The sequence below is a fragment of the Aedes albopictus genome, chromosome 1 (assembly GCF_035046485.1).
Source record: "Aedes albopictus strain Foshan chromosome 1, AalbF5, whole genome shotgun sequence".
NCBI classification, from domain to species: Eukaryota; Metazoa; Arthropoda; class Insecta; order Diptera; family Culicidae; genus Aedes; species Aedes albopictus.
Genome location: NC_085136.1, coordinates 3,231,572 through 3,354,500, shown reverse-complemented (window position 1 = coordinate 3,354,500; position 122,929 = coordinate 3,231,572). Strand labels below are relative to the sequence as shown.

At 40.0% G+C, this 122,929-nt stretch overlaps 1 long non-coding RNA gene across 1 annotated transcript; it reads right to left on the bottom strand.

Moving 5' to 3' along the window:
* Window positions 1-3,858: 3,858 nt before the first annotated feature.
* On the bottom strand, window positions 3,859-60,173 carry LOC109405398 (uncharacterized). Its single transcript, XR_009995717.1, has 3 exons — window positions 59,486-60,173; window positions 5,988-6,052; window positions 3,859-5,143 (listed from the first exon to the last, which is right to left on the bottom strand). It is a non-coding gene; the product is annotated as an uncharacterized LOC109405398 (long non-coding RNA).
* Window positions 60,174-122,929: the final 62,756 nt, after the last annotated feature.

Here is a 122,929-nt window from a genome sequence, read left to right as displayed (position 1 = left end):
AAAGTTACTAAAACATTATTACCCGTTATAGCTTTTAAAACGCAATGGACATTTTTAACATAGAGCTGGTGACGCATAGCCATGGATCGAGAAGAATGGAGACGTCTCATATGTACAGTAGGATGGGACAAAAACAAATTCCAGTTCCAGTATGATTCAGATTGACCCAGAATTAACTGTAAAAAAAATTTAACTCGATCGGTGAAACTATATTTTAGCGCCGACGTTTTTAATTTTACATAAAAATCTCATAGGATATAGTATGGGAAAAGTTACTTTTACAATCAAATATTATGTTTCCAGTTCAAAACCGAATTAGCGACATTTTTTCTTCGACTTCCGCTGCTTTTGCCTTGCGTTAAACACAATGTCGGAAGTGGGGCGCTGTATAGAGCACCAGGTGTACAATACAGCGCCCCACTTCCGACATTGTGTTTAACGCAAGGCAAAAGCAGCGGAAGTCAAAGAAAAAATGTCGCTAATTCGGTTTTGAACTGGAAATATAATATCTGGCGCAGCGTCATATTAATCACTAAAAATAAATGGATCCACTTACCCTCTACAGCAGATTACCATAATTACCATATTACCATCGCTTCTTTTTTTTTTAACTAAAAATTTGGAAGAGGGAAAAACTCTTTCGAGCGATTTCCATTTGAAATACTTCTCAAAAAGGCACAAAATCTCTTCATCTTTTTAAAAACATTCACACTTAGGTGAGTTCGGCTAATTTTCATTCTTTTGTCGAGATCCGCACAGCCGAGTGCTCGGTAACCTAAATTTTACTGATATATCGGCAAAACATCAATTTTATTCATAGCAGCACCTATGGGTGCCGCTGGCATCAACCTTCAAACGTCAAGTGTTTAACCGAGATTCAGCAAATTAACTTTAACCGAGATTTGCACAGCCAATCTCGGCATTCTGGTTTAAGTGTGTTAAACCCTGAGTAAAATTGAAAACGTCGGCGCTAAAATATAGTTCCACCGATCGAGCTAAAATTTGGTACAGTTAATACTGGAACAAATAGGTATCTGAAAATTGTACAGGAAAGAACAATTGTTGTTCTTCATATAACCGTGTCCCAGGCAGGGAACACTTAGGCCTTAGTCTGACCGGTAAGGAAAGGCAAGTTGTAATATTGCATCTTGCTTTGCTTTATAGATTACCGTGCAAATGTTCAATCGTCTAAAATATTTGTTCACACGTCAAACACCAAAGAAAGTAGCAAGTAAACAAACCGATTATTCCATGCACCACCCAAAAAGTGTAACCGACGCTTAAAATTTCTAGCAGCGAAACGAACCAATGTATGCTGAAACTGGTGGGAACATATTGTGGTGTGACAAAAAATTTCTGCAGGGGGTCGAATACGGTGCAAAAAAAAGCAATACCAGCGCGTAACGTTTCGCATCAGATCACCAGTGGTTCGCCTAGTCGTGGTTGGAAAAAAATACTCACTGACTACGACCCTGGTCAACCGAAATGAGGAGATTTGTATATGTATCGATCCATGATAGCGGGTAGAGACAGAGGCAGGCCTAGTGGTGTTAGTGCTGGGAAAAGATGGGGATGTGTGTGAAGTTGTTGAAGAATTTGTTTATCTTGGAACACTTGTGACATGTGACAATAACGTTTCCCGTGAAGTGAAAAGAAGTATTGCTGCGAATAGAGCCTTTTACGGATTGCGTAACTTGCAAACGCAAACGAAATTCGCTCTATATATTGCATCTTGCTTTGCTTTATAGATTACCGTGCAAATGTTCAATCGTCTAAAATATTTGTTCACACGTCAAACACCAAAGAAAGTAGCAAGTAAACAAACCGATTATTCCATGCACCACCCAAAAAGTGTAACCGACGCTTAAAATTTCTAGCAGCGAAACGAACCAATGTATGCTGAAACTGGTGGGAACATATTGTGGTGTGACAAAAAATTTCTGCAGGGGGTCGAATACGGTGCAAAAAAAGCAATAAGAAGCTGATTCTTTTGGTTGCCCTCAAAGATGCGAATACATATCGTGAAGCGTATAAAATACGGCAGACTGCAGTGGGCTGAGCACGTAGTGCGAATGTCGGAAGAAAGATATTCAGAAACACACTGCACTGGTCCAAAAAACACCCTGTTTTCAAAATTGCTACTACTAGGATTGTGAAAAATAGTCCAAAAGGCTAGGTGCAGATTTATGCAGCTACGAAATATTTGCATCTGTGATAATTAATCTGTCATTCGGCAATGTGACTTCCGTTTTTCTTTTAATTACTTTTCAATTATGATCAGATCGTTAGAATCACAGACGCAATGCAAATTTTGTGTCACGACCGCCGTTCGTCACAGTCTCGTACAAATGCTAAATGCATGAGCGGAAAGAAAAAAAAAGTTGTTCGTTTTTGTTTTTGCCGACAAGTTCTTGCGCAACTCGCAAGCCGGCCGGGATGTAGTAAAATGCATAGCGTGAAAATAAATATTTGGTTTTCGCATATGCGAACACATGGGCAGGCAGATGCACCATGACTAGCCGGAATCCTAGCACAGTCAGTCAGTCAGTGGGACGCATTTGCGTTCTGTGGTTAGAGAGAGGTGCATGAATGCAAATTTTTGTTTGGGATGAGCTCGGCATAGTCGGACGATTGTTTTAGAAACAAATGCGCTAATTTGAACATACATAGCGGAAGGTAAACAAGTGGCCATGATAGAGGCAGCTCAAGAGAATTTCTTTGGATTACCGCTTTACTTTCACAGCTAGGTTCTCACCAAAGCTTTGCAGATAATTGGAATATTCAGGATACTAATTAGTACGTGTTAGTACTGCATAGATAAAGTATGCGACTCGAATATACAACATATAAACAACAATTTTGTTTGCTAAAAGTTAAAATAAAATGGAGACGCATGATCGCTATCAATTTTATCAAGATAATCTTATGATCTTTGGGTCCTGTTTTCCCTTGGTTCTGTATTATTGTTAATTTGGCAGAGCGAACCACTTGGCTGACACTGTAGCTTTTAGGGTGATTTTCCAATAACGGTGAGGGATTTCAATTCCCAGATAAATTGGTGAGATCGTTTCAGCCTACATTTTATTTCCTTTCTTTTGTAGATTTCAGAAAGATAGGGGATAATCTTCTTAGAAACGTAAATCCAACTAATTTTCACGTAGGGGAAGCGTACTCTTAAACACAGTGCTGCCATTTTCAATCTACTTCAAACATTTGCTAGTAAACGCTATTGCTTTGTTTTTTACTGTATTGTAAATAATAGGACTAGGCCGGATGGGCTGTACGAAAAACGCAGACTTCAGGAACAAAGTAACAATTCATTACGGTAATGTGAAATGTGAACAGATCGCAGTGCTTGAATAGGGCACTGCATGCAATTATCTTCTTCTCTTTCACTCTTACATACATTTTGTAAACAACAAGGCCAAGAATCGTCAAAATCCCATACAAAATCAAAATGCAGTGCCCTATAGGAATGAGGTGAAAATTTTCTCCACGAGCACCTATCAGTTTTCCATGGCCTACTTCTTCATCTAATTTTTGATACTTTAGCATAAAGTATATTTTTGCATTGCATTTCATTTCTAAGATTATATTTATGACACATACTGTACACTGCAAATTTTGTTTGCTGGTATTCAGCAAATTTTGCTGATTTTTTTTTGTGCTGATTTCATTCAGCAATACGAATTTACTGAGTATCAGCAATTATTTATCAACTTGCTGAACCATCCAGCAATTTTGACAGTTGATCAGCAACGTTGTGCTGATACTCAGCAAAAAATATGCTGAAATTCAGCAATTTATATTGCTGATTTTTCTTGTGCTGAAAGCATTTCCAAAAATTTGGTGTGTACGTCAAAAGTATGCTTCAAGCTATATAAATAAACGCCCACATGATATAAACTGTAACTAATATATGAGATGTTTTTTATCAGTAACTTGTCTTAGACCATCATTTTGAATTCCCCCAATATAAACTAGCCTTATGTTAAAAATCTAGTTAATAAAGACAAAAAGATGCAACTCCACAAAGAAATAGTATTTACATTCGACGACACATTTCTGTTGACATTTTAATATACGATGCCTTGTTATGCTTCGTGTCACGTGTCGATATGCTGTGAATGGCTTCAGTTGGAAGCAAATAGAATCCATCAGCTATATCAGGTTTCCATTTTAATTCATGGGAAAAGCAAACAAAGTCGCGAATCGTTCCCAAATTTGCTTCAAATGCCAAATGAAATTCAAAGTAGTTGGTATTTAATGTTTTCCATCCGCTGACAATTTGCTAACATTAACATGCATTTAGAAATCAAAACGAAGATTCAACGCATAAATAAATGAGAAATCTTTGTGAACCTATGAATAAATTGATAGCTGTATAAACATAAAACTCCTATACATATATTTAAGTGAAAACATATGTTTGAATAACTAGCTGTAGCCTACTAATCTACAAACAAACGTCACATTTTTGCGACACCGTGTTACTTATCTCCCTAATCGGTTCATAGATATGCGGCTGAAATGCGTAAATGAAAACTTAACACAGGCTAATCGATTGTGAATTAGTACAATCGTAAACCGACAGAAGCTAGCTTTATCTTCCCATTCAAACAGGCAAGCAAAATAGATTACCGCGGCGGCGATTTACGATCATTTCTAGTGGGAAAACAGCAGTAAAAACACTTTAACCACATCCTAGCTTCTTCCTTCACGCAAATGATAATCGCAAAGGAGGGAGGAACCACGACATTCACGAACATTCACGCGCCAGATTTACGACCCTCTTCGCAGAAGTGTACATTATAGAAAATTGTCTAGCAGTGTATACCGCAGGTAATTAAACATAAAAAACAACAAAACATGCACATGCAAAACGATCGCGAAGGTTTTTCTGTGGCTTTTTTCATTATTTTGTTTTTCAAGAATGTAAAGATACACCGTGGCTTGGCTTACTGGTAACATTATAGATAGTCGGCACGGTCGGACGGAATCACCGTCAGCATGCAATAATTCAGAGCATCGATTAAAAAGCCAACTCCGCCTGGGTGCCACACATTTACCTTTTGGCCCGGCAAAGCGAACGAAGGGAAAACTCAATTACCTTCATCTTCCATAACCGGCTCCAATTCATCATCTTCGCGGTTGGTCGAGTAATTCGGTTTCGTTTCGGGTTTGTTTTTAGGCACGGACCGACGAACGCGTTCAAATGATTCGAGAAAGATAAGCGCACACAACGCACGCGGTAACCCGAGTCCGGAGCAACGCAGTAGGTTGTGAGTAGAGCGTGGAGGTCCCAAATATCCATGGAGCATAAATGGCAAGAGAAAGAAATCGGCAAAGATTAAAGGTTGCTTTGTTGTTCGTTAATCTGGAGATTCGTGGCAGCTACATCTTTATCATAGCGAAATCAAAGCAGTCGTGATATTCATCAAATCAACTGTCAAAGGTACAAAAGAAATGCTGACATTTAGTTCAACATTCTCTAATTCGACATATTCTGACAAGTTGGAAGAAAGCGTCTGTCTAAGAACTTTTGACACGAAAAACTATAAACAGTCTCATGGATAGTTTGTCTTGAACAGAGAAATCAATGCAAATTTATTCACAATCTGTTCCATCCGATTTGGGGAATCTAATTCGAAAGCATGTGTTTGTGGAGCCATGCTCCGACATAAACAAACGCATGTTACTGACATTTCTAAGACGGGTCATGTTACTGTGAATGATGACTGAACCCTACATCATAAACTAGGCATGAGTAAGTGCAATAAAGAAGAAAATTACGAAGATAGAAACAGCTACTTTGAACTGGGATATTTTGACACCAAATGGTGATATAACATATAGCGTCTATCGATAACAAGCAGACGCCTGCTCTCTCAGCCACCTCAGATTAGATAGGCTACTTTTGATATAGCGACAATTTTGCGTAAACATCTACATACGCGATTACCAAGCATGTAAAGATAACTACGCACCTTCGTTTATGTATCCACCGGTGTCCATTTCGTGCAAAGATTTCATCTCGGTTCCGTTAATCAGCCTGTAATGAATAAGAATAAACCGTTATCACTGGGGTTATTTATCTATTTTTTAAAATCATCAAAACTAAAGGTGTTGCGAACTATTCAATCGAAGTTTCACTAATGTATCTACATATAATCTAATGCACAAATTCCAGATTTACGATGTATTTGCATTCTTTGGCATAGTTTCAAGGATTCCTTTCGAGATACCTACAATAAATTTTCGCGGGATTCCCGGAAATCCTTCTCGAATTTCTACAGAGATTATTCCCAAAATTTTCTACTGCTTTTTTAGGTTTTTTTTAAAGTAATTCATCCCGAGATTTGTACGCAGTTCTTCCAAAAATTTCTCTCTGTATTTCTTAAGGGGGTGGGGGGCTGGGGGTTTCAGAACGTGACTATTAATACAAAAAAAATATGAGGACCAATACAAAAGTGTGTGGGGAGTTGAAAACTGTCGATTTTTGCTTGACATAATTTGTGTATCACCCGTAATCTCTGAAGCATAAAGCAGAGAAGAAACGATGGGGATAAGGCAATGGAGAAAGAGACAGTGGGAAGTAATAGAATAATTAGTTGAATTGTAACGTTCTGTAATTGTAATTATTCTTTTAAGTAAAATAATGTTTGAATTCGATTAGATTAAATTGATATATTTTCTGAATATTTTGATTTTGATTTTAGAATTTGTTTTTTTTTAATTAATTATTAGTTTTCATGATTATTTTAGTTAATTTGTAGCTTTTGACGTTTTTATCTTTTTAAGTAAAATCTTATTTGAATTGGATTCGTTGAATTTGATTTTGGATTTGAACCGTTTCAGCTAGTAGAGATTATCCGTTTCATGTAAGGTTTGTGTCTAGGCTAAGCTAATGACGATTCATGTTACAGATCTTATAGGGTTTTTCGATGGCGCAAAATGGATTTACAGCCATGTGCGAGTTGAATTTGGCGCACTTGTAAATAATTGTTTGTACATTCAATAGACGACTGCTTCAATAGCAGGAAATTTACTTGACTAGAGAAATCGACTTGACTCCATCACTTCATAGTTGAGTCGGCTGGAGAGCAGAAGTGAGCTTCGGCGACCTTCTCCTAGTTTGTTCTGTTTAAAGGTGTGTAGTGTTTGTTAGAGTTGTAGTTTAGTAAATTGTGTTGTTTGAAGTGAGTTTAATTAAAATTGTCTCTGTTTTATTCTCGTAGTGTTTAAAAATTGGATTTTGTCGCCAGGGGCAGACACTCTGCTTCCTGAGCATTTGTTTAATTTTCGAAAAGGTAATTGTACAATTGAATTTGTTTTAGTGTATATCGTTTTAACTTGTGTTCGTCTTTGGACTTCAGCGTCCAAAAAGACGCTTTTTATTTTGGCTTCAAGCCTTTTTCGCTGCTCCTCGCCCGCCAAAACTGGCAGTTAAACGGAGAGTAGGGATGATATCTGGCCTACCCGCGTGCGGTTTAAGTACGATCGGGCAGAGTACCAGACCGCCGACACTCCCCCTCCGCACCTTTAGTCCGGCGAACGTTTTGGAGAGCGAACCGACGTCGACGACTGGCCACGACGAAGCACCGACAACGGAAAAGCCTGCGCAGGTACGTCGTTTTTGAGTTCATGGCCATGATAACACACACACACACACACACACACACACAACAATCCATTTGACGAGCATATTGTAGAAAAGAATATACATACAAATGAATTCAGTTGTTTGATTTTATTGTTTCTATTGTTTCTTTTTTTCCTTAAATTAGCGTTCTAAATTTAAATAAATTCACTTCAACGACACTTAATTGTTTACTTGTTCTTGTTGATTCAGTTTTTTATTCCTAGTTTGTGTGAATTTCCGTTATTGTTTCAGTTTGTACCTTATGTGTTTAGATTTGGTGCGTTTAGGGTTTTTAATTTCAGTCAGCGGCCGTTCGAGAAAGCCCTTGAGAGAAAGAGTCGTCAATTTAGTCGGGCAAACTTTAAAATGAACCGGTGGTCTCTCGTTCGCGAGAGTGGCGCAAAAGCCACCGCGTTTTAAGATTCTCTCGAGCTAATTCGGCGAACGGTTACAGAATTCATATCGTGAAGTTCACTCGATTCCTTGCTACAAGTGTAGATTTGAAGGCCTTAACCACCTAACATTATAGATGACCCCAGATATCGCTGATTTGGAAAATTTGGACTCTCATGATATTGTATAGGTAATCAAGTAAAACTCAACTTGATGGTTTGATGGTTTCATCAAGTCAAAAACAGGAAGTGTTTCTTTATCCAAAAGAAGCTCAGCTGGTGATCCGTTATCCGGTAAGGATGTATTTGGGATACAGCGACAGGTCTGAAGGAAAATCTTCAACGTCTTATCCGTCTATCTTTAAAAGTGATCTCTTCAGTGTATCCACAAATCGTGCGGCTTGACCATTAGATTGTGGATGTAAAGATGGAGCTTCTATGTGTTCGATTGGCCATGATGAAACAGTTTTCACGGGAGCTTTTGATGCTGTTACGCAGTCACAACATCTCCGGACATAGTCTTCAATATCTGCATCCATATTTGGCCAAAACACAAGAATGATCAAAAGACAAACAGACGTAACACCTAGAACACTTTTCGCGAAAATCCATCGCCTGCTGATGGAACTGTCTCACAAAACACTGCGTTGTGCAATATCGTCAACAGAAGGCGTTATTATGAAACGTCAAACGTAAAGAAAAAGATGCGCGCGCCTCTGGTTGTCAAGCCACAACTATGAAGATTCAAAATGATCTTTAAAAGCGTGGTCGATGAAAATTTCGCAAGTGTCTGTTTGTCTGTGATCAACATGCACCTGCTTGATAACAGGTATTGCTATGACTTCGGAATGACGATTCATGAACATCAGGTATCCATCCGCTTCACGACTTTTGTAGAACGATGCAGCGTCATTCGAATGTCTCGCGGAAACCCAATTGCCTCGAACTTGTTTGATGACTGCTTGAAGCGTGGCATCTTTTGTTGATTCTTGCAAGATCAATTGTCTAGTGATTGGTAGAACGGATTCGACTCCGGTTTGAATACTGCGAATATTTGTTTGGCAATCACATAATCATCATCGGGATTGGAATGTTAGATCAAGCGAGAGAGCCAATCAGCGTAACCAAAACTTTCAGTTTCCTGGAATTCAGTGTCGAATTCGTACTGCAGCAGTGTCAATGCCCAACGCTGTAGTATGCCTTTCTTCGTTGGTATCCAAACAAAACCAAGAAGCAGGCAAATATCGGTTCAAAATCCTTAATTTTCCCCTTGAGTGTAATTCCTTTCAGTGTCAGTCAATGTACGGGAAGCGTGACATACAGTCTTGACAGAACAATTTGGAAATCGATGAAGCAGGACTGCTCTAATACCATTTTACGATGCATTGGCTGCTACTATCATCACCAAGTTTGGATTGTAATGCGTCACTTGAAGGTCTGATTGTGGAATCTTCTTGAGCTTTTCGAAGGCGTTCAGACAACGGTGTTGACGTGTTGACGATGGCCTTGATTTAGACTCCAGACGAGTTTCTTGGCATCTACAATCAATCCGATGTATTGAATCTGCTGCATGAAGAAGTTGCTTCTTTCGATTTTTAGTTGTATCCCGTATTTTTCGATGCGTGCCAGTAAACGCTCCAGCTGCTGAAGATATTCTCCCAGAGAATTACTTGCCACAATGAGGTCGTCAGCATTAATACTTATATCCTTCAAATCTGCTACCATGCCGTCTACAACCTGCTGGAATTCACACGGTGGCTGCTAGCGATACTTGCTTCTTCGTACAAAGTTCCAGGCTCTCATCGAACACGTTGCTGTACTTGGCTTTCATAAGATCGACCAGGCCCTCCTCATCTTTCGGATGAAGGGTTCATTGATACTTGGTTGCATACTTCGTTGAAAGGTATATCCAACGTCCGAACCGTTCAATCCATTCAGCTCGAAACAAATTGATTGATCTGCCTTGGACATGAAACATCCTCCTTGCTTGGAAACGTTATTCAAGGTGATTGCCCAAGTAACAAGTAACGGTGCTGAAGTCAAGCTGAAGTCTTATTGCATGCAGATATAAGGTGTATTTAAAGTGGAAATGGCAATTATGCGGCTGACCTAAGATAGGTAACTAAAATAGGTACAGTATCCTTCTGAATGTCCTATTTGTTGAATGACTTTTAGTGATATTGGACGTAATTGCAATCCTTCGAATAATGCATTTCCTCACAACGTGTTCGGGACATCTCACGGTGTCTGCTGCTGTTGTTGATCAGATTTTCGTCCTGATAGCGTGAGAACTGGACTTGTTACCTGACTTCTCGATCATTGCAGCATCTTCATTGAGATTTAGGAGTCGCTGGCAATCTTCAGCCAATGAGTGAAATTACAACGGACTTGCCGGATTGGTACTCTCAATCTTGGACAGCAGGAAGTCCGGACATCCGTATATTTGCTTGAAATCATGCCGCAAATGAAAAGTAGATACTTGAAATGGTCGTTAGTGATTTGCAATACCTATCTTGAACTCTTCACTTCTCGTTCACGATTCCAGCGTACGTGAAAAATCGTCTGATGCGTTTTTCTGTCACTGTAAACACTGGTACCACAGATTGAATAATGATGTGTTTCTACCAAAAATTGAGTTGAAGATGGCGATGGTGTCTTCAAATGAAACTTCTTTCGGTTTCTTCAAAAGTAAGTAGTTCACGTACTACTTGTGAGCTAGGGTGCTCAAGTTTCGGAGCAAGAGTTGAACCTTTCCCGATTCATCTGATTTTTGAGTACTTTGCAAACCAAGCTTCATATGTAACTCCCGATTCTGGATCGTAGTGGAATTCACTGATGCTGCTTGACAGAGACACGATAAACAACTCCGTCTGATTCTGCCGAAGCATACCGAAGCTTTGTTACGAGTGGAGATCTGTGGCTTTTCGGACTCGCATGAAGTTGATCACCAATATTAGCTTCTTTCCCGATTAGCCTAGATAGCTGTGTAGTGTCGGTAGCGGTTGGTTCAACTGGCTAAGAATAGCACTACGGACCGCCTGTTCCAGTGGTAGGAGTCCACTAATCAAGTGTTATGCGGCTTTACGCTTACCGTGCCTAGGAATGAATGGTTAGGGGGGTCTTATAAAAACCTAATCGCAAACGGAGCCTGTGGAGTACCAGGGCACCCTCTACAGTATTTTTCCCTTACTGCGCTAACCGGAGCAATAGTGCGGTGGACCTTGTGTTTCTCCGAGTCAATCAGCTGCCCTTCTTCAATCTCATACTTGAGGCTGAATAAGGGCGGGATTATGAAGATGTTATTAATTAGTTCAAATGTTCACTTATATGGTTTCGCATTATGCGTTTTACACAGTGTATTCTGTGCATCTTCACCTTTGGCGTTTTCCAATCGATACCGATCTGGTTTTATTGTTGCTGTTCTTTGCTGTGCTGTTGTTGCGAAGAGTTTAATCTTACCTAGTTTGGGTAGTGGCTGCGGTTAGGATAGCTCAGATCAATCTTCAGCATAAAAGAACAGCAACGATCAATCTTTGCAGACTTATGCAAAATGGTACAGCCCAAGTGGCCTTGGTACAAGAACCTTACTTTCATAAGGAAAATTTCTATCTAGGAAACCTTGTGAATCCGGTGTTTGCTACACCCAAAACAAGAATTTAGGCGCGTTTTAGCTCACGACGTTTTGTGCACGAAACGTGCACGTCATAAGCGCAAAACGCTCACGTTGGATGGTGCGCAAGCGCTCATGCTTGGTTATCGCATACATGCGTCGCAAAAATAGTATCTCGATACAAAGATCTACTAATGAACTGCTCGACTTGGGAACTCGACCAAACTGCGCATGATGGTGCACGCACACAAGTACTGTATGGAATGTACAAACAGCATCCGTACTGTATGCGCACGCCTAAGTGTGTGTCATTGAACGTCAGTTTGTTTTTGACTGGGCCCGTCCGTCGTCGCCGTTTCGACAGTCCGTGTCAATCAAAATCGCGCGAAGTGATATTTTTATTAATTATTTATTATTATTACCATATTATGGTCGCGCAATCGAATTCGCGGAATACGTCGTCGAGGTGTGGTCGAGTTCCGGGAGTGAAAAGGGCAGGCGGGTGATCCAGCAGAAGCGCCTTCTCCAGTATTTGATACCAGAAAAAAAGCGTGAAAAAGAAGGAAAGTGATTGCTACTGGGACGATAATAGTGTGTGGTTCTTGTGTTTGCGGATGGGGTGATGCTCCTCTCTCGTGGGAATAAGTAAAGGAGTAGGTGGCGGGTGGCGAACGCAACATAGGAAGAAGTCTTGGCAGAAGTGCTTCATATTTAGATTTTCGGTGTGAATTTCTGGGGTGCGGTCCCAAAAATAAGATCGCTGCTCTGCTTTTCGGTTTCGGCGATGTGCATATCGAGTTGTAAGTGCTCCAAATGAGTGCAATCGTGGGTGGTGTGGAGGGGAATTTCGGTTGGAAGGAGAATACATTTTTCGGGTGTTATCAGGTTCGAATGATAAAATGTTATAGCTTTGTGGAGAGTTTTCTCAAATAAGTGATTTCCTACCTAGTAGAGAAGCAAGTGAAGAAAGAAATAAAAAAAAGTGCAAAATCAAAATTCCGAGTGAAGCGAAAAATCATTAGTGAAATTATAAAAATAGATAAAAAAAGAATTGGCAGATTATTCGCGGTTCAGTCCAGATTGTTGTTTTTGTTCATACATATGTATATGTATATGCATATGGACTTCATCGTCGTCGTCACCATCGGAGTTGCACAACATAGTTCCAGCAGCAGCAGCGCCAGCTGAGGTGGGAAGAAAAAAAACTCCGTCCACCGTAGAAATATCCCAGTTCGCCGATTACTTTGTGATTGTCGGCTACGATCATGAGAAAAATCGTAAGTAAAGCAAAGAAAGAGTCGTCTATTATTTATTAGTGCACGGGTTCCCAACCGGTAATCCCCCAGGGGGCCGTGACCCGTTTCAGAATGTCTGGTTACTCACGTCCATTCCGAGGTCACTTTCACTTTCAACAAGCCCCGCAAGCCCCCAAACATCTTTTTAAATTCAATTATTCACAATTTTCACCCGCGGAAGTACCATCCGGATGGCGTAGCACCGACTAAACCGTCGGCGGAATCGCGAAAAAAAATCTTCCGAACTCGAAAGAAACGAGACGAGCAGATCAAAACACGTCTGCACGCGGCAACGCCTACTGCGTTTTTCTAGACAACTCTTATTCTATTTTGTGCAAATTATATCAATTTTTAATTTTGGTTACCGCCACCCGCAAAAGCCCCAATTTGAGGAACAAATTTTCAGTACAAAACGCCTTCAGAAGAAAAAAAAAAATTCGGATGCCCCGCTAAATTCAAATTGAATTTTCATTGGACCGCAGATGTTTTAACAATTCTTAAAGGGGGTCGTCTCCTCAAAAAGGTTGGGAACCCCGGATAAAGTGAACAGCGTAAACCGTTGATTAAATATTATCCTGAATAAACGCGGTGTTCATCAGGATCACCTAGGCTATCTTTGATTATTTCATTCGTAATGTGCGGCTCCGTGTTCCTACGGGTAGTGTCACCAAGCTTTTAGTCGCTTCGTGCTGAGGAGCGAGGGTTCGATTTCCGCCGCAGCTGTCAGGTAAATTTTTCGGCTGTGTCACTGGACATTGCATGCTAGTTCGTTGTCTAGTGTCGTGCTTCATTCAAAGAGCGAAAAGCTCACTGGGAGCATTGAACGTGCCCGTGTCCTTTTTAAGGGGTGATACTCACTTCGTAAGTACTGTGTAAAAAGATAGGCCAAGAAACGGTCAAGAAACGATTTTCTGTCGAAATTTCTTGAGCGGTACTCAGCTGAAACGGAAAAATCGACGAACTTGATGATCAATGATGATGGTGACAAGGGTGGTGATGATTGTGTCGATCAAGCCAGCTGTCAATTTTTCTTTTGGGAAAAATAGCCTGACCAATTATTCCGCAAGGAAAAGTGACGTTTCTCGCGCTGTTCGGATTTTGTGCGAGGTGCGAGATGTAAACAACATAGAGCGGCTGCTGCTGGTGTGAATTTAGATGATGTTTCTGCCGGATTCTAATGCCTACATTCCTATGGAACCATCACCGGAACACTGCGGTTAGCTGTTGCTAGAATGGACCACTGGATGAGACGCCGGAACTTGTTACAAATCATACAAATTGAGTGTGGAGAGCAACTATTTTCAAAATGAAGTGGTGTTGATTAGTGATTAGTACGGGAATTCCTCCGGGAGCTCTTTCTGGCAAACCTCCAAGAATTCCTCCGGAGTTTCTTTCTGGGATTCTTCGTGATTTTTTTTTCCGGAAGCTGTTGTGAATTCTTAGCGATTCCTTCAAATATTTCCAGCAGTTTTGGAATTCGCCTAAAAGTTCTTTCTGAGATTTCGTCCTAATTTTTCTTCTAGGATTTCAAAACCAGTATTTGAGTTTGTGATTTTTCCAAGATTTCTATCTGTGATTCCCCAAAATAAAAACCTCAGGGAATTCCTCTAGAATTTCGATTTCACCACGAATTCTTGAGAGGATTCCACCAGGGATTCCTCCAGAGATTCTTCCAGAAATTCCTCCGAAGATTCCTCCAGCAATTCCTTCAAAAATTCATCCTGGAATTCCTCCGGGCATTCTTCCAGCAATGCCTCCGGAGATTCTTTTTGGAATTCCTCCACGAACTCCTCCAGAGATTGCTTCAGGAATTTATCCAGGGATTCCTCCGGGAATTCCTCCAGGAATTCATCCATAGATTCCTCCAGGAATACCTCTGAAAATTCTTCCAAGAATTCCTCCGGGCATTCTTCCAATAATTTTTCCTGAGAATTCTCCGGGCATTCTTCCAAGAATTCCTCCGGGGAATTCCTCGGGAATTCCTACTGAAAATCCTTCAGGGATATCTCCAGGAATGCCTTTCAGGGATTCCTGTAGAAGTTCCCATGTGGGTTTCTCCAGGAATTCCTTCGGAGATTCCTCCAGGAATTCCTTCGGAGATTCCTCCAGGAATTCCTTCGGAGATTCCTCCAGGAATTCCTTCGAAGATTCCTCCAGGAATTCCTTCAGATATTCCTCTAGGAATTCCTTCAGCGATTCCTCCAGGAATTCCTTCAGCGATTCCTCCAGGAATTCCTTCAGGGATTCCTCCAGGAATTCCTTCAGGGATTCCTCCAGGAATTCCTTCAGGGATTCCTCCAGGAATTCCTTCGAAGATTCCTCCAGGAATTCCTCCGGGGATTCCTCCAGGAATTCCTACGGGGATTCCTCCAGGAATTCCTACGGGGATTCCTCCAGGAATTCCTACGGGGATTCCTCCAGGAATTCCTTCGGATATTCCTCCAGGAATTCCTTCAGGGATTCCTCCAGGAATTCCTTCGGGGATTCCTCCAGGAATTCCTTCGGGGATTCCTCCAGGAATTCCTTCGGGGATTCCTCCAGGAATTCCTACGGGGGTTCCTTCACTAATTCCTTCGGGGATTCCTCCAGGGATTCCTCCGGGAATTCGTTCAGGAATTCCTCCAGGAATTCTTCCAGGATTCCTCCCAGATTCCAGGATTCCTTCGAAAAATCTTTCGGGGATTCCTCCAGGAATTCTCTCGGAGATTCCTCGAGGAATGCCTTCGCAGATTCCTCCAGGAATTCCCTCAGAGATTCCTCCAGGAATTCCTTCGGTGGTTCCTTCAGGAATTCCTTCGGGGGTTCCTTCAGGAATTCCTTCAGAGGTTCCTTCAGGAATTCCTTCTGGGATTCCTCCAGGGATTCCTCCGGGAATTCGATCAAGAATTTCTCCAGGAATTCTTCCAGCAATTCTTCCAGGATTCCTCCCAGATTCCAGGATTCCTTCAAGAATTCATTCGGGGATTCCTCCTGGAATTCCTTCGGGGATTCCTCCTGGAATTCCTTCGGGGATTCCTCCTGGAATTCCTTCGGGGATTCCTCCAGGAACTCCTTCGAGGATTCCTCCAGGAATTCCTCCAGGAATTCTTCCAGGAATTCCTCCAGCAATTCCTCCAGGAATTCGTCTAGGAATTCTTCCAGGAGTTCCTCCAGGAAATCTTCCAGGAATTCCTCCAGGAATTCCTCCCGGAATTCCTCCAGGAATTCTTCCAGGAATTCTTTTAGGAATTCCTCCAGGAATCCTTCCAGGAATTCCTCCAGGAATTCTTCCAGGAATTCCTCCAGGAATTCTTCCAGGAATTCCTCCAGGAAATCTTCCAGGAATTCCTCCAGGAAATCTTCCAGGAATTCCTCCAGGAAATCTTCCAGGAATTCCTCCAGGAAATCTTCAAGGAATTCCTCCAGGAATTCTTCCTGGAATTCCTCCAGGAATTCTTCCAGGAATTCCTCCAGGAATTCTTCCAGGAATTCCTCCAGGAATTCCTCCAGGAATTCTTCCAGGAATTCCTCCAGGAATTCTTCCAGGAATTCCTCCAGGAATTCTTCCAGGAATTCCTCCAGGAATTCTTCCAGGAATTCCTAAAGGAATTCTTCCAGGAATTCGTAAAGGAATTCTTCCAGGAATTCCTCCAGAAATTCTTCCAGGAATTCTTCCAGGAATTCCTCCAGGAATTCTTCCAGGAATTCCTCCAGGAATTCTTCCAGGAATTCCTCCAGGAATTCTTCCAGGAATTTTTCCAGGAATTCTTCCAGGAATTCCTCCAGGAATTCTTCCAGGAATTCCTCCAGGAATTCTTCCAGGAATTCCTCCAGGAATTCTTCCAGGAATTCTTCCAGGAAATCTTCCAGGAATTCCTCCAGGAAATCTTCAAGGAATTTCTCCAGGAATTCTTCCTGGAATTCCTCCAGGAATTCTTCCAGGAATTCCTCCAGGAATTCTTCCAGGAATTCCTCCAGGAATTCTTCCAGGAATTCCTCCAGGAATTCTTCTAGGAATGCCTCCAGGAATTCTTCCAGGAATTCCTTCAGGAATTCTTCCAGGAATTCCTTCAGGAATTCTTCCAGGAATTCCTCCAGGAATTCTTCCAGGAATTCCTCCAGGAATTCTTCCAGGAATTCCTCCAGGAATTCATCCAGGAGTTCCTCCAGGAAATCTTCCAGGAATTCCTCCAGGAATTCTTCCAGGAAATCTTCTAGGAATTCCTCCAGGAATCCTTCCAGGAATTCCTCCAGGAATTCTTCCAGGAATTCCTCCAGGAATTTTTCCAGAAATTCCTCCAGGAAATCTTCCAGGAATTCCTCCAGGAAGTCTTCCAGGAATTCCTCCAGGAAATCTTCAAGGAATTCCTCCAGGAATTCTTCCTGGAATTCCTCCAGGAATTCTTCCAGGAATTCCTCCAGGAATTCTTCCAGGAATTCCTCCAGGAATTCTTCCAGGAATTCCTCCAGGAATTCTTCCAGGAATTCCTCCAGGAATTCCTCCAGGAATTCTTCCAGGAATTCCTCCAGGAATTCTTCCAGGAATTCCTCCAGGAATTCTTCCAGGAATTCCAAAAGGAATTCTTCCAGGAATTCCTAAAGGAATTCTTCCAGGAATTCCTCCAGAAATTCTTCCAGGAATTCCTCCAGGAATTCTTCCAGGAATTCCTCCAGGAATTCTTCCAGGAATTCCTCCAGGAATTCTTCCAGGAATTCCTCCAGGAATTCTTCCAGGAATTCCTCCAGGAATTCTTCTAGGAATTCCTCCAGGAATTCTTCCAGGAATTCCTCCAGGAATTCTTCCAGGAATTCCTCCAGGAATTCTTCCAGGAATTCCTCCAGGAATTCTTCCAGGAATTCTTCCAGGAATTCTTCCAGGAATTCCTCCAGGAATTCTTCCAGGAATTCCTCCAGGAAATCTTCAAGGAATTCCTCCAGGAATTCTTCCTGGAATTCCTCCAGGAATTCTTCCAGGAATTCCTCCAGCAATTCTTCCAGGAATTCCTCCAGGAATTCTTCCAGGAATTCCTCCAGGAATTCTTCCAGGAATTCCTCCAGGAATTCTTCCAGGAATTCCTTCAGGAATTCTTCCAGGAATTCCTCCAGGAATTCTTCCAGGAATTGCTCTAGGAATTCTTCCAGGAATTCCTCCAGGAATTCTTCCAGGAATTCCTCCAGGAATTCTTCCAGGAATTCCTCCAGGAATTCTTCCAGGAATTCCTCCAGGAATTCTTCCAGGAATTCCTCCAGGAATTCTTCCAGGAATTCCTCCAGGAATTCTTCCAGGAATTCCTCCAGGAATTTTTCCAGGAATTCCTCCAGGAATTCTTCCAGGAATTCCTCCAGGAATTCTTCCAGGAATTCCTCCAGGAATTCTTCCAGGAATTCCTCCAGGAATTCTTCCAGGAATTCCTCCAGGAATGCTTCCAGGAATTCTTCCAGGAATTCCTCCAGGAATTCTTCCAGGAATTCCTCCAGGAATTCTTCCAGGAAACCCTCCAGGAATTTCTCCAGGAATTCTTCCAGCAATTGCTCCAGGAATTCTTCCAGGAATTCCTCCAGGAATTCTTCCAGGAATTCCTCCAGGAATTCTTCCAGGAATTCCTCCAGGAATTCTTCCAGGAATTCCTCCAGGAATTCTTCCAGGAATTCCTCCAGGAATTCTTCCAGGAATTCCTCCAGGAATTCTTCCAGGAATTCCTCCAGGAATTCTTCCAGGAATTTCTCCAGGAATTCTTGCAGGAATTCCTCCAGGAATTCTTCTAGGAATGCCTCCAGGAATTCTTCCAGGAATTCCTCCAGGAATTCTTCCAGGAATTCCTCCAGGAATTCTTCCAGGAATTCCTCCAGGAATTCTTCCAGGAATTCCTCCAGGAATGCTTCCAGGAATTCCTCCAGGAATTCTTCCAGGAAACCTTCCAGGAATTTCTCCAGGAATTCTTCCAGCAATTGCTCCAGGAATTCTTCCAGGAATTCCTCCAGGAATTCTTCCAGGAATTCCTCCAGGAATTCTTCCAGGAATTCCTCCAGGAATTCTTCCAGGAATTCCTCCAGGAATTCTTCCAGGAATTCCTCCAGGAATTCTTCCAGGAATTCCTCCAGGAATTCTTCCAGGAATTCCTCCAGGAATTCTTCCAGGAATTTCTCCAGGAATTCTTGCAGGAATTCCTCCAGGAATTCTTCCAAGAATTCCTTCAGGAATTCTTCCAAGAATTCCTTCAGGAATTCTTCCAAGAATTCCTTCAGGAATTCTTCCAAGAATTCCTTCAGGAATTCTTCCAAGAATTCCTTCAGGAATTCTTCCAAGAATTCCTCCAGGAATTCTTCTAAGAATTCCTCCAGGAATTCTTCCAAGAATTCCTCCAGGAATTCTTCCAAGAATTCCTCCAGGAATTCTTCCAAGAATTCCTCCAGGAATTCTTCCAAGAATACCTCCAGGAATTCTTCCAAGAATTCCTCCAGGAATTCTTCCAAGAATTCCTCCAGGAATTCTTCCAGGACTTCCTCCAGGAATTCTTCCAGGACTTCCTCCAGGAATTCTTCCAGGAATTCCTCCAGGAATTCTTCCAGGAATTCCTCCAGGAATTCTTCCAGGAATTCCTCCAGGAATTCTTCCAGGAATTCCTCCAGGAATTCTTCCAGGAATTCCTCCAGGAATTCTTCCAGGAATTCCTCCAGGAATTCTTCCAGGACTTCCTCCAGGAATTCTTCCAGGAATTCCTCCAGGAATTCTTCCAGGAATTCCTCCAGGAATTCTTCCAGGAATTCCTCCAGGAATTCTTCCAGGAATTCCTCCAGGAATTCTTCCAGGAATTCCTCCAGGAATTCTTCCAGGAATTCCTCCAGGAATTCTTCCAGGAATTCCTCCAGGAATTCTTCCAGGAATTCCTCCAGGAATTCTTCCAGGAATTCCTCCAGGAATTCTTCCAGGAATTCCTCCAGGAATTCTTCCAGGAATTGGCTTCTTTAGCGGTGTTGAGATATTTCGATATTCAGAATCTGCATACAAAACTGAGCCGAAATCCAAATTTTCATGAATTTTGGTGCCCGGGAACCTATTTAAAAAACAATTTGAAGTTTGTATGGGAGCGATTTGTCGAATCACCCCTCGTCGCATTTTGTACTGGGCGGAGCTGTCAAGCAGCTGGCCAGCTGTCAAAAGGTGATTTCGAAAAATCTCTTCGAAAGCGATTTTAGGTACCAAAATGAAGTTCTAAAAATCTGAAAAAAATCATGTTGGTTCAGAAAAAGGTGCTCTTTTGTATAAAATCAAAAAATCAATACATTTTTCTTAATTTAAAAACCCAATTCCTCCAGGAATTCTTCCAGGAATTCCTCCAGGAATTCCTCCAGGAATTCTTCCAGGAATTCCTCCAGGAATTCTTCCAGGAATTCCTCCAGGAATTCTTCCAGGAATTCCTCCAGAAATTCTTCCAGGAATTCCTCCAGGAATTCTTCCAGGAATTCCTCCAGGAATTCTTCCAGGAATTCCTCCAGGAATTCTTCCAGGAATTCCTCCAGGAATTCTTCCAGGAATTCCTCCAGGAATTCTTCCAGGAATTCCTCCAGGAATTCTTCCAGGAATTCCTCCAGGAATTCTTCCAGGAATTCCTCCAGGAATTCTTCCAGGAATTCCTCCAGGAATTCTTCCAGGAATTCCTCCAGGAATTCTTCCAGGAATTCCTCCAGGAATTCTTCCAGGAATTCTTCCAGGAATTCCTCCAGGAATTCTTCCAGGAATTCCTCCAGGAATTCTTCCAGGAATTCCTCCAGGAATTCCTCCAGGAATTCCTCCAGGAATTTTTCCAGGAATTCCTCCAGGAATTCCTCCGGGGATTCCTCCAGGAATTCTTCCAGGAATTCCTCCAGAAATTCTTCCAGGAATTCCTCCAGGAATTCTTCCAGGAATTCCTCCAGGAATTCTTCCAAAACTTCCTCCAGGAATTCTTCCAGGAATTCCTCCAGGAATTCTTCCAGGAATTCCTCCAGGAATTCTTCCAGGAATTCCTCCAGGAATTCTTCCAGGAATTCCTCCAGGAATTCTTCCAGGAATTCCTCCAGGAATTCTTCCAGGAATTCCTCCAGGAATTCTTCCAGGAATTCCTCCAGGAATTCTTCCAGGAATTCCTCCAGGAATTCCTCCAGGAATTCTTCCAGGAATTCCTCCAGGAATTCTTCCAGGAATTCCTCCAGGAATTCTTCCAGAAATTCCTCCAGGAATTCTTCCAGGAATTCCTCCAGAAATTCTTCCAGGAATTCCTCCAGGAATTCTTCCAGGAATTCCTCCAGGAATTCTTCCAGGAATTCCTCCAGGAATTCTTCCAGGAATTCCTCCAGGAATTCTTCCAGGAATTCCTCCAGGAATTCTTCCAGGAATTCCTCCAGGAATTCTTCCAGGAATTCCTCCAGGAATTCTTCCAGGAATTCCTCCAGGAATTCTTCCAAAACTTCCTCCAGGAATTCTTCCAGGAATTCTTCCAGGAATTCTTCCAGGAATTCCTCCAGGAATTCTTCCAGGAATTCCTCCATTAATTCTTCCAGGAATTCCTCCAGAAATTCTTCCAGGAATTCTTCCAGAAATTCCTCCAGGAATTCTTCCAGGAATTCCTCCAGAAATTCTTCCAGGAATTCCTCCAGGAATTCTTCCAGGAATTCCTCCAGGAATTCTTCCAGGAATTCCTCCAGGAATTCTTCCAGGAATTCCTCCAGGAATTCTTCCAAAACTTCCTCCAGGAATTCTTCCAGGAATTCCTCCAGGAATTCTTCCAGGAATTCCTCCAGGAATTCTTCCAAAACTTCCTCCAGGAATTCTTCCAGAAATTCTTCCAGGAATTCTTCCAGGAATTCCTCCAGGAATTCTTCCAGGAATTCCTCCATTAATTCTTCCAGGAATTCCTCCAGGAATTCTTTCAGGAATTCCTCCAGGAATTCTTCCTGGAATTCTTCCAGAAATTGCTCCAGGAATTCTTCCAGGAATTGCTCCAGGAATTCTTCCAGGAATTCCTCCAGGAATTCTTCCAGGAATTCCTCCAGGAATTCTTCCAGGAATTCCTCCAGGAATTCTTCCAGGAATTCCTCCAGGAATTCTTCCAGGAATTCCTCCAGGAATTCTTCCAGGAATTCCTCCTGGAATTCTTCCAGGAATTCCTCCAGGAATTCTTCCAGGAATTCCTCCAGGAATTCTTCCAGAAATTCACCAGGAATTCTTCCAGGAATTCTTCCAGGAATTTCTACAGGAATTCTTCCAGGAGTCTTGGTAGAATTCAGGCCCGGATTAAGGATTGTGGGGGTCCGGGGCCAGAGCGGATGTGAAGGCCCGGATGTGGGCCCCCCTTAGATCCAGCCCTGAGGAATCCCAAGAGAAATACCGGGATAAATTCCTGAAGGAATTTATAGATGATTCCCTTGAGGAATTTCTGGAGAATTTCCTGGAGAACTTCCCGAGAGAATCCCATTAAGGATTCTTTAAGGAATCTCTGGAGGAATAATCCTGGAAAAATCCTTGGAGGTATTCCCTTAAGAATCCCCGGAGAAATTCCTATAAAATCCCTGGAGGAATTGAGGGAGGAATTCCGGGAGGAATCCCTTGAGGACTTCCTGAAAGAATCCCATGAGGGATTTCTTATGGAATACCTAGAGGAATCTCTTGAAGAATCCCTAGAGGAATTCCTTGCCGAATCCCTGGAAGAATTAAGGGAGGATTCCTTGGCAAAATTCCGGAAGGAATTTCTGGAAGACTTCCTCGAGGAATTCCATGAGGGATTTCTTCAGGAATTCCTGGAGAAATCTCTAGAGGAATTCCTGAAGAAATCCCTAGAGGAATTCCTGGAGAAATCCCAAAAGAAATTCCTGGAGAAATCTCTAGAGGAATTCCTGGAGAAATCCGTAGAGGAATTGCTGGAGAAATCTCTTAAAGAATTCCTGGAGAAATCCCTAGAAGAATTCCTAGAGAAATCTCTAAAGAAAATCCTGGAAAAATCCCAGGTGAAATTCCTGGAGAAATTCTTGGAAGAATCTCTGGAGGAATTCCGGGAGGAATTCTGGGGTACATCCCTGGAGGAATTCCTGGAGAAATTTCTGGAGAAACTCCTGGAGGAATTCCTGGAGAAACTCCCGAAAAAATTCCTGGTGAAATTCCCGAATGAATTCATGGAGAAATTGCTGGAGGAATCCCTGAAGAAATTCTTGGGAGAAACCCTGCAGGAACTCATGGAGGGATCCCTGGAGGAATTCTCGAAGGAATTCCTGGACAAATTATCGGAAGAAATCGTGGTGAATTTCCTAAAGGAATTCATGGAGGAACTACCTAAGGAATCCTTGGAGGAATCCCTGGAGGAATTTCTGGAGGAATCCCTGAAGGAATTCCTGGAGGAATCCCTGAAGGAATTCCTGGAGGAATCCCTGGAGGAATTCCTGGAGGAATCCCTGGAGGAATTCCTGGAGGAATCCCTGGAGGAATCCCTGGAGGAATTCCTGGAGGAATTCCTGGAGGAATCCCTGGAGGAATTCCTGGAGGAATCCCTGGAGGAATTCCTGGAGGAATCCCCGGAGGAATTCCTGGAGGAATCCCCGGAGGAATCCCCGGAGGAATTCCTGGAGGAATCCCCGGAGGAATTCCTGGAGGAATTCCTGGAGGAATTCCTGGAGGAATCCCCGGAGGAATTCCTGGAGGAATCCCCGGAGGAATTCCTGGAGGAATCCCCGGAGGAATTCCTGGAGGAATCCCCGGAGGAATTCCTGGAGAAATCCCCGGAGGAATTCCTGGAGGAATCCCCGGAGGAATTCCTGGAGGAATCCCCGGAGGAATTCCTGGAGGAATCCCCGGAGGAATTCCTGGAGGAATCCCCGGAGGAATTCCTGGAGGAATCCCCGGAGGAATTCCTGGAGGAATCCCCGGAGGAATTCCTGGAGGAATCCCCGGAGGAATTCCTGGAGGAATCCCCGGAGGAATTCCTGGAGGAATCCCCGGAGGAATTCCTGGAGGAATCCCCGGAGGAATTCCTGGAGGAATCCCCGGAGGAATTCCTGGAGGAATCCCCGGAGGAATTCCTGGAGGAATCCCCGGAGGAATTCCTGGAGGAATCCCCGGAGGAATTCCTGGAGGAATCCCCGGAGGAATTCCTGGAGGAATCCCCGGAGGAATTCCTGGAGGAATCCCCGGAGGAATTCCTGGAGAAATCCCCGGAGGAATTCCTGGAGGAATCCCCGGAGGAATTCCTGGAGGAATCCCCGGAGGAATTCCTGGAGGAATCCCCGGAGGAATTCCTGGAGGAATCCCCGGAGGAATTCCTGGAGGAATCCCCGGAGGAATTCCTGGAGGAATCCCCGGAGGAATTCCTGGAGGAATCCCCGGAGGAATTCCTGGAGGAATCCCCGGAGGAATTCCTGGAGGAATCCCCGGAGGAATTCCTGGAGGAATCCCCGGAGGAATTCCTGGAGGAATCCCCGGAGGAATTCCTGGAGGAATCCCCGGAGGAATTCCTGGAGGAATCCCCGGAGGAATTCCTGGAGGAATCCCCGGAGGAATTCCTGGAGGAATCCCCGGAGGAATTCCTGGAGGAATCCCCGGAGGAATTCCTGGAGGAATCCCCGGAGGAATTCCAGGAGGAATCCCCGGAGGAATTCCTGGAGGAATCCCCGGAGGAATTTCTGGAGGAATCCCCGGAGGAATTCCTGGAGGAATCCCCGGAGGAATTCCTGGAGGAATCCCCGGAGGAATTCCTGGAGGAATCCCCGGAGGAATTCCTGGAGGAATCCCCGGAGGAATTCCTGGAGGAATCCCCGGAGGAATTCCAGGAGGAATCCCCGGAGGAATTCCAGGAGGAATCCCCGGAGGAATTCCTGGAGGAATCCCCGGAGGAATTCCTGGAGGAATCCCCGGAGGAATTCCTGGAGGAATCCCCGGAGGAATTCCTGGAGGAATCCCCGGAGGAATTCCTGGAGGAATCCCCGGAGGAATTCCTGGAGGAATCCCCGGAGGAATTCCTGGAGGAATCCCCGGAGGAATTCCTGGAGGAATCTCCGGAGGAATTCCTGGAGGAATCCCCGGAGGAATTCCTGGAGGAATCCCCGGAGGAATTCCTGGAGGAATCCCCGGAGGAATTCCTGGAGGAATCCCCGGAGGAATTCCTGGAGGAATCCCCGGAGGAATTCCTGGAGGAATCCCCGGAGGAATTCCTGGAGGAATCCCCGGAGGAATTCCTGGAGGCATACCCGGAGGAATTCCTGGAGGAATACCCGGAGGAATTCCTGGAGGAATCCCCGGAGGAATTCCTGGAGGAATCCCCGGAGGAATTCCTGGAGGAATCCCCGGAGGAATTCCTGGAGGAATCCCCGGAGGAATTCCTGGAGGAATCCCCGGAGGAATTCCTGGAGGAATCCCCGGAGGAATTCCTGGAGGCATACCCGGAGGAATTCCTGGAGGAATACCCGGAGGAATTCCTGGAGGAATCCCCGGAGGAATTCCTGGAGGAATCCCCGGAGGAATTCCTGGAGGAATCCCCGGAGGAATTCCTGGAGGAATCCCCGGAGGAATTTCTGGAGGAATCCCCGGAGGAATTCCTGGAGGAATACCCGGAGGAATTCCTGGAGGAATACCCGGAGGAATTCCTGGAGGAATCCCCGGAGGAATTCCTGGAGGAATCCCCGGAGGAATTCCTGGAGGAATCCCCGGAGGAATTCCTGGAGGAATCCCCGGAGGAATTCCTGGAGGAATCCCCGGAGGAATTCCTGGAGGAATCCCCGGAGAAATTCCTGGAGGAATCCCCGGAGGAATTCCTGGAGGAATCCCCGGAGGAATTCCTGGAGGAATACCCGGAGGAATTCCTGGAGGAATACCCGGAGGAATTCCTGGAGGAATACCCGGAGGAATTCCTGGAGGAATACCCGGAGGAATTCCTGGAGGAATACCCGGAGGAATTCCTGGAGGAATACCCGGAGGAATTCCTGGAGGAATACCCGGAGGAATTCCTGGAGGAATTCCCGGAGGAATTCCTGGAGGAATACCCGGAGGAATTCCTGGAGGAATACCCGGAGGAATTCCTGGAGGAATACCCGGAGGAATTCCTGGAGGAATACCCGGAGGAATTCCTGGAGGAATACCCGGAGGAATTCCTGGAGGAATCCCCGGAGGAATTCCTGGAGGAATCCCCGGAGGAATTCCTGGAGGAATCCCCGGAGGAATTCCTGGAGGAATCCCCGGAGGAATTCCTGGAGGAATCCCCGGAGGAATTCCTGGAGGAATCCCCGGAGGAATTCCTGGAGGAATCCCCGGAGGAATTCCTGGAGGAATCCCCGGAGGAATTCCTGGAGGAATCCCCGGAGGAATTCCTGGAGGAATCCCCGGAGGAATTCCTGGAGGAATCCCCGGAGGAATTCCTGGAGGAATCCCCGGAGGAATTCCTGGAGGAATCCCCGGAGGAATTCCTGGAGGAATCCCCGGAGGAATTCCTGGAGGAATCCCCGGAGGAATTCCTGGAGGAATCCCCGGAGGAATTCCTGGAGGAATCCCCGGAGGAATTCCTGGAGGAATCCCCGGAGGAATTCCTGGAGGAATCCCCGGAGGAATTCCTGGAGGAATCCCCGGAGGAATTCCTGGAGGAATCCCCGGAGGAATTCCTGGAGGAATCCCCGGAGGAATTCCTGGAGGAATCCCCGGAGGAATTCCTGGAGGAATCCCCGGAGGAATTCCTGGAGGAATCCCCGGAGGAATTCCTGGAGGAATCCCCGGAGGAATTCCTGGAGGAATCCCCGGAGGAATTCCTGGAGGAATCCCCGGAGGAATTCCTGGAGGAATCCCCGGTGGAATTCCTGGAGGAATCCCCGGAGGAATTCCTGGAGGAATCCCCGGAGGAATTCCTGGAGGAATCCCTGGAGGAATCCCCGGAGGAATTCCTGGAGGAATCCCCGGAGGAATTCCTGGAGGAATCCCCGGAGGAATTCCTGGAGGAATCCCTGGAGGAATTCCTGGAGGAATCCCCGGAGGAATTCCTGGAGGAATCCCCGGAGGAATTCCTGGAGGAATCCCCGGAGGAATTCCTGGAGGAATCCCCGGAGGAATCCCCGGAGGAATTCCTGGAGGAATCCCCGGAGGAATTCCTGGAGGAATCCCTGGAGGAATTCCTAGAGGTATCTCCGCAGGATTTCCTGGAGGAATCTCCGCAGAAATTCCTGGAGGAATCCCCGGAGGAAACCCCGGAGGAATTTCCGATGGAATTCCCGGAAGAATCTTTGATGCAATTTTCGGAGGAATCTCTGAATGGATCCCTGGAAGAATTTCTGAAGGCTTCCCCGGAGCAATTTCTGAAGGAATCCCCGGAACAATTTCTGAAGGGATCCCCGGAAAAAGTCCTGAAGGAATCCTAGAAGGCTTCCATGGATGAATCTCTGGAAGAAACCCCGGAGGAATCTCCGATGGAATTCCTGAAGGAATCTCCGAAGGAATTCACGGATGAATCTCCGAAGGAATTCACAGATGAATCTCCGAAGGAATTCCTGGAGGAATCTCCGAAGGAATCCTTGGAGAAATTCCTGAAGGAATCCCCGGAAGAATCCCAGGAGGAATCTTAGAAGGATTTCATGGATGAATCCCCGGGGAATTCCTGGAGGAATCACCGATGAAATTCCTGGAGGAATTTCTGAAGGAGTCTTCAGATAAATTTCTGAAAGAATCCTCGGAGGAATTCCCGGAAGAACCCCTGGAGGAAGTTTAGAAGGATTTTAAGGATGAATCCCCGGAGGAATTCCTGGAGTTATATCTGCACAAATTGCTGGAGGAATCACCGAAGGAATTTCTGGGAAGAATTCTCTACGGAATTCCTGGAGGAATCCCTGGAGGAGGCTCCGGTGGATTTTCCGAATACCTGAAGCAATTCCTTTTCGAATTCGAAATCACATTTTTTCAGCAGCGCGATATTTTCTAAAACAAATCGTGTCTGGTTGAAGCAAACAGCCAGTTGGCCCGCTCAGAATATCACCGGTCAAATAGAGCTGGAGCGCCTCGGATTGCTGGTCAATCTTCCAGTTTGCTGCGGTCCAGATCAGTAGATTCATGCCTGCTCCTGGTAGGGGAGTTCGCTTGTTCTTGCCGATTGTCCCGGTTTCATTCCAAGTCAGTCAGATTGGTAAACAAAGAGTTTCGTCGATTTTTTTTTCTTTTTTCTCTCTCAAGATCGACTGTCAAAATTACTTTGGTAAAAATACACTTTTTTCCTTGACCTCATTTCTTGCGATCTGAGTACTAAGCTTAAACATTTCAAATAATCATATCTGGAGCTCGATTTGAATAGGTCGTATGTGCTTTCATCGATATAAAATTCGATCAGTTTATTTTAGTAATAGTAGAAATGTGAATGATATTTCGGTGGCTTTTAACGATAAAACGGAAAGCTTGTTTTGTAAGGAATCGATTGTAAGTATTGATTTTGTTAAATTTCAACAGTTTCCGCTATAAGAAACGAATCCAACTGATCGAATATTATATCGACAAAAGCACATACGACCTATTCAAATCGAGTTCCAGATATAATCATGGCTTCAAGGCTGTTTGCAGTTCAAAAGGAATTTCTCAGCCTATCTTGATGCATGGGAAATTCCTTGCGATTCAAAGAACAGTTTTTTTTCTTCGATCGCAGTACGCAGTTATGCGAAGAAATGACAGAAACTGCGCTTTACGTGAATAATTATGCTGTTTAGTTTTATACACATTAATAAAAACAAAAAAAAAATACGCTGTTTAGTGAATCCCCTTATTATACTATACTATAGAGAACGGTTAATCCCAACGAACGTTCGTTATGTTGGGTTAGAGAAAGGAACGTTACGTACTAGAGTGTCGATTTTCCGGCCATTTTCGTTGTCCCGGGATTCAAGATAAAAACTGAAGCATATTCCGGGAAATCCCGGGATCCCAAGAATTTTTTTAAAGTTTAATTAATGAGGGATTTTAGTAGAAATTGGGAGAAATTTCAATATTGTATCATTTGTCAGTTGTTGGCTAATCATTAAGTTAAATTTGTGGAGTCACCCGAGTCACCGAGCATCCGAAAAAATACAGTATGCGGCAGAAAAAAATGCGAAAGTGTTTTTCAACTTCAAACCTCATTTTCGTCCATTTGACGTTAACCAATCTATGTTTCAATGTTCCATGATCTCTAATAGGCCAGTTCACTGGTTTACGAGATAAGACAGTTCAAAAATTAGTTGTCTAAATAATAGTGTTTTACCCGAACGGTTCTAACTTCGCGAAAAATTGATCAATCGAGCCCAAATTTGTAACAATTATGCACATATAATAGGTTGACAAACAGTCAAAATTTGAGATTTTTTGATGCACTCCATGAAAATTTACAGCATGTTGAATTTTTTTGCGGGAGAAAAAAAGTTGCCTATCCCAAACATTTTGGCCTTCCCCTGTACGTACCAATTTCGAAATTGGAGAACTAAACTAAACTAAATACTGTACGAACACCCCCGCCGTACGAGAAATGATTTTCCATTCTATGCGATACAGTGCGCGAACAAGCCCCCCCCCCTTGTCACCAGATATTTTATTATTCGAGCCAACTCAAAAATTATCAATACTTCAGAGTTCCAGAAATTTTTTTTCAAGAAATAAACAATTCTGATAATTAAGGTTTTTATCCGTGTAATCATCAAAACTTTTTCACTAGAAAATAATAAGAAATTTCACCAAGTATTTTTCCAATCTTATCATAGAATTTTACCAAATAATAAGCTTGGTTGAATGGCTAAGTTCGTGCTGTTTATTCATGGAATACAAAAACAACATGCCAAATTTTCCAGATATGCTTCAATAGTATTGAGTTTAAGCAAACGCCATGCTAAGAGAAAAATATCTGAGATTTCTTTATGAATTCTTTCAAAGACCAGTGTTGGTAAAATCACACTCAAAGCACACTCATGAACCGCTCCTGCGTGAGCAAACTCGCGCGCGATTTTGAATCATTTTCCCACGCGCGAGAATTTCATGCAAAATCTCGCACTCACGAGTCAAGCGCCGAAATCTCGTTCGCTTGTAAAACGAATCCAAATCAATTTGAACGTCATCCAATGTTGTTGTTCGATAGGTTTACTTTTGTTCTATTATATAATCCTAAAAACTTCGATGTAAATAATAAGAACACCAAGAAATAACGCAATGAGTGAAATTGCGAGTCAACTCATGCATGATTTTTTCGGCGGTGAGTTTGGCGAGTCAAGAATCGCGCGTGAAACAACTCAAGCATGAGATTTGAGAATTTGAGTTTTTGCCAACACTGTCAAAGACATCTTCAGGAATTCCTCAAGGGACTTCTCCTGCAATTTTTCCTTCGTGGATTCTTCCATGGGCATATTGCAGGGTTCAGACCGTTCCAAGGTTTGTTCCAAGAAATGTTTCAGTCATTTTTACAGATACTTCTGCAAGGATGCATCGACGAATTCCTTCAGGAATTTTCCATAGCTTCCTTCAGTGATTCCATCATGGATTGCTTCAGAAATTTTTATAAGAATTTCTCTAGGGGTTCCACCAGACATTCCTCTGGGAATTTCTCCTGGGCTATCTTTAGAGGTCCTTCCAGTGATTGTTCCAGTGCTTTTTTGAAGGATTCCTTTTTGAAGTGCTTTTTTGAAGGATTTCTTAAGGAATATCAACAGAGATCTTTTTAGGTATTGCTGCAAGTGTTCCTTCAAAGATTTCTCCATATATTTCAAAACCAGAGATTATCTAAAAAATAACCCAGGAATTCCCTAAAACATTGTACAATACATTCTTTTGGGAGTCCATCCAAAGGTTCCAAATAATTAGTCAAAAAAATATTACAGGCATGGATTCCTACATATTTTTTCTTTCTAGGAATTTGTTAAGAAAGCTTTCGTAGGATTTCCTAAGAAATTCCTATTGGGATTTCTTCAAGAATCCTTCCAGGTTTTCCTCAAAAGAATTCCTCCAGGTATTCACCCGAGATTTTTTCTGTGTTTCTTTCAGGAACTATTCCGGGGATTATTTTAAGAATTCTTCCAAAGCTTCCCCAGGAACTGTTTTTAGAATTCCTTCAGGAATTCCTCTTGGATTTTTTTCAGGAACTTCTCCAGAAATTAATACAGTACTTCCTCCAGGAAATGTTTAGGGATTCCCTTAGGAATGCCCCTTTGTATTGCTTCCAGGTTTCCTTCTGGGGTTTCTTCTGGAGTTACCCCGGGGATGCCTTCAGGAACTTAAGGAACAACGTTTCCAGGGATACACCCGGGAATTTCTTTTATGATGCTTTCAGGAACAACTCCATGGAATGTTTTCAAAAAATCTTCCAAGTATTCCCCCAGGAACCCTTAAGAATTCTTTCTGGGGTTCCTCTTGGAATTCTTTCAGGAACTGCTCCAGGAATTAACCCAATACTTCCTATAGAACCTGTTTAGGTATTCCCTTAGGAATGCCTCATGGAATTGCCTCTGAGGTTCCTCCTGGGATTTCTTCAGGAAATCCTGCAGGCAATCCTTCAGGAACTGCTACAGGGATTCCACGATGAGTTCCTTCACGAATTCTTTTTAGGATTCCTTCAGTATTTCTCCAAGTATTCCATCTGCAATTTTTTCAGAAATTCTTCCTGGAATTCCTCCAGGAATTCCTCAAAGGATTCCTCCGCGATTTTTTTAAGGATTCCTCAAGGGTTTACTTCAGGGAATTGCTGCAGGGATTCCTCCAGAAACGCATCAAGAGATTCCCCTAGGAATTCCTCCAAAAATTCCTCCATGAATTTCCCTACACATTCCTCTAGAAGTTTCCCTAGAGATCCTTCTGGAAATCCATACTGGCGTTTCTCTAGGGTTTCCTTCACGTATTCCTTCAGGAATGCATCCAGGGATTCCTCTTAGAATTTCTTCAGGGCTTCAGTTGGCAATTTCTTCTGCGATTCTTTCTGGAACAACTTATTTTAAAAATTCCTCAAGGAACTCTTCTAAGGATTCCTTCAGGAATCCCTCCTTGTATTCTTTAAGGAACTCCTCCAAGAATTATTTCAGTATGTCCTCCAGGAACTGTTTAGAGATTCCCTTAGGAATGCCTCATGAAATTGCTTCCTGGATTTATTCTTGAGTTCCTTCACCAATTTTTTAGGGTTTTCTTCAGGAACTAATATTTCTAAGGAGGGAGTTCTTCCCCGAACTCTTCTAAGGATTCCTTCAGATTTTTCCCCAAGATTTCAACTTGCGATTTCTTTATGAATTATTCCTGGTATTCATCTACGTATTCTTTAGGAGATTCCCCCAGAATATTCTTCAGGAATTCCTCCAGGAAATTCCAGGCATTCCTCAAGATATTCCTCCGGAAATTGCTTCAGGGATTCCTCCAAGAGTTCCACCACGAATTCTCCTAGGAATTCCTACACGAATTTATCCAGTAATTCATCAAGGGATTCCTCCAAGAATTTTTCCAGAGACTCCTACAGGAATTCCTCTAACGATTTCTCTAGAAATTACTTCAAGGTTCCTCCAAGACTTCCACCAGGAGCTCTCATATGCGTTCTTCCAGGATTTTTTCCAGGCATTCCAGGAAATTCCTCCAGGATTTTTTTCTATATAGAAATCTCCCGAAAATCCCGAAGACTACTCAAGAAACTAATAAATTTAAAGAGCTTAGAGAGAGAGCTTAGACTGACTGCACATATCTATGGTTGCTACTCCGTGATTGACTCAAACCAATGACAGTTGCACAATGAATCAACTGAATAATTGACTGGGAGTGGTCAACATTCTCACGGTGCACGCTTCAGAGGCTCTCTTTAACAGTACAATAACGACGCCGGCCACGTCCTTGCAGCCAGGTTGGAAGAGTGAAGGAATGTTAATAGCAACCTTTGTTATGTGAAAGTTGGCGTTTACCGCACGTCTCCACCAAATGCTGCAGGAAGGAGTGATTGTTAGTAGGGCAGGTATCGTTGGGTCAGGATTCACTTCGATAAGTATTATTATTATTATTATTATTTATTTTAATTCAAAATTTAGAAAGAGGGAAAAGCCCCCTTGAGCGATTTACATTTAAAATCATTCTCAAAAGGGCGCAAAACCTCTTTTTCTTTTCAAAAATCATTACAAAAAAAAAATAAAATTTTAAAACTAATCTAAAGGCTCAAACGGAATTTATCCATCGCAGAGCCGGAATCTTGATAGTGGATCCTCAACCGAAAACCAGGCAATCCTCCATCGATTTTATATTTTCTTAAATCCTGAAAAAACAGAAAAAAAATGCGAGAATAATTCAAAATATAAAAAAAAAATCATTATGTTTAAAAATCATACTAAATAAGAAATGTCATTTAAAAATCTATATAACAATTGCATATTTGGAAGAAATTTACTTGCTAATACATCTCGAACAGACTCAGGAAACGTATCATGAGGTTTTTGTAAATTACTAAGGAATGAAATTCTAGGTATACTATATTTATTACAATTAAAAACTATATGATCAATATCCTCATAAAAATCGCCGCAATCACATAAATTAGAATCTTTAATATTAATGCGATACAAATAACTATTACAAATATAATGATTTGAAATAAGTCTTGATAATGAACAAATAAAATTTCTTCCAACAAACAATTTTTTGAACCATGAAGTGTGATTTACAATTGGCTGAATGGAATGACACCAACGGCCTTTATCGCTGGAATTCCAAGAAAGTTGCCAATCATGTAAAGATTTAGTTTTCAATACAGTATGATATTCAGAAGAAGCAATTTGACGATTATATATAACACCACAACGAACACCTAATTTAGCCAATGTATCAGCTTGCTCATTGCCATATATATTAGAATGGGCTGGAATCCATACAAATTTGATAATAAACCCCTGACGGTATAAATTATATAATTCTTCTTTTAATTTTAATATGATATGATGTGTTTTGAAGTTAAAATTTATGGATTTGATAGCATTTAAACAGCTTAAACTATCCGTACATATAATAAATATATTTGGAGTTAACTTTTTAATTATCGTACAAGTAAAATATAAAGCAGTTAATTCAGCAATGAATATTGAACAAGGGGATTGTAATTTATAAAAATAAGTAGAAGTGTAATTATATATACCAAATCCAGCAACATTTTGAATCAATGACCCATCAGAAAAATAAATCTGATGAACATCGTAACCAATAAATTTTCGTTGAAATAACGAAGATGCAAAACGAGGAATTTCGAAACTAGGAATTTGTTTTAATTCTTCATGGAATGATAAATCAATAATAGGAGTAAAGGAATGGATATTAATATCAAAATTATGGAAATTAACTGAGGGAATCAAATTTGGCGCAATATTCAATGAGCAACAATATTGAAATGAATGCAATATTCTACAAGTAGGATTTATTATTGATAAGCATTTCAAAATGTCAATTAATGGATGATTTTTATTGATACATTGTAACACAAATTTGCAATTAAGCTCGTGCAAACGCACTTTGAGTGGAATAATACCCGCTAGAACTTCTACAGATTTAGTATGAGTAGAGTTCATTAATTTTAGACAGATTCTCAAACTACGGAATTGAATTTTCTCTAATTTAGAAAAGTGTGTATGAGTTGTGCTTATAAAAGTGAAACAACCATATTCCAAAACAGAACGAATAGTTGTTTTATAGAGTACTATCAAATCAGATGGATGTGCACCCCACCAAGTGCCTGTAATGGTTTTGAGAAAGTTTATTCTTTTTGAACAAATTTTTTGAACGTGTTGAATATGTTTATTCCACAATAATTTTGAATCAAACCAAATTCCTAAATACTTATAGTCATCAACTTGTTCAATTTCATGACCATTGAGGTACAAATTAAAACTAATGAGAGAACGTTTACGAGAAAATAAAATGAATTTTGTTTTTGCTACTGAAAAAGTGAAACCATTATTATGAGCCCAAGATCCAATGTTATCTAATGTGCATTGCATAAAATGACGAATTATTTCTCTATTATTTCCACAAATAGAAAGAACTTTATCATCCGCAAACTGATAAAAATAACAACCATTTGGAATGATAGATATTATATCACTAGTGAACAAATTATATAAAAAGGGACTTAAGCAAGATCCTTGAGGAAGACCAAAATAACTATACCGAATCAATTTTGAGGATCCTTCATGGAAAAAATGTAGAATTTTGAATGAAAAGAGATTATATAGAAAATTTGTAATTATTATTGGAATTTTTAAATTGTTTAATTTATTAAAAAGTAAATCAATTAATACCGAATCATAGGCACCAGAAACATCAAGAAAAGTTGATACAACATCTTGTTTTTTTATTAAATGCTAAATTAATTTGTGAAGCTAAAAGAGCAACACAATCTCGAGTGCCAGATCCTTTCCTAAATCCAAATTGACAAGATGGCAAAATTTGATTATTCTCGGCCCATAATTCAAGACGATTCAATAACATTCTTTCCATGAGTTTACGAAGACAAGATAATAAACTAATCGGTCTACGACTATCAACCGATGAAGGATCTTTGCCTGGTTTAACAATACTAACAATTTTGATAAAACGCCATTCTGTTGGAAATATATTTTGGGATAAAAATAAATTATACAATGACAATAAATGTGTCTTTCCTTCTAATGGTAAATTTTGCAACACAACAAATTTTATATTATCAATCCCCGGCGAAGTATTATTTGTAATAGATAATGCTAAATCTAATTCTTCTATGGAAAAAGAAGCGCAAAGTTCTGGAAAGTAATTATACTTCTGATGATTTTTGAAGTTAATGAATTGAGGAACATAATCGGGACAAATTTTAGATGACTTCGATAAGTAATATGACCTTTTGGAGTTGCAGTATGCCGTGCAAACTGCAGTGATATTGTTCGCTTCACGCGGAAAGCAAACAACCAACCACCCTCGTCAGGTGGTTGCTCAATATTTACTACAAATGAAGCAACAAAGTGCTATTGTTCGCATCACGCGGAAAGCAAACAATCGACCACCCACGTCAGGTGATCGTTTAATATTTACTATTAAAGACGCGACAACACATACAAACTTAAGTGCTATTGCTCACTCCGCGCGGAAAGTAAACAATCAGCCACCCGCGTCAGGTGGACACTCAAGATTTACAACAAAAGACGTGTCAAAACATGCAATCTGATGCGCTATTGCTCGCTTCACGCGGAAAACAAACAATTGACCACCCACGTAAGGTGATCGCTCAATATTTATTCATAAAAATACATACAACAAATATACATGGACAGATACATAGAAAAACAGTATGTCGTTAAGAGATTGCACAAAAAAAATGAAATTGAATAAAAAGAAGAGATAGTTTGTAAAATGCCATCCCGAACAGTGACAAAATGGAACAAAAAACAAAGTCGACACTCATGGTGACGAACTATACAAAGTCAATGAAAAAATATTTGAAAAGAGGATATTATAAACATATGGTATAAAATTGTATTAATATAATAATTGATGTAGAATCCATAGAAAGAGAATAACAAGGAACAAACTCACCGGATAATCGCCTGCCATCAATCGAACCAAAAATGCGAAACAAAAAAAATCGGAGCACCGAAGGCAACGCGCGCGCGAATTCGGCCTCCAGTTGCCAAGCCGTCACTACACACACTGACTGAAGCCGGGTCTTCTTCCTCTGCCATCAACCGTAAAAAGCAAATGTAAAACAAAAAAAACTAAATTGGAGCACCAAAGGCAACGCGCGCGCAAATCTGGCCTCCAGCTGCCGAGCCGTCACTACACACACTGACTCACAAGAAACTAATAAATTTAAAATATAATAATGAACTAAAATTTGTGGTGCAAACTGGAAATTCATTATTTTTTTATAAATCTTTGTGCAAATAGCTGAGTTTTGGAATGTATTATGAGGAATTCTGGTGCCAACTGGAAATTCAGAGATTATTTTCAGAATCTGCGGCAATGGTTGATCCTCGGAATACATTTTAAGGATTTCTGGTGCAAACTGGAGATTCACTGATTTTTAAAAATCTTTGTGGTAATAGCTGATTCTCGGAATATTCAGAATACCCAGAAGGAATCCGTGGAGGAATTCCTGAAGCAATTCCTGGATTTGGTGTCCAGAAGGAAGTCCTGAATTAATCTATTGAGGAATTTCGGAAGAAATCCGCGAAGAAACTCATGAAGGAATCCGTTAAGGAATTCCTAAAAATTTACTGGTAAAATTCCTGGAGGTATTTCTGGGAGAATCTCCTGAAGAATTCTTGGAGGAATTGCTGAAGAAATCTTTGAAATAATTCTTGAAGGACTTTGTGAAGGAATTCCCTGAGAAATTTCTGGAGGAATTCTTCAATAATTCTTGAAGGAATTGCTGTAGGAATCCCTGGGAAAATTTCTGAGAGAATCCCTGGAGGAACTCTTGTATTCATCCCTGGAGAAATTTCTGGAGGAACTTCTGGAGGAATTCCTGGAGAAATTCCTTGAGGATTCCCTGGAAGAATTCCTGGAAGACATCCCAAGCATTCCTCTAGAAATTCCTCCAGAGATTTTTCAAGGAATTGCTTCAGAGATTTCTCCAGAGATATATCCACGATTTTCTCCAAGGATTTTCCCAGAAATTCCTCCAGGTTTTTTTTTCGAGGACTTCTCCAGGAATCCCTCCAGAAATTCCTCTAGAAATTCCTTCAGGAATTTCTTGAGCGTTTTTTTTTTTCAGATATAGATACTTAATCGAAAAAGAAATATAAATCTCCCTAAAATTCTCTAGAGATAACTCCAGAAATTAATAATTACAAAAATAATAATAATAAACTTAAATTTCTTGTGCAAACTCAAACTGGGCATTCACTGATTTTTTATATATCTCTGTGGTAATAGCTGATTATTGGAATATATTCTAAGGATTTCTGGTGTCAACTGGGAATTCACAGATTATTATTATAATATTTGCCGCAATGGTTGATCCTCGGAATACATTTAAATGGTATCTGGTGCAAAGTGGGATTTTTTTATAAATCTTTGTGGTAATAGCTGATTCTCGGAATACATTTTAAGAATTTCTGGCGCAAACTGGAAATTCACTGATTTTTTAATAAAACTTTGTGCTAATTGCTGATTATTGGAATATATTTTAAGGATTTCTGGCGCCAACAGGGAATTCACAGATTATTATCATAATCTTTGCCACAATAAATGATCCTCGGAATACTTTTTAAGGATTTCTGGTGAAAACTGGAAAAAAAAATTATGGAAGAATTCCAGAAGGAATTCCTGGATCTGCAGTCTTGGATGAAGGAATCCGTGGAGGAATTCCTGAAGTAATCCCTGGAAGAATCACTGGTAGAATTACTGGAGGAATCCCTGAAGTACTTCTTGAAAGAATCCCTTGAAGAGTTCCTGGAGGGTTTCCTGAAGGAATCCCTGGTAGAAATCCTGAAGGAATCGCTGTAAAATTCCTGATGGAATTTCTGGAGGAATTTGTCAAGAAATTCCTAAAGGGATCCCTGGAGAAACTTGTAGAGGTTCGACTGGGAAGTTGACTTATTTCTTGTGGGATTTCGGCTTTCAGTCCAAGAAAATAACCTAGATGTAGTTTGTAAAATCTTCCCAATGAAACAAATTAAACAAATAAGCCGCAGGCACTGAAGAAGATCCCAACATCTAGATAGAAACGTTGGCGATGAGATAAGAAAATCAACACTTTTGTTGGATTGAAAGCCGAAATCCCTGGAGAAATTCCTGAAAGAATCCCCCGAGAAATTTCTGAAGGAAATCTCGGAGGAATTCCTGATGGAATCCCTATGGAAATTCCTGGAGGAATCCCTGGAAGAATTTCTGGATTAATTTTTGGAGGAATCCCTGGAGCACTTCCTGGAGGATACCCTGGAGGAATTACTGGAGAAATTTATGGAGGAAGTCCTGCAAGATTTCCTAGATCTCCAATTCCTGATGGAATCGCTGTGAAAATTGCTGAAGGAATTGCTGGAGGAATGTATGGAGGAATCTTTTGAGTAATTCTGAAGGAATCCCTGGGTAAATAACTGAAGGCATCTCTGGAGGAATTCCTCGAAGAGTTCCTGGAAAAATCGCTGGAGAAATTCCTGCAGGAATTCATGGAGCAATTCCTGGATCTGCAATTTTTGGAGGAATCGCTGGAGCAATTCCGGGAGAAATACCTGGAGAAATTCCTGGACAAAGCATTAGAGGAATTTCTGGGAAAATCCCTTGAGAAATTCGTGGAGGAATTGCAGGAGAAATCCTTGGAATAATTATTGAAGGAATTTGTGAAGGAATTCCTGGAGAAATTCCTGGAGGAACCTCTTAATAATTTTTGAAGTAATTTCTGAAAAAATCCTTGGGGAAATTCCTGGTCGAATCACTGGAGAAATCCCTGGATTAAACCCTGGAGAAATTCCTGGAGGAATCCCTGGAAAAACTCCTGGAGTAATCGCTGGAGATATTCCTGGAGGATTTACTGGAGAAATTCTTGGAGTAATCCCTGGAGAAATTCTTGGAGGAAGCATTGGAGGAGTCTGGAGAAATTCCTTGAGAAATCCATGGAGAGATTCCTCTTGACGAAATTCCTGGAGGAATCCCTGAAGAAATTCCTGGATGAACACCTGGCAGAATTCTTGGTGGAATCCCAAGAGATATTTCTGGAGGAATCCCTGAATAATTTCCTGGAGAAATTCCTGGAGAAACCCCTGTAGGAATGCTTGTGGGAAGCCCTGGTGAAATCCTCGGAGGAATTCCTGGAGATATTGCTGGAGGATTTACTGGAGAAATTCTTGGACTAACCCCTTGAGGAATTCTTGGGGGAAGCCCTGGAGGAGTCTCTGAAGAAATTCCTTGAGAAATCCCTGAAAAGATTCCTCCTGGAGAAATTCCTGAAGGAATCCCCGGAGAAATTCCTGGAGAAATCCCTGGAGGGACCCCTGGAGAAATTACTGGAGGAATCCTTGTAAAAAAAAAATTACTGGAGGTATCCCTGGAGAAATTCCTGGAGAAATCCTTGAAAAAAATTCCTGGAGGTATCCCTGGAGAAATTCCTAGAGGAATCTCTGGAGAAATCCCTAGAGGAATCCCTGAAGAAATTCCTGGAGGTATCCCTGGAGAAATTCCTGGAGGAATTCCTGTAGAAATTGCTGGAAGAATCTCTGGAGAAATTCCTGGAGGAATCCCTGGAGAAATCCATGGAGAAATTCCTTGAGGAATCCCTGAGAAATTCCTAGAGGAATCCCTGGAGAAATTCCTGGAGGAATCCCTGGAAAAATTTCTGAAGGAATCCCTGGAGAAATTCCTGGAGGAATCCCTGGAGAAATTCCTAGAGGAATCCCTGGAAAAAATCCTGGAGGAATGCCTGGAGAAAATCCTGGAGGAATCCATGGAGAAATTCCTGGAGGTGTCCTTGGAGAAATTCCTGGAGAAATCCCTGGAGAAATTCCTGGATGTATCCGTGGAGAAATTCCTGGATGAATCCCTGGAGAAATTCCTGGAGGAATCCTGGAGGAATCCCTGAAGAAATTCCTGGAGGTATCCCTGGAGAAACTCCTGGAGGAATCCCTGGAGAAATTCCTGGAAAAATCCCTCTAGAAATTCCTAGAGGAATCCCTGGAGAAATTCCTGGAGGAATGCCTGGAGAAATTTCTGGAGGTGTCCCTGGAGAAATTCCTGGAGGAATCCCTAGAGAATTTCCTGGAAGAATCGCTGGAGAAATTCCTGGAGGAATCCCTAAAGAAATTCCTGGAGAAATTCCTGGAGAAATCCATGGAGAAATTCCTGGAGACTTCCATGAAGAAATTCCTGGAGGGATCCATGGAGAAATTTCTGGTGGAATCCCTGGAGAAATTCTTGGAGGAATTCCTGGATTAATTCCTGGAGGAATCCCTGGAGAAATTCCTGAAGAAATCCCTGGAGGAATCCCTTGAGAAATTGCTGGACGAATGCCTGGGGAAATTCCTGGAGGTATCCCTGGAGTAATTCCTGGAGGAAACCCTGGAGAAATTCCTGGAGGAATCCCTTGAGATATTCCTGGAGGAATTCCTGAAGGAATTCCTGGAGAAGTTCTTGGTGGAAGCCCTGGAGAAACTTCTGGAGGAATTTCTGAAAAAAATTCCTGAAGGAGGAATCCTGGAAAATTCTGGAGGAATCCTTGGAGAAATTCCTGGAGGAATCCTTGGAGAAATCCTGTGAGAGATCCCTTAAGAAATTCTTTTTGAATTTTCTCGAGGAACCGTTGAGAAATTGCTAAAGAAATCCCTGATTAAATTTCTGGGGAAATCATTGAAGGACTTGCTGGAAGAAATTGCTGGAGGAATCTTTGGAGGAATTCCTGGAGAAATCCCTGAAGAAAATCCCCAAGGAATGCCCGTGGGAATTCCTGGAAGAATTCCAGGAAGAATCCCTGGAGGTATTAGTGGAGGAATGCCTGGAGGAATCCCCGGAGGAATTCCTGCAGGAATCCCTGGAGGTATTTTCGGAGGATTTCGTGGAGGAATCCCTGGAAAAGTTCTACGAGGAATCACTGGAGAAATTCTTGCGGAAATCCCTGAATGAATCTCTGGAGAAATTCCTGAAGGAATTCCTGGAGGAATCCCTAGAAGACTCCCTGGGGGAATCCACGGAGAAGTAGCCCTGGAAGAATCCCAGGAGAAAATCCTGGAGGAATCCCTGAAGAAATTCCTTAACCGTTATGTGTCCGACAAACTTTTTGCCGTTTTCGACACCGTGCTTTGTAAATGGGCGCTGGGTTCCCGGGTACCCTGTCGGCCACATAAGGGTTAAGGAATCCCTCGCAGAATTCTTGGAGAAATTCTTGGGGGAATTCTTGGGGAAGCCCTGGAGGAATCCCTGGGGAAATTCCTGGAGAAATTCTTGCGGAAAGCCCTGGAGAAATCCCTGGAGAAATGCCTAGAGGAATCCCTGGAGAAATCCCTAGAGGAATCCCTGAAGAAATTACTGGAGGTATCCCTGGAGAAATTCCTGGAGGAATCCCTGTAGAAATTGCTGGAAGAATCATTGGAGAAATTCCTGGAGGAATCCCTGGAGAAATCCATGGAGAAATTCCTTAAGGAATCCCTGAGAAATTCCTGGAGGAATCCCTGGAGAAATTCCTGGAAGAATACCTGGAGAAATTCCTGGAGGAATCCTGGAGGAATCGCTGGAGAAATTCCTGGAGGTATCTCTGGAGAAATTTCTGGAGGAATCCCTGGAGAAATTCCTGGAACAATCTCTGGATAAATTTCTGGATGAATCCATGGAGAAATCCCTGGAGAAATTCCTGGAGGGATGCATGGAGAAATTCCTGGAGGTATCCCTGGAGGAATCCCTGGAGAAATTCCTGGAAGAATACCTGGGAAAATTTCTGGAGGAATCCTGGAGGAAACCATGGAGATATTCCTGGAGGAATCCCTGGAGAAACTCCTGCAGGTATCCCTGGAGAAATTCCTGGAGGAATCCCTGGAGAAATTCCTGGAGAAATTCCTGGAGGAATCCTGGAGAAAACCTTGAAATAAATTACTGGAGGTATCCTTGGAAAAATTCCTGGAGGAATCCCTAAGGAAATTCCTGGAAGAATCCCTGGAGAAATTCCTGGAGGAATCCATGGAAAAATTAATGGAGGAATTCCTGGAGAAATTCCTGGAGGTATCCATGGAAAAATTTCTGGAGAATCCCTGGAGAAATTCCTGGAGGAATCCCTGGAAAAAATCCTGGAGGAATGCCTGGAGAAAATCCTGGAGGAATCCCTGGAGATATTCCTGGAGGAATCCATGGCGAAATTCCTGGAAGTGTCCCTGGAGAAATTCCTGGAGAAATCCCGGGAGAAATTCCTAGAAGAATCCCCGGAGAAATTCCAGAAGGAATCCCTAGAGAAATTCCAGAAGGAATCCCTAGAGAAATTCCTGGAGGAATTTCTGTAAAAATTCCTGAAGATATCTTGGAGAAATTCCTGGAGAAATCCCTGGGAAAATTTTTGGAGGAATCCCTGGAGAAATCCATTAAGAAATTCCTGGAGAAATCCATGTAGAAATTCCTGGAGGAATCCCTGAGAAATTCCCGGAGGAATCCCGGAGAAGTTCTACGAGGAATCACTGGAGAAATTCTTGCGGAAAGCCCTGGATGAATCTCTGGAGAAATTGCTGAAGGAATTCCTGGAGGAATCCATAGAAGACTCCACGGAGAAGTAGCCCTGGAAGAATCCCAGGAGAAAATTCTGGAGGAATCCCTCCAGAAATTCCTTAACCGTTATGTGTCCGAAAAAATTTTTGCTTTTTTCGACACCGTGCTTTTTAAATGGGCGCTGGGTACCCGGGTATCCTGTCGGCTGTCGGCCACATAAGGGTTAAGGAATCCCCCGCAGAATTCTTGGAGAAATTCTTGGGGAAGCCCTGGAGAAATCCCTGAAGAAATTCCTGGACGAATCCCTGGAGAAATTCCTGGAAGAATACCTGGAGAAATTCCTGGAGGAATCCTGGAGAAATTTCTGGAGGAATCCCTGGAGAAATTCCTGGAACAATCTCTGGATAAATTTCTGGATGAATCCCTGTAGGAATCCCTGGAGAAATTCCTGGAGGAATCCATGGAGAAATCCATGGAGAAATTACTGGAGGAATGCATGGAGAAATTCCTGGAGGTATCCCTGGAGAAAATCCTGGAGGAATCTCTGAAGAAATTCCTGGAAGAATACCTGGGAAAATTCCTGGAGGAATCCTGGAGGAATCCATTAAGAAATTCCTGGAGGAATCCCTGGAGAAATTCCTGGAGGTATCCCTGGAGAAATTCCTGGAGGAATCCCTGGAGAAATTCCTGGAGGAATCCTGGAGAAATCCTTAAAAAAAAAAATACTGAAGGTATCCCTGGAGAAATTCCTGGAGGAATCCCTAAGAAAATTCCTGGAAGAATCCCTGGAGAAATTCCTGGATGAATCCATGGAAAAATTCCTGGAGAAATTCCTGGAGGTATCCCTGGAAAAATTTCTGGAGAATCCCTGGAGAAATTCCTAGAGGAATCCCTGGAAAAAATCCTGGAGGAATGCCTGGAGAAAATTCTGGAAGAATCCCTGGAGAAATTCCTGGAGGAATCCATGGAGAAATTCCTGGAAGTGTCCCTGGAGAAATTCCTGGAGAAATCCCTGGAGAAATACCTGGAGGAATCCCTGGAGAAATTCCTGGATGTATCCCTGGAGAAATTCCTGGAGGAATCCCTGGAGAAATTCCTGGAGGAATCCGTGGAGAAATTCCTAGAAGAATCCCCGGAAAAATTCCAGAAGGAATCCCTAGAGAAATTCCTGTAGGAATCTCTGTAAAAAATCCAGAAGGATATCTTGGAGAAATTCCTGGGGAAATGCCTGGAGAAATTTCTGGAGAAATCCCTGGGGAAATTTTTGGAGGAATCCCTGGAGAAATCCATTAAGAAATTTCTGGAGAAATCCATGGAGAAATTCTTGGAGGAATGCCTGAAAAATTCCCGGAGGGATCCCTGGAGAAATTCCTGGAAGTATCTCAAGAGAAATTCCTGGAGGAATCCCTGGAGAAATTCCTAGAGGAATCCCTGGAAAAAATCCTGGAGGAATGCCTGGAGAAAATTCTGGAAGAATCCCTGAAGAAATTCCTGGAGGAATCCCTGGAGAATTTCCCAGAGGAATCCCTTGTGAAATTCATGGAGGAATCCATGAAGAAATTTCTGGAAGAGCCACAGGAGAAATTCCTGGAGGAATCCCTGGAGAAATTCCTGGAGGAATTTATGGAGAAATTCCTGGAGGAATCCCTGGAAAAATTCCTGGAGGAATCCCTGGAGAAATTTGTGGAGGAATTCCTGGAGAAATACCTGGAGGAATTCCTAGAAAAATTGCTGGAAGAATCCCTGCAGAAATTTGTGGAGGAATCCCTGGAGAAATGTCTGGAGGAATCCGTGGAGGAATTCCTGGAGAACTTCATGGAGGAATCCCTGGGGAAATTCCTGGAGGAATCCCTGGAGAAATTCCTGGAGGAATCCCTGGAGGAATCCCTGGAGAAATTCCTGCAGAAATCACTTGAGAAATTGCTGGACGAATCCCTGGGGAAAATCCTGGAGGTATCCCTGGAAAAATTCCAGGAGGAAACCCTGGAGAAATCCCTGGCGAAATTCCTGGAGAAATTTCTGAAGAAATTCCTGGAGGAATCCCTTGAGATATTCCTGGAGAAATTCCTGAAGGAATCCTTGGAGAAGTTGTTGGTGGAAGCCCTGGAAAAACTTCTGGAGGAATCCCTGAAAAAAAAATCCTGAAGGAGGAATCCTGGAAAATTCTGGAGGAATCCTTGAAGAAATTCCTGGAGGAATCCCTGGAGAAATCATTGGAGAGATCCTTTAAGAATCCTTTTTGATATTCCTCGAGGAACCGTTGAGAAATTACTGAAGAAATCCCTGATTAAATTTCTGGGGGAATCATTGAAGGAATTTCTTTAGAAAATTGTTGGAGGAATCTTTGGAGGAATTCCTGGAGAAATCCCTGAAGAAAATTTCTAAGCAACGCCCGTGGAAATTCCTGGAAGAATTCCAGGAAGAATCCCTGGAGATTTTAGTGGAGGATTGCCTGGAGGAATCCCCGGAGGAATTCCTGCAGGAATCCCTGGAGCTATTTTGGAGGTATTTTCGGAAGATTTCGTGGAGGAATCCGTGGAGAAGTTCTAAGAGGAAACACTGGAGAAATTTCTGAAGGAATTCCTGGAGGAATCCCTAGAAGAATCAATGGGGGAATCCACGGAGAAGTAGCCCTGGAAGAATCCCAGGAGAAAATGCTGGAGAAATTCCTCTAGAAATTCCTAGAGGAATCCCTGGCAGAATTCTTAGGGAAATTCTTGGGGAAGCCCTGGAGGAATCCCTCAGGAAATTCCTTGAGGAATCCATTAAGAAATTCTTGCAGAGGCCCTGGAGGAATCCCTGGAGAAATCCTTAAAAAAATACTGGAGGTATCCCTGGAGGAATCCATGCAGAAATTCCTGGAAGTGTCCCTGGAGAAATTCCTGGAGGTATCCGTGGGAAAAATCCTGGAGAAATCCCTGGAGAAATTCCTGGAGGAATTCATGGAGAAATTTCAGGAAGTCACTGAAGAAATTCCTAGAGGAATCCCTGGAGAAATTTTTGGAGGAATCCTTGAAAAAAAAATTAGTGGAGTTATCCCTGGAGAAATTCTTGGAGGAATCCCTGGAGAAATTCATGAAGAAATCCTTGAAAAAAATACTGGAGGTATCCCTGGAGAAATTCCTGGAGGAATCTCTGAAGAAATTCCTGGAGGAATCCCTGGAAAAATTCCTGGAGGAACCCTTGGAGAAATTCCTGGAGGAATCCATGAAGAAATTTCTGGAAGAGTCACTGGAGAAATTCCTAGTGGAAACCCTGAGGGATCCCTAGAGAAATTCCTGGAGGAATCCCTGGAGAAATTCCTGAAGGTTTCTCTGGAGAAATTCCTGCAGGAATCCCTGGAAAAATCCCTAGAAAAATCCCTGGAGGAATCCCTGGAGGAATTCCTGGAAAAAATCCCTGGAGAAATTTGTGGAGGAATATCTGAAGAAATCCCTGGAAAAATTCCTAGAGGAATGCCTGGAGAAATTCCTGGAGGAATCCATGGAGAAATTCCTGGAGGACTCCCTGGAGAAATTCCTGGGGGAATCTCTGGAGAAATTGCTGGAAAAATCGCTGGAGAAATTCCTGGAGGAAACCCTGGAAGAATCCCTGGAGAAATTCCTGGAGAAATTCATGGAGAATTTCCTGGAGGAATCCATGGAGGTATCCCTGGAGAAAATCCTGGAGGATTCCCTGGAGAAATTCCTGGAAGAATACCTGGAGAAATTCCTGGAGGAATCCTGGAGGAATCTATGGAGAAATTCCTGGAGAAATTCCTGGAAGAATCGCTGGAGAAATTCCTGAAGAAAACCCTGGAAGAATCCTTGGAGGAATCCAAGGAGAAATTCCTGGAGGAATCCCTGGAGAAATTTCTGGAGATTTCCCTGGAAAAATTACTGGAGCAATCCCTGGAGATATTCCTGGAGGAATCCTTGATAAAAATTACTGGAGGTATTCCTGGAAAAATATCTGAAGAAATCCCTGGAGAAATTCCAGGAGGATTTCGTGGAGAAGTTCCTAGAGGAATCCCTGAAGAAATTCCTGGAGGAATGCCTGGAGAAAATCCTGGAGGAATCCCTGGAGGAATCCCTGGAGATATTCCTGGAGGAATCCATGGAGAAATTCCTGGACGTGTCCCTGGAGAAATTCCTGGAGGAATCCCTGAAGAAATTCCTGGAGGAATCCCTGGAGAAATTCCTGGAGGTATCCCTGGAAAAATTTCTGGAGGAATCCCTGGAGAAATTCGTGGAGGATTGCCTGGAGAAAATCCTGGAGGAATCCGTGGAGATATTCCTGGAGGAATCCATGGAGAAATTCATGGAGGTATCCGTTGAGAAATTCCTGGAGGAATCCCTGGAGAAATTCCTGGAGGAATCCATGGAGAAATTCCTGGACGTGTCCCTGGAGAAATTCCTGGAGGAATCCCTGAAGAAATTCCTGGAGGAATCCCTGGAGAAATTCCTGGAGGTATCCCTGGAAAAATTTCTGGAGGAATCCCTGGAGAAATTCGTGGAGGATTGCCTGGAGAAAATCCTGGAGGAATCCGTGGAGATATTCCTGGAGGAATCCACGGAGAAATTCATGGAGGTATCCGTTGAGAAATTCCTGGAGGAATCCCTGGAGAAATTTGTGGAGGAATCCCTGGCGAAATGCCTGGAAAAATCCTGGAGGAATCCATGGAAAATTCCTGGAGGAATCCCTGGCGAAATTCCTGGAGGAATCTCTGGAGAAATTCCTGGAGGAATTCATGGAGAAATTCCTGGTGGAATCCCTGGAAAAATTCCTGGAGGAATCCTTGGAGAAATTCCTGGAGGAATTCATGGAGAAATCCCTGGAAAAATTCCTAGAGGAATGCCTGGAGAAATTCCTGGAGGAATCCATGGAGAAATTCCTGGAGGACTCCCTGGAGAAATTCCTGGGGGAATCTCTGGAGAAATTGCTGGAAAAATCGCTGGAGAAATTCCTGGAGGAAAACCTGGAAGACTCCCTGGAGAAATTCCTGGAAAAATTCATGGAGAATTTCCTGGAGGAATCCATGAAGGTATCCCTGTAGAAAATCATGGAGGATTCCCTGGAGAAATTCCTGGAAGAATACCTGGAGAAATTCCTGGAGGAATCCATGGAGAAATTTCTGGAGAAATCCCTGGAGAAATTACTGGAAGAATCGCTGGAGAAATTCCTGAAGGAAACCCTGGAAGAATCCTTGGAGGAATCCAAGGAGAAATTCCAGGAGGCATCCCTGGAGAAATTTCTGGAGATTTCCCTGGAAAAATTACTGGAGGAATCCCTGGAGATATTCCTTTAGGAATCCTTGATAAAAATTACTGGAGGTATTCCTGGAAAAATATCTGAAGAAATCCCTGGAGAAATTCCAGGAGGATTTCTTGGAGAAGTTTGTATAGGAATCCCTGAAGAAATTCCTGGAGGAATGCCTGGAGAAAATCCTGGAGGAATCCCTGGAGGAATCCCTGGAGATATTCCTGGAGGAATCCATGGAGAAATTCCTGGAAGTGTCCCTGGAGAAATTCCTGGAGGAATCCCTGAAGAAATTCCTGGAGGAATCCCTGGAGAAATTCCTGGAGGTATCCCTGGAAAAATTTCTGGAGGAATCCCTGGAGAAATTCGTGGAGGATTGCCTGGAGAAAATCCTGGAGGAATCCGTGGAGATATTCCTGGAGGAATCCATGGAGAAATTCCTGGAGATATCCGTTGAGAAATTCCTGGAGGAATCCCTGGAGAAATTCCTGGATGAATCCCTGGAGAAATTCCTGGATGAATCCCTGGAGAAATTCCTGGAAGAATCCCTACAGAAATTTGTGGAGGAATCCCTGGCGAAATGCCTGGAAAAATCCTGGAGGAATCCATGGAAAATTCCTGGAGGAATCTCTGGAGAAATTCCTGGAGGAATTCATGGAAAAATTCCTGGTGGAATCCCTGGAAAAATTCCTGGCGAAATTCGTGGAGGAATCCTTGGAGAAATTTCTGGAGGCATTCCTGAAGAAATTCCTGGATGAATCCCTTGAAAAATTGCTGGAAGAATCCCTGCAGAAATTTTTGAAGGAATCCCTGGAGAAATGCATGGAGGAATCCATGGAGAAATTCCTGGAGAAATTCCTGGAGGTATACTTGGAGAAATTCCTGGAGGAATCCCTGGAGAAATTCCTGGAGGAATTCATGGAGAAATTCCTGGAGGAATCCCTGGAAAAATTTCTGGAGAAATTCCTGGAGGAATCCCTGGAGAAATTTCTGGAGGAAATCATGGAGAAATTCTTGAAGGAATCCCTAGTAAAATTGCTGAAGCATCCCTGCAGAAATTTGTGGAGGAATCCCTTGAAAAATTCCTGGAGGAATCCATGGAGAAATTCCTGGAGAAATTCCTGGAGGAATTCACGGAGAAATTCCTGGAGGAATCCCTGGAAAAATTCCTGGAGAAATTCCTGGAGAAATCCCTGGCGAAATTTCTGGAGGAATTCCTGGAGAAATTCCTGGAGGAATCCCTAGAAAAATTGCTGGAAGAATCCCTGCACAAATTTGGGAATGAATCCCTGGAGAAATGCATGGAGGAATCCATAAAGAAATTCCTGGAGAACTCTGGAGAAATTCCTGGAGGTATCCCTGAAGAAATTCCTGGAACTCCCTAGAAAAATTGCTGCAAGAATCCCTGCAGAAATTTACGGAGGAATCCCTGGAGAAATGCCTGGATGAATCCTGAAGGAATCCATGGAGAAATTCCTGAAGGAATCCCTGGAGAAATTCCTGGAAGAATTCCTGGAGAAATTCCTGTAGGAATCCCTGGAGAAATTCCTGGAGGAATCCCTGGAGAAATTTCTGGAGGAATCCCTAGAAAAATTGCTGGAAGAATCCCTGCAGAAATTTATGAAGGAATCCCTGGAGAAATGCATGGAGGAATCCATGAAGAAATTCCTGGAGAAATCCCCGGAGAAATTCCTGGAGGTATCCTTGGAGAAATTCCTGGAGGAATCCCTGGAGAAATTACTGGAGGAATCCCTAAAGAAATTTCTGGAGGAAATCCTGGAGAAATTCCTGGAGGAATCCCTAGAAAAATTGCTGGAAGAATCCCTGCAGAAATTTGTGGAGGAATCCCTTGAAAAATTCCTAGAGGAATCTATGGAGAAATTCCTGGAGGAATCCCTGGAGAAATTTCTGGAGGAATTCATGGAGAAATTCCTGGAGGAATCCCTGGAAAAATTTCTGGAGGAATCCCTGGAGAAATTTTTGGAAGAATCCCTAGAAAAATTGCTGGAAAAATCCCCGCAGAAATTTGTGGAGGAATCCCTGGAGAAATTCCTGGAAGAATCCCTGGAGAAATTCCTGGAGGAATCCCTGAAGAAATTCCTGGAGGTATCCCTGGAGAAATTCCTGGAGGAATCCCTAGAAAAATTGCTGGAAGAATTCCTGCAGAAATTTGTGGAGGAATCCCTGGCGAAATGCCTGGAAAAATCCTGGAGCAATCTATGGAAAAATTCCTGGAGGAATCCATGGAGAAATTCCTGAAGGAATCCCTGGAGAAATTCCTGGAAGAATTCCTGGAGAAATTCCTGTAGGAATCCCTGGAAAAATTCCTAGAGGAATCCATGGAGAAATTCCTGGAGGAGTCCCTGGAGAAATTTCTGGAGGAATCCATGGAGAAATTCCTAGAGAAATCCCTGGAGAAATTCCTGGAGGTATCCTTGGAGAAATTCCTGGAGGAATCCCTGGAGAAATTCCTAGAGGAATCCATGGAAAAATTCCTGGAGGAATCCCTGGAGAAATTCCTGGAGGAATCCCTGGAGAAATTCCTGGAAGAATCGCTGGAGAAATTTCTGGAGGAATCCCTGGAGAAATTTCTGGAGGAATCCATGGAGAAATTCCTGGAGGAATCCATGGAGAAATTTCTGGAGGTATCTCTGGAGAAATTCCTGGAGGTATCCCTGGAGAAATTCCTGGAAGAATCCCTGGAGAAATTCCTGGAGGAATCCCTGAAGAAATTCCTGGAGGTATCCCTGGAGAAATTCCTGGAGGAATCCCTAGAAAAATTGCTGGAAGAATTCCTGCAGAAATTTGTGGAGGAATCCCTGGCGAAATGCCTGGAAAAATCCTGGAGGAATCCATGGAAAAATTCCTGGAGGAATCCCTGGAGAAATTTCTGGAGAAATTCTTGGAGTTATCCCTGGAGAAATTCCTGTAGAAATTCCTGGAGGAATCCTTGGAGAAATTCCTGGAAGAATCCCTGGAGAAATTTCTGGAAGAATCGCTGGAGAAATTTCTGGAGGAATCCCTGGAGAAATTTCTGGAGGAATCCATGGAGAAATTCCTGGAGGAATCCATGGAGAAATTTCTGGAGGTATCCCCGGAGAAATTCGTGGAGGAATCCCTGGAGAAATTCCTGGAAGAATCCCTGGAGAAATTTCTGGAGGAATCCCTGAAGAAATTCCTGGAGGTATCCCTGGAGAAATTCCTGGAGGAATCCCTAGAAAAATTGCTGGAAGAATTCCTGCAGAAATTTGTGGAGGAATCCCTGGCGAAATGCCTGGAAAAATCCTGGAGGAATCCATGGAAAAATTCCTGGAGGAATCCCTGGAGAAATTTCTGGAGAAATTCTTGGAGTTATCCCTGGAGAAATTCCTGGAGGAATCCTTGGAGAAATTCCTGGAAGAATCCCTGGAGAAATTCCTGGAAGAATCGCTGGAGAAATTTCTGGAGGAATCCCTGGAGAAATTTCTGGAGGAATCCATGGAGAAATTCCTGGAAGAATCCATGGAGAAATTTCTGGAGGTATCCCCGGAGAAATTCCTGGAGGAATCCCTGGAGAAATTCCTGGAAGAATCCCTGGAGAAATTCCTGGAGGAATCCCTGTAGAAATTCCTGGAGGTATCCCTGGAGAAATTCCTGGAGGAATCCCTAGAAAAATTGCTGGAAGAATTCCTGCAGAAATTTGTGGAGGAATCCCTGGCGAAATGCCTGGAAAAATCCTGGAGGAATCCATGGAAAAATTCCTGGAGGAATCCCTGGAGAAATTTCTGGAGAAATTCTTGGAGTTATCCCTGGAGAAATCCCCGGAGAAATTCCTGGAGGAATCCTTGTAGAAATTCCTGGAGGAATCCCTGGGGAAATTCCTGGAGGAATTCATGGAGAAATTCCTGGAGGAATTCCTGGAAAAATTCCTGGAGAAATTACTGGAGGAATCCCTAAAGAAATTTCTGGAGGAAATCCTGGAGGAATCCCTAGAAAAATTGCTGGAAGAATCCCTGCAGAAATTTGTGGAGGAATCCCTTGAAAAATTCCTGGAGGAATCCATGGAGAAATTCCTGGAGGAATCCCTAGAGAAATTTCTGGAGGAATTCAGGGAGAAATTCCTGGAGGAATCCCTGGAAAAATTTCTGGAGGAATCCCTGGAGAAATTTCTGGAGGAATCCCTAGAAAAATTGTTGGAAAAATCCCCGCAGAAATTTGTGGAGGAATCCCTGGAGAAATGCATGGAGGAATCCATGGAGAAATTCCTGGAGAAATCCCTGGAGAAATTCCTGGAGGTATCCTTGGAGTAATTCCTGGAGGAATCCCTGGAGAAATTCCTAGAGGAATCCATGGAAAAAATCCTAGAGGAATCCCTGGAGAAATTCCTGGAGGAATCCCTGGAGAAATTCCTGGAGGAATCCCTGGAGAAATTCCTGGAAGAATCGCTGGAGAAATTTCTGGAGGAATCCCTGGAGAAATTTCTGGAGGAATCCATGGAGAAATTCCTGGAGGAATCCATGGAGAAATTTCTGGAGGTATCCCTGGAGAAATTCCTGGAGGAATCCCTGGAGAAATTCCTGGAAGAATCCCTGGAGAAATTCCTGGAGGAATCCCTAGAAAAATTGCTGGAAAAGAATTCCTGCAGAAATTTGTGGAGGAATCCCTGGCGAAATGCCTGGAAAAATCCTGGAGGAATCTATGGAAAAATTCCTGGAGGAATCCCTGGAGAAATTTCTGGAGGTATCCCTGAAGAAATTCCTGGAAAAATTCTTGGAGTTATCCCTGGAGAAATTCCTGGAGGAATCCATGAAGAAATTCCTGGAGGAATCCATGGAGAACTTCCTGGAGGAATCCCTGGAGAAATTTCAGGAGGTATGCCTGGAAAAATTCCTGGAGGAATCCCTGGAAAAATTCCTGGAGGAATCTCTAGAGAAATTCCTGGAGGAATCCATGGAAAAATTCTTGAAGGAATCCTGGCGGTATTCCTGTAGGAATCTTTGGAGGAATTCTTGTAAGAATTCCTGGAGGAATCCCTGCGGGTATTTTTGGAGACGTTCCTGGAGGAATGTTTAGAGGAATTTCTGGCGAAATTCCTGGAGGAATCTGAGGGGAAATTCCTGGAGGAATCCGTGAAGGAATTTCTGGAGAAATTCCTGGAAGTATCCTTGGAGAAATTCCTGAAAGAATCCCTGGAGAAGTTTCTTAAGGATTTCCTGGAAAAATTGCTGGAGGAATTCCTGGAGAAATTCCTTGAGAAATGCCTGGAGGAATCCATGTATGGATTTCTTGAGGAATCTTGAGGAAGAAATTTCTGGAGGACCCCTGTAGAAATTTCTTAAGGAATCACTAGAGGAATTCCTGGGGGAATGTCTGGACGATTTCCTTCAAGAATTCCTGGATGTATTTTTGGAGGTATTTCTTTAGGAATCCTTGCAGAAAAAGGCGAAATAATATTCAAAAGAAGCAACGAATTTTTTCGCACCAATTCCCCAAGAAATCTGCACTGAATTTGCGCAAAGTTGCCGAATAAATTTTCTAAAAAATATACAAATATTTCCCCGAAATATGTCGAAAGATTTCCTCCATATACTGAAAGATGAATTGAGGTTGGCCAGGTTAGCCAACACCGTTGTTTCCTGCAGCTGTCTCCGATTGACCATCGCGGAAACTCTCCATACCGAGCTTGACGGTGTTGCCTCTGCGCCCGGTACCTTTCTGCATCGCATCCGACTGCTACAGCCTCATCATCATTAAATTTTTGCTGTCACAGCTTTCAACTAAACGGGAGCAAAATGGGAAGACGAACTTTCCCAAATGCCTCATAAACGGCAAGAAATCCGCACTGCTGTTCGCCTACGAAGTAGACCGATAATCACCCCTGTGTCCATCGTTCGATCGGATTCGGAATGACTAATGAAAACAAAACACTGTCAATCCTTCCGAACACGGTAGGACACCCACACATTCTCAACATTTTCCCCCAACCAATACACATGCACGTTTTGCATGGATTGGTGACGCGAAAGTATGTGAACACCAATACATTCACAGCAACGTAGCAACCGATGACACCCACACATTGCAGCTTGTCAATGTGTGGCAAAAAAAGCTGCTCGAATTTTTGTGCACGCGGGCGCTCCATCAAATAAGCGCGGAAAAGTGCTTCTACCGCCGACAAGCTACTTTTGCGCTTGCAGCAGGCGCGTTTATGCACGGAATATGCGCGCTTTGTTTTGGGTGTACTTTCACTCTCCTCTCCTCTTCTTGGCGTAACGTCCTCACTGGGACAAAGCCTGCTTCTCAGCTTAGTGTTCTATGAGCACTTCCACAGTTATTAACTGAGAGCTTCCTCTGCCAATGACCATTTTGCATGTGTATATCGTGTGGCAGGCACGAAGATACTCTATGCCCAAGGAAGTCAAGGAAATTTCCTTTACGAAAAGATCCTGGATCGACCGGGAATCGAACCCGTCACCCTCAGCATGGTCATGCTGAATACCCGTGCGTTTACCGCCTCGGCTATATGGGCCCTACTTTCAGTAAACATGAAATGGCAAACTCGCGTGTCATGCCTCGAGCCTGTGTGCTTGTCAACAACACAATTGTTGCTACACTCATCTCTGAACTAACCACCAGAGATGTATGTGCTATCACAATTGATGTATCTGTTGGAAACCTCAACAGGAAATACGTCTATTGTTCGGTTTATTTACCGCATGATGAACCATCCCCTACGGATGCTTTCAAACAAGTCATCGCATACTGCACTTCAAAAGGCCTTCCGCTAATTTTTGGCAGTGATGCTAATGCTCACCATATCATCTGGGCAGCTCAGACATTAACTTGAGAGTCAGTTTGATGGAGTACTTAAGTAGTACAGATCTTGCATTACTTAACATAGACAACCACCCAACCTTCATGGTATCTGCTGGAGAGGAAGTGTTAGATATAACGCTTTGCTCTAGCAGAATTAGTCACGAGCTGACCAATTGGCATGTGTCAGATGAAGAATCTTTATCTGACCATCGCTATATCTTTTTTGAACATTTAAATGTTACTTCGCAAACATTGCGTTTCAGGAATCCTCGGTCAACAAACTGGGATCTTTTTACTGATTTGGTTGCGGCCAAATTTCATGGATACTCACCATCCATTGACACTCCAAGAGATTTAGATGACACCGTTGATACTACAACGACCTTCATCATGGAAGCTTTTGAAGAAGCATGCCCTCTACGGTCTGTGAAGATCACAAGAGGAACCCCTTGGTGGAACTCTGACCTGTCGAAACTCAGAAAGCAATGTAGAAAGAGTTGGAACAGACGACGTTCCGCTGGTTCGGAGGCTTTCAGGTCGGCTCGCAAGGCCTACAGGAAAGCACTCCGGTCTGCTGAACAATCCGGCTGGAAAAACCTTTGTACACATGTTTACAGCTTGAGTGAAGTCAATCGGTTAAACATAATCCTTGCGAAATCTAAGGATTTCCGGGTGAACGAACTTCGTTTGCCAAATGGCGATCTGATTTCCTCTGATGAGGAAGTTCTGGAATGCTGGATGTGTGGATATTACATCTTTGGATGAACCTGATGTCTTTTCTTATAGTTATGATTCTTCAGCTTCGGCACGGAGTATTGTAATTATAGAATCGATTGAGTGGGCTCTTAATAGCTTTGCTCCTTTCAAATATCTTGGGAAAGATGGGATTTATCCCAAGCATACCCGATGTTTTGTTACAAATGGAGATCTGAAGGTCTCAACCATATAGCATTATAAGTGACCTCAGATATCCCTGACGATCTGGAAATCTGTCTCTCATGACTTGCATTACAAATATGAATCAAATGATATAAATTTTGTAATTGTGGTTTATGTGCCTTTTTTTCGTAGGTCATTTCAACAGTAAATCGTTCAGCTCAGCTTCAGAATGGTTTGAAGGATCAAAAACAGCTCTAAGATATTGTTGAACTGATCTTCTATGTCTAGGTCTACTAAAATACACCAATGTCATAAGTGACCTCATATGGCACTGTTGCTCTGAAAATTTGTCTCCTATGGCTTGCATTACATGTATGAACCAAATGGGCAAATTTTGATATTTGTGCATTTCTATTGATAGACTATTACACATTTAAACCATATATCTCCACTTCAGAATGGTTTGGATATCCTCTAAGATGGAAGTCTATATTGGATTATCGTATGATTCCCATTGAGAGGCAATGAAGCATCGATTAGTTCCTGTTTTGTTATCCCAGAGGTGCAAGAAATCGATTGCGATAAAAAGGTCCCGTATTCATACATTGAGATAACTGCAACTCCGAAAATCATACGAATCAACTATGATTTTTTGCCACAAGATTGATTGATTGATTTATCTTTATTTGAGAGACTTTCAGCCCTTGGCTGGTTCGTCTCTTTTGCCACAAGAATTTCTTGCGAAAATCATAGTTACGAACTATGATTTTGGATTCAAAGCGCCAACTATTATTGTTATACTGATACTGTATAAATTTCATAACACTCACGTATGAAAATCATACCGATGACGTATAAAAACTGCAACTTTGTCTTATGACTATCATACATATTTTTATGAAATATTTTGCACAAATTAAAAAAAATCGCAACCTGGAATCAAACTAGGAACGTCAAGGTTAACGACACTGAGGATACTGTTCGTATGTTTTTCATAGTTGACATCTTATGAATCAGTTATTTTTATTTTTTTCATCATTTCATAGTTCTCGTATGCTTTTCATACATTGAAAAGCAAAATCCATAAGACTTGTCGTATGAAAAATCTCATAAGCAGCATCGTATGAAAATCATAAGATGTGTTATGAAACACCATTGCTAGAAAACAACAACACCTTTTATTGACTTTTAACCACTTCAACTTCCGAAGCGTAGATGGGCGAATGAGTAATGCACGCACTCGCCAACCTTGACGTTCCTGGTTCGATTCCAGGTTGCGATTTTTATAAATTTGTGCAAAATATTTCATAAAAATATGTATGATAATCATAAGACATAGTTTCAGTTTTTATACGTTATAGGTATGATTTTCATACGTGAGTGTAATGAAATTTATACAGTAACAGTATGACAATAATAGTTGGCGGTTTGAATCCAAAATCATAGTTCGCAACTATGATTTTCGCAAGAAATTCTTGTGGCAAAAAATCATAGTTGGTTCGTATGATTTTCGGAGTTGCAGTATCCTCAGTGGAGTACGCGCTTTACTCATACGCCCATCGACGCTTCGGAAGTTGATGTGGTTAGAAGCCAATAAAAGGTTTTGTTGTTTTTTAGCAATGGTGTTTCATAACACATCTTATGCTTCTTATGAGGTTTTTCATACGACAAGTCTTATGGATTTCGCTCTTCAATGTATGGAAAGCATACGAGAACTATGAAATGATGAAAAAAAATAAAAATAATCGATTCATAAGATGTAAATTATGAAAAACGTACGAACAGTATCCTCAGTGTAGAGATTTAAATCCCAGTGAAAGAGCGCCTCTAATCAAACACAATCTATTTGAATTCTGAGAAAAACAAAACGGTGGTACTGATATTTATCCATGCATCGGAACTCTAGCCCCATCCATGTCTTGCTTCTAGTTTGGACAACTGGATAAACCGGATGTCACTAGGGTTCGATTTGGTAGATCTTTAACCGTAACGCAACACAAAAATGCGACCTACCTACGCTACGGGCTCCGTTCAAGATCGAACATATTTTAAACCCCCTCAACCATTCATCCATCGGCACGGGTCGCCTGACACCTTGGATTGGGGTTCCCAGTTTAGTGGACTTTTACCCCCGGAACAGGTGGTTCGTAGTGTTATCACAGACGCCAAACGCTTAGGGTGTTCATTGAAAAGTCACTTCTTTATGTGAAACTACATAGAGATTCTTAACTGATTTCAGTGAAATCAAAATTATATTTTATTTGAATGTTAACTGCCCAAAACATACAAAAATAACAAAAATGCAGTTATGGTCAGTGTTACAAAATACCCTTCAGTATCACCATGATATGGAACAAAGTTTAGTAAATGTGTCAAACTGTGATTATATAATTCATAACATTTTAAGGTTTTAGTAAGTCGTTCATACTACTAAAAATAAATAAACAAATGAATGAAAAATAAATAAAAATAAATATAGAAAAATAGATATAACTCAAATATTTGCATGTAAGACATTCAAAAGCTACACGAGATTCAAAATATTGCATGACTCATACGTCATATTTTAGGGTTAAAGATGATTTCGTTTTTACATACATTTTAAAACTTTCACTTTTTATTCCAATTTCGCTCTTCACCGCAAATGTGTCACCCTCCAGTTGTCTAAGTCGATTCATAAAGGAAGCATCAAGCTCTTAAATTACTACACTCTGTGGCCTACGATCACCAACGCGACATAAACATCTGGTTACGGGATGTCATTCGTAGTTCGTTTGAATTGGCGCTCAGTGCTACTAGATACCAGCCAACGAGAGAAGACTGATTAATAGACACAAGTAATACAATTGTCTCGCACTACTCACAATACTCTATAGGCAAACTATGACCGCACGCGGAAAGAGACGATGGGCGTCTAATAATCAGTTAACTGTCAATTGAGTAGGCACTCCCCTGGTAAGCTAGATCAATTACACAGTGAGCGATAATTCCTACGCCTATCGTTGTTATTATGCATTGTGCAATTATGTTTTTAACACTCGTTTATGATCTGCTTGCCAATTTGCTTAAGCAATTTCAATTCATCAAGTTTTTGCTATAAAATTCAAACTGCGATTAGAGCTTATGAAAATGATCTCCACAGAAAATCTTAGGGGTATTAATCTCAAGATCAAGCAGAAAATGGGTCTCCTTCATATTTTCAAGATGAGTGGAAGTCATTAAAAATATTTGCTTTTCTTGTTATTTCCACACTTTCGTCATGATGATGTGTTTTTGGGAATTTGGTTGAGACATCGTATCTCCACTTCATCCACCATTCTCCTGACAGGCTTTATTACTGTACACTTCTCGAAATCTGCAATCGAGCTTCTCTTCGCATTGAAGTGTCTGCAGAACAAAAAATCGATCCCGTAATGCGATAAGTTATTCGAAATTTGCATGCGATACGTCAATTAACCAGCAAAGGGGCCTGTCCTGTCCGTTGGAAAGGAAATTCACTGCACTTTTCGTCGCCATGGCAGTAAATGTATCAGCATTTATGCCACGCTTTTAACCTACCTTGATCGAAGGGCGATAGTGCCGGTTCACTTTTCGAATCAGCGCGACTGGAAGTAATTGACCTGATTTCGTATGCACCTCTGCACCGAAAATAAACGTAGTAATCAGAATCACTATGGTGGCAGAAATTTTTGCAGTGCAGAGAAATCCAAGAGTGCTGAGTCAATTGATTACAGCTGGAAGACAACTTCTACTGGAAGGCAGCGCTGTGGTGACATCGATTTATTATCCACTCTCCAATTACGCCCATGGATCGAGTCTCGTAGCCACAGCTAATCACCATTCAATATTGTTGGACATGGTAATTTTAATTTCATTCATGCTTGCTTATATGGTGCGCTTAAGTAGATCACAGACATCCATGCGACCACTCTTAAGATAAGTTTTGCAGTACAACACTTGAATTTTTTCACTTTTTCTATATTTTGTCACAAGATTGAAATAATTTTTAATTGCTTGAACACTCGATCACAACCGCTTTTTTCAACGCAATGCTCGATTATCTTCCCTTCTTCATGTTACAAAACATCACAAATTTTCACTACGAGCACCGAAAGAGCACACACAACCGGCACTTTCTTTCATATCCACGCAGTTTGTGGACCACGAGCGAAGCTAAAACCGCGACCATCTGCCGAGAACCCGTCTAATCAACTGAACGTGAATCGAGCGAACCGATGCTCTCAACCGCGGAGGGATTGAATCGAACCGTTTATAGCGCAGAACAGCGCGAATGAAGCAATAGAGAGAAAACGCAGGTAATATCAGCACGACACGACCGACAGAGAGAAGAGCGAATTCCCGTTGAATAAATTCGCCGTGATGCGCGGATGCGGGTGTTTGCCGCTCACCACAACAGAGAGGAGTTGAGAGTTTTGCGGTGTTTTCTGTTCCGTAAGCAGAGCATTTCCTCCAGGGATTGGAAACTTGCGACCCAATGTGAAATCCAATGTAATGCAACAGTGTGGATGTAATTCGGTGTTATAATGCCTTATTATCACAGTAATTTTAGAGTAATTTTGCCAAAGTTCGATAAAATTTTATTAAAAGTTTGCTGAAATTACCGACAATGTAGTAGAGTTTACCAAGCATTCGGCAATATCTTGCCGAACTTCGTTTTTTTTTTCACCTAACGTTGGATAATGTAAACTGTTATCGAAAGCAGAACAGCTGAGCTCGGTACTTGATAGATATACACGGTGTTCAATAAGTTCGGATACACCACATAACATGAATTTATTTCATATCAGTAATTCAGATTCTCAAAGTAAATGTATTTATTGAAAGGTCATATAACACTGATCAAATGCAGCATATGGTTCTGAATAACGTCTTTTTCTGCTTGTTTTTATAAGTCTTAGATGTATCTAATATTTGATAGCTCCGGCACGCTAGTATAATTTTCGAAAAGTTGCTCATGCTACAGAAGTCTAAAACGTTGACTTTTGAGTTTACATCTCACTATACTAAATTAAAATAACTAAATAAATAGACAAAAATTTTACACTACTATTTCAGTGATAATATGGCAATAAATTTGCAAGTTCAGTCAAAATGTGCTTAAATCTATATAAAAGGCATAAATATATTATATAAAGGCATTTTTTTTTTTTTTTTTTTTTTTACCGTCCAATCGCGATGTTGTCTTGTCTACGGAAGTTGTTAGAGAAGATGATTCTCTTTCGACTGGACAAATGGGTTGAATCGAATGGCATGTTGTCTGATACACAATTTGGTTTCCGCAGAGGCAAAGGAACGAACGACTGTCTTGCGTTGCTTACATCAGAAATTCAGCTTGCCTTTGCTCAAAAGCAGCAAATGGGCTCAGTGTTTTTGGATATTAAGGGAGCTTTTGATTCAGTTTGTGTCGATGTTCTCTCCGACAAACTACACGGAAGTGGCCTTTCACCAATTTTGAACAACTTTTTGTATAATTTGCTGTTTGAGAAGCAGATGAGTTTTACTCATGGCGACTTGACAGTTTCACGAATTAGCTACATGGGTCTCCCCCAGGGTTCATGTCTAAGCCCCCTTCTTTACAATTTTTATGTTAGAGACATAGATGATTGTCTCATGGAAAATTGCACGTTAAGACAGCTTGCGGATGACTGTGTTGTTTCTATAACGGGATCAATAGCAGTCGATCTGCAAGGACCACTACAGGATACTTTGGACAATTTGTCTACTTGGGCTCTCAAGCTGGGTATCGAATTCTCTCCGGAGAAAACTGAGATGGTTGTCTTTTCTAAAAAACACAAACCGGCAAAGTTTCCGCTCCATCTGATGGGTAAGACAATCACTCATAGCATGTCTTCTCAATATCTCGGCGTCTGGTTCGACTCTAAATGCACCTGGGAGAAGCACATTGTGTATCTGATACAGAAATGCCAAAAGCGAATCAACTTTATGCGAACTATTACCGGAACATGGTGGGGAGCACATCCGGAAGATCTGATCAGGCTGTACCAAACAACCATTCTGTCGGTTTTAGAATACGGTAGCTTCTGTTTTCAATCCGCGGCGAAAACACACTTGCTGAAGCTTCAACGGGTTCAGTACCGTTGTCTTCGGATCGCGTTAGGTTGCATGAACTCAACTCACACTATGAGTTTAGAGGTACTCGCTGGTGTACAGCCTCTGACAGACCGCTTTGCGGAGTTGTCGTTCCGGTTCCTCATCCGATGCGAGGTTGTGAATCCATTGGTCATAGATAATTTCGAAAAGCTGCTCGAACAGAACCCTCAAACTCGTTTTATGAGTGTGTACTACTGGTACATGACGCTGGAGGTAAGCCCATCTCCGGTTAACACCAATCGTGACAACTTCTCAGACTTCGACAGCTCCTCTGTGGATTTTGATCTCTCTATGAAGGATGAGATCAACGGTATACCGGAATCTTTTCGTTCCATAGGTATTCCACAAATTTTTGCAAGTAAGTTCGGGCATGTTAGCGGGGACAGACAGTTCTTCACAGACGGTTCGAAAACCGATGATTCGAGTGGTTTCGGTGTCTACAACGAATTTCATAGCGCCACCTACATGCTTCAAAAGCCATGTTCGGTATACATTGCTGAGCTAGCGGCTATATACTACACCTTAGAGTACATTCGCACTCTTCCACATGAGCACTACTTCATTTTTACCGACAGTCTAAGCTCTCTGGAGGCTGTTCGGTCAATGAAACCGATGAAGCACTCAGCGTACTTCCTGAATGGAATACGCCAAGTCTTGAGTGCTTTGTCCAAACGCTCATACATCATCACCATAGCTTGGGTCCCTTCACATTGCTCAATTCCGGGCAATGAGAAAGCGGACTCTCTGGCTAAGGTGGGCGCTAGCGGAGGCGATATTTACGAGCGTCAAATCGCCTTCGACGAATTTTTTGCATTGGCCCGTCAGGAGACCTTGATCAGCTGGCAACACAAATGGAGAGAGGGAGAGATGGGTAGATGGTTGCACTCCATCATTCCACAGGTGTCGAAGAAGCCATGGTTCAAAGGGTTGGATTTAGGCCGCGATTTCATTCGTGTAATGTGTCGGCTGATGTCCAACCACTATTTGTTGAATGCACATACCTTCCGTATTGGGCTCTCAGAAAGCAATCTCTGTGTCTGTAGAGTAGCTTACCAGGATATCGAACATGTCGTGTGGGGATGCAATGAGTATCGTGAGGTCAGATCTGAGCTGCATGAAATTCTCCGGGTCCGAGGAAAACAACAGAAACCCGTTAGAGAAGTGTTGGCAGGACTTGATTTGGAATACATGAACCTGATTTACCAGTTTTTAAAACGTGTTGATGTCAGAGTTTGATGTAGTACGTTCCTTGTTTTCGTTGTCCGCCTTTTGGTTTTGTTGTTCGCCCCTGTCTGTCGTCACCCCCCTTCCGTTTGTCCTCTTCTTGTCGTTTTCTACCGATAAAGTCCTTTCTTTTTGGTTCCGTTACAGATATGGACAATTTGTCCCATCAATGTTTTAGTATAAGTTAGCAAATAATTTAGTTTTAAACCCATAAATCCCTCCTTCCCAATTTTTTTTTTCTCAATCCTTAACCTCGAAACAGCCGCGAGTACTTCGGCTTCCCAAACTAACATAGCTTAAGGCAGTAATAAATTGTAAAATGTAAAATCATTGTAAAAACAAAAGATTTCGGCTCAGTTATGTTCATGTGGCGCCCGAGCCTTCCAAATAAACGAATAAGTAAAAAAAGTAAAAAAAAGGCAATTTTGGTTAAAATTTGCCACAATAGGGATATAATCAAGTTTTGGAAAAGATAATTATGGATTAAACTGAGATATAACGTAGCCTTGCTTTTTTACAAAATAAAAATCATTAAAACAGCTACAGCGACAATTTTAGCAATTTCAAAGATCTAGATAAAATGGCTCCGTACTTCACCCAATCTGAATCTTATAGATTATTTCGTATGGTCATAGTTGCTACACGCAGAGAAATAAATTGTAAACACAATTAAATTCTAGTTCAAATCAACCGATTTTTCAGTTTGCTATAGCGACAAACTGATTTCTAGTTTAAACTGAACTGTTCCATTGTTTGATAATACAAATATTTTCATTTGTCGAAATTTTTGACAGTTTGTTATGTAGTGTCTTTTAAACAGATATTTGGTAGCTTCAATATAAAATAACAGATTGTTTTAACGACAAACGTCTTGAAATCCCGCTTCAACAGTGCATCAGAACTTCAGACGCACAAATCTCAAGAAGCAAGCTTCAAACAACAGTGCATTTTATTATTCTGTTCTTGCTCACTTGTAATATGCTTAAAATGAGAAGATCAGGTGCGCTGGTTTTGTTTACGAAGAGATTTGTGCACTTGAAATCATGAGTACACGCAAAACAAGAAAAGCTACCAAAAATTGAGATATGCCTTTTCTACCAATTTATGTATTAAAAACGTACAGAAAATGTGATAAATCATAATCCATTCGTTGTATTAAGATGCGCTACACGGTTCCATAGCTTCCATACCTCTACACACAAACACCTCCATTCAAACCCGAGAAGTTGAACCGGGTTGCGTCTAAAAATAACTTTCGCTTCGCTGCTGAGCTTCGCGTCCTATTGTCTACATGGAATTTTCCACTTGCAAACAGCAGCCTGCTGGATGCGGGCTTTTCAGTGCACAATGGGTCTAGAGTCGTATTTACGAAGACAAAAATGTTTCTGCCAAGTTCTGTCATTTCTTTTTTTTTTCATTATTGTGAAATGATTACGGTCAATCAGGTGTGGCTTATCCAGAAATCTGCTGATTAATTATTCTCTATACAATATCAGAACGTTTTACAAAGTCATAGCAAATTTACAAAAATAAAACATTCGATTAATTTGATTGATTTGTCTTTATTAAAGAGACTTTCAGCCCTTGGATAAAACATTAGAATCATTAGAACTTTTCGAAAAGTTTTCAATAAATTGCAACTTTTTTGCCTTTGGTCATATTTTAGTCGAGTCCAACGATACATGAAGACCAATACATTAGTCACAAACTTTCAAAATTTTATTTAATTCGGTTCGCTTAGTCCTAAGGTACAGTAGTTTGATAAACGGATGTCAAAAACTAGATATAGATAGAAGGGCTCTAATTTCGTATAAAGTTGAATAATCAATCAAGCCCAAATTTGCACCAATTAAATCAAACTCGTTGAGGAACAAGTAATCAAAATTTGAATAGTTTTGGTGGACTTTATAAAAGGATACAACTTGCTAAAAATGTTTTAGGCAATTTTTAAAACTTAGCACTCTTTTGTATATACCACTAGGCGGTGCTAGAGGTCAAGCAAATTTTAAATTTAATATATCTCAGAATTCTGGTCACTTACTGTTACGTCCGGGGGAAATGCGATTGGTGGCCGAATAATTACTTAAAACGCGGACATAAACACGAGTAAAATATACATTTATTAACGAACTTACTATTTACAATAAACGTAATAAAAGCCCAATCGAGCGATGGGCGCGTGAGAGCAGCATCTTGCGGCGGCTGCTGCTGATGGCGTTCTGTCGTTGACTCGATCGACGACTCTGGCGGGGTGCAACGATGAATGTGCAAAACGGCATCATTATACTATCGGCAGATAGAAATGAGCCGACTGTCGAACAATAGGCGCCTTTTGCAGATAGGCATCTACCATTCCATCGGTGCACAACACTTACAAAGCTGGTGTCTTTGACAATGTTGTTTGGTAGGTCAAGGGCTTACAGTTAATGGTCCACTTGTTTCGAAATTTTGCCACAAGGAAGCGCAAGTTACACATTTGCAAAATTATGGAAATGAATGTTTTTTTTCGTAAAGCAATCAAAAAGCTGTAATTTAGTTTTCTTTGAACATATTTAAGTCAAGTCAAAGGTTTTTCAAAGAGCTATATATTAGTCATAAATGTGCAAAATTTCATTTCATTCGGTTCACTTAATCCAGAGATATAGCAGTTTAACGAAGAACACTCAAATATGAAACATTTTTCATGTAAAACTATCCAATCGAGCTCAAATTTGTACCATTTATAGCTAATTAGTTGTGCAACTAGCAGATAAAATTTGAGAATATTCCCTACACATTATAGAAAGTTACAGGTTGCTGAATATATTCGAGATAATAAGTAAAAGATACATGCTTCTACTAATTTGCAACTAGCGCCGTCTACTGGCAGAATCCTGAACCAATCAGCTAATCAACTGAAACGCCTTAATAAACCAAACAACATTGCCGAAGAAACCAACTTTCTAAGTAATCAGAGTTCTGAGATATATGGAATATAATAATTAATTTATCGTCAGCGCTACCTAGTGGTGGAATTTTGAATCAAACGGCCCATCACCAGTAAAACCTTGGCTGGCCTAACAACTTTGCCAAGTATACCGAATATTTAAGTAATCATGGTGCTAAGATGTACGGTATGGAAATTTCGCCAGTGCTACGTCTTGCTGTCTGTGATATCTGTCATACCAGAGACAAACAGACGTAACACTGATGAAATGTTTATACCAAATATCTCATCATCCTGATTACTTAGAGAGTTGGTGTCTTCGGCAATATTATTTGGCTGGTCAAGAACTAACAAATGATGAGCCGTTTGATTCAAAATTCCACCACAAGGCAGCGCTAGTGGGCAAACAAATATTATATTCCATATATCTCAGGACTCAGATCACTTAGAAAGTTGATGTCTTCGGCGATGTTGTTAGGTTGGTTACGGCCGCTCAGTTGATTAGCTGATTGGTTCAAGGTTCTGTCAGTAGGCGGCGCTAGTTACGAATTAATTGAAGCATGCAACTTTTATTTATTATTTCAAATATATTCAGCAAGCTGTAACTTTTTCAATAATGCACCAAATATTCTCAAATTTTTCCTGCCAGTTGCACAACTAGTAAGCTATAAACGGTACAAATTTGGGCTCGATTGGATAACTTTACATAAAATTGGAGCAACTCCAATAAAGTAGTTCATATTTGAGTGTTCTTCGTTTAATTGCTATATCTCTGGATCAAGTGAACCGAATGAAATGCGACATTGCACAATTATGACTAATACATAGCTCTTTGAAAAACTTTTGACTTGACTTAGACCCGTTCAAAGAAAACAAACTTACAGCTTGTTGATTACTTCACGAAAAAAATATCAATCATTTGAATGATTTTGCAAATGTGTAACTAGCGCCGCCTAGTGGACCATTAACTGTAAGCCCTTGACTCACTTAACAACGTTGTCGAAGACACCAACTTTCTAAGTGGTGAGAGTCCTGAGATATATGAAATTTAAAATTTGCCGTTTATTGGTGGAATTTCTAATTAAACGATCCATCACCATCCATCATGGCATCGCCAATAAAATTATTAGAATGCAGATTTTTGAATCAGTTTAACCAGACGAACCACCCTAACATAACAATAATAGGGAATAGGGTCAACAATTGAAAATAAACTTTCCAAAACACAATATGTGTCTAAAAACTTAAAGCTGAAGCTTAAACAGTTTTGTCTTCGCAAATACGGCTCTGGACCCATTGTGCAGTGTGGCGGCTGTATCACTTTCATCACCAAGCCACGTTTGTGTTGATGATGATGGCTTTCAGCCTCTTGTCTTTATGTGCAGTTATAGCCGTGCTGGTTAGAGCGCAGGATACCGTGTGTCATCATGATAGTGTCTCGGTTCGATTCCCGCCGCCGCCCGTATTTCTTTTTAAACATGTATTGGTATTTGATGCCGCCGCTGCTGTCATGATCAGTCTAAAAATAGAACAAATAATGAGAAACCAGTGCACAGAGCACACGCACACATGCGAAATTTTCCTTTTCCAGATTCTAGGAAGCCAATACAATTTTTGGTATACTGCCACCTACCAATTTTTGTATTTGCAAGGCCCTAATACAATATTTGTATATGTTTCATACCCAATTGTATTAGAATCTGCCAATCTCAGGTTGCGTGTAGGTGCCAAAGTCGGCCATTGTGGCTGCCATTTTGGGATTCTAACAAGTCTGCCCTTAAACGACTGCTCTTTTGCCACTAACAAAGCCGGGAAGTGATTGTGTTGGTGACGGCAGCTCCTGCGGCAGCTCGGAAATCTATTTTTAAACACTCGACAAGCGGATGGAAGCGAGAACGAATAAAAAAAGGCAAAAAATTGAAACCGACCAACTTTTTGTGGATGCAGTCTTGAGTACCTGCGCGTTATCCATCACGGCCAAAACTGCACAGTAAGAACAAAGAAATATAACTTTAGAATAAGTAAATGCTCAGTTTGAAAATCAACCATGCGTTTTATTGTTTTAAACAAGCCTAATTTTTCTGCGTGTAAAATATGTTACTGTCCCTCGCGACCCCCTGGATGAAGGCCGGCGACCCCCCTGAGGGGTCGCGACCCACAGTTTGGGAAATTATGTTCTATATTATCTTTCTATAACTTGTGTTTCTATAAATGTGAAAACACTTGAATTCAGATTTTATATTTGCATACAAATTTCAGAGATATAAAGCCGTAATTCAAAGGAAGCATTGAACCACAAGCATTTGTTCAATATGACTTTCTTACCATTAAAAAGATTCAGATAAAAATCAGTTAAGATATCGCCATTTTGGCGTCAAATTTCACTCTTTCAAGTTCTAGAATCACCAACTTAGTCTAGAAATATTATCAGGTTTTTGAAATTTGGCACGGTGCATCCACTTACACCCTTTGTTCCACCCCTAGGTAATCACTGATTACTAATCAGGTATCAGGTATGCTCCAGCGGCACGTTCTCTTCCATTTAGGAAATTTGAGCGATGGCTGATTTCCGAAGTACGAGGACATAATCACAAAGTTCGGACAAGGCCCGAACGATGCCACCAGTATGAGCTTGCTTCTACGCAAGCTAAGCACACCTTTGCACGAAAAGTCCATGGATGCCATTTTTCCCAACTACACCCTGGATGAGACCGTTACGAAGCTGAAGAAACTGTTCGTTCGACAGAGGTCGGTCTTTAATTTCCGTTATCAATGCTTGCAGGACGCAAAAAGTGCCGCAGATGAATTCATCTCGTAATGCTGCCATGGTGAACAAACACTGTAAGCCATGGTTTCCCAAACTGTGGGACGCGACCCCCAGGGGGGTCGCCAGCCTTCATCCAGGGGGTCGCGAGAGACAGTAAAATATTTTACTGTAACAGACAACAAATGAGGGAATTTTTATGGAAGGTCACGAAAACTACGTCTGCTGGCAAAAGGGGGTCACGCGACCTTAAAGTTTGGGAACCTATGCTGTAAGCGATTCAACTCTCCATGCTCGCTCTGTATCAATTCAAGGCGCTCCGTTTAGTCTGCGGACTCCAATGGCTTATGGATGCGGACATCCGAGAAAGATTGATCTCGAAGCTGGAAGCCGACGAAATCGCAGTCAACGGGCAAGGCTAAACGATGATGATTAACCTGGGCTTGTTAGGGGAATATCTGTAAAAAAAAAATCGGGTTAAGTACGGTTCCTTTGAATTCCACTAAGAATTTGCATCCTTTGACAGATACGTATTTCGACCTCAACTGTAAGGTCGTCTTCAGTGTCTTGTACTTGACTCGTACTTAAGTCGAGTCAAGTACAAGACACTGAAGACGACCTTACAGTTGAGGTCGAAATACGTATCTGTCAAAGGATGCAAATTCTTAGTGGAATTCAAAGGAACCGTACTTAACCCGATTTTCTTTTTAAGGCTAAACGGCCAATAAGGAGACCCTGGAGAACCTCGTGGAAGAATGCCATCGCGTGGTCAAACTCAAATAGGACACACTGATGGTGTAGAGCAAAGAAGCATGCAACTTCAACATTGTCTCCCACAAACCTAAAAATCTGTGAAGAATTTGAAAGTACCCCAAACGCCCTGCTAAAAGAGTAGTGATAACACTACGTACGCGGAGTGTCCATTCGCGTCGCATACATGTTCCAGATGCAAGCAGCAAGGACACAAAGAAGTGTACTGTTTAAGCAACAAGCCCTCGAAGCCGCCTAGCAGATGAAATCCAGGGAATCTGAAGACGAGGATCCACACCGTTCGGAGGGTCGAAAGAAAGCGAATGTTTATCCCGGTCCAGCTCAAGGTCGAGCTCATCGGTACAACAGTCAAGTTTTAGCACGATTAGAAGATACTTGGAACAGCATCGAAAAGCCACCCACGTGTAGTGGCAATGCCCACTCGGTAAAACTACCGAACCCTCTCAAAGGGTTCTCAAATGACATTGATATTACTGAGTGAATATGTAAGAATAAAGTTCAGTTCTTTTAAGACTACGAACGTAACCGGTCGCACTAATAGTACATCCGAAATGTCTTCTTTTTATTTACTTTTTACGGATGTAACAGTGTCGACGAGGAGAAATGTGATTTGAACTTGGTATGGGCGTCACGACCCCTGGTAAATGCTACCTTTTGGCGTGAATTTTCCATGCAAGTTTTTTTTTATTGGCGATAAAGCGTGCAAGTGTTTTTTTTTTCGTTATGTCGCGTGTTTCACATCAATATTTGTGTGTTTGTGCTTTTAACGTGATTTTTTTTTCGTGATAGTGGATGAAGGAATCCAACTATTTTTTCACGTTTGTGCTTTTGGCATAGGCTGAGTGTACCAGTTATTGCCATAGTGGTTCCCTATTTGGCCATAGTGCTTATTTAAGATAATTAAAAATTTTGCATCATTTCAAGAGTTTTAATGACAAGATACATTTCAATCCTTGCTACTAAAACTTTCATAATAGATCAAAACTTGAAAACTTTCTAAATTTCGACTATGGCCAAATAGGGAACCACTATGGCGATAACTGGTACACTTACCCTAATATTGTAATTCATTTTCCTTGTGTGACCTGTTTATGTTCATACTTTCACGACCGCTGGTAATTGTCTTCTTTTGGCGTGATTTTTGTAGTTTTTATTTTATTTTATTTCCATTGAAGTGTAACTGTGCCGTGCCAAGTTGTTCATTAAAAATATAATGAAAATTGCAGTGAATTTATTTTTCTGTTTTTCGGTGTAGCACTAGCGGGGCGTATAAAAACCCCTTTTCATGCCTGATTTTTGTGCTCGCCATTTTGTTGTTTTTACGAAGCAGAAATGGATTTTTTTGGTGCGGTTTTGGCTTCAATGATGAATTGTAACAGGACACTTTTTGTTGTACTCCATTTTTTTGCCAACTTTTGTTACACATACCTTTTTATATGAAGACCATTTTCATTTCATCAACCGAACGAAAATGCCTTTTTTTTCGGCTATCAACTGTGGCATCGGAGTAGTAGATTCGGTAAAACCGACGCTACTCAACTGTGAATATGCGTTGTTTTGGTATGTGATGACGTTTGGAACGAAGCAAAGGAAAAGACAGAAAAGTGCATTGTTTTTGTTTCGAGATATGCTTTTGCTCGGTGCTTTTACAACAAAGTTGTTTTTTCTTTGTACTGCGTTTGCTGCATCAGGTGTTTTTTATAACTGTGTTGTTGGATACGCTACTATGGATGTCGGCAATCTACGGTGGCCTGCGCCTTCATCCCCTCAACGATTTGCGGAACCGTCGAACCCGTGTAGTCGTCTGCTGCCGCGAGAAAGTTCTGTGAACCTACCATAGCATTTTGAATATTCAGTACCGTTTGCTGTTTGTTGGAGGAGGAATTTCGTCCCATTGCTCGTTGGGAAGTTTCACATGAACAAGACGACAAAGCTATTAGATGTCATCGAGGACAACCGACAGCAGGATGGAATACTGGATACAGTAGTGGACAGAAATACATAGACAACAACCTTAGCGAAAAATTTATGACTGAAAATATTCAGTATTCGAATGGTTAAAATGTTTGTTCATTGTGTGCAAGTGTGTAAATATGTGCATATTTTGCTTTCGAGGTTTTAAAGGAAATAAATTTCAATTGTATAAAGCTTGGACTAAAGGGGTAAGGACTGTAGTGGCAATGCTCACTCGGTAAAACTACCGAACCCTCTCAAAGGGTTCTCAAATGACATTGATATTACTGAGTGAATATGTAAGAATAAAGCTCAGTTCTTTTAAGACTACGAACGTAACCGGTCGCACTAATAGTACATCCGAAATGTCTTCTTTTTATTTACTTTTTACGGATGTAACACCACGCAACCGATAGAAGAATCTGCAATAACAGCTTCTGGTGGAAACCCAAAATTTCTTGTCGGGTTCCAGGCCATTATTAAGAATGTGAATAAAACCGGTCGCTTTTTCATCTCAGAGAGCGGTGAACTTAACGTTCTTGGAAGGTTGGAATCGAGACTATGGACCAAGGAAGAACACGACCGCAATATCTACGCCATGTGTATGGTTTCCACTTACGTCTCAAAAAGTGTCATTTCACACTCGGTCAGATCGAGTTTCTAGGATTTTTTTTTGTTTTCATTTATGTGTATTTTAACATCACGCTAATTCTACACTTCAGTTTCTTGGATATATCGTGGACAAATATTACACTGACCCTGACCCTTCTAAATCCGATTTCATTTCCAACTCCAAATTGAAACCTTTGAACTACTACGGTCGATTCGGAAAGCAGATGAAGAAGCTTAGGACAACCTGCTTAAGATGTCCACTGGCATTGGAGTCAGCCGTCCTTCGAGCAGTTCAAGGCCATTCTCCAACCTGCTCCACACCCACCATCACCCATTCAAGGAGATCATTGTCAAAGCATATGCTTCGAAGTACGGCCTTGGCGTGATCATCATGCAACGGGTCTTCACCGGTGAAGTATAACACCTGCAGACATTCCTCCCAGTGTATCGCTCAGCTTCAAATCGAAGCACATCACAATCAATGTCTCCTGCAGAAGCATTTCTCGGGAGATCAATACGCATCACTTTGGACCGTTTGAAGAAGCCTGCTTCTGTTGCCGCAAGAGACAAGAGCCTCAATCAGAATAATCAGTTTAATCACCGGCATCAAGCGCCACTTCGAATCGCTGAAAAAAAAAAGGAAGACCGAAGCTGGTTAGAGCGTATGTGAACCAAATTCACCCTCACTTCGGTACCGCCGTTCCAGAGCTAACGAGGCAATTACAATGGTAAGTCTAGCATATCGCCCTTAATGCTATAACTAGGTAACTCGTTTTTGGAAGTGCGGGTAAAACTAATCCTGGTATAAAACAAACACTTTGTTGGTCTTAAAAGTTGAATCATCATGTGTTTTCGTAGTTCCATTGTATAAACTTTTGTTTATTATGGTGTATGTTCAGTAATAAACAAAAATTTCCAAATTTCGCAAAACTAGTTACCTAGTTCTAGCATTAAGGGGGCGATATTCTAATCACTACAACGATTACGGCTGATCCAGAAGAACAGCCTGGTATGATTGAAGTCCTAGTTTCTTTTGTCACCTTGTAATCTTAAGTTGTACTCAACACTTCGATGCCGGAATAGCTGGTGCAGGTCCAATGAAGTCAAGTGATGTTCCAGTGCGAGCCATTTAATTTCCAACGGTGGAAGAAAGGTCAGGTACCCATACACGTATTTCGACCTTAACTGTAAGGTCGTCTTCAGTGTCTCGTACTTGACTCGACTCCTTTTGCCACACCAGAAATCCATAAGCCAATATTGGTCGAACAACAGTTGTTATGGATTTACCGAAACGCCGTATGTGCGACACCAACCCCCAACTGCCTGAAGGGCGCTTTACATCAGGTCAAAAATGGTGTTAATGCACTTACCAACTCACAATATATATGGAGTAGTAGTCGACAAAACCATAAGTAGGAAAACCGCTATTATTACTATAATTGCTTCAATAGCGTATCTGCTACAAGATTCCACAAAAGTGGTGAGAAGACTCCTCCTTGGGGGCATCCACAAACACTCAATTTCCATATCGCTGCAATCGCTCCATATCGTAAACAACTTAGTGTAAAAGTGTTACAGTGGACATATCAGATTGCTAAGCATGTTGGTTCACATGAAGAGGCACGTTAGCCAGATGAACATCACGGATGTGATGATCGACAATACGTTTCTAAACATTTCCGAAAAAGATTAAACTGATAGGTCTGAAACTCTTTTCTTGTTTATACAACGCATAACCCACTTTCGGAACTTGCAGTAAAATGCAGTATTCGGGAATATGTTCTGTAGCAAAACTGCAATCAAGTATTTGAAGTAATCCCTTCTAAAGCAAAATAGGATGTGACCTACCTGCTCCACGATATATGAAAGGAGCAAAGCTTTATAGTGCCCGCTCAATCGATTCTATAGTTACGAGCTGAAGCTGAATCATAACTACAAGAAAATACTTCAGTATCATCCGAAGCTGTCCCGGTGTACTGAATTTTTATCCTATGAAATAGCCATTTGAAAAATGGTGTTCGTTCATTCGGAAACCCTTAGATTACACAAAGATTTTATTTGACCGACTTATCCCACTCAAAGTGGAAACATTTGTACAAAGGTTTTTCCAGCCAAATCGCTGAGCAAATCGGAGAGCTCTCATATAGGCCTGGCGAACCAACTTGATAGCCTCCAATTCAGCAAAACGAAGTCTGTTCCAACTGTTTCTACACTGTTTCCTGAGCTTAGCTAAATCGGAATTCCGTCAGGGGGTTCGTTTTGTGGTCTTCATAGACCTCCGAGAACAAGCTTCCATGCTGAAGGACGTTGTAATATCAACGGCATCGTCTAAATCACTTGGAGTGCAAATAAAAATTGAGTAATCCATGAAATTTGGTCTCAACCAAGTCAGAAAAAAGATCCCAGTTGGTTGACCTGAATTGCAGAGTTTGCAAAGTAACATTCAAATAGATGTAGCGATGGTCAAATAAAGATTCTTCATCTGACACATGACAATTGGTCAATTCATACTAATTCTACTAGAGTAAAGCGTTATATCTAACACTTCTACTCTGGCAGATACCAGCGAGGTTGCCTTGCCTATGTTAAGTAAAACAAGATCTGTACTACCTGAGTATTCCATCAAATTGGAGTCCCTCAAGTTAAAATCTGAACTGCCCTAGCTTTAGCATCACTGTCAACAATTTATCGGAAGGCCTTTTGAAGTGTAGTATACGATAGCTTGTTTGAAAGCATCCGTAAGGGATGGTTCATCTTGCGGTAGATAAATAAACCTAACAATAGACGAATTTCTTGTTCAGATTCCGACAGATACGTCAATTGTAATCAACATCTCATACATCTCTGGTGTTAAGCCTGGAACACATAGCGTCCGTTCCGTCGAGGTTTTCCCTTTTTTTGACAGTTTTCCCATTGGAAATGTGTCAAACTACTGTCACGCACACGCAAACGTATGCATTGTGCGGGGCACTTTAGTTCAGACGTTTTCAGACGTTTGATGAGTGTAACGACAATTGCGTTGTTGACAAGCACACAGGCTCGAGGCATGACACGCGAGTTTGTCATCTAATTTTTACTGAAAGTAGCAAACAGCTGGTTCACAAGGTTACTTAGATAGAAATTCTTTTTACGGATGTAAAGCTGTCGACAAAGATTTTTAAGTACAAGATAACCCACTCTTGCTTTTTTCCATACAATCAATCGACGAACACCTTCGTTCGACAACAGCGCTTTCTTGCGCCAGGAAATCGAACTATTTGAACAACGATAATCAAAGCAGCTGTTGTGTTTCGCTGCGTCGTAAATGTCATTGGAATGAGTTGCTCTGCCGTGTGCAGCATAGTTGTCCCATGTTAATAGGGATTCCCATAGAACATGGGACAACTATGCCGCACACGGCAGTGCTGGTCAGCCCTCATGGTGTGTTTGGGAGTAAACTCGTTTTTTTTTCATACCGCTCAATGCACCTGCACAAGTCTTCATGAAGTCCGGACAGATTCCAGATTGTAATAGTTATCAAACGCACGGTCACTAAACCGAAAGTGTCGTGTCTTTCTTGCATTTCTGAGTTGTAACGACGAAATTCGATTTATGTCGTCCCGCGAATCAGAAAGTAAATACTGGACCTAGTACTGGACCTAGATAGAAACACGTCGTAATATGAGCAGCAAATTAAAAAATACGATATTTTCGCAGTATTTACCAAATCTGGAGAAATGCCACTATGAGCCTCGGTTGGGTCGGAACTCGTTCAGGTTTTGGTAGCTTGGTGTGAGCACTTACGTTACATGATAGCAAATTAAATTATAGAATAAAGTGGTCAGGGTTCCATGCAACGTTGGTGTTGTTGAATACAGTTATACCCTAAGCTAGACCCTAACAGTTTCTTCTAGGAAGTTTTTGCAGGGACCGGTGGAAGCGGCGTTGGGATTGAGTTGCCTGTGGTGTTGAAATGGCGTCCACACTAAAACCGCATCATGGTATGAATGATACTCGAACTCAAGCTTGATGAGCGCTTGTTGCAGTACCTACCGTGGACTCACATAAAGAATTGCATCCACAAAATCCCACAATTTTGGACGTGGAACCTTGAAGTACCGAAGAACGACGTCTCGTGTTCGTCCAAAATTTTCCTTGTTTATCTTTTTTTGTTCTTCAATCAAAGCCACCTGCGGCTTTGCGGCAATAAATTAGTTCGACCGCAAGTCAACTGTGTCGCTGCTATCGGTAAAATGCGTTCGCCAGTTCAGCGCTAGAGTGGGTCATATTCTTTATATATATAAGTCAGAAAAGATTGATCGTGGCTGTTCTTTTATGCTGATGATTGATGTAAGTTATCCTACATGCCACTGCTCAAACTAGGCAAGACTCTTTAGAATCACAGAACAAAAAAGGGCAACGGCAATAAAACCAATAAGGTATCTAACATCCGCGAAAATCCAGATTCATTCCCGAACTGAAACTGAAAGTTTGGAATTGTTTTGAGCAGAACAGTTTTATTCACTAGTGTAACTGTCAAATTTGTCCCTAACTGAGTGTCCGTTATGGAACTATGTGACTCAAGTGTAATACCCTCATGTATTGGAACCCTCTTCTCAGCCATTTTTGACTCAATTGACACCATTTTTGGACCGCGGCGCGGTGAGATACGTATAGTATCTAGCCGTGTAAAAAAGTTCAAGTCAATTGAGTTATAGCGACAAAGTACCCAAAATACCAGCCACTGCCCAAGTGGCTCGGTATCCCATCACAATATCTATTTTTGGCTCCCCTTGTCTCAGGTACGCAGATGATAAAATATGTTCTTTATAATATAATATAATAAGGAATGTTTGCAGTTCAGAAGGAATTTCTCAGCCTATCTTGATGCATGGGAAATTCCTTGCCTGAATTGCTCAAGAAACCGTCTTTTCTTCGAATGCAGTACGCAGTTGCGAAGAAATGACAGTTCAAATAGCAGTGACCGTAGAAAGTTTCTGCCAGGAATCACCCAAGAAATTTCTTGAGCGATTCCTTTCGAACACGAAACTGGGCTATAGCCTTATCTCTCAAATGGAGCATAGTTTTGAAACCTGATAGCAGAGACGAAATGCGCCTAATCGCATCCGCGTTGTCTTCTGAAACCATTTTTTTTTGGCCTGCATATATCTTCAACTATACTAAACCAAACCTGGGCCCATAACCTATGGAATTAGAAAATGTTCAACCGAGGTGTACGCCAATCAATAGAATACTGATTCAAAACGTCAATAGAAGCAGTAAATGCGTTTATATAATTTGAACCAATAAAATGTAATGTTAAACAATATTTACCGCAAAAGCCAAAAAGCCGGCGTTATTTTTACTGGCTAATGCAAGCACGCCACCCAAAAAACGTACCATTCTCAGAATACAAAACAGTTCCTAACGATCATTTAAAAAATATTCGTTTTTTAATTGGTTATTTGTATGCCACCACAACAGCTCACTCAGCATATGCGAGCCAATGTGTACCAGCAGGCTGGTTGGGGCACTATCCTCTTTACTCAACGTGGGATCTCCGCTTCACCGTCATCCAAACCAACCATCCAACGAACGCAGCGTCACGCATTCACATGTGCATGTGTATATACCAGCGAGTTGATCAGTTTCAGTGCAAGGCTTAAGCCAGGCGCGCCAGTCACGACAGTTTTATGGTGAAGATTTATTTCGGAACCCTGGCAGACTTGCACTTGGCCTTTGGGTAGAATTCGCACAAGAGCAGAAGCAAAACCTGATGAGTCACTTCTTTCAACTCGCGGGGTGCTTATTGTGACTTATTGTGAGACGGCGACGTCATATATTTGTTTGGTGTGTAACATCAAACATTTGATGACTGCACTGGGTTTTTACTTGTAAATCATTATTATTGTGAATCATGTCATTTGCATAATGATAATTTTGCCAAATGAAAAAATGTGATTCATTACCTTTAAAACATATGTCCTATTCAGTACATTCATTGAAAAACCTATGTCAATGACCTAGCAACTACTGGCCAGTATCGAGTAAACTTTAACCTTCACCCATCTCTGCTACAATTGACTTTGATTTTTCAAGATCTCCCAGGCGCCAGCATAAAACTCCTGCCCTTCATAATTCAAACGAATAGTGAACACCCGTCCCTAAATCCCGTACAAATCAGATGAATAATTTGATCCTCACGATCCAATCATACGCGGGAATGCATCAAATCTCCGAGCTCAATCTTGACATTTTCTTTTATCAAATCAATCAAATCATAACCGATCAGCATTCGTATATGTGCTGTTCAGATTTGTTGAGTTGCTTGCATTGCATGTACTCAGTAAGTGGAGAAGATAAACAAACTCTGGCATAGACATATCGGATTTCCCATCATGCCTATAGAAAACTTCGCATTTGCGTCCCGTCGTTTATAGACACACTTGGTGAATTCTGAATTTTGCCATACTCTGTCGTCTTCTGGCAACTGTTTAGTTTATTAAGTCATTCGATGAGAGGGCCAAACATATGATAGCAAGCACACGAGAGGCTAGATAGTTACAGTGAACAATGTTATCACTACAAATATGTAGTAAGTAATCGCAACAACATTCGCTTCTTCGCGATAACGTGTTATCTTGTTGGCTTTTTTCACCTCACTGATGAGAAGTATCTATACGAATTCTGAGTATTCTATAGTCTACGTAGCAAATAGCGAGGGTGACTATAACGGTGTATGATGTAATTGTTTATTTTTAGCAAAAAAAAATGTAATAGGCATATGGCTAGCAAAATCCCTTTCGTGGATTAAAAGGAGTGCTTAAGCCCCGTGGCAGCTGGAGATATGAAAAACTCGTGATTTATTTTTCTACAGAATCCAATTTGGCATAGCAACAGTTACAAATTTCAATTACATTTTTCTTCTTCTTCATGGCACTGCGTCCGCACTGAGACTTGGCCGCCTCGCTTCAACTTAGTGTTGTTAAAGCACTTCCACAGTTATTAATTTAAGCCAATCATTCTTTGCCTGCCATTGCATGAACTTGTTTGTTGTGAGGCAAGTACAATGACAATTTATGCCCAGGGAATCGAGCCCGCCGTCTCCGGATTGGCGAGCCATAGCCTTAACCACTAGGCACTGGAGACCCCATTACAATATATTCAATTACAATTTTCACTAATTTTGACACTTTTTATGAATTTAGAAACCATTGTGCTACTAACCATGTGTTTTCAACAAGTTCGAGAATTGACGGGGTTGTCAACTTTTCGAAAATGTTCTTCGATTTTCAAGTCTCCCCCATGTTTTGATTGGCGTCCAAAAAGAAATTACTGGTCAAAATTTCAGCTAAATCCGTTGAAATTAAGAGGTGCAGCGTTAATTCAGAGAAGATCATGTGTCTTTTACCTAATTTCTAGAAAAACGACTTTAGAGTATGCAACTCTATAAGTTTTGAGTTTTTCAACAAATGTTCTTGAATTTTTGCCATAAACCTTAATAACTATTCATCAAAGCATCGCTCTGTGTTGATCACAAAAAACGTAAGATAAAGCTTGAAACCGAGAAATTGCTAAGTAATTGACTGTACTTAGTCCACTCTGACTGAATGATTTTTGGAAAATTAACAACCAACTACAGTTCACACTCAAGATTTTATATATTTAATAAAAAAAATGCACAAGTAGGGCAACCGTTAATAGGAGGGGTGTATAATGTGAGCAGGAAGTTTGAAATTTTATATTTCTGTTATTACACTGCACAGTGGTCCACGAATCAGATTTACGAGGAAAGATGCATGCAGCGCCTTCAAATGATATTTTAGACAAATATGATCTTATACAAAGTTGTTCCTAAAAATAAGGCCATTTTTTCAATATACATGAAAATTAGGGTGGTCCATATTTTCAAAGAAATTGGTAACCAAACTTTTTCATTTGCAAGAATAACTGTATACATTCTTCGGGAAAGTTGTAGATCTATCAATTTTGAGCAAGTTTCCTGAAGACACTTTTTATGTAGCTTTAAAATTGACCGATCTAGAGGTATTTTTCTGAATAAACTTAGGGTGGTTCAAGAAAAACCGGTTTTCTGGCGTTAACTTTTTCAGTTTCGATTTTTCATCAAAGTCACCCAAGAAACACTTGTAGAGCATTTGAAAACGCGTCGTTTCGTGCGCTGAGATGATCGTTATCTCTTTTGGTTCAAAAGTTATAGGCATTTTTCGTAAAAAATCATAGTTTTTTAAAAAGGTGTTAAGACGGGTTGGGGCAAACATAAAAAACATCTTTTGCCCGCATTCAAAAGAAGAAATGTTGTTATAAAACATATCAAAAAATTAGAGGGGTATTATTTTTGTAACTCAAGTGAAAAATACTTGAAAAGTGCCTATTTTTTCTAGAAAATCATCAATATCTTTTGAACGGAATGACTTAGCAACATTTTCAGCGCACGAAAATGCGCGTTTTTGGAAGCTCTAAAAGTGGTTCTTAGGCGACTTTAACGAGAAATTTGAAACAAAAAAGATAAAGCAATAAAACGATTTGTTCTAGCGTCACCCTATGAAAACTATGGGAAAATGCTCCAAATTTGGTCAAAACAGTTTAAACCCATTATCTTTTTTGTTTCAAATTTTTCATCAAAGTTGTCTAAGAACCAGTTTTAGAGCTTTAAAAAACGCACATTTTCGTGCGCTGAAAATGTTGCTACGTCATTCCGTTCAAAAGATATTGATGATTTTCTAGAAAAAATAGGCACTTTTCAAGTATTTTTCACTTGAGTTACAAAAATAACACCCCTCTAATTTTTTGATATGTTTTATAACAACATTTCTTCTTTTGAATGCGGGCAAAAGATATTTTTTATGTTTGCCCCAACCCGTCTTAACACCGTTTTAAAAAACTATGATTTTTTACGAAAAATGCCTATAACTTTTGAACCAAAAGAGATAACGATCATCTCAGCACACGAAACGACGCGTCTTCAAATCCTCTACAAGTGTTTCTTGGGCGACTTTGATAAAAAATCGAAACTGAAAAAGTTAACGCCAGAAAACCGGTTTTTCTTGAACCACCCTAAGCTTATTCAGAAAAATGCCTCTAGATCGGTCAATTTTGAAGTTACATAAAAAGTGTCTTCGGCAAACTTGCTCAAAATTGATAGATCTACAACTTTCCCGAATAATGTATACAGTTGTTCTTGCAAATAAAAAAGTTTGATTACCAATTTCTTGGAAAATATGGACCACCCTAATTTTCATGTATATTGAAAAAAGGGCCTTATTTTTAGGAACAACTTTGTAGAAGACCATATTTGTCTAAAAAATCATTTGAATGCACTGCATGCATCTTTCCTCATAAATCTGGTTCGTGGACCATTGTGACTGTTAACTACCATTTTCAATTTTTATGTTTAGTCAGAGTGCACCAAAAACAGCAGTGCAATATCACATGAAGGGTAGTAATGAGCTATTCAAGAATTATTAACTTGAACATTTAATAATTAACAACTTTCGAACGTATTTTCATAGTTCGGTAAGTTTTTGAAATATTGAAGTTACACAGTTCATAATAATTTATTCAGAGGACTCGCGTTTTTCAAAAAAAATCGTTCAAACAGAGTGAACCAAGTATATAGATAATTCTTAAATAACCGATAAAATCAATTTCTTCATGAAACGGGTACTGTACTGATACATTTCTCGCGTTTAGTATCATACAGGCGTATCTACAATGATCGATTTCTCTTCGTCGATTTTCTCTTCGGATTATTCCGGAAAATACGACCAATATTCGAATGATCTCTCGGTGTATTTCGGTGAAGGACGACTAGGACTAGCATCTAACACAACAAAAACAACCAAAAATGATTTCCAGGCCAAATTATAAGCCGAAGAGAAAATCGATGAAGAGAAATCGATCATTGTAGATACGCCCGTATGATACTGAGCGCGAGATTTCAATATAATGTCCAACAGCTACTGAACAAACATATTTTGATTTGGAAAGGATTACGAAGAATAAGGTAATTTCAACTATTTTTCTTAGAGACACATGGTCCACTCTGTCTGACATTAAGTATTAGGTCCACTCTAACTGCACACTATTATCGATTTTCGCAGTTCAATCAAAAGATGAGTTGAGTTGGCATTTATTCCATTAATCTTAGAACAAACTAGAAAATTATATTCAAGTAGTCGAAACTAATTGTGATTTGCTGATGATCCCCGATAATGTGATAATAACAATATCAGCACAGTCAAGCAGACGTAACACTTCGAACATATTTCGATTCAATTCATAGTCACGGAAACATGTTCAACCAATGATAAAAGAAATGAGTTTAGTCTATCATCAACTAGGTGGCGGTAGTGAGCAAGCGTCAAACTCGAACAAAAACAATGCGAGCGCCACGGGTGGGCAGTTGGCCAACTATCATTTTTTTAATAGACCATTAAATCGGTGTACGATGGGAATTATCGGAGTGTTACGTCTGTGATATCAGCAAACCGTGCAATCGATCATCACGGATTTGAACCAAATTTGGCTGAAATGTTTGTTAACCTGGAGAAAGAAAAATCCAAATGTTGGTGCCAATCGGATTACCCCTCGGCCCGTGTCAGCACTCCTCGTTTTACCCGATAGGAAAATCATCCTCTCTTTCTTTTATTTTTACATTTGATACTATAGTATTGAGAATACACATTTTCAACCTACGGTTTTTTTTTTGAAGAAATTGTTTAGGAAATCAAGAAAAAAAAATCTGATACGGTGTTGTCAGGTGTATCCACTCTGTGGATTACTGACACTGAGGAAGATTACAAGTGGTAGTCGAAATACGCGTATCTGACAAAGGATAAGCAACAAAGGGCGGAATTAAAAGGTACACTCATTCGAAGAGGGTATGTATTCTGCTTAGAGGGTTCGAAAAGTCGGTACAAGACTAAAGCCTGTATCCGCAATAATCGGAACACAGAAGTACGGCTGTAGCTCTGTAATGAATCGGTAAAATTGGCCAAATAATTGACTGAGAACTCTTTGGTGTATGTTCATTATTTGTGCCAAATTTCATAAAAATCGATGCATTACTTTTAATTGTGGATAAAAAACAAACAGACGTGGTTTTTTTTTTGTTTATATTTGTATAAACAGTAGCTTGTTACTCATAGCAACATTAGTGGAGAACTAGATTTTTAATTTGTAGTAGAGTGCAAGGTAACATTATACGAAGGTATCATAGCTTTTCGGTCTAGTACTTCGTGAATTCTGAAATTTCTCTCCATTGTATGGGAGTTGGACGACTTAATTTGGACTTTGGACGTGGTTTTAAGTATTTTGTACAATCATGACCAATTTTAATTCGCATAGTAAATGGTTTTTTTACGCTACAGTTCAAAGTTCTGTAATGATAATTATGAAATTTCGTTAGCAGTTACGATACTTATAGAGACACTTTCTTGCAAAATTTCATCAACTTTTCTCAATTGGTTCGAAAGCTACTGGTGTTGATAGGGGGCGAGTGTTAGTGAAAATTTTTCGTGTTTTCATGTGAAATGATTGCCTATTCATAACTTTTGAATTTCTCTACCAATTTTTATGAAATTTACACAGAATGTAGTTGATTATGTCTATATAATCTCTGCAAAATTTGATGATTATTGGTAAAGTACTTTCAATAGTACAATCAAAACAATAAAGGGTGCTGACTAATTGCTGTCTGAGGGGTTAAAATCACGTTCAGTCCCAATACATGTTTTGGTTATAAAGTTGTTCATAGTGCATCGATTTTTTGGAATTTTGCCTATGCAACGAATGTAGATTGGGAGATTTGTGTTCAAATTTTCAGCCATTTCTTTTGCCAAATTCAAAAATTGCAGCGCTGACAAGCAAAACTAGGGACTGTACAAAATTCAAAGGCGCACATTCTACTCTTTCATTGCAACAACAAAAAGTTCTGCACCGATTCACATGAAAATTTGTAGGTGAAATGAACACATTTAAAGATGTTATTTGGCCAAATTTGAGCAATTTTATTGTACAGGTCGGACTCGATTATCCGGGGGTTCAATTAACCGGGGGCCCGATTATCCGGGGCTCGATTATCCGGAAAAAATGGCTCGATTATCCGGGGACCAAATAATTTTTCGTTTTGTTTGCACAATTTAAGATGGTAATATGCCAACAGATGTAGCAAATGTCAAATACAACACCCATAAATCAGATTCAGCCTATTCGAGAATTATTTTTATTATGCAGATTTTTCGGCTAAATTTTCATTCTCGATAAATATGGTTATAATCATATCAGCCGTTGAGTTTAAGGACTATAACATCATACAAGCTTGCTTCTATGTTTATCGAACTGTTTTTGATTGATAAATCTTAAAAATAGAATAAAAAAAATTTGGCTCGATTATCCGGAAATTCGATTATCCGGGGAGATTTTTTTTCGGAGTCACCCGGATAATCGAGTCCGACCTGTATCTATTACAGAGTTACATCTGTATTTCTGTGTCCCGATTATTGCGGATACAGGCTTTACAAGATAAATTCGACTTATTCTAGTGCTTATGGTACATTACATCACAAAATATAGTATAGTGCTTGCAGGCACTGACATGCTGTTGACTGGCCTTTATAACGCCCACAACCGTGCTTAGTGGTTACCTGGAACTGTGTTTTTTTATCTGTATTAACGAGATTTTTGGCCCTTGGCTAGCTCATCTCGGGACCCACGCTTTACTTCCCTTCCGAAGGAAGAACTCACATTTTGTGAGTTTGTTGGGAGTGGGATTCGATCCCAGGTCCTCGGCGTGATAGTCAAGTGTTCTAACCATCACACCAGATCCGCTCCACACCTGGAACTGTGTTAAGTATTTTGTTGTCTATTGTCCATTGATGTGATTGCATATGGTATACATTGTGTCATCGGTGAAGGGAGAGAAAGATAGCGCTAGTGCGTTGTTACTAGAGACCAAGATCATTTCTGTTTTTCCACAATTATCGCGGGAAGGAGTTTTTGTGAACACTGAGAAGAAGTTAGAAGCTTTGTAAGTAAGTGATACGCATGCATGTATTTTTTTTTGTATAAATTTGTATAAACGACATATATTCGCATAGGCGACGTAAACGCCACATAGGTCGAAATCCATCTTTTCAGCTTAACATATCCTACACCATGTATATCCATATGCTCCAATCATCAAAAAAATGTTTTTGTTCTAAACATGTTGTTCTAAAACATGTGAGTTACACTGAAAAGAACGTTTCGACTTAAGGCCGGGCGGGACGGTGGTTGAATCGTCCGCCATTGCTCTAAGAAGCCATTGCTAGTAAGAAGCAAATCTCAACTTCTACTTCATATTATTGGCTAGAAATTTGATCGTTCATTTGTTCACTTGCGGTGCACAATCGACTAAAATTTCAGCTATGTCAGTGCAGTGGAAATTGATATTTGCGTCTTCAAAATTGCGAGGCGAATTGTTGGAAAAAGAGGGAAGATAGGAAAAAATACACGTCGTCGCGTGTGGCCTTAACCATATTGTCGCAAAACTGACGTCTGTGTACAAGAAGACTAAAATTTCCCCATAAATCGTGATTGAACGTAATTTATTCAGATAATTTGTTGACATAAACATAATTTGTATTTGAAATATTCAATAATCTCATCTTATTTGATTTCAGATGTCTGAAAATCATTTTCAATATCAACAACTTGTATAGTGGGTATTATCAATTATGTTAAATACTTATTATGGATGCAATGTACTGCCCATAACTGCATATTTGTAACATTTACATATTTTCCTGATATTGAGTTAAGATCGGGGATTACCATCAGTACTTTCGACTACCTGAATAAAAATTTCTAGTTTGTTCTAGGATTTATGAAAAAAATACCAAGTCATTTTGTCTCATTGACCAATGTAACCGCATAACAGTCCCACAGGGAAAATAGACTGGCTTTAGAGCGTGTCATCAAACATACTCAGGTCCGATTTATTTTCTGCCAATTCGTCTAGCATATAAGAAGTGCTGTGCAAAATTGTATTGCTAAACTATTGATTACGAATTTATGGGGAATTTTAATAATTTTGATTCATTCCCATACTATTGAAAGTTGCATCTTTAAGTTACATTTTCTTCAATGCCTACTTTTGTCGAATGTTACTGTTATGCGGTTATGGGCAGTGTAGATACTGAAACATCTATGATGCTTTGACAACAACATGCGCATAACTAAACAAATTGTTATCTGATATCCTACAACTCGTAGCGGTGAGTTTACGCCGATTGAAGCAATGGCCTCCACTGGTCTTGGTCCTGAGCCAATCGCTTCCAGTCGCCCTGAGATTTTGGAGTCCTCTTAGGGCCGCAAATGCAGTTGAGGAGGACCTAAAACGCCAATGTGCGCGCCCTACCACGAAGCCAACGGCCCCTTCCTGGTTCTCTGCTTATATGGTATTAGCTTTTCGTTCCTCCGGCATACGAGCTACGTGCCCAGCCCACCGCAGCCTGCCGTGTTTTATCCGCTTCATCATATATTAATTACCCGATTTTGTCAGCCTGTTTCGGGGACACATTTTTGTTCTCCTTAAAAATCTAAATAGTTTTTCAAACGTTGTAGCCCTCTATGCACAGCGTCTCAGCAGTAGTTTAGTGATTGAATTGGTTTAAGTTTGACCGTAAGCTAATGAGAGCAAAAAGTTTGTGGGGCTCACAAAATTGGGTTCTTACTGTATCGATTTATTTGTATACTTCAAGTTCATGCAACGCCGCCATATGTCGTGTACCTGTTTAGTGGCGAGTATTGTTCGCAGCTAATGTGCTTACTTTAAATTACTCTAAAATGAATGTTTGTCAAATCTCCTAAGTTTAGAGTCCAAACACTTCTTCTATATCCAGACACGAATGCCACATAAGTGGTAAAGTGTCTTTAATAAATATTAATAACTAGCTGACCCGGCAAACTTTGTGTTGCCCCATTTTAATTGTGGATCTTTCACTACGACACTTTAAATTGGTTGAGTTCTGATGGTTTTTAATATCTTCTGTTCCGGTAGAATCTTTAGTGGAATCCCTGAAGGTGTTCCTGGTAAATTCCTCGAGGAATTGCTGGTAAATTACTGGTAAATCCTGGTGGAATTACTGGAGGAATCTCTTGAACAAATTTCTGAAGAAATCTCTGGAGGAATCCCTGGATTCTTTGAATTATTCGTTTATAAACTCCTGGAGGATGATTTCCTGGAGAAATTCCTTGATAAATTGCCGTTGTAATTTCTGTGCGAATTATTGGATTCTGCAAGAATTCCTGAGGTAATTTCCGCAGGAGTTCCTGGGGTATTTCCTGGTGGAATTTTAAAGGTATTCCTGGTGTAGTCCCAGAATCAAACCCTGAAGAAATGACTTGATGAATCCCTGGAGGAATGCCTATGAAAATCCCTGGGGGAACTCCTGGAGGAATGCCTGGAGGTATTCCTAAAAGAATTCCTGGAGGAATTCCAAGACCGATCCCTAGAGAAGCTCCTAAAGGAATGCCTAGAGACATGCCTGGAGGAATATCTAAAGAAATTCCTTGAGAAATCTTCAGAGGAACTTCTGGAGAAATTTCTCGAGGATTTTCTTGAAGAAGCGCTGGTAAATTTTCAGGTAGAATCCCTGGAGGAATCCTCCAAAGAATTTCAGGAGAAATTCCTCGAGGATTTTTTTATTTAATTTTTACTGGAATTTCATGAGGTATATCTTGAAAATATCCTGAGGAATCACTGGAGGAATCCTTGACAAATTTCCAAAGGAACTCCTGGAGGAATCCCTGCAGAAATTCCATTATGAATTTCCAGAGAAATTTCTGGAGGAATTCCTGGAAAAATTCTTGGTGGAATATCTGGAGGAATCATCGGAAGAATTTCTGGAAGAATCTTTAGAGGAATCCCTAAATGAATTTCTGGTAAATACCTGGACCAATTCCTGAAGGAATTCCTGGAGGAAATTCTTGTGGGATTCCTGGAGGGATCCCTTGAAGCAATTCCTGGAGAAATCTCTGGAGGAATCCTTGAAGGAATACCTGTAGGAGAAATTTCTGGAAAAATTCCTCAAGGAAATCCTGGAGGAAATGCCTGGATGAAATCCAGAATTCCTGAGGTAAATTCTGCAGGAATTCCTGAGTTATTATCTGCAGGAATTCCTGGGGTAATTCCTGGTGGAAATCTTAAAGGTATTCCTGGAGGAGTCCCAGAATTAAATCCTGAAGGAATGCCTAGATGAACCTCTGGAGGCATCCCTTTAGAAATCCCTGGATGAATGCCTGGAGGTATTTCTAAAAGAATTCCTGGAGGAATTCCTAAAAGAATTCGTGCAGGAATTCCAAGAGCAATCCCTAGAGGAACTCCTGAAGGAATGCCTGGAGGAGCTCCTGAAGGAATTCCAGTAGACATACCTGAGAGAATTTCTGGAGAAATCTCTAGAGAAATTCCTTGAGCTATCTTCTAGTGAACTCCTGGAGGAATCTCTAGAGAAATCTCTAGAGAAATATCTGGTGGATTTTATTGAAGAATCACTGGAGAACTTCCAGGAAGAATCCCTGAAGGAATTCTTGAACAAATCCCTGAAAGAATTCCTGGAGGAGTTTCTGGATGAACTCCTGTTAGAATCTCTAGAGGAATTGCTCGAGGTATATCTAGAGGAATTTCTATAGGAATCTCTAGCGAACTTTATAGAGGAATTCCTGGACGAATCCCTGTAGGATTCTTTTAGACGAATCCCTGAAGGAATCCACAGAGGAATCCTGGAACAACTCCTGAAGGAATTTCGGGAGGAGTCCCAAGAAGAGTTTTTGGAGTTATTTTTAAAACAAACCAAAAGTTATTTCCGAATAATCTCAGAAGAAATTTCCGGGTGATTTTTTTCAAAAAAACCCATGAGGAATTCCTTAAGAATCACTGGAGAGTTTTCTTAGCGAATTCCTGGAAGATTCTGTAGGAATTACTGGATAAAAATTTTTGAAGAATTCCATGTATGCAATAATTTCTAGACGAATTATTCAAGGAACAATTGGATCTGTAGAATTTCTGCTAGACATTCCTTTACAAATACTCCGAATTCCAGATGGATTAATTGGAGCAATCTCAAGTGAAATTCTGGAAGACATCTCTGAAGGAATACCTGCAGAAATACTATAAGGGATCTCTGGTTTAAATCTCGAAGGAAACCGCGAAAACAGCACTGGAACATTCACTGAAGGAACCTCTAAAGATATCTAAATCCCCACTTAAGGACAAATCCCCAAAGAAATGTCTTGTGGAATCCCTAGATGCATTCTTGAAGGAATCTCTGGGAGAATCCAGTCATTTTGATTCTTCAAAACTGCAATCCAGATTTGCATATTCAAATATCGGGCGACCATGTCATCTCAAGTTAGGAGAGACGAACCAGCCAAGGGCTGAAAGTCTCTCTAATAAAGACAAATCAATCAATCAAATCTCAAGTTAGGCCCCCTGCGCCCCCTCCAGAAAAAAATCACCCGGTTTTTCCGGGTTGTAGTACTCCTCAGAAACCTGCCGGTTGGTGGCAGCCCTCTCAAGCCAGTTGAATTTTTCGGTCGGTGGATGCTAGCGCGATCATTCTGCGTCCCGATATCGTTTTGCTTGTCCTTGCTTGGTGATATATAGGTCTGTACCATGGTAGTTAAATCGGACTGGCTGAATCCTGTAGCGCCTAAATATGCAGACCACCATCAATACTGGCGTACTCCTATTTCGTGAAGATTCTCATCATTATCAACGCTCTATGACCTAAGCCGAAGAAATAGTGTCTAACCTGCTCTTACTGACGCCTTAGCTTGAGCAATCATGTTGAATCTCTAGTTCTCCCCCAGAGGTAATCCGATTCATATTCGTCAAAGATAATACCGTGACATCACCTAAATCAAATCACCTTTTTCAGTTCCTAATTCCGTCCACACTATGTAAAAATGGCTTGAACGAAGTTGGGAACCGAAAAAGAAGTGATTGTGATTTGGTGTTGTCACGATGTATCTTTCGAATATATTTTTAGGTTCAAAAATATTATGATCACGAAATTTAACCTTCAGAAACAGTGTGTGAAGAACAGAGGCAGGGGTCCCTGCCCAAATGATCAATTCCCGATTCAAAGAAAAAAGAAAAAAAAAAATGACACTTTATTTAATTCACAACTTCCCGTAAGAAATTTGAGATATGGATTTTACGGACTGAACATTGCTTCCAAAACTAATGAAAACTGATAAAAAATTGAATGTTAAACTCTAGCCTAAATAAACTTTTCTGGAACATACCCTTCTTTTAGGATTCAGATATAAGAAACTTACTCGATGTTAGCTGAATATGTAGATTAATTTTTGGTGTTCATCCCACTGCGCGCCGATTTTGAATTTTATTAGGGGGAAATTGAAGCGATTGCATTCATGGCACCTACCTATTTCGATCCCCAAGAATCGACAACCCAACCGCTCAGTTATACCCAAACCAACCGCTCGTGTAAAGGATGAAAAGTAACTTCTGTAGGACGTCTTCTATGTCTATATGGAAAGCAATAGATTTACCTTCGTTCCATTTCGTGATTTTTCAGAGAGATCTTGGTCTTAAAGGAAATAATAGCTTCGCGGTCGTCCTTGACTGTGTCAATTTTGCCAACGTTGGATTGGTCTTTTTTTCGAATTTGAATGCGTAGGTAGGTACATGGAGTGTCGACAAATTACCTGACCGACAGCGCTAAAGGACGCATGAGCTAACGCAATCAGTCCGGACTTCTTGCGTTTCGCAATCACCATTGAAAGTAATGTACCTACCTAGACTATGATTGTCAGTAACTTTGCCATACTCCTGGGAAGCTACAGGACGCTGGCACATCCGGCCCGTCTCCATTTAATGTCCCTTTCAATCAGGTATGTGTCGTAAAATCTATTGATTGAGGCGGTTCCGCGATCAACAAAATAGTTTCAAAATTGAACCACTTCTGAAATGTTTATTGCACATAGCTGTCCCGGCAAACGTCGTACTGCCTGCCTACTGTGTTTTTTGACATGCAGCTTCAAAGGGACGTCCCCCGCAAAGTCATCTGTATGGGAGCCACCCGTTCCCGAGACCGGATAGGTCCCGCACCAAGCTAAGAACCTTCCCCGGCCCCAACAGTACCCACACACAAAATTTCACACCGATCGGTTCAGTAGTTTCCGAATGCATAGCGGTCAGACAGACAGACAGACAGACAGACAGACAGACAGACAGACAGACAGACAGACAGACAGACAGACAGACAGACAGACAGAAATTCATTTTTATATATATAGATAATAATAACTTCTTCTATGAAAAGTTATCTTTTTTTGTATAGATTGAATTGGTAGATCTCTATCACTCCCTCTGAATTACGATGTCAACTCCTCAAACCCTCTTTCAGTTACTTACTAAGCGCTTCACGCAAGCTCAGTGAAAACCGAAACGTGAGTTTTCTGGCACCTGATTGATAAATTAAATAGTAAACTCATGGTTAGCCACGAGTAAAATCATTCAATAGCAAAACTATTATATGTTTTACGTTTTGTTTCAAAATTATCATTGAAATAATACTACTCTGTTGATGAATACTTATGAATAAATTTTGGACTGTTGTGGCTTTTCAGTCTAACAGAAATGAAACAGCTAGTTTGGCATAGCTATTTTAATTCTGTTAGACTGGAAAAGACACAACAGTTCAACATTTTCTCCAAAACTTATAAATAAATAAATTAAATCCATATCTCTATCTGATTAAGCGTTGGATGTATGAGCTTTTGATACTTACTAATTTAATTGCAAGAAAATTTGTATTCAAACTGAAACTTAGTATAGAGGAATAGTACAAGATTAAATGAAATTGGTTTCGTAACATTTCGTAATTTGTAGAATTTGAGAAAAAAAATAAATGAGACCTGCGGGTGTTTCAGTTTATCAAGAAAATCTCGAAAAATTGTAGATATTATTGAGGTTGTGTTTTCCTATCAGAGCAGACGCTGGGGTTACATCGACTATGTGAATATGGGCAGTACAAACAAATGTAAAAAAAATGTTTCTTATAAAACGGGACTCTTGTTTTGGAGTTCCGCCATTTGGCAGCGCTATCTTCAACGAAGCACTCTTGTAGTACTTCCACATCTATTAAGATTTTTTCTGTCTGCCATTGTTGAAATGTGTGAAAAGCTCAATGCTGTATTATTCCCAGGAAGTCAAAGAAATACCACGACTTTTCCTGGAATCAAACCCGCCATCTTCAGATTGGCAATCCAAAACATTATCCACGGGACAGTCAGGAGACTCTAGCCTGAATAAGTGACAAAACAGCCTGCACGTTAACCTCTTCTAAATAGGTTTACATCCGTGTCCGGGAATTCGTCTAGAATTTCATTCGAAAGATTCTGCAGCAATTTCTGCCAGGGGCTGTCCAATTATATGTAAGTCTATGTCATACTGATAAACTTTACCGGAAATAACATTTTTCTAGGCTATGTGAGTCTATGTAAGTCTATGTCATACTGATCAAGTTTGCCCAAGACACCATTTTTCTAAGTTATCTGGATTCTGAGATATGAAGTTTTTTTTTCAATATTTAATTGCTCACTAGTACTGCTAGTGGAAGCATTACGAACTTTTCAGCTCATCATCTGTTAGGCCTTGGTCTATCCACTTCTTTTCCGAAGACACTATCCTTCCAAATTATAAGGGTCTTTGGCTGTAGCATATCGTAACAGTTACGTTGGCAAATTTGCTTCAAATTGTTGATGATGATTAACCTGGGCTTGTTAGAGGAATATCTGTAAATAAAAAGAAAATCGCGTTAAGTACTGTTCCTTTGAATTCCACTAAGAATTTGCATCCTTTGACAGATACGTATTTCGACCTCAACTGTAAGGTCGTCTTCAGTGTCTTGTACTTGACTCGAGTCGTTAGTTGACTTACAACTTCAACTTGTTTCCTACGTAGGGTATGTGTTCCATCAGTAATCTCAAGCTCCTATATTCATCCTATTCGAAAACAAGCGATTACGGCACCGATTGATTCCGTTCTTTTTGTTTTCATGGGTGCTCACTTCTAACAAAAAATACAAAAATATGAAACAAAACAAACAGCGCTTCAATCCTTTGTTTTTCGTAGGATGAAAATGGGAGCCACATGCTTAATAAGGGAACTAATACCCTATTTCAATCATTTACAGCTGGTAGAATGTCATTATTGTGAAGAAATAATGAATTGAAAACCTTGTGTTTTTTGGGGCTGGCAGGAAAGGTACGGGGCGAAATGGACACCCATCGGGGCATAATGGACACCCCTGCATATTTTATGCTGTATCTTTGATAACATCGACCAGTTAAGTAATTTGCCTACGGAGATCAATATCACAGATATAATACTCCATCTTAGACGAGTTTATATAACTTCAAAGTTAATTAAATAAATTTTAGGCTAAAATAATCGGATTGAATTTTTTCAAACTCTCTAAAACGCCTAACAATATGCAACGCGCGTACATCCATTCATAATTGCCAGTGTTCATTTCGCCCCGAATGACTGCAACATTGAAATTGCTATTTTCAGTGTGTTCTGATCAAAAATATAATACTTCATCCATTGCTAAATCTACGTATACATGTGGATAAGCTAACAATTCACTTGTTTGTATGGTGGACACACTCAATCACTTGTAATACCTTATTTTCTGCTGCTTCGAAATTATAAGAAATCCACCATATGAAAAACATACTTCAATTTCAATGATATTTTGGTTATTTTGAAGGAATATAGATGGTACTTTTGAAAAATAGAACAATGACTTGTTCCTTTATACTTATGCATTGAAAGTTTTACATAAAAGTCAACGGTTTCCGCAAAAACAGGGGTGTCCATTTCGCCCCGGGTGTCCATTATGCCCCTAATCCCCTACCTGTAAATGTATATAAGCGGGATGAATGCGATGACTTCTTCAGTCAGGGTAGTCGAAATTCGCGTATCTGTCAAAGGATAAGCAAAATAGGGCGAAATTAAAAGGTACAAAACTGATTACACTCATTCGTAGAGGATATTCTGCTTAGAGGGTTCGAAAAGTTGATACAAGTAGGATCAATTTTCATAAGCAACCTTATGAAATTCATATATTACAATTATAGCTAAAAATAATAACGTACCTTGGGTACCTAGGTATTTTGATGAATTTCGTAGTTTACATTGCTAAGTGTACACTACGGCTCTGTGTGTATGTGTAGACTAGACATAAATGTCCCAGGTATTGCTGAAGATCGCAGGTATTATTCACCAAAAACATTCGCAAAATTACAATAACACAATCGCCGATGTCGAGTAAGACCAGCGAGGTTACGATCACATTTGTGTCGACAAGTGTTAATAATGTTGTATCGCAACATCCTGCGTATTTGTAAGTACTTGAAAATGAAGAAATTTTCTAGCTCAATGTCATGATCTAGATCACCGGTCAAAAGCTAATGTCCCAGTCACGATTTGTCGATAGATAATATGGGCATGTAGGTATGGTTACACGCGTCGATTGTGTTTGCTCTAAGTAATAATATTTAAGCAGCAATAAACAGTGAAGTGGGAAAAGAAAACCTGTGAATCGTACCTTCGGTGAAACATCCACGTGCTTTGAATTACTCATACGCTGTACTATCAAACCCGTAGCGGTATGATAGTGAGCTTAGATATGAACTAAAACATAACAATGGCATTGATGGATAGCAATAATAAAGAAGCATGGATGTACAACAAATGTAGTCAAAAATTAAAAAAATAAAAAATAAAAATCATCAGGATATGCTAGTTCTAAGATTAAAACAGACGAAAAAACTTTTACTTGCAAATCTATACAATAAATATTTACACCTATCTCAAATTTTCAGTAAGATTTCTATATGCTGAATAAATTCATTCATATTAACAAATATTACTCAGAAAAATGATAAAACATTTAGAAAAAAAAACTTATACGCTTTTGAGCAAATGAATTTACCAAAAATCTTTCAGTTTTTGTATATGGTGCATTCAAATAAATCCATCAAATTTTTAATTGGTTATTGGACTCATATCATATTTTCTCTTTCAATTGTAAATAAACCGGTGTAAATGCCACAGCAAGCGAACGTAAGCCATCGCCAGATTTGTAGTTGGAAACACATCAAAATAGGAATGATGTTTATCTTGAAACTGATTGACGCAAAGGATGACGAGCTCCCTATCTGAATCGTCATATTCATGTTTACCTAAGCGCCGGCTACCGCAAAATCGAACATGTATGAAGTCATAAATTTGTGAATGTTCTGCTGTCTGTCGGTTGTGTAATCCGAATTGGATCAAACGATTTTTTTTCTATGCTCCGTGTCACAACCCACGTCTATTTAGCAACAAGGTGATGTAGTGTTTAAATATAGTTGCAAATCTGGCGCCGGCCTATCAAAACAATGAATGTCTCTCTGTCTCTGTACAAATAGCAGCATCCCTCCACGAGAAAGACAAGGGTCTGCCGCCAGTCGGCAGTTATTATAGATTTCCAACTGGTCAACGAAAGTGCGAACCAAATAAAGCTCACGTTTGTTGTCTTAGGTTGCCTGTCTGCTCTCGGCATGGGCCAATATGATGTAATCATCGTAAATTAGTAAAATGGGTCTGCTCAAGTTAGTCAAAGTCGTATTCCAAAATAACAGTTCAGTATCGTATTTCTAACAAATAACTTAAGTCTTTCAGAATAAGCCACTCGACCCTGGTTCACATGGAGAAGTATCGATTTTCGCACAGTCCATTTCAGTCGTCTTTATGGTGGAATTCCAGACACACTGGCACCAGTCAGTACCTAGTTTTACTGTTTTCAATCTACGGTAGCGAGTGGTGGTTGTCCATATCTTCAATGGAAAAGATGAATCGCGTACTCTAAGGCAACCATAAAACACCACATTTCCGGCCTCATGTGCATGAGCATGGCATTGATTAACAGCGTGATTGCATTTACGATATTAGTTTGTCCCCGAGATTGTGGCCTCCGAATGCAACAGATTTCAAATCGATGCTACCATTATGATAAACAATTACGTCCCAAATTATGGGGCGATGAACATCTGCACCACATCTGCAGCGGTTTGATGACGGAATGACCTTTCTTGACACACATGCATTCTAGATATATACCTAGTTGCGATTTTCTGGCAATATCTGCGCACAAAATGCTTTCACCCGTTTCTCGTTGGTGTATTGAATGGACAGGAAATGGAACGTGGTGATAGAAGGGAGAAGTTGTAGAAAATTGTATGAATGAATGAGAATTTAGGGTAGCAGGCGAATTATTGCCACACAAAAATGAAATGAGTATATCTTGTGGACAGATAAACTACCGATCAAAACTTTGGGGTCACCCCATCAAAACATGTAATTTTTATTGTACGCCCATATCTCCGCCAATTTACATCCGGTTTCAAGAAACTTTGAACATGATTTAGGTGAAACTTTTTCATAAATATTTGTATGTAAACTTAACTTAAACTTGCCAAATTATCTAAAAAATCAATTTAAACTGACAGCAGTGTCGCTGGGAATTGGGTCGACCAAATTTAAAGACGAGAGTGCTTTTTGCCGCACCTAACTAAAAAAGTATAGGAAAAAAGTTTTGAAGTCAATTTACTATAAATGTCATCGACCATATTATATCTAAAAATTACTGAATGTATTCAGTTAACCCTCTAATACCCAAATTTTTGATTTTGATCTAAATATCATTTTTCGTCATCTAAAATCGTTTTAAACATGTTTTGGAAGATGATTCTTTTTAATTCTCGATTTCGTGAATTTCAGTTTTTGATTTTTCTAATTTTTATTTTTGAACGTCCCCACACTTTTATATTTTTCCTGGAAGCCTATTTGGGGTACGGATTTTTTGGGATGAAAACATTTTGAGATTTTATGATTATTGTTGATATATATTTATTTTAAATTTTTTTCATATAAAATTTTATTTTCCGTGTAATTTTAAGGAAAATAATTTTAGAGTGTATTCGATCCCCTTAAACTATTAAACAAGGATAGAATGGTTTGGGAAAAATTTTAAATATGTTAATTGTAGCGATTCAATACAAAATAAATAATGACTTCTAAAAGGTGACCAAAACATCAATTTTTCAATGATTTTTAAAAAATGTAAAGACGCTTTAAAATACATCAAAAACCATTTTGAGATATACAAAACTGTCCTAAATATCAGCCAAAAATATAAAAATTTTGATTTCCCACGAAACAAAAATTACAAAAATGCTCAAACTATACCCCGTCTAAAGGCGGGGTTGGGTATTAGAGGGTTAAAGACATGATATGTGAGTTTAGATTATTAATCTTAAAATAAGCCATGAAGAATTAAAATTGAATGAAAGATGTTTTACTAAAGTGACCCCTACATTCGGCTGATATATCAAATTGAGGGGTGACCCCAAACTTTCGGTGGATGACATCTATAGTAAATTTACTTTGTAATTTTTTCCCAGATTTTTTAGCTAAGTTCGATAAAAAAACCTTTGAAAGCTAATACAAAATATGTTTGCTGCTCGCATCTTCAAATTTGGACGACCCCATTTCCAACGACACTGCCGCAACTTTAATTTGATTTTTTAGAAATTTTGGCAACTTAAGGTTAAGTTTACAAACAAATATTTTTGAAAATCTTCCACCTAAATCATGTTTAAAGTTTCTTTGACTTATTATCCCTTAAATGAGACCCAGGTTCTTGAAATCGAACGTAAATTAGCGGAGATATGGGTCTAAAAAATGACATGAAGGGGTCACACGTTCACTTCGTAAGCGCATAATCATGGGTTCGATCCCAGCCCCGGCACTTGTAATTTTTCGTCAGCTGCCCCCAAGAGCGGACTGGAAAAGGGACAAGAGCCACACATCCACATCATCGTGCTCAATGAGCACTGCTCATCCTTCATCCTTCTACCATAAGGGAACGTTCAAAAATTACGTCCAATCTGAGAGAGAGGAGACAGCTGGCTTCGATTGCGTGCTACTTAATGTCAAGGAGGACCTGTCATAAACTGTCACCGTGAACCGTGCTGAAAATCGCACATTGATGGTGTGGAGTGGCCAAATACCCAAAAGATCTTATCAAAATTTTGCTCCGTTTGTTGTATTTAAAAAAGAATAATGATCAGTTTCCCACGACCAGTCCCAGTCGCACCGAACTCAATATGCAATTTTTGACCAATAATATTTTTTCAAACCATTGTGCGGCGCTAAAAGTTGTAAAAAGAAGTAAGAAGAAGACATGTAAACATCGTGGCTGTCAGTGAGCTGTCTGCTCTCTCTCAGCGTCCAACATTGGGGGGGGGGGTGGGTCTAGAAGAGTGTGACAATGTATTGGGTATAGGAAAATTGCGTGACAGAGGGGGGAGGGGGTCTGGAAAACCCGAAAAAACGATGGACGTAATATTTGAACCTTCCCTAAACAGAGTAGAAAGTAAAAGCAGCACATATGCAACCAGTATTAGAATAGTACAGTAGTATTAGAATACATTACATACATGTAGAATACATTGAGACGCTGCAGAAAGTGTAACTGCAGCTGTCAATTGTAATGAACCCCCTGAAACGGCTGTCATCCACATAGTTCAAGCAACACGCATGTCATATAAGAGTTACGGCTGCGTAAGTTTTTGTTGTATAGAAGTTAATTAGACGTTATTCTAACACAATGCTAGAATGTCAAATTAACTTCTATATAACCAAAACTTTTGCTGCCGTAACTCTTATATGACATGTGTGTTACTTGGGAGGGTATTGGTTCTCTTATTAGGCATGTGGCTCCAATTTTCATCCTACGAAAAATAAACGATTGAAGCGTTGTTTGTTTTGTTTTTTGTTTTTGTATTTTTTGTTGGAAGTGAGCAAGCATGAAAACAAAAAGAATAGAATCAATCGGTGCGCTTGTTTGCGAATATGATGAATTTGGGAGCATGAGATTATTGATGGCACTCATACCCTACAAGTGGAGTGAAGTCAAAAATTTGGCGCTGGACGTGGTGCTGATTTGAATGGGCGGTTGCATTAAGGTGAAACGTCAACAAATCCCATTGCAACTTTGCATACAAACTTTAGAGGCACAAATCTGACCAACGAGGCCTCGAACCAAGCCGCACTTGTTTATCCTGACTTTTCTCACTTGCAAAAAGAGGCTGCTTTTCCAAATCGACCGCATTTGTTTACGAATTTTCAAGATTGGTGCTCTTGAAAACGTGAGTAGGGGTCCAAGTCGGCCATTGTGGCAGCCATTTTGGTATTCTCTGAAGTTTCTCCTTAAGCTGAAAGCTCAGTGATTTTTTTTCTGTTGGAACAGGCGCGACATTCACATTAATTTGAATTCAGCGTTGTTTTGAATGGGCTAAATGTATTTTAATGATTGTGCGTCTTGTTAGTTTAACAAAGAACACTAAACGCATTGAACAATAGTGTAAATTAACATTTCTCAATTGCAAGAATTTATCTTCGTACGAAAAGTTCGCTTCCGCTCGTAACAGTTTGGCCAACAGACTGAAATATCGTAAACAAACTTGTAGCGCCCCCAAGAGCGCCCCACCAAATGGGTTATGTTCACTTTTTCACGAACTAACGCTTTCTTCCGGGGTTTAGGTGATCGCTCACGTGGTACCCAACATATCAATTATTTTCTCGTTTATGCGTAGGACAGCATCCATGTATTACGTAACGCTAGAATCGACTTTTTTCAACGCCCCTCCCCCTCCGTAACGCTTTATTGTATGAAAAACCGAAAATTGTGTATGGGCCGTAACTCTTGGTCGTACTGCCCCCTCCCTCTACAGCGTTACGTGATTTATGGACGGCGCCTAGGTGTGCTTATAATTTCTGGAGCAGTTTATAGTGCTGACCAGAGAGCGGTACAAGATGGCAACAGCAGAAGATAAACGAGTCCACCGAAGCAAGAAACGACAGCATTAAGAGAAAACGACTGAAGTGCAGAGAAGCATGGATCGGAACGATTTGCGAGGTTTTTGGCAACGGCAAAAGAACTCAACTTTCTGAAAGAGAAAACAATTGGCTTCTCAATCGGTGTTGAGATAATTCCATATCCTGGATCTGTTGCATGCCCAACTGAGCCGAAATCCAAATTTTCATGAATTTTGGAGCCCGGGAACCTATTTAAAAATCAGTTTGAAGTTTGTATGGGAGCGATTTGTCGAATCACCTCTCGTCGCATTTTGTTCTGGACGGAGCTGTTAAGTGGTTGCCGAACTGTCAAAAGGTGATTTCAAAAAACACCTTTGAAATTAATTTTAGGTACCGAAATAAAGTTTTAAAAATCTGAAAAAAATTATAGGAGTTCAGAAAAGGTGCTCTTTTGTATAAAATCAAAAAATCAATACATTTTTTAACATTTTAAAAACTAAATTGTGGCAGCCAGGTAGAAAGAGTACATCGAACATTTCTTGAATGATAATAATGAAGCTGTACCCAGGAACATGATTAACTTATGCCCTTTATTTTTTTTGATCCAGCTCCAAGGTTGGAACTGGGAAAGATCACAGCTTCGCTTCCGGGCCATTTGACCGACTACCGTTTGGCCTAAAGCAAAAGTTATATAGTACTATAATATTTTTACCTAAAAGGTAATATGACCAAGCGCCGTTTGACCGAAAGCCGTTTAGCCGAAAAATGAATGATGAACTCAAGTGAACTGGAGGGATTCTTGGCAGAAGAGGAACTTTTGAAGAAATTCTTGAAGGAATTCCAGGAGAAATTTCTTGAGGAGAGGAACTTTTGAAGAAATTCTTGAAGGAATTCCAGGAGAAATTTCTTGAGGATGTACCGGAAGAATTGCTGAGGGAATTAATTGAAGAATCCCTGGAGGAATTCCTGGCAAAAATCCAGGAAGTATGCTTGGAGGAATTCGGTAGAAGTCTTGGAGGAGTTCCTGGACAAATTCTTAGGGGAGTCCTTAAATGATTACTTCGAGAAATTCCTGGAGAAATTCTTAGAGAAATTCCTGGAGGAATTTCAGAAGTCTTGGAGGAATTCCTTGACAAATTCTTGACAGAAGTCTTAGAGCAGTTCCTAGAGAAATTCTTGGGATTTTTTTCGTAGGAATTCTTGAAGAAATTCCTCAAGGAAGAGGCATTCTTAGTGAAATACCTGGAGGATTTTTTTTGGGGAATTCTCCAAGAAATTATTTAGGGATTTTCTAGAAAAATTACAAGAGGAATTTATTAAGAATGGAAGAATTCCTGGAATGATTCCAGTAGATATTCCTGGAATAATTTCTGAAAAAAAGTTGGAGGAATTCCAGGAGCGATTCCGATAGGAATTCTTGAGGGAATCTCTGGTGCAATTCCTGAAAGAATTTCTGAAAGATTTCTTGGAGGAATACCTATAGGAATTTTTATAGGAATTCCTGCAGCAACTCCTAAATAATTCCTAAAGAAATTCCTAGAGTAGTCCCAGCAAAGGAATTTCTGGAGGATTTCCTGGAGGATCCTGGAGAAGTTCGTGAAGAAATTCTTGGACGAATTCCTGAAGGAACATTCGAAAAAAATTATTTGAAGAATTCCTGGAGAAATTCCAGGAGCGGTGCATGAAGACATTTTTGGCAGAAGTCTTGGAGGAGTTCCTGATGAAATTCTTGGGAGAATTCCTGTAGGAATTTCTTGTAGGATTCTTGGAAGAATTCTTGGATGAAATCCTGGAGAATATCTTGGAGTAATTTCTGGAGGTTTTCCTGGAGAAATTTCTTGCGAAAATTCTGAAGAAATCACTGGAATACTTCCAGAAATAATCCCGAGACGAATTCTTGTAGGAATTCCTGGAGGAATTTCTTAAGGAATTTTCGGAGGGATTCTTGGAAAATTTCCTGTGAGTATTCTTGGAGGAATTCTTGGTAGAATTCTTGAAGGGATTTCTTACGGAATTGCTGAATTCCTAGAAAAATCCCTGTAAAGCCTGCAGGAATTCCTGGAGGTAGTCCTTGAAAAATCTTTGATGGAATCTCTGGAGGTATTCCTCAAAGAATCCTAGGCGGAATCCCTTGAGGAATTTCAGAGGAATCCCTGGATGCATTCTTAGAGGAATCCTGCTGAAAGAGCTGCTCCTCAACGAATTTCCAGAGATAATCCTGACAAAATTCTTCAGCAGAATTGTCAGAGGAAATCAAACAAATTCCGGAGCAAAGTTTAGCAATTGCGGAAGAATTCTGGAAAATGAGAAACTTGGAGGTATTTTTGAAGGGACCAAGAAGGGACTAATTCCTAATGAAAATATCGGAGGAATTCCTAAATTAATAGCTGAGAGAAACTTTTAATTAAATTGTTGGAAGAGTTTCGGAATTGACGAAGAAATATCTGATAAAAATACCGGAAGAATTTTAAAGAATGTTTCATAAGAATTTCTGTTAAAACTGACGAAGAATTGCCGAAGACACTTTAAAACAATTTACGGGGTGATTTTCTATAGAGAATGACGGAAGAAATCCTTAATAAATTGCCCAAGAAATTTCTGGTTTCTTCTCTAAGAAATCCCTAAAGAAACTGCTGGAAGAGTCTGTTGGTAGAGGAAGAACTCCTAGAGAAATCGCCATAAGAATCCCTTACATAACAATCGGCGGAATTCATGATCGATTTGTCGGATTTCTAGATGTTATAAAATAATTGCAAAAAGTGTGGAAGAATGTGTACTGTGGAATCTCCGGGAAACCATGACTAATGTGTATACTTTATTGAAAATTTCAACAGTAATAGAAAACTAGATGCAAAGCTAAATAGTGTAGGGGAATTGTGGGTAAAATGAACAGGGGGGGGGGGGGGGTAAAATGAACAGGGTGTTGTTTTACAGCAATTAGCGTATTTCTGCATGTTTTAACGATGAGATTCTGTGTGATAACGTAAAACATTATACTTCTGCAGATCTTGAACCTTAAAATTAAATAAACCACTTGATTTTTCACAAATTATGACATGTTTGATCCCATATTCCAATAATGTACTTCCAAAAGATAATAGTCAGTTGAAAAAAAAATAGGTTACGCTTTCAATACAAATTTTAGAACATCTTTAAAACTAGAACAACTTGGGGGTAAAATAAACAGCTGGTTCAAACTTTATCCATTTTTTATGAAATTTTGTGCAAACTCGGTATATTGAAATCTATAGCACATATTTTGACACAACTAGTGCAACAAGTTAAGAAAAAAATAAGTTGCGCCCATAAAATAAGATTTTATCCGAAAAATCGTTTGTTTTAGTACATTTTTTACAAATAATTATTCCAGCACATTCCAAATTATATATCAAAAGTTTCAAAAGTGTAGCATATAAAGTTTGTATTAAATTTGTTGGCCTACACTTGAGTATATCGAAATTATACATTTAAACTTGTTTTTGATCAAATGTTCATTTTACCCCCATCGAATGTTCATTTTACCCACACTATTTTTCATAACTCTGTTTTTTTTTGCGTTTTTTGTAATCAAAAATAATGTAAGAAAAGTGACTTTTTTTATTAATATTTTCTTCCAAAGCTCTTAGAATATATCACCATCTACGATATTACAGGGTGAAAAATAAAGATTTTGTCATATTTCTATTGGAAACGACCACAAACGCTTAGGGTGTTCATATTAGACCCCAATTCCCCTGCTTGGAGCTCTTCTAAAACGGCTATTCACACACCCTAAGCATAATTTTCAATGCCAAAAACGGAAGAAATGTGCAATTGATGAATATTTTGATGACTTTCTTTCAAAGTTTAAAATCTTTCGTAACCTCACCTCACATTTTGTCGCCAATTATCTGAAAATATGCGCCAGCAATTTCTTCAATAAGCTCTACCAAAATATTTCTAAAACTAGTTTTTGACATACATGCACACAACAAAAACACGTGTTTGACGAACAAATTGAGATTTGAATTTAATTACGAAAGGATATGTGCTCCGCTGGGAATCGAACCCATGACTCCCAACTCGCTTGACGGGCGCTTCTTTCCTCCAAGCTACGGTCAAATGGCTTCAACATGGAACTATAGTTACCTATAAATGTCTTCTAGGAGTTTATCCTTTGTCCCAACTTGTAAAGATATGATGACATGATCTCGAAAATGATTGTTGGTGATAAAACAGAAGCGTACTTTTCGTGAATAATCGAAAGTGTTTGATGGTGGCACTTTTAAAATAATGCAAACGACTCTAAGTTACCCCTAAAAACCACAAAGCAAGACATGAAAATTTCTTAACACGTGGTGTACAATCTTTGTCATATTCTGTTCAATTTGGGACAAATCTATGTCGCACTGGATCCATTGTCGCATCAAATGCAGGTTGGGACATTGTCCTTATTGTGCGATGGTTAAAATTTGATTCAGTGCTGGGAAACCTAAACATTCGGAAAAACTGGAGGAACATCGTCAAGACCGACCAAGATGGTGCTCTATACTAAACGCTCGGCACAAGAATAAAGTTACGCTGTAATCATCAAGGTATGTATCAAGGTAGGTCAGGTATAATTTGTCATTTGTATTAGATAGAAAATCGAAAGAAATCTATGAATATTTAAATGAAATTGAGTAGGTATCCATATGTGCTAAGAGCAAGACAACATGACAACGCGAAATAGAGCTTCTATGAATGAAGCGTAAAAATCGAACAGAAGCAAATACAAATAAACAGCACGTGATACGCGTCCAATTTCAGCTCTACTCGTCCGCACTGAGAACTCACTCATTCATGCTTTCATTGATACGCATGCAAAAGGCGCGCAGCGGAAGACGCGCAAATGCCTTCTTCGACCAGATGTTTAATTCGTCCATATACCTACTGACTGGTTGACCGTTGCGTTGCTGCCTTCGATCGGTCGGATGTGTGTGGTCGGCCGGTCGCCTCGACAAACGCAACGCTACGCAAAACGGTTGCTGAAGTGCAACATGTGTGCCTCCGAAGAAACGGGAACAGAGGAAGTAGATACGAAACTGCAGAAAATTGCATTTAATGTTTCGTATGCTCCTATGTTTGTTTTATGTTTGCCGCCTGCTGCAACAACAATCGTGGGATTCTATATACAGATGGGTTTGTTTGATACCTTTTAAGAGATAAGCAACCCGATTTTTAATAATAAGCGAAATTGTGGTGTAATTGGAACCAAAATTTGAAAGCTTATTCACCATCGTACACATGCGTCGTGGATTGCATACATTTGGGGTATATTGAGCTTTAGTTCTGTTGTATGATCACGTATGCGAATTCGCTATATTCAAGTCAAATACGCATTGTGTCATCCCATGAAAAATAAGCAGGGCAACGAAGTCCAATATTTATTTTTCTTCTACGCTCAATATAATTAAGAAAGATTTATTTGAGAAAATGCTTCTCTTTTCACTGTTTCTCATGTCTCTCGGATACGAGGAAGATAATGAGAATTCCAGATCCCGTTGAAAGCCAAAATTCAAGGTCTCTTTCGAAATAGACCAGTTGCCCAGTTGTCTCGGAAGTCGAAACCCCGTGCAATCATAAAGCGTTCTGGGAAAGTTTTCTAGTTCACGTCCTGCCGAGTAGCGTTGATTTTATGAATGAAGCGTTTTTCTATGTTAGAGAAAATCGGTTTCGATCCGCCGCGACAGATACCCAACATCATACACCAGTTTACCGCCTCGAATGCAACGGTCGATTAGTAACTGCCTTCAACCGTGGCGGAATCAACTCATTTCGGTCTCTTCTTTCCCTATAGGCGCGCGGGAATGAAATCGGTAACGGAAGATGGCTAATTACTCTGCTCGTAATTTATCGCGATTGCACTTCGATTGTACACGTGCCGCCACACGCCTTTTCCGAAAAACCACGGACCATAAGCTGTACATTTATCATCACCTCTCAAGTGGTTGTCGCAAGGTGCTTCAGTTTCGAATCCTCCGACTTAGCACGCGAAAAGGGTGTAGCTTTTCGAAAGGACAACTGTTCCGTTCCAACATGTGCACCGAGTGCAGAGCATCGTCGAGTGTGTCCTCCTTCGTTGGCAGCAGGGTGTCTTTCCCTTTTGGGTCAAATTTCTAGGGATAGAAAATAAATACACAAGTTGTGTGTTGCTTTCACTGATGCGGGTGAAATATTTGGCATTTCCTCCACGGGTAAAGAAAATAAACAAATTGTGTTATGTTCATGTCGAGAACCACCAGAAGGTAATAAATTAGATTATTAGACTCTCTTTCTTTTTAAGGACTGTTAAAAAATCTACAAGTATCAGAAAATATAATCTTCAAACTTATTTTACGACATGCGCTCCAACAAAAACTTATAGCAAATCAATAACACAGCGTAACAAAAATTAACTTTTTGTCTGTCTCAAGAGCAAACTTATGTGTCTCCGAAGAATTTTGGGCCGCTGAATCCGAATCCGGGCTCAGATTTTCTCAGATTTACGTCACAATTTTGAGCTATACCTCAATTTATAGGGCAAAATATGCGATTTTGGGCTTTTTTGACTGCAGGCCATTAAGCAAGGAAATATTTTTTTAAGCAATCAAAAGGTTAATTGGTTAATTAACATCTAAATTAACGACTCATGCCAAATATTTCGTTTTACCAAATAGAATTTGATAGTTTTAAGCGATTTATGTTAGGTACGATATTTCCCATACAAGTCATCCTCCAAAAGTTGCATGCAAGTTTTCATACTAACATAAAATGCTTAAATCTATCAAATTTGATTAGGTAAAATAAAATATTTTGCATGAGTCGTTAATTTAGATGTTAATTGACCAATTAACCTTTTGATTGCTTAAAAAAATATTTCCTTGCTTAATGGCTTGCAGTCAAAAAAGCCCAAAATCGCATATTTTGCCCTATAAATTGAGGTATAGCTCAAAATTGTGACGTGTTAGAGCAAATCTGAGGCCGGATTCGGATTCAGCGGCCCAAAATCCTTCGGAGACACATAAGTTTGCTCTTGAGACAAAAAAAGTTGCGCTGTGTAATATGATTTGTATTCACGTTTTGATATTAGGGGTACTCACTAAACAGATTAAATTGCTGCGTAAGCCATGATTTTCTGCTTATTTGAAATGTTTCATGATTTTGCGAATGAAATAATCAAAGATTGCCTTGGTGATCGCGACATTTAATCAGTTTAATCAGCTTACGCTGTTAAGTGAATCCCCCTATTATTTTATTTTGATTATACTTCATCTCAAATTTTGATTTATTATACAGATAGGTACTCTTCGATATAACGGACACATTCTACGGGCCCCGTATCATCAATACCAATTTTTCAAAGTTGTATTATGGCATATTTGAAATTTTTATCACATTCTACATTACTTTTGTCATCCAAAAATGTATTCGACATGATATTAGTGTGCCAATAAATATAAATTGAATGACGATTAAGATTAACATTAAAATCGTGATTTTAAGTCGTTTAGGCACACTTTTCATCCAAACTATCGTAGTTTAAACACCAACACATTGATTTTTCAAAAGTCTTCCATCATTTGTAGATAAATGTTTGTAGATTTTTTAGCATAAAAAGATTTTTAATCGGAAGACTTTACAACTCTGAAATATGGCTGATCATAGTATGGGTTTTTATTGCGTTGTAACGTCACGAAAAATCAACATTTTTAAATTTTATTCAAATACGGAAAACGTTACAAATATGAAATTTTGTATGCTCTTTGTACTCGAAAAGATCTTTCAAATGAGACTAAAAAAAAGAAAATCGGTTCACGGAAGCCTGAGTTTCACCTGGTTGAAGTTTGCGTTGTAACGTCACGAAAAAAAGTTCTGTGGAAAAGACCAAATCTTTCTGGCTTGGACGGCTTCTGAATTGGACAAACGTAGTTCTATTCTCAAAACAGTTTCGTTCTCGTTGTGTATGAGCTCTTTTTCGAGATATCGTTTATAAATTGCGTATCATTGCCGGTTAATAAACTACGTAGACTTTTGAAGGACGGGGGAGATGGTGTTTGGCCGAAATCTACGATGTAATTGTACTGCGATATTGTGAAATTTTTTAATAATAATCTAATACCACTCAAACCGAAAATTTCTGTGATATAAGTGGCCAGTGGCCAGTCAAAATTTGAGAATTTTTGATATATTTCATAAAAAGTTACGGCTTGTTAAATATGTTTTGGGTAATTAATAAAATTGGCATGCTTTTGAAAATTGAATGAAGCAACCATCTTTCCAATTAATCACGATCCTGAGATAAGTAAAACTAAAAATGTGTATGCCCTCTAGCGCCTCCTAGTGGAAGGATTTGAAATCATACGGCCCATCAATTGAAAGTTCTTGACCAGCCTAACAATTTTGTCGAGGACACCAACTGTTTAAATTTTAGGATCTTGAAATATATGGGATGGATATTACGTCAGTGTTAGTTCTATTTTCGATATAACAAGAATCACCGACAAACAGACGTAACACCTACGAAATTGAAACTCATATGTATCAAGGGACTCTAATTACTTAGACTTTAGACTTTTAGAATGTTGATGTCTTTGGAAAAGTTGTTTATCTTGTCAAGAATTTTCAGTTTAAAAGCCGTTTGGTTTAAGTTTCTAACTGGTAGTTGAAATTTTGAAAAATAATGCACTTTATATTTATTCAAAAAAATATTCAACATGTTGTAACTTCTTATAAAGTGCCCAAAGGTTTTTTTAAAAAAATAGTTTCTCAACTAATCAAAATTTGTTGAGAACTTTTTGAGAAATTCTAAACTATTGTAAACTTTTAATAAGCGTCGCCCAGTGTGTCTGAATCTCACATCCAAAAGTAAATCAGCTGTAAGTTTTTGACTTATCGAACAATTTTGTCAAAGACACTAACTCTTTAAGTAATTAAGACTCTGACATATATAGGATGGATTTTTTTTGTCAGAATTAGGTCGATTTGTCTCTGGAATCACAGAAATTGATGCCCCTAAGAGGTATGCAGATCCTCAGGTATGTCTTTCGTTCAATAACTGCTCGCACATCTTAATTGAATCAATGACATTGCATAACTTATTGAAAAAGTGTTTAATTAGACGGCGTGATTAGTTTTATGCTGCAAAATCTAAATCAGGCCAAACATTTCAATAGGTCCTATCTGCATTTGAGAGGCTCTCTTTGTTTACTTTCTCTTTCAATTTTTGCAATGTAATGGTACACTTTTCAACTACTTTTGCAGTTCAAATCAAAAGACGATTGTTTTGACCATCGTTCAATGCAAGGAGACAATCATAATTCAAATAAACAGCTGAGATATTAACAAAAGAGAGAGAAACCAAAGAGATCCTCTCTTCTGCAGATAGGACCTTTAGACATGTTTGGCCTGAAATATCTGGCGGTGCGAAGTATTGAATATCAACGGTTTAGTCTTTGGGACAATATTAGATGAATATGGGTGGTACTAGGCCGAAGATGGGTACCATTAACCTTCATGAAGGAGTTTTCATACTGCTGGTAGCAATAACTTGGCCCTCTGAGCCATTTATCACATAACGGATTTTTAATAGAATAAAGTTGCTCTTGAAGCAGTAAAAATAATGCAATAATATATTCACAAATTCGGGTAAATTTGTCTGATTATTCTGATTCAAAAATTATGTGCATTTTCGTAACGTTACAACGCGAGCAGAACCCTGTTTGAAACTGAAGGGGCGTTGTAACGTCACGAAATGTAAAAGTCGAATATTCAAAAAACGAATCCGAAATGTATATGTTTTATTTCACCGCATTGAAGAACAAACCAATAAATTTCAATGGTGGGAGAAATTTTCAGTTTAAAATAAAAATCCGAGCAAATTTTTCAAGATGTTGGTTGCGCGGTAGAGGGGGTCGAATTCTAGCGCGTTGTAACGTCACGCTATAAATACGCATTTTAAACAAGTTTTTCTAATGAAAACTAAATGTTAAACAGGTCAAACATATCGGAAATTTTACAAGGAATCTGAATATCATAAAATATTTTGAGGTTTACAGTCGTTTTTTTATGAATTAAAGTGAAAAATCTGACTACGAATGCGTAGAAACGTTGTAACGTCACGGTAGAATGTGCCTTATCTCGACGGCGTGATGTGTTATATGTTGAAATATTTAAATATCTGGCGGTGCAAAATAATGGATCTCAGCGCGCTAGTCTTTGGAACAAAACTAGAAGAATATGGGTGATACTAAACCAAAGATGGGTGCCGGTGTCATTAACCTTCATGAAGGAGTATACATACTATTGATAGCAATAACTTGGCTCTCCGAGCCATTTATCACAAAACGGATTTTCAATAGAAAAAAGTTCCCCTTGAAGCAGTGAAGATAATGCAATGATATATTCACAAATTCGGGTAAATTTGGCTGATTATTCTGATTCTAACATGATGTGCATTTTCGTGACGTTACAACGCGAGCAGAACCCTGTTTGAAACTGAACGGGCGTTGTAACGTCACGAAATGTAAAAGTCAATTATTCAAAAACAAATCCGAAATTTAAATGTTTTATTCCATTGAATTGAAGAACAAATCAATAAATTTCAATGGTGGAAAAAAAATTCAGAATATCATAAAAATACGAGCAGATTTTTTAAGATGTTGGTAGCGCGTTAGAGAGGGTCGGATTCTGGCGCGTTGTAACGTCACGCTACAAATACGCATTTTGAACACGTTTTTCTAATAAAAACTAAATGTTGAACAGGTCAAATATATCAGAAATTTTACAAGGAATCCGAATATGAAAAAATATTTTGCGGTTTACGCTTGTTTTTATGAGTTATAGAGGAAAATTTGACTACGAATGCGTCAAAACGTTGTAACGTCACGGTAGAATGTGTCAACGTACAAAAAAATCTCTTTGTACGTTATATCGAAGTGTACGTTATATCGATACAGAGAAAAATTTATATTTTTTATGCTATTATTGATGTATTCGACGTGAAATTAATCCCGATTAATGATTTCAGTGAAATTCACAAAACAATGAAAAACATGAGTTTTCATGAAAAACTTATTTCGTTTTTTGTGCTTCGATATAACGTACATTTTTCTTCACTAATTTTTTCCCCAAATTGCGCTAATTTTGAGTAAATAGGCTAATGCTGCAACAAAACATTGATTTGAGTGATTTCGTAGTTTGTCTGAAAGTTGTTCCTGGGAAATAAAAAAATGTCAATGTTGTACGTTATATCGAAGCAAAATGTACGTTATGTTATATCGAATTCGCTATATCGAGGGTACGTTATATCGAAGAATACCTGTATTGGTGCAATTAGACCAGAATACTTCTCGTTTTCTTCTTTTGTCGCAGTGCTCATTCATTTGTCAAGGGGGGGAACATTTAGGCAACATCATAACACTCATCGGGTTTTTTTGAGAAATTTTCTCGGTAACTCAGATTTTGAGGTCCCGGTGACCTAAAACTTAAATTTCGCCAATTAGGGGTCTGTGTCAATTGGCGAATTAAAATTAATTTTTACTTAAATTTGACAGTTCAACACTTAAACTTGACAGTTTTCCTAAGGAAATAATTATCGAACTGTCAAGTTTAAGTGAAAATTAATTTTAATTCGCCAATTGACACAGACCCTAGGTATTGTTGTCTCCTCTCAAAATGCTACAATCCGACCATTTTTTTTCGATGGGGCTGGGGAGATATCTGGTTTGGTAAAGCGTCATTACTCCACATGATTAGCTAGCAAATGTTCGAAGGAGATACAAGAGCTACCGAGACGATTCTCGAGCAGGGATGGGATCATTCATTTGCAATCACTTACATCCACTTGCTGTTAATTCGCTTTAGAAACCCCGTAGCAAAAATCAATGTATGGAACACTTTTTCATTTTTGTTTTACCTGAAACATTGTAGAACACTGTACTAGCGTAACAACAATAATTCAGTCAACAGAAGGCAACAAACGCAACTCTCGGCGTGAATGTAATTTGTAATGTAATGTAATCACGACTTTGGTATGAGTGTGCGACCCTAATGTTATTCGACAAACTTTCAGATAAAACTACAAGATTAAATTCATCGAGACATTGTTTTTTGAAAGCATGCTTCTGAACTGAGATAATAGCAAGTGAATGTAACTCTCTGCAAATGAATGGTCCCATCCCTGCTCGAGTTCAAGGTAGAGAAAACTATTTGATGCTGGCAAAAGATCATTAGAATAAAATTAGAATAAGTGAGAAGTTAGTGAAAGAAGCTGAACATTAAAAATCATAGTCACGTGCTTCAGCCCCAGGTCCGCGATCTATGCTTGAAGACTCGGGAGTGAAGAAGCAGAGCAATAGATGAGTATGTGACTCTCTACGAGCTGCAGGAGGGTAAGGAGTCGGACTTGTCGAAGCTTTGAGGGTACCGTCTTAGTACACGTACCCAAGAAGCTGAGGAAGAAAGACTCGACCACGTTCAATAGTGGTTTCGCAGCGCGTCGACACGAACACTGATGCAAATCTACTGGTTGAAAATATGCCTATTTGATTTTGCCGCAACCAGTAACCCAGGTAATGTTCGTGTAATACAACGTGTACGTACACGCAACACCACTAAAAGCAGAAACCACTACACTGAGGTAAAAAAACTTAGAAAGAGCATAGGATCCCCATAAGATTTGGTGACACTGCGATTATTGTTGAAAACCATAAATTTTACTTATGATTAAGAAGGCTAAATTTTTATATCCAGACATTTACCAAAATCATAAGTTTTGCTTAGGAATATAATTGGTTCAAAGCTATAACTATCGTATGTTTGCTCTTATTGAAATCAACTACTGAAACTTATAGAAATTAATATTGGTAATTATGATTGTCATGTCGCAAGCAAAATGATGTCCGTATTCATATATTGTGGATTTATTAATGAAATAATTCTGCTCCAACTAATGTCATTTGTCTTGAATTACCGCGTAGGGGGATTAGGGGCATAATGGACACCCGGGGCGAAATGGACACCCCTGTTTTTGCCGAAACCGTTGACTTTAATTTAAAACTTTTAATGCATAAGTGTAAAGGAACAAGTCATTGTTCTATTTTTCAAAAATACCATTTATATTGCTCCAAAATAATCTAAATATCATTGAAATTGAAATTCGCATTTTACGTTTTACACAGTGTATTCTGTGCAAACTCGCCTTTGGCGCACTCAAATCGACACCGATCTGGCTTAATTGTTGCTGTTCTTTTTTGTGCTGTGATTGTTAAGAGTTTAATCTTGCCTAGTTTGGGTAGTGGCTAGGATAGCTCAGATCAATCTTCAGCACAAAAGAACATCAACGATCAATCTTTGTAGACTTATGCAAAATGGTACAGCCCAAGTGGCGTTAGTCCAAGAACCTTACTTTCGTAAGGGGAATTTCTATCTAGGAAACCTTGTGAATCCGGTATTTGCTACTTTCAGTAAAAATGAAATGGCAAACTCACGTGTCATGCCTCGAGCATGTGTGCTTGTCAACAACGCAATCGTTGCTACACTTATCTCTGAACTAACTACCAGAGATGTATGTGCTATCACAATCGATGTATCTGTTGGAAACCTCAACAGGAAATACGTTTATTGTTCGGTTTATTTACCGCATGATGAACCATCCCCTACGGATGCTTTCAAGCAAGTCATTGGATATTGCACTTCAAAAGGCCTTCCGCTAATTGTTGGTAGTGATGCTATTGCGCATTGCGCACTTAAAAGTGCGACGAGGAAGTGCGGAATGTCAAATAAAAGTGCGATTTGGAGTCAGATCGTTTCGGTGTCTTCACCGCACTTATTTATTAGCTCATGGTGAATAAGTGCGGTGAAGACACCGAAACGATTTGATGCAATATCGCACTTTTATTTAAGATTCCGCACTCTGTCGCAGTCCAGTTAGCAATGCAATAAACTATAATGCTCACCATATAATCTGGGGCAGCTCAGACATCAATTTGAGAGGCTCCAGTTCGATGGAATACTTAAGTAGTACAGATCTTGGATTACTTAACATAGGCAACCGCTCAACCTTCATGGTATCTGGTAGAGAGGAAGTGTTAGACATAACGCTTTGCTCTAGTAGAATTAGTCATGAGCTGACCAATTGGCATGTGTCAGATGAAGAACCTTTATCTGACCATCGCCACATCTTGCTTGAACATGTGAATGTTAGTTCGCAAACTTTGCGTTTCAGGAATCCCCGGTCAACCAACTGGGATCTCTTTACCGATTTGGTTGCAGCCAAATTTCATGGATACTCACCATCAATTGACACTCCAAGTGATTTAGATGATGCCGTTGATACTACAACGGCCTTTATCATGGAAGCTTTTGAAGAAGCCTGCCCTCTGCGGTCTGTGAAGATCACAAGAGGAACCCCTTGGAGGAACTCTGATCTGGCGAAACTCAGGTAACAATGTATAAAGAGTTGGAACAGACGACGTTCGGCTGGTTCGGAGGCTTTCAGGTCGGCTCGCAAGGCCTACAGGAAAGCTCTCCGGTCTGCTGAACGATCCGGCTGGAAAAACCTTTGTACAAATGTTTCCAGTTTGAGTGAAGTCAGTCGGTTAAATAAAATCCTTGCGAAATCTAAGGATTTCCGAGTGAACGAACTTCGTTTGCCAAATGGCGATCTGACTTCCTCTGATGAGGAAGTTCTGGAATGCTTATACAGCACACACTTCCCTGGATGTGCGGATATTACATCTTCGGATGAACCTGATGTCTTTTCTTGTAGTTACGATTCCCTGGCTTCGGCTCGGAGTATTGTAACTATAGAATCGATTGAGTGGGCACTTAATAGCTTTGCTCCTTTCAAAGCTCCTGGGGCATATGGGATTTATCCTATTTTGCTTCAGAAGGGATTTGATTATTTCAAACATGTTTTGAAAAAAAAACTACTTGTTTGCAGTTTTGCTACAGGGTATATTCCCAAATCCTGGCGGGATATTACTGTAAAGTTTATTCCAAAAGTGGGTCGTGCGTCGTATGAAGAAGCAAAGAGTTTCAGACCTATCAGTTTGACCTCTTTTCTTCTGAAATGCTTAGAACGCATTGTGGATCATCACATCCGTGATGTTCATCTGGCCAACGTGCCTCTTCATGTGAACCAACATGCCTACCAATCTGGTAAGTCCACTGTTACTCTTTTACACAAGGTTGTTTACGATATCGAGAAAGCATTCGCTCAAAAGCAGTCTTGTCTGGGTGTTTTCTTAGATATCGAGGGTGCCTTTGACAACGTGCCTTTCGATGCCTTATTGGAAGCCGCACGGAATCATGGTATATCTCCAATGATTTCCAATTGAATTCATCAAATGCTCAAAAACCGATATCTCTTCTCGACATTGCGTCTAGCAGGGATTAGGAAATTGAGTGTTCGTGGATGCCCCCAAGGGGGAGTCTTGTCACCACTTTTGTGGAATCTCGTAGCAGATACGCTATTGAGGCAACTCAATAATAGCGGTTTTCCTACTTATGGTTTTGCCGACGACTACCTAGCATTGTTAGTCGGTATGCGTATCACCACCCTTTTCGACCTGATGCAAAGCGCCCTTCAGGTAGTTGAGGGTTGGTGTCGCCAATATGGCCTTTCGGTTAATCCGAGTAAAATATCTATTGTTCTTTTTACGGAAAGGCGAAACCGTAATGGCGTTCGACCTTTGCGTCTCTTTGATTCTGATTTTGATCGATGTGACTGAACAGGTAAAGTACGTTGGAGTTATTAATGATTCCAAGCTTTCCTGGGCATCGCATATTGAGTTATGAATCAAGAAAGCCTGTATGGCCTTCGGCAATGCCGGCGAACCTTTGGTACAACTTGGAGTCTAAAACCCAAGTATATCAAATGGATCTACACAACTGTTGTTCGGCCAATATTGGCTTATGGATGTCTTGTGTGGTGGCAAAAGGGCGAAATGAGAACGGTCCAATCAAAGTTAGGCCATCTCCAAAGGGTGTGCTTAATGGCGATGTCTGGAGCGTTCTCTTCAACTCCCACGGCAGCGCTCGAAGTTCTCTTTGACGTTGCTCCACTACACATTCATCTCAAACAAGAAGCACTTTCTTGCACTTACCGTCTACGGGTACTCGATCAACTAGAGGAAACTCCTGTGAACCGCACATCAACACACACCTCGTTGTTTCCACTTTTGGTGAATTGGGACAAAATTGTCCTTGCTCCAAGTGATCTTACCATTGCTTGTGATTTTCCATATAGGACATTTTCCATGAAATTCCCGTCCCGGGAAGAGTGGACATCTGGATATCTGAAAAGAAGTACTTCAGACGGCATCGTATGTTACACTGATGGCTCCCTTCTCGAAGGTCGAGCAGGTGCTGGTATGGTGTTTATTCTCGTGAGCTAAGGCTGCATCAGTCTTATTCACGTGGTAGACACTGCACCGTTTTTCAGGCCGAAATCTTTGCTCTTATGTGTGGAGTGCAATCAGCACTTCAGCAGCACGTAATGGGCAAAGTAATATACTTCTGTTCAGATAGCCAGGCTGCTATTAAAGCACTTGCTTCGGCCAACTCCAGGTCGAAGATAGTTATCGCTTGTCGAGTTCAAATCGAGGAGCTGAATTCAGCAAACGCTGTTCACCTTGTATGGGTACCTGGCCATTCTTCTATCGCCGGAAATGAATTGGCTGATGAGTTAGCTCGCACTGGAGCATCACATGACTTCATTGGTCCTGAGCCAGCTATTCCGGTATCCAAGTATTGGGTGAAGCTTCAGATTGACACCTGGGCTGCCACTCAGCACAAACAATACTGGAATAGTTTGGAGTCATGTCGTCAAACAAAATTGTATTGTACTGAGCCATCTCTAGGGGTGGCAAAGTATCTAACAAATCTGTCAAAGCAGAATTGCAGCATGCTGGTCAAAGCATTGACTGACCACTGCCGACTCAGTTATCACACGGCGAATATTCGGCAAGCTGATTCATTTGCCTGTGATAGCTGTGAATCCGATTATGGAACTTCGTATCATTTAATATGTAACTGTCCAGTTTTTGCGCAATTGCGTTTCCGAGTACTCGGGAAACACTTATTAAGTGAAACTGACTTCAGAAACCTGAATCTTCAGGACGTTCTGTTGTTCTTGACCCGCTGTGGTAAAGAGCTATAGGCTCTCTTTACGCTTTATGCATTATCACAGTGCCCTTCTCAGGGCGCTGTTCGAACCCATTGTGGCACGCTTATGCGTTATTACAGTGTCCTTTTCAGGACGCTATGTGAACCCATTGTGGTACGCTTTTGCGAGTATGACGATCCTATTCCCTTACCTGTCCTTTCCCATGTCCTATCCTTTTTCCTGCCCTTCTCCGTCAGGTAAATGATGAATAGGCTCGTGTTCATGGCGATGGCACAAATTTCCCGAATGGAGGAGAACGTGCCTCTAGAGCCGACCTACTGATACCTGATACCTGAAGTCAACATTTACATTTTGAACCAGTCTGCATTTACATTTTGAAGCTTGACTGAATGCCTACTATGATTGACCTTTTTCTACACCAACGTTCTTTACAATTCACATCTCTACTACTTAATTTATTTGATGATATAGTTTCTTGAACAGGAGCATTATAAATTCATTTAACGTGAAGATATGACGAAGCCAGACATAGAATTTTCAAGAGCACAAATCTGAAGAACCGAACATCGGTTTGCGCTGAAAAGTTGATCGATTGGTTACCCGCTGGTGGTGACCAATCGATCAACTTTTCAGTGCAAACCGAAATTCGGTTCTTCAGATTTGTGCTCTTGAAAATTCCAGGTGTGGCTTCGTCATATATTCACCTTAATATTATATTTCACTATATCTCATGATCTCTCATGAAAATTTCTCGAAATACTTTGAAGCAGAATTTCGCGAAGTGTTTAAGCTAACACTTGTCGAAAACATTACACAAAACATCAATAATTTCTCCTCAACTACACCGTGTCCAATAAGTTCTTATACAAAATACAAATTTCGAAAATATTATTTTATTTTACATCTGTAACTAATATTTTCAAAATGAATGCATGCATTGAAGGGCCACATAATACTGATTAAATAAAGCATACGGTTTAGAGTAACTTTATTTTCTATTAGTTGTAATAGTCCTAGCAGTACACTTCCGTTTTGTGATATCTGTTAGCTCCGGCACGCAAGAATAATGCTCGAAAAGTTTTTTATTCTACGGTAGCTAAATAGAGCCCATAAGTTAAATTTTGAGTTTTTATCCCAAGTATTGTACTAAATGAATATACTAAGGATAAAACAATACAGTTTTAGTGATGTTATGGTAAGAAATTTGCAAGTATACTCAACTTGGGCTGATTTCCTTGAAAATGACCGTCATATTCAAGATAAACATCATAAAACATAAATTTTGGACAAAATTTACCACAATAGGGATACAAGCATGTTTTAGAAGTGATAATGGTGTGAATAAACACAATAAGATGCAGCCATGCTTCTTTAACACAACAAATGTCATTAAATCAGGAAAATGAATATTTTTGTTTAATATACGTTTCATTTTGTACAAAATAAAATGGCTTCGTACTTCACCAATACAGAGTCGCATATTTTCTCTCTTCTGGTTATACAGTGATAGACATTCGTTTAGCCGAGGCTAAAAAATTTTCAAAAAAATGTCAGGAAACTCATACAAAAGATGTTATGATAAAACTTTTTTATCGTAGTGATAGTATATCTAGTACTGTTTTATAAAAATGCGATACATCATACTTACATATACACTGAAACAAAAACGAGGGTAAAAACCCTTCAAATGTCATTTTTTGCCTAGACATTCGTTTAGCCGAATTGATTTTTTTTAGAATTCCATAATAAAAAACTAACAAATTTCGAAAAATATCCAATAAAGTCATTTTGTATGATGACCTGCATTATAGATCGACTTGTAAATCATGAATTAGGTCGTTTTTGGAAGTGTTGCCATATTAATTTTGCATGCATCTCATATAAATATGTCATATTATTGTAAATGTTTCCAAATTGAGATTTGATGTAGTTTTTTTTTATCGGAAGTGTTTCAAAAGAATGAAATGAAAGTTTCATGACCAAAGCAGGTTGAAAATTTACGAAAAACAATGTTTTTAACAGAAAAATATAACGCAAACCATCAAAAATACACGTATCTATGTATTGTTTTGATGAAATATTATGGTTTCACTTGCATAAATCACAGCGATTACTACTATTACGTCTACTAATAGCTCCCAATACCTTCCAGACTGTATTCTGGCTGAAATAACATACATTGGACGGCTCATATTTCGAGAAATGGCACTGAAAGTATTCAAATTTCTAGCATGAACTACTTGTTTCATAATTTATACATTCTTTTCAAATAAATCATGTTTAAAATGAATGTGGTTCACAACTAAGACTCATTTATAATATATTTCTCCAGATTGAATGAAATAAGCCAGTTGTTTGACCATATCTTGCATTTTTGTATGAGCATCTGCTTTTAAATAAACAGGGTACAACAATTCTGACACTACTTGCAGTTCTTTCACTTAATAGACTTCTAACTTATTTAATTATGCTAGTATCAAACAGGTATACTCCACAGGCATTAGGGCACGTCTTTATTTCAATGCAGAACTATTTATTTTAGCTTTTATCAATCCCATTTTAAAGTTTAAACAACCAAAAACTAGTATACTTAATTTTTTCATGACATTTTATGTAATAATTTGAACATTTCTAACAATAATTCTGTGCCATATTTTCAAAACTGCTAATCTAGCTTACGTTTGAGTGTTTACAGAAATCATTTTTCTTAAATAAATTTGTTTATCGTCGCTTCTCCTTATCAGGACATATTTTATAATATTTCTCTGAATTTCACAAATAAATAAATTTTTAAGGTCAATTATCTTGCTAACACGTCATAAACTAAATGCCTTGGAGTATATCCTCGAAATATATTCTCGAAATTGCAAAAAAAAACTATTGAAAACCAATTTTTCATTTACCTCGGCTAAACGAATGTCTAGGCAAAAATGACATTTGAAGGGTTTTTACCCTCGTTTTTGTTTCAGTGTATATGCAAGTGTGATGTATCACATTTTTATAAAACAGTACTAGATATACTATCACTACGATAAAAAAGATTTATCATAAAATCTTTTGTATGGGTTTCCTGACACTTTTTTTGGTCTCGGCTAAACGAATGTCTATCACTGTAGTTGCTGCTAGCAATGGTGAGGACAGGAACCTAATTTGTTTCAACTGAGGCTTTCCACGGACCAGCACGAATCCATTTTAATCGATGTTTTTAATTTACTTGATATTTTTGTATACTATTCCTTTTCATGTGAGAAACCATTTTTTCATATCAAAAGTTCATATTTTGTCTCGACTAACTTTCAAATAGGGCCTATGAAAAAATGGAATACAAGCAAATAAAAAATTATAACACGGAAACGGCTTGTTCGATCGGAAAGGTGTCTTCAGCAAAGTTGTAGAATAATATATGGCGGCTCTCAGAAAAATACACATTGAAAAATTTATTTAGTTTTTCTTCTGAAAAAAACTGAATTTTGTTACAAAAAATTAAATATCTCAAAAAGTTATTTTTTTACCTTCGTGTTTTTTTGTGAGAATAAAGTTCATTCTGTTAGCTATCATCTGTAAAATTTTTATAGTGGTAAAAAAATGTACAAAAAAGTTACGGCACTTTGAACATTTTTGGTTGCGTGTTTTTTAGAGTGCATGACGAATTTCCCGCAAACTAGATTTTGGGGTTGGCAGCACCCTCTCAGATTTCAATGGAATTGTGTAGGTATGAAGACTATGTACTTTAAAGCAACGTTGCATACTTTGTTGTTTTTTTTTTTAATTTATCTACACTAATATTTGAAAAGGGCTTAAGTTTTTGACTATTTTATTTATACCAATATAACTTAAAAATAACATGACCTGCAAAAAAGTGTGGTATGTGTGACTTTAAGGAATTTGTGTAAACTTTCAAGTAAAAAATTGAAATATTGAAAAAAAAACGATCACGCTAAAAAAAGTTAAAAAATAAATTGAAGTCAATTTGGAATACATGCCCATTTGCGAAATTAAATTAATCCTATTTCGGAGAACCAAACCCCACACCAACCAATAAGAATAGAATTCAAAATGGATCAAAGTAATTAAATTGCTATTATCTAAATCTAACCCAACACAAAATGTTTTTTTTTAGTCAAACCAATTTTTGGGTATTTTTATACGTGGATTTTCACATATTGATATTGAACATAGCTTTACATGTTTCAATTATAAATCTATCCAATACAAAGAATATAATTTAGGATTCTCTTTTGAACCAGAACACCAGATCTGTTACACAGAAATTCAGAACATCAACCAGAAGTCGAATTTCAACTTAAAAGTTTTCTTATTCATAAGAGAATAAAATAAATACTTTGCATTAGATAGACTTGTGATTTAAACATATGGAGCTATGTTTAATTTAATATCTGTAAAAAACGCCCTGGATAAAATCTTTTGTTTTCTACCGAAGAGAAACACGCAAAATGATGACATGAAGTATTTGTTGTTAGAAACCGTCCATTAAAGACGTAGCATTTTAGAGGAAGTTTATGATATTGCTAGGAGCCTTCTATTAGGTATAGGAGAATATACTTTAAGAGGGGAGGAGCTGTCAAAAATGTTCTACTAATGCTACCGTGATTTCGAATGCAGCGATATGGTCAAACTCAAACATTACAGAATCCTTGAAAAAGGTCCAATAAGGACCGAAACGTCGGGTTAAGAAAACATATAGTTCTTTTTGATTGACCAAATTAGACTGAATTGCCAATTAAAGATATCATCCAACGTACAGTCCATCACCCAAAGAAAGTCAAACTCAAAGCAATAAACAAGTACGACCACGATTCTGATCAGTCAACGAGATTGAAACTTTTACTACAAATCATTTTATTGCAATAGGTAAATATCATTTAAAATAAAAAAAATCAATAATTTTGCTTTCGGGATGAAATTGATCAGTAAATGAAATACCTTTGCATGTGCCAAAAATATGTTTTCCACCTGAATTAACAACCCCAGAATGCGAAATGCTGCGCAAAAGTTTAACGAGTTTTCTCAATTTTTAATTATTCAAGTTTTAAATTTAATAAATTTCATGAAAACGCCTTAAAGTATGCACTTTTCATACTGAAAAAGTGATTACTTCCGAAAAGTGCAATTTTATGTATAAATTTGAATATTTATAAAATTTTTGATTATGAAATCGTGTTTAGCAAATACTTGGCAGCTAAAAGCATCCATTCGAATATTCATTACATGTGCGATACAGCCACGGTAACAAAAGTTTGAAAGGGTATTTGAGGTTCGCCAAACACGCAATTACGGAAAATATTGAATTTAATACAGAAATATGTGACTAATTGACTGTAAAACATGTAACTCATCATTCAATAATCCTTTAGCCGGATGATGGTCATTTTCTACAAATTGTTTTAAGTTTAAAGCAATATTTTTAACAAATGAACATGACCCTCACGTCGATCAATTTCACCCCACTGATCAGTTTCACCCGAAATCACGGTACCTCAGAAATGCTTTTCTTCAAAAGTGCGCATCTTGCGATATATGGCAAAATTTTC